This window comes from Callospermophilus lateralis, unplaced genomic scaffold (genome assembly GCF_048772815.1).
Source record: "Callospermophilus lateralis isolate mCalLat2 unplaced genomic scaffold, mCalLat2.hap1 Scaffold_74, whole genome shotgun sequence".
In the NCBI taxonomy this organism is placed as follows: Eukaryota; Metazoa; Chordata; class Mammalia; order Rodentia; family Sciuridae; genus Callospermophilus; species Callospermophilus lateralis.
In genome coordinates, this window is record NW_027515420.1 from 3493004 (window position 1) to 3637182 (window position 144179).

Genomic DNA, 144179 nt, shown 5'->3' on the forward strand with positions numbered 1-144179 from the left:
CCTCATTATTACACTCTCTGCCTTAAGTTTTGCCTCTTCCTGTTTATCCTGGGGATTGTAAGATAACAAAGTTTTAAAATCATGTCTCTTATTCTCTCTCTAACATTAAATGGCCCCCATTTCCTACTAAATAAATACTGCACTATTAAAGACCCTTCATGAACCCCATGTTTCAGTGTAACTGGTCCTCTTCTCTCCACTGGAACGGCCTCTTCCTCTCCCAATTTTTGCAAATCTTCTTTTCACCCTTCCATACCAGCTCAAGTATCACCTTTTTCACCCAGACCTTCTTGATTATCATGTCATTAAGGAATAAGCCCTATGGTCCTGTGCTCCTATGAGAGGCAAACACTGCTCTGTAGTGCACTTGCTTCAGTGGGAGTAAGGGGTCATGCTGATTCCCTGTTGGTTCTCTTCTATCCCATCTAGCATTTGTACACAGCAGGTATCTAATGACTGTGCCAATGGAAGACTCTCCTTTTAGGCAGGGGAGTGTTCCTTGGCTGATGATGCACATTACTTTAGTGCCCCCTTCTCTCCCCAAAGATGGCCTCTTGTTCCTTCTCAGGGGTGATGCCATTCCACTTTCATCTGATATTGGAACTGTAGATTGGACTCCAAGTGACCATTGTGTCTTTTGTTTGGCTTTGTTTCTCTGGCCTGAATGATAACTTGACAAGGCATGATTGGCATACATTAATGGTGGAAGATGCCTCCAATGCAGAATTACATATTATTTCCCCTCCTTTCTTATTCTCTGTAATCATTTGGAGTTGCCAGATAATTTTTTTTTTTTAGATTTGATTAACAACAAACACAACAGCTTTCCAAGCACGAGGCCTGGTCGATTTCCCAGGTCTTCTCAGAGCTCTAAGCAGTAGAAGTTTTGGAAAGACACTAACAGTCCTCATATTCACACTGTGAATCCTCTTCGTTCCAGATATGTCAATTCCAGGACCAAAAAATAAGTAGACCTTGGTTTATGGAGATGTTGTAAGTTAGAGAGGAATGTGGCTGACGTTGACAGGACTCATATTCAAATTTTTCCTGGGCTTTTGTAATACTTCACTTCCCTTTGGATGTGGTGATTTACCAAGAGATTATAACTGACAGGGTTATTTTTCACACCACACAATAGGGAACACTATGAAGATTCTTTCCTCCTAAAAGTAAATTAAATATAAACACTCTGCAGTAATTGCATCTGAAGTGCATCCCTTCTTGTTATTATTTCCCTGATCCAGTCCTCTCTTGCCAATATAATATATTTATGTTTTTCATTTCAAGGGTTTGCATTGTTTCTTAGTTCTGTCCCTGCCATCCATTAAGAAGTTTTACTTGGATATCAATTATGGTATCCAGAATATGACTTCATCCTAGGAAAAGGGGAAGGAGAGTTTAGTGATGTGCTTGCTTTATCATTTACCCTTTATTTCTTTATATTTACCCAAGCAGTAGTGTGTATTTCCTGTGTAGAAATCCCATAGCTGGTCTATTAAGCACCTTCTTTTTGTGTTGGGTGGTAAGAGTCCAGCAGTGAGCAAGACAGACTTTATGGAGCTTGAGAGAGAGAGAAAAAAAAAATATGAGTCAGGCTGCAAGGGATGCTATGGAGGAAGATGAAGCCAGAAGGACAGAAATGGCAGTTATACAGTAAATAATGCAGTCATAGAAAACTTCACTGCGAAGGTAACAAAGATGGGGAGAATGAGGGAACCACGTACAAATATCTGGGAGGAGAGTATCCACAGATGGAAGAGAAAGGACATGGGGGGAGGCTTCTCACAGTGGCCTGGTGCCCAGGCCAGTGCTGCTCCAGCAGAGAGAGGGAATGGGAGGAGGCCATGAAGTGACTGAGTGTCTGAGACTGGGCTGTTTCATGTTAAATGTTAAAATATTTAAAGGTTGTCCTGAAGGGATCTCCATTGATGTGGGGAGACCCGTTTCCCAAGAATTCTGTCAGCTTTGGCTTCCATATTGGATTCCATATTTGGAATATATGTAATATATTGGAATATTCCATATTCCATATTCCATATTTGGGTTCCATTCCTCAGTTCTGTTTCAATGGTAGATCAAGCAACCTGTCATTTCTGGGAGTGATGCCTTCTCCATAGGATTTTGACTGAGAGGCCTCATTTGCTTTGGACTTGGCTTAATTGCTTTTTATTATTCAAACCTGGTGAGTCTCTTTTTAGATTATGGTCTTCTGAAGGTTTTATCACTGTAAATGACATATATGAGAGTTATGATGGTAATGATGGGATCTACTTGGTGAAACTCAGATACCAGCAGGCTCTTGCCATGTGCTCCAAATGCTTTATGAATATCAGCTCCACAGTAATTCCCTGAGCTAGAGACTAATGCTTCCATTGTAGGAATAAGGAAAATGGGGGAAGGGTCCTAGGGGATATAGCTCAGGGTTTGATCGCTTGCCTAGCATACATAAGTTCCTGGATTTAAAGCTCAGCATCACACACACACACACACACACACACACACACACACACACACACACACAACACCAAGGCACAAAGATATTAAATAAATTGTTCAGTTTTACATGGCTCAGAAGGTGGGATGAGGATTCAAACTGGGCAGCAGGGTTCCCAAGCTAATGACAGCACTGGTAACTGCTATACTGATGGTAGCTTTCTAGTGAAGCTCCACAGCTTTCTTCCCACAGGAGTAAAAAGAAATAAAGTTATCCTAGTTCATTTTTTATCCAAATAATCATTGCAGAGATGCCTCTTAATATAGAGAAATGTATTTTAGTGTCATTTTTATAGGAAAAAAATTGTCCCAGAAGTCAAGATTGCTTAGGAGATATGTGGAGTGTGTTCCAGATGGTGGATTATTTTCTGTTCCTTGAAGGCATAAGGGTATGTAGTCCCCTTGAGCCCAGAAGCTGTTCCTCTGCCTCTGCTTTCCCTCTCTCAGGGTGGAGGCTGTCCAACACCCCTACTTGAGACATTATCACCATCTCATCTTCAGATCCATGACTTCATTTTTACCAACAACTGTGGGGTTGACAGGATGCAAGACTAGTTTTTTCTTTTTTTCTTCCTTCTCAAAGAGATGAGCATATATTATAAATAATTGGTTATATGAAAATCATTGTGATCACAATATATCCAATCTGGGATCTTCATTTACCTTGGATTGGGGTTTCTGATTAGGCAGGGTGACTCTTTGATTTGTATTTGCAAAACCTAACCTTCTTTGCCCCAACCTTTGACCTCTCTTTAGTTTCTTTCTTTCTTCTTCTTCTTTTTTTGAGATTTTTTTAAAATATAAAATTTTTTATTTACTTTAATTGGGTATATATGAAAGCAGAATGCATTTTGATTCATTGTACACAATTGAAACACAACTTTTCATTTCTCTGATTGTACACAATGTAGCATTGTATCATATGTGAGATAGACATTATTACCCTACATATGATACAATGTCTATCTCATTCCACCATCTTTCCTGCCCCCATACACCCTTCCTCTCCTTTCCTTCCCCTTTTCCCAGAGTTCTCCCATTTTCCCCATGCCTCCTTCCTCCCTGTTATGGATCATCAGCCACTTATCAGAGAGAACATTCCACCATCGGTTTTTTGGCTTACTTCGCTTAGCATAATATTCTCCAACTCCATTAATTTACCTGCAAATGCTATAATTTTATTCTCTTTCAATGCTGAGCAATACTTCATGATGTGTGTGTATATATATATATATATATATATATATATATATATATATATATCACAATTTCTTTATCTGTTCATCTATAGAAGGGCATCTGGGTTGCTTCCACAATTTAGCTATTGTGAATTGAGTTACTATAAACATTGATGTGGCTGTATCACTATAGGATGCTGATTTTTTAAGTCTTTGGGTATAGACTGAGGAGTGGGATAGCTCATCAGGTACTTTCCTGTAGCACATGACATCTTTGCCCCTTTTTGAAATGAGCATACTTTCTAGGACACTTTCTCAAGCTCTTGTATGTTTAATACTTTCTCATGGTCCTCTGCTATATCTTTCTCTGTGTGATCCAGGGCAGTTCTGATTGAAGTGCCTCTTGGTACATCTACCTGCACCTATGTTGACTTACTATATGGTGTTATAAAGTGTTCAGCTTCATGACATCATGAGAAACACAGTCTTCAATTACAGGTAGCTGCAATTTGAGTGACTGAATATTTTAAAATGAATGATCAGTGGCCCAAGGGCAAGAGGGAGTTGCCTTTTTGGTCTACTGCTTCTTGTATAGTTTTGTTCTTTAGTATTCTTTGGTTAATATGGTGTGATTAGTGTACATGTGTATATGTATGTGCTGACATATACAATGGGAAAACTAAAAGTAGTGTGGTTTCCTCTACAAATGACCTGATCTGGCTGCCAGACATGTTTTCTCAGAAACTTCATAAAACCTCTCCCCTTCAGAGAGTGTGAAAAATGTTCCAGGAGAGCCCAAGTGGGTCAGGTTAGCTGGGCAGCCAGAGTGGGATGGCAGCTGCTCTTAGATATTTGGAAGGAAAAGCACCCAGTTTTAGATTAAATGTGAATGCTGACATTCAATTTCTCTCAGCAAAGTGAAGTAGGGAATTTCAGCTATATTCTGAAAGAGACAAGCATCATATGTTGTTGAGGCCATTTGCATATAGACACTTAAGAAGAAGATGTGAAATTTTTCCTGTAGTATGTATTCTCTAGTTAATTTTAAAAATATTAATTGGCTTTTTTTAAGAGGAAGCAGATGTGGTTTTTTTTTTCTTTCAAATAACTACTTTTGGGGATAGAAGCTTGGCTTAAAAATTAGAAAAATAAAAAGAAAGAAAGAAAGAAAGAAAAAAGGAAAGAAAAAGAAGGGGAAAATTAGGATTACCCAGAAATGGTATCTCAGGATTCTAATGGTACACAATAGATTCTAAATTATTTTCCTCCAATATTTCCCTTTACCCTTAACTCACAATCTTCCTTCTCTGACTCTATTATCACTGGAACCAGAAGCTGGATGGTCAGGAAACTTGTCTTTGTACAGGATTTTGGAACTGGATCCAGCCTCAAAGGTTATCTCATGGAGCCCTTTGGTAAGCAAAAGTTGGAAAGACCCTGAATCTGCATCCACATCTTGCCCATGACTTGGCTTATAAATATGTTGGCCTTGGATCCAAGTCCAGATTAATTTTTGTCCCAAAGACTGACAACCTTTACACAATAAATGAATGAATTTTATCACATATATTGTATATTTTGGTGGGGTAGACGAACTCCTGAATAAGGACTTTGTTATATGTTTCTGTTGTTAAACGAACATTTTATAACGCCATATAGTATGTTACATCAACTTGCTTAATTGGGCTTGACAGTTGGGTTTTCGCTCTTAAACAGTTCTATCTCCCTCCTAATTAAAATCCAGTATATGGTGCTTTGTCTTTTAAATTGACGACTATGACTCACAGAGTTGAGATGGTCTAATTAATTTTCAACCTTTAATGAATTCTAACTCTCTTCACCTTTGATTCCTTCACTACAAAAGTCTTTGAGGTATAGACAGCAAACATTTAATATGCTCTGAAAATGTATCTTTTCAATTTAAGAAAATTCCTTTATTGCCATGTAATTGGGCAGGTAAAATGCTTTTTGCTTTGTTTAATAAAGTGCATGATGAAAACCTGGGACTGGGATTTCATCTGAATACTAATTTTACCAAGTACCTTGGTTTGATAATTGATCTTGGATACATAGGGGTGATTTTTTTTCATTATTTTATTTTTTGTAAGACTAGATCTCTCAATTTGGTATCCTATGAGGTTTTTCATGCTAGGTATGAGACAAGAAATCATTACTTAGTGCAAGAGCCAAGTTGTTGGCAAGAAATACTCTTGTAGTAAGCAGTAAATTGTTAATTCCACAACTGATATCTTACATACAGTCTTTCAGTATTTAACCACAACTTGGGGTTGCGAGACCTTAAGCAATTTTCCGATCCTTATGCTGGTACAGAGCATTTTTTTTAAATTAATTTTTATTGTAGGTTGTTCAAAACATTACATAGTTCTTGATATATCATATTTCACACTTTGATTCAAGTGGGATATGAGCTCCCATTTTTACCCCATATACAGATTGCAGAATCACATCAGTTGCAGAACCATTGATTTACATATTGTCCTTCTGGTGTCTGTTGTATTCTGCTGCCTTTCCTATCCTCTACTATCCCCCCTCCCCCCTCCCCTCCTCTCTTCTCTCTCTACCCCCTCTACTGTAATTCATTTCTCCCCCTTATATTTTTCCTCCTTTCCCCTCACTTCCTCTTGTATGTAATTTTGTATACCCCTGAGGGTCTCCTTCAATTTACATGCAATTTCCCTTCTCTTTCCCTTTCCCTCCAACCTCTCATCCCTGTTTAATGTTAATCTTCTTCTCATGCTCTTCGTCCCTACTCTGTTCTTAGTTACTCTCCTTATATCAAAGAAGACATTTGGCATTTGTTTTTAAGGGATTGGCTAGCTTCACTTAGCATAATCTGCTCTAATGCCATCCATTTCCCTCCAAATTCTATGATTTTGTCATTTCTTAATGCAGAGTAATACTCCATTGTGTATAAATGCCACATTTTTTTTATCCATTCGTCTATTGAAGGGCATCTAGGTTGGTTCCACAGTCTTGCTATTGTGAATTGTGCTGCTATGAACATGGATGTAGCAGTGTCCCTATAGTGTGCTCTTTTTAGGTCTTTAGGGAATAGACCGAGTAGGGGAATAGCTGGATCAAATGGTGGTTTCATTCTGAGCTTTCCAAGAAATCTCCATACTGCTTTCCAAATTGGCCACACCAATTTGCAGTCCCACCAGCAATGTACAAGACTACCCTTTTCCCCACATCCTCGCCAGCACTTGTTGCTGTTTGACTTCCTAATGGCTGCCAATCTTATTGGAGTGAGATGGTATCTTAGGGTGGTTTTAATTTGCATTTCTCTGACTGCTAGAGATGGTGAGCATTTTTTCATATACGTGTTGATTGATTGTATGTCCTCCTCTGAGAAATTTCTGTTCAGGTCCTTGGCCCATTTGTTGATTGGGTTATTTGTTATCTCATTGTCTAATTTTTTTAGTTCTTTGTATATTCTGGATATTAGGGATCTGTCTGAAGTGTGAGGAGTAAAGATTTGTTCCCAGGACATAGGCTCCCTATTTACCTCTCTTATTGTTTCTTTTGCTGAGAAAAAACTTTTTAGTTTGAGTAAGTCCCATTTGTTGATTCTAGTTATTAACTGTTGTGCTATGGGTGTCCTATTGAGGAATTTGGAGCCCGACCCCACAGTATGTAGATCATAGCCAACTTTTTCTTCTATCAGACGCCATGTCTCTGATTTGATATCAAGTTCCTTGATCCACTTTGAGTTAACTTTTGTGCATGGCAAGAGAAAGGGATTCAGTTTCATTTTGTTGCATATGGATTTCCAGTTTTCCCAACACCATTTGTTGAAGATGCTATCCTTCTTCCATTGCATGCTTTTAGCCCCTTTATCGAATATAACATAGTTGTAGTTTTGTGGATTGGTTTCTGTGTCCTCTATTCTGTACCATTGGTCCACCCGCCTGTTTTGGTACCAGTACCATGCTGTTTTTGTTACTATTGCTCTGTAGAATAGTTTGAAGTCTGGTATAGCTATACCGCCTGATTCACACTTCCTGCTTAGCATTGTTTTTGCTATACTGGGTCTTTTATTTTTCCATATGAATTTCATGATTGTTTTCTCTATTTCTACAAGAAATGCCGTTGGGATTTTGATTGGCATTGCATTAAACCTATAGAGAACTTTTGGTAATATCGCCATTTTGATGATGTTACTTCTATCTATCCATGAACAGGGTAAATTTTTCCATCTTCTAAGATCTTCTTCTATTTCTCTCTTTAGGGTTCTGTAGTTTTCATTGTATAAGTCTTTCACCTCTTTTGTTAGGTTGATTCCCAAGTATTTTATTATTTTGAGGATATTGTGAATGGGGTGGTTGTCCTCATTTCCATTTCAGAGGATTTGTCGCTGATATACAGGAATGCCTTTGATTTATGCATGTTGATATTATATCCAGCCACTTTGCTGAATTCATTTATTAGCTCTAATAGTTTCTTTATAGACCCTTTTTGGTCTGCTAGGTATAGAATCATGTCATCTGCAAATAGTGATAATTTGAGTTTTTCTTTTCCTATTTTTATGTGTTTAATTTCTTTCATCTGTCTAATTGCTCTGGCCAGTGATTCGAGAACTATGTTGAACAGAAGTGGTGAGAGAGGGCATCCCTGTCTTGTTCCAGATTTTAGAGGGAATGCCTTCAGTTTTTCTCCATTCAGAATGATGCTAGCCTGAGGCTTAGCATAGATTGCTTTTACAATATTGAGGTATGTTCCTGTTATCCCTAGTTTTTCTAGAGTTTTGAACATAAAGGGATGCTGTACTTTGTCGAATGCTTTTTCCGCATCTATCGAGATGATCATATGGTTCTTATTTTTAAGCCTATTGATGTGGTGAATAACATTTATTGATTTCCGTATATTGAACCAACCTTGCATCCCAGGGATAAATCCTACCTGATCATGGTGCACAATTTTTTTGATATGTTTTTGTATCCGGTTCGCCAGAAGTTTATTGAGGATTTTTACATCTAGGTTCATTAGAGATATTGGTCTGTAGTTTTCTTTCTTTGAAGTTTCTTTGTCTGGTTTAGGAATCAGGGTGATGTTGGCCTCATAGAATGAATTTGGAAGTTCTCCCTCTTTTTCTATATCCTGAAATAGCTTGAAAAGTATTGGTATTAGTTCCTCTTTAAAGGTTTTGTAAAACTCTGCTATATACCCTTCCGGTCCTAGGCTTTTCTTAGTTGGTATTCTTTTGATGGTATCTTCTATTTCCTCAATTGATATTGGTCTGTTTAGGTTGTCAATATCCTCCTGACTCAATCTGGGCAAATCATATGACTTAAGAAATTTATCGATGCCTTCACTATCTTCTATTTTATTGGAGTATAAGGATTCAAAATAATTTCTGATAATCTTCTGTATTTCTGAAGTGTCTGTTGTGATATTGCCTTTTTCATCCCGAATGCTGGTAATTTGAGTTCTCTCTCTTCTTCTCTTCGTTAGCGTGGCTAAGGGTCTGTCTTATTTATTTATTCTTTCAAAGAACCAACTTTTAGATTTGTCAATTTTTTCAATTGTTTCTTTCGTTTCGATTTCATTAATTTCAGCTCTGATTTTAATTATTTCTTGTCTTCTACTTCTTTTGCTGTTGTTTTGTTCTTCTTTTTCTAGGATTTTGGGTTAAAGTATTAGATCATCTATTTGTTTTTTTTTTCTTTTTTTAAGGAATGAACTCCAAGCAATAAATTTTCCTCTTAGAACTGCTTTCAATGTGTCCCATAGATTCTGAAATGTTGTGTCTGTGTTTTCATTTATCTCTAAGAATTTTATAAATTTCCTCCTTGATGTCTTCTATAACCCATTGATCATTCAGTAACCTATTGTTCATTCTCAAAGTGATGCATGATTTTTCCTTACTTCATTAATTGTTAATTTTCAATTTCATTCCATTATGATCAGATAAGATGCCTAGTATTATCTCTACTCCTTTATATTGTCTAAGAGTTGCCCTGTGACATAATATATGATCTATTTTTGAGAAGGATCCATGTGCTGCTGAGAAAAAAGTGTAACTGCTTGATGTTGGGTGGTATATTCTATATATGTCAATTAAGTCTAGGTTATTAATTGTGTTATTGAGCTCTATAGTTTCTTTTTTCAACTTTTGTTTGGAAGATCTGTCCAGTGGTGAGAGAGGTGTGTTGAAGTCTCCCATGATTATTGTATGGTGGTCTATTAGACTCTTGAACTTGAGAAGAGTTTGTTTGATGAACATAGCTGCACCATTGTTTGGGGCATATATATTTATGATTGTTATGTCTTGTTGGCGTATGTTTCCCTTGAGAAGTATGTAGTGTCCCTCTTCATCCCTTTTGATTAACTTTGGCTTGAAATCTATTTTATTTGATATGAGTATGGACACTCCTGCTTGTTTCCGAAGTCCATATGAGTGATATGATTTTTCCCAACCTTTCACCTTCAGTCTATGTATGTCTTTTCCTAACAAATGTGTCTCCTGAAGGCAGCATATTGTTGGGTCTTGTTTTGTGATCCATTCTACTAACCTGTGTCTCTTAATTGGTGAGTTTAAGCCATTAACATTTAGGGTTATTATTGAGATATGGGTTGTTCTTCCAGCCATATTTTTTATTTATGTTAGTAATCATGGTTTGTTTTCCACTTTGATTATCCCCCCCTTTACTGTACTACCTCCCGCTGTTGGTTTTCATTGATATTTTCCATTTCCTCTTCCTGTAATATTTTGCCGAGGATGTTTTGAAGAGATGGTTTTCTAGCTGCAAATTCTTTTAACTTTTGTTTATCATGGAAAGTTTTAATTTCATCTTCCATCCTGAAGCTTAATTTCGCTGGATACACAATTCTTGGTTGGAACCCATTTTCTTTCAGTGTTTGAAATATGTTTTTCCAGGATCTTCTAGCTTTCAGAGTCTGTGTTGAAAGATCAGCTGTTATCCTGATTGGTTTACCCCTAAATGTAATCTGCTTCCTTTCTCTTGTAGCTTTTAAAATTCTCTCCTTATTCTGTATGTTGGGCATCTTCATTATAATGTGTCTAGGTGTGGATCTCTTATGGTTTTGCACATTCGGCGTCCTGTAGGCTTCTAGGATTTGGGATTCTGTCTCATTCTTCAAGTCTGGGAAGTTATCTCGTATTATTTCGTTGAATAGATTGCTCATTCCTTTGGTTTGGACCTCAATACCTTCCTGTATCCAAATGACTCTTAAGTTTGGTCTCTTTATGTTATCCCATATTTCTTGAATGTTCTGCTCATGGTTTCTTAACAGCTTTGCTGAGCTGTCTATGTTCTTCTCCAGTTGAAATACTTTGTCTTCATTGTCTGATGTTCTATCTTCTAAGTGTTCTACTCTGCTGGTAGTATTCTCAATTGAGTTTTTAAGTTGGTTTATTGTTTCCTGCATTTCCAGGATTTCTGTTTGTTTGTTTTTTATAACCTCTATCTCCCTGTATAATTGATCTTTTGCTTCTTGGATTTGTTTATGTAATTCATTGTCGAAGTGGTCGAAGTGGTCTTTCATTGTCTGATTTTGCTGTCTAATGTCTTCCTTGAGACTCCAGATCATCTGAAGCATGTATATCCTGAATTCTTTATGTGACATTCCATCTGGTGCAGATATTATCTCTTCTAAAGTTGAGTTGACCTGCATTGCTTGTGGTCCTTTCTTTCCTTGTCTTTTCATACTGATCGCGTTTCTTTCTGCTTGGTGAAACTATTGTGTTATTGATTTTTCCCCGTATACATTTATATTGCTCTTGTATAGCTGCAAAGTCTCCCTTGCAGGCTTTGGCGGTGGTTCTGCCCCTCCTCCAATTGAGGCAATGTGCCTACCACGCCGGGAGTCCGCTGTGCCTGTACTTTCGATGGGCCTGTTCTTTCGGTGGTCACAGGTCCGCCTACCTTGCAGGCGTGAGCAGCGGCTTTGCCCCTCCGCTGGCTGCTAGGCCTGTTCTGTCTGTCGGTTGCAGGTCTGTCTACCTAAAAGGCGCTGGTGGCGGCTCTGCTCCTCCCCCCACTGGGGCAATGTATCTGGCGGGCCACTGGGTCTTTTTTGTCAGTGGTCACGGTTCCGCCTACCTTGCAGGCGCGGGGGTGGCTCTGCCGCTCCACGGGTCACTGGACCTGATCTGCTGGTGAGTCGCAGGTCTGCCTAACTTGCAGGCACCCGGCGGCTCTTCCCCTCCCCCAACCGGGGTGGGGCGATGTGTCTGGCCAGCGGCTGGGCCTGTTCTGTTGGTGGTCCCGGTTCAGCCTACCGGGCAGGCACGTGGGGCATCTATGCCCCTCCGCAGGTTTTTGGGCCTGACGTGCCGGTGGGTCGCAGGTCTGCCTACCTTGTAGGCTCGGGGGGTGGCTCTGCCGCTCTGTGGATTGCTGTGCCTGTTCTGCTGGTGGGTAGTGGGTCCGCCTACCTTGCAGGCGCCCGGCGTCTCTGCCCCTCCCCCAACCGGAGCGATGTGTCTGGCGGTCCACTGGGCCTGTTTTGTCGGTGGTCACAGTTCCGCCTACCTTGCACACGCGTGGAGCAGCTGTTTCATTAGTGCCTGCGCACACTCTCCTTGTTTGCCTCCCTCAGGCCCTAAGTTTGTAGAGCTTGGGGCTGAGAACCCCCAGCAAATTTGCTTACCTTCTGGTAGCCACGCCCCCGTATCTGGTGCAAGAGACCTCAGTTGTCAGCACTGGTGGGAGCGGTAGCCGTGAGTCCCACACCGAGGCGAGTCGGTGCAAGAGACCTCAGTTGTCAGCACTGGTGGGAGCGGTAGCTGGGAGTCCCGCGCCGCGTGGCTCCCGCCGGCTCCCGCGCCGCTGCTGCGGCTCCCGTTGGTTCTGGCCGAGTCCTGTGCCGCTGCTGCGGCTGCCGCCGGCTCCCACGGCACAGCCACGGCTCCCGCCGGCTCCCTGCCGCCCTCGGTCTGGCTATTGTGCTCACAGGTTGCTTTATATTCACGTGCATGTACACACACACATACACGTTTATTTATCCAATTAGGATGTGACGTTTTACATGCTCAGAATTACTGAATCTATGCTGTGTGTCAGATTACAGGACACATTGAAAAAAGAGTAATCACAGCTGCATGTTGGTATTATTTTGGTTGTGCAAGTATTCTTCATATTAACTTGCCATGGGGAGGTGTTGTCTGATGCCTTTTGCAATTCGTTATCAAATTAATCTTTTCCAAATGGCTTCATGCAACATTACACATGCAAAATCTAACCACTACATAACATTTAGCTTCAGTATTCAAATGGATAGCGACCTGGAAATATAGCTGGCTAACAGGAAAGTCACACATTCCATTTCTGGTTCTAGAAAGGCTCCAGCAGCACAGTGGTGGTATTAACATAAATAAACTGCTCCCTTCTGTAGGTGGTTATGTCTGGGTGCTTCTATTTGGCTTTGGTGAGAGTCATCTTTTTGAAATGCGACAAATCCAGAACAGGAAATAATGTGAACAGAACCTATTGGTGGAGTTTTCTTTTGGAGTTAACAAATTTTGTGACTTTTCACTGAAAGCCTGCCAGAATCCTGCATAGCTAATTGGAGAACTTTACTTTCTCTCTTTATTTTTAAATTATAAAAATAATATAACCAAATTATCAAAAGTAGAATAGTTAGAGGGTTGAAAAAGTCAAAAGTTGTAATTTCCTTTTTTTTTAAAGAGAGAGTGAGTTTTTTAATATTTATTTTTGAGTTTTTGGCAGACACACCATCTCTGTTTGTATGTGGTGCTGAGGTTCGTACCCGGGCCGCACCCATGCCAGGTGAGTGTGCTACTGCTTGAGCCACATCCCCAGCCCCTTCCTTTTCTTAATGATGGAAGTAAACAATTCTGTGGGCAGTAGGCTTGGCTGGCCTGGGCAGTTGATGGAGGCTGGGGAAGGCCTCTAGTTGAGAGGGGTGTGGCCTGAAGAGTAGGGACACCTGCTGGGATTTCCTGGTGAAAGAGAAGCAGCAGGGGAGATCTCTGATAGGCTTGCACCTCTGACCATAGCAGCTCCAGGATAACTTCCTTCCTAGGCAGCACCCCTTGCAGGATGCCACCTCCTGTCAGGCCCAGGGCCACTCTATCCTCCCTTTGTCACTCCAGTCCGACTTGTGTGCTCTTCTGGTGCCTTAACTTCCCAGTTTTGCTGACTTCACACCACAAATTAAAGCAAGTTAAGGTCTCTTCATTTTTGCCATTGAGGGTGATTTCTATTCCCTGCTGGGATCTTGGCTGGCACACAGGCGTGTCACAGAGATAAAAGGTAGATTTGGGTTCCAGAGAGGAGTTGAATTATAGTCCGGTCATACATTTCTATGTGTGAATGTATACATGCATGCATATATGACAGCTGTGTGTCAGTGTGCCAAATGCTCAAAAGTGGCAGCCACCTTCGTCAAGTTCAGGAAAAATCTGTTGGATTTTGTGCTGTCCCCTTTGCTTAGTGCTAGGGTGAGGTTGGAGCAGAGATTCACAAATAGGAATAAGATGGGCATGACCTGTGGGGAGCTTCCAGGCCAGGGAATTGAGACATTCACATGGTCTCTTGGATGGGATGGGATAATGCATAGATTAAAAAAATATATTTTTGGGTTTAGGAAGAGTTGGTTCTGTAGCATATTAGCAGGGAGTAAATACCATCTTTGTTTACTGTGAGCTTGATTTAGGAGGTTTAACTGGATTGTCCCCCATCTTCCCTCCTGAGACAGTGATGATAGTATGGGCAGGAAGGCAGCTGTGCATCAGGGGAGGGAGATGGACTTGTTTTCAAGGTGCCAAGTCTGCCCTTTCTCTTTGGGATTTGAAAATACTTGCCAATAAATTAGATCATGAGAAAGGTGTGACCCCTGCTGGCCCTAGAGCCTTCAGTTTTGTAAGCAGAGAGACTCAAAAGAGGCCAGGCCATTATCTGTCTCCCCTGCGGGTTCCTTTTTGTGTGGGAGACCTTTCTCTATGAAAAAGAAAGCCTTGGCCTCTCAGAGGCATTGGTCTGATTGGTAAGGAATCCTGCTGGGCCATTTGCACAAGGTTAAAATTCTTACTGCCACTTAGTGCATGGCCCTTTTGTGTTGGAGAAGCTTATTTTGCAAGCTAAAAGTAGGCCAGGTGGGACCAAGCCCTTGCAACTGGGGATGCAGGATTTTCCCAGTCATAGCTGCAACAGGACTATTGGCATTTTTATTTTCCTTATTTAGTGAGAAATACAGCAGGATCAGGCTTTTCTGAGGATTAAAACCACACTGTAGAATTTCACAGGCAGGTCACTATCCATAACCTCGTTCTTTAGCATCTTTTCCTCTACAATCTCCAGGAGTTTTCAAAATCCACATATCCCCTCTATTCTTCCTCTGTGTTCCCTGTGCCTCCTCTCCCCACTGCTGCCCTTTCCTCAGGGTCTTGTTCTTGGAGACCTTCTATAACCCACCACCCTGAATCTCCTCCCTTGTCCGGTCAGCATTCTTCCTCTGGTTCTCACCTCACTGTGCTCACTGAGATTTTTGTTTCCTATGCTGTCTTCCATGTGCTTGCCCACTTCTTATGCACAGGCATGCCCCAGGGCCTCCTTCCTGCTCCTCTTTGGAAAACTCCTCCATCCCCCACTCAACACTGTGTGGGAGGATCCCAGGACCCCCCATGAGCCTGGAGACTCTCCTGGAGGCCAAACCTGAAAGGAAAGTGAGAGAATAAGAGATGAGGGGGTGAGGTGGTCTAGGTCCTTCGTTTCTTACCCACTCCGTCTCTCGCTTTCTCATTTTCCTTTTATTTTTGGTGCCAAAACCTGGAATCGAGTTCCCTGGCCTGCCTGCTCCCCTCTTTGAGGGTCACTGAGCATCCCCAGACCCCAACCTGGATCCCATGGTGGAAGCAGGCCCTACATTCTGTGGAACGCCCTCCCCCCATCCATCATTGGACATTGCAGGTAAGGTCTGGGAATGCTACAGAGTCTTGACTTCTGAGGGCAATCAGGGAACTACTCCTGGTGAGACTGAACCCCAGCCTTGGGTTACTCTATCTCTTCTCTATGCAGCTCCAGCACTAAGCGCACAACTGCCTCTATGGGCTCCTGCCCTGATGCTTACCCAGTGGTGGAGACAACTCCCCTGAGTTGTGTATCATCAGCTGCCCTCAAACAGGTGATGATAGAGACTGGCGAGGCCCCATCTCTAAACTCACCTCCCTCCTCTCATCATGGGTGGTTCCTAGTCATTCCCTCCCATAATTCCCTAGGTGGCCTCCTGACTAACCTAAGGTTTCTTTCTCTCAACCGGGACCTAAAGATCCCAAAACTTATCCGCTTGTGCAATCAGATCTGGCCTCAATATCCTTTGGATAATGACTCTAGATGGACCCCTAAAGGCACTCTAATCCTGTTAATTAATTATCTTCCCATTTGGCCTTCAGGTGATTTCTTCATCCAAATTTGTGAGGTTTCTTTTTTTGTTTTGTTTTGTTTTGGTAGTTGTGTATGGACAGCATGCCTTTATTTCATTTGTTTATTTTTATGTGGTGCTGAAGATTGAACCCAGTGCCTCACACATGCTAGGCAAATGCTCTGCCACTGAGCTATAGCCCCAGCCTCTTTTGTTTTGTGTGTGTGTGTTTGGTGCAAGAAAAGACACCAAAAGACAAGAACTAAGTAAGAGAAAGTGACGATTGAACACACCTTCCTAAATTTTTGGATTTGTCTGTGCCATGGTCCTGTTTTACTCGTAATGCTTGGGCATTTTATTTTTCTATAAATTCATGCTTTGCAGATCTTTCATCACCTACTCTTCCTTAGGATATCTGGATCTGCTGTGTCACTGGTAATACAGGTTTCATTTCTTTCTAATTAGTGTCTTGATTTACCAGTGTTTTCATAAAATTTTACTCTAAATTATTAGAAACATAATTAAAAATACAAACTGCTGAGTGGAAACTGGAGACTCTGGAATGTAGGCCACGTGATCAATGATGGCAAGCTCTGCACTGTGGGTCCCTTTTCAAAGTTTACCCTGCGTCCCTTTGCTTCCTGGGCCCCAGTATGGAGGTAGAGCTGCAGCTTCATCTCAAGAATAATGGCTAAATTGGAGCTAAAAGACATTCAAACTTTTGCAGAATGAAAGGACACAAGCCTTAAAAAAGTGAAATATGAAAATAGAAGGGAGACCAGTAGAGTAGGGGGCAGGAGGAAGGGAGGGCCTGGAGAAGTAATGAAATCTACCAAACTGTGCTATGTTCATGTGTGAATATATAATAAGGAATGCACTAACTAAAATAGTAACTATAGAAGGGAGATCAGTAATAGTAGAGTAAGTGGGAGAGTAGGGTAGAGGGCATGGGAAGGTACTAAGGAATGAGATTGATCAATTATGTGCATGTATGAATATGGAATAATGGATTTCACTACTATGTATAATTTTAATGCACAAATGAAAAAAAATTAAAAACCCAGTAAAATATTCCAACTAAAACTCTATCTAAATGTTTTGGGAAATGGAATTCTCTGATTATTTGAATTATGGTTTTGATTCCATCATCATCATATTCAATACTAGAACAGTGTAGACCTCTGGGCATCACATCTATTCCCACACACCATCAGGAGCTATCGATTGGTCTTTATCTGTTCACATCAGCTGGTAATATTTTGGGCTGGATAATTCTTTGTTGGGGCTTTCATGATCCTTGTAGGACATTTAACAGGAAAGCTGGCCTCTACTCATTAGATATTAGCTGTCATCTTCTCTCCCCATGACAACTAACAATGTCTCAGACTTTGCCAAATGCACCCTGGGGTAGGGGGGCGAAAGTGTCCCCAGTAGATAAACCTTGTTTTATACCTTTGTAGTAGTACATCTTAAATTTCACCTTCTAGACTTTCATCCGTCAGCTTTTTTATATTATTATTATTATTATCATTATTATTATTATCATTATTATTTTACATGTATTTCAAATTAGAATGGAAACACTGTCCTCATTTAGGTTTTTCTAGTTGCTGGATTACATACACAATGAGAATCTGTTCTGTAGAGAAATGACTAGTCCTCTGTAGTCCTGTATTTCTGTGACTCTCTGTGCATGGTGTCATGATGATGTTGTCCCAGGAAGACTGAATCTTTGTCTCCTCTGGCCATGTAAATAAACTCCTTAATTGTCTTTCAGGCTGATTGAGCTTGAAGGAATCACAAATTGCTTAGAGTCTAGACAGGGTGTGAAAGGTCCCTGGTGGCCAGTCCAGCAGATTTGCTTGTGGGGCCTGGATGTCTGGGGCATGTTGCATCTTTGAGGACTCAGCACTGCATTGTGCTTCTGGGTAACCATGTATATTTTAACAGGGATGAATATAAATAGCATCTAAATGTCATATAAAATCTCCTCCATGATAACAATAAATTTTATCTCCAATTTGAAGATTATTGGTTCTTTTCAAGGCTGTACAGGCTTCCTTGCTGAGAATTCATTTTAGATCATTAAACTCTTAAGGGTGTATAATAAGCTTATAGTCCTCTGTTCTCAGACATTCTGCCCTGGGGGGCGGGGGGGAGACAGCAACATGTGCTAGGATGGGCATATGACTGGAAGTCAGGACAGGAGAATTCTTGCCCTGGTTTTGGACACATTGATGACCAGGCTTCCGTCAAGTAGCTTCCCTTTCTGGACCATTTCTTTTTCTTTTACATAAGGCTGTTGGATTAGATAGACCATCTCTAAGGACTCTTCCAGCTTTAAGTGAAACGGTATGATTTTAATTAAAGTGGTAATTAACTGGGTATTTTAAAATATAATAGAGTTGAGACTTTTTTTTTCCTAGAAGGATGGATAGTGGAAGGATATTAAAAATTATATTTATTCCATCCTTGAAAAATTCAAGCAATGGATGTAATTAATTAATGTTGCCATGGAAAATTTGTGGACTGAGAAGTGTCATTTTTGCATCTCCATTCCTTTTAGTCTATGCCTCTGAAGTGAACTGACTTCTCTGGAAGATATATCTGGGAGTGACTATTTGATTTTCTCTCTGTGAATCTGGACACCTGAGTGCCAGTTCTTGCCTTACTATGTGATTTTTGGATAAGTTGCTTCTGTCTCAGGGTTCCATTCTCTTTTTAATGAGAGGAGTTAGCTGTGATCCTGTGCAGAGAAGGCTAATGGAGCAGGCTGGAGATTGCCTATCCTAAAAGTGCTTGCTTGCTTTATTGGCTATTGGTAGTGTTTGGGAGCTTGGCTTGTAAAGAGTTGCCTACACAGAAAATAAATTTTCTCCAAATAAAAGTGGCTTACTGTGCCTAAACTGTTTGTGCAACCCATGTGGTTTATGTGCAACATGTGCTTTCCTCCTGGGAGTCTGGAGTTTTGGTAGGTACTAGGTGGAGGGTACCTATGTAAAAGGGTCCCTAAAATCCCTGATCACTAAAGTTTTGAACAAGTTGTTGTCATAACCTGTGGAGGAATTAAACCTGTCTTCTGTGACTCCTCTGGGAGAAGACTCTTGGATGCTTCCATTTGGTTTCCTCCAGACTTTGTCCATGGACCTCTCCCCTTTGCTCAATTTGCTTTATATCTTTTTGTTATAATGAATCTTAGCCATGGATATGACTATATGCCAAGTCTTGGGAGTCCTTCTGGTGACTCACAAAACTTGGGGGTGTTTTGGGAACTTCTGACATAGATACTCTAGAACTTGCTGAAAATATATTTTGTAAGTAGAATTATTTGGATATTTTTTCCAGAGGAGAAATCATTTCAGTATCTTGGACTTTTGTCCCCCTTACAGTGGTAGGGAAGAAGGGTCATGGAAGAGGCAAATGGTGGTGAGATAGCAGAAGTGCTCCTGTGCTATGGTCAAACCACAGCCTAGTTGGCCTTTAGGGATGAACTTTTTATTGTGAGAAAGGGTCAAAACAAAGTGAGGTTAACTAGGCAATACCATTTCAGCCATCATCCCGTTAGCTGTAGATTTTACATATTGGTGGTGTGTCTATGCCTTTGAATTGGATGTAATTGGATTTTTAAGACTGAGCCTGTGTCTATAATTTGAAGGGAGCTTATTTGAAGAAACCGTCATGTGAATTGATTCTTAATTTATCTTTGGATGATGCCAAGATGAGAGGGGAGTAGTATAAGTCTGAGCATCAGGCTCTCTGATTGAAAGAGATGTAAGTATGTTGTAGCAATTGAGAGTTCCAGGATAAGCGGTGAAAGTCCCTCATCTTAGCATAAGAAAAATAAATGAGAATGTATTACAGAATAGAATTGGCCATATCCATGAGCTCAAATGATGTCAGAGTTCAGTTCTCACTCCCTCCTTCCTTTCCTCTCTTTTCTTCATTCTTCTATGTCAGCATCATTCTTAGACTGGCTTTCTACATGAGTGGCCTTGAATTGTCCCCCCCAAAAGTCTCCCAAATATCAGGAGAAGAAAAACTTTTTCTGTCCCATCATTTCTCTCATTCTCTGAAAAAAAAATGATTCTGATTGTCCAGTCACTGTGTCCAGGGGGTGGGATATGCTGCAGTCAGGTCATGTACTTTCTTCTAATGGAGGAGGATGATGGGGTCATCTTAGCTACTGAGAAGGACTAGTCCCTTCCTCAAAGAAGAAGAATTTTAAAAAAGGAGTGGAAAACTTCTTTTACCAGAAAAAGGAAGGAAGAATGAATGAAAAAAGATGCTTTATGACTGTCCACTCTCTGCATATATGTGCATCGCAGTAAAGGATTACCTGGCGTTGAAGTTGAGAGTCATGGTACCTATTGCATGGTGGTGATTGATAGATATCTCTGAGAACTATCTTTGAGGATAGAAATAGATCAGCCTTATTTTCCTATTGGATAGTAATTGTAGCAGGGGTTTTGATGTGGACCAGGGAATGAGGGTAGGTTTTGAGGCTTAATGAATTTTCACAAAGTGAGCTTTTGTGTGTAACCACACTCACACTCACTCATCTTCCCACCTGACAAGTCCTTCTCATGTCCTCTGCAAGACACTGTCCCACTCCAGAGGTAACCACTGTCCTGATTACTGCCATCATATTTCTCTTAAATATTGCTTGTATGTCTTCGATCTTTACCCAAATATTTCATAGGAATACTTTTGTTTTTCTCTTTGTTTCTGGTTTGTCATTATTCATTCTTCTTACAAGGATGGTATACAGTGGGTTCTTTTTTTCTACATTTCTGCAGGTAAATCTTTGACAGAATTCTAATTCTGAAGATAAGGAAGTTGCTGTGATTGAAATGAAATGGGGCCATGATTGGAAGACTTAAATCTACAGGGTCTAAGGAACTCTTTTTGAAGAGCCATGAGGTAGATGCTTCAACCATGGCAGAGAGTTTGCAGACTTTCAATTTTCTGACCTAATACCTAGTTATGAGTTATTTATTAGTGATGAGTGGAAATAGAACTAGTGCTACTAAGGAAGAATTATTGTCAATGGATCAAGAAAAACCATGACTCTCTTTATTTTCCTTTGGAGCATCAATACTGATTCATCTTTGATTTATAACTCAGCATCATTGGGAAATTGTCCTGGCTCATGTAAAATGCACCAAACACAGCTCTTTAGCTATAAAATCCTGTTAGAATTCAGTCTGGGTTATTTGACAATGTGACATCATAGAGTATCTATAATTTCACTTTTGTGAATTTCATGCTTGTTCTTGTAACTGATTCCCCAGGCTTCTCTTGTGATATTGGGTTGGTCATTTGATGGATCTGGTGAAGTCTTTTCTTTGTCGTTGTATTCTTCTCACTTTAGAGTATACATAGGATATATGGATAGGTAATGCATTTGTTGATTTGGAAACCATACTTCAGATTTCTTTCTTTAATTCCCATTTTTACTTCTGTATAATCTATAAGGACTCATGCTCAAGTTAATGAAAGCTGACAGTATACTTGAAATAAGAAAAATCTAGGTTACCCTAAAATACACCCATTGACATATGATTTCAAATAAATTGAGGCATATTTGTTGAGAAAATTATTTTAGTTATAGTATAAATTTTATTTGAGTCTAGTTTTATATTTTTATCTAGAATAATCCTAAGATTGTGCAGTTAACTGCTTAGGATGTGATGGCAAATTTGAAAAAAGAGACCACATAGGTTGTCAACACCTAATTAAAGAGATAATGTAGCCAAATGGAGATCTGACCTTCCTTGTCACTGCAGAATATTGTCTGGGTTTTATATCTCCTCAGCAAATGTCCTGGACAGTAATATAATTGAAAATATTTGCATTTGTCCCTCTCACTTCTCCTCCTTGATTCTCCACTAACATTGTCCTCAACTAGGAAGGAAAAGTTTTATTGCAAAAGGAGAAAGGTGTTGTCCTAGGGATTTTAATTTTGGGAAATTCCTGACTATTTTAAATTTACTTTGTGGATATTGAAGAATATATTTGATTTGTAATCATATAAATTGATAGCAGACCTTAGTAGTCTAAGATGTCAGCCCTATCTGTACAAGCTATTTTTGGCCAAATAAAATTTGTCTGTGTTGGCAAGCAACTCCATAGAAGCTGATTGCCGGTGCCCTGACCCATGGTTAGGCTGCTTTATTTGGTTGTGGTGCATGGACTTGTATTTTCACCTTGGAAATCCATGCAGGTACATGTACAACATACACAGAAAGAGAATCCAAAGCATACAATAGGTTATGAAGTGGAATGAGAACATCCTTTTAACCTTGCACTCTTGTTCCCTTTCCTTTAAAGTAGTCATCACCCCCAGTTTTTTTTTGTAGCTTCTCTAAAATTTTATTTATATAATTTTATTTCCATGAACACCCATGTACCCACACATATGTAAGTTCTACTAAACACTTAAAGAAGAAATAATGTCAACAACCTCAAACTCTTCCAAAAATAACAACAACAACAACAAAAAAAAATATGAAGAGGAATGAAGATCTCACATTTTATTAATGAGGCCAGCATTGCCTTGACACAAAAACCAGGTACAGATCCTATAAGAGAAAACACACACACACTCTCACACACCAATATCTTTGATAAACCTAGATGCAAAAAACTCTGCTGGGCACAGTGGTGCATGCTGTCATCCCAGCATTTCTGGAGTCTGAGGAAGGAGGATCACAAGCTCAAAGTCAGCCTCAGCAACAGCAAGGTGCTAAGCAACTCAGTATGAGTTCATCTCTAATAAAATACAAAATACAGCTGGGAATGTGGCTTAGTGGTAAAGCGTCCCTGAGTTCAATCCGCACTACAAAAAAGTAAATAAATTCAACAAAATACTAGCAAACCTAATTTAACAGCATGTGTAAGGCTCATACACCATAATGTGATGAGTTTATTCTTAGGATGCAAGAATTCTTCAGCCTATGAATATCAATAATTGTGATGTAGCACATTAACAGAATGAAGCATACAAATCAAGATTATTGCAATAAATAAAAAAGTGGCATTTGACAAAATTATTTTATCATGAAAAAGAAACCAAAAAATTAAGTATATAAGGGATCTAATAATAAACCCACAACTAATATCATCTTCATTTACTATCATTAAAATGTTATAACACATTAAAGTTAACATGGTGTGAGACTCAAGAGATGAATTAAATTTCAGTGTATTCCTTTTGGAGTTCTCAGTCTTTCCTAATAATGGCTCACAATATTGCTTTCTGAATTTACTGCCTCCTGCATCCATCCTGGAGTGATCACTCTATTATATGATTAAAAACAGTACATATTACTGAAAATAAAAAAAAAAACTGAGTCACAAATAAGACTATAATTTTCTTCATTACCTCCAATTATAAGTACTACATAATTTAATGAATGTTAAAAGTGTGAAAATTTCCCTTTAACTCTAGCTAAATATTGGCCTGAATTGTTTCACATTTCTCTCCTTATATCCAAATTGACTCAATAGTGAAAGGAAAAACAGTACCAGACAGAATTTATCTAAACCTCAAACATTCAGGCAAAAACACTGACTACACTTATTCAAATCTATAGTGCATAAATTCAAATATAGTAGAGTAAACTCTCTTGGATTTGTATTGCATCCAGCAGGGTCATCTTACAGCATTTAATGAAAGCTTGAGCTAATAACCTGTAGATGGTATTTCTTTTCATACAATGTATGACTGCTCTGCTTCTAACATTTGTATTCAATAAATTAATATTAGAATATTATTGGTGCTTGTCCAAATTTTATCCTCAATTGTTACAAAATTTGGAATTGTGTTGATGAAGTTCAAATTATTTCTAACTCACAGAAATATGCCTTTGCTCTCAGAAATAGAAAAAAACATCAGAAATCTATCTTCAGAGTTCTTCTTGCTTGTCTTTATAATTTGTCAATATACTGGAGGAACTACAATTATTATTCTATTCATTTGGTATAAATTTGCAGTAAGAGAGACATGGTTAGGCATAGCCATTTATACATTTCAAAAGGTCTGAGTAAAAATTCTGGTCATTTGTTCTGTGTCAATTTAAGTTACTATCTCTTTTTAAGAGATAAAATTATAAGATACTCACTTTGTTTTTGTTATTGTTACCCATAAATTTTTATCATATTATTTAAAATTTTCCAAGATAAATTATTGAAAAAAAATTCAAATAATATTTTTGTCTTTACTTAGTAAACTATTTTTTTTATTCTCTTAGTTTCACATAGTATTAGTGAACTTGAGAAAATATTACTTGTATTCATAAGTACTTCATGTATTGATACGAAAATTAATCTAAAATAGAAGAGAAGCTAGGTATTAAAAACTGTAGGATTGCAAGTTTCACTGTGGTGTGGGGGCACAGTTCACAGTGAATACCTGAATCTGCTGTTCTATTTAAGGTGTTCCTTATGCAGTCATCTTAACTTCATCCCAGGATGAGCATTATCCTACTTTTAGAAATGAGAAAATTGAAGTTGAGAGGAACATAGTGATTTTCTCCAAGGTTGAATGGCAACTTAATGGCAGAATCAAGAATAGAAAACAATTCTGTACTCCAACCTCAGTAGATCACTCCTTTTCTCATTAAGTCCTGACTATATATAGTTGACGTGCTTATACTTTTTCTGGCAAGATGAGAATATGATGTCCATATCAAATCCCTTTGATAACAGTGTTAATAAAGCCTGGTGCCATGTTAGGTAACACTGAAAAATCTCCCCTAATGGTATACTGGAATGGATAAATGTATGTATGGCTTGTATTAGTAATGGTTTGTGGTAGTGCTATTAGTTTTATATTTCCTGATAGAGAGAGTATTGTATTTCAGCAGGCTGTTATTCCTGCCATTAACAATTAAGAAATGAAGAATTACAAAACTCTTATTTTAAGGCACAGAGGGTGAAAAAAGCAAAGAACAAAGATTAGAATAAAATCCAAGATTACAGAGAATTATTCAGAAGTGAATTCATATTAATCAGTGTGTTTGACTTCCTTTTCTTAAGCCATAATCAGGGATTGGCCTAGGAAGATAGAAGGAGAAGCTTGAAGGTGTTTAGCTACAATACAGGGTGTTGATGATGAAAGAAAAACCCCAAGTTTTGTGCTCTTTATAGAGGCATACAACTTTTAACATAATTGTCAGCATTATTGATTGTTGACAAATTCTTAACAAATGCCGAAGACTGAACTATGTAGTTTATAATATAAAATTACATTTACACTTATATTTATTATTATCCTTATATAAGTTATTTATAAAGTAAAATAACCAATGTATTTTTGATATATAAAGAAATCGGGGTTGAATTCAGGCAAAATATTAACCCAAAATCTATAATGAGGGGTATATAACAATCAACACACATGAAAATGTACATGGAAAATTGTACGTTTACTAGAAATATATCCAAAATTATTTTTCTCATTATTTTCCTGAGGAGTGTTCCAAAGTTGGCTTACTTTGACACTATGTAAAGTGCAATCTGTTGAAAGTAATTATATTTGCATTAGTCAGTAAATTTATATTTATCTGTCCAATGTACATGGGATACTTGTGTCTATATAATTAAAAATAGTTCAAATGAACAAAATCCCAGCAGCGGCAATCATACAAAGTGCCAAAATTTGGTTTATAATAGAAGTTTCCCTCAAATGACACTTGGTTGTTTGGAGAAATGTCTGATTCTGGAAATGAAGAAGAATGAGTGTAAGATGAGCACAGACACTTCCTCACAGTATCTGTATGCCCCCCCGCATCTCTCTCTCTCTCTCTCTCTCACACACACACACACACATACACACACACACACACACGATGATGAGAATACATGAAAGTGATGCAAGATTCAAAGTGCTGGAAAAATTTGAGCAAGACAGTAAAGTAGCATTAGCTTATTGGTTGTAAGTAGATATCCATGAATTGACTAAATATTAAAAAATCCATGTTGATATAAAGAAATGTTTGAATAAATAAGGAAAATATATTTATTTACCATGCAGACGACTTTAAAACCATTTCTGTCAATGTGCTGACTGTAAGGCGATAGAACACAGCTCCTCATTGCTTATGCATGGGCTTATCAAAGTGAATTCCTTCAAAGTAGAACAGTATGGCATGGAAAAGGAAAAAAAAAGAGAGACTTGACCTCAAAATTGGCATCAAAGTCACATTTTATTGAGAATATGTACCCTTGATACAATGGGATACTCTTGGGTCTTCCTTCCCCAAGCCCATTCAAATCATGAGAAAAATATTTTAAAAAATCAATTGAAGAGTATAATGTCAAAAGGAATAGCTATACTGAAGATTGCCAAAGTCATCAAAATTAGCAACATCTGAGAAAATGTCATAACCAAGATGAGTCTAAATATAAAGTTGTATCCTGAAACAGAGAAATAACATTAGAGGAAATCTAAGAAAGTTATGAACTTCAGCTAATAATAATATATTGATATTAGTTGTGATATTTGCACCATACTGATCTAGATGATTTTAATAATAGTGGAGACAGGGTATGTGTAATATGTTAATTTCATTCTATCATAAAAATTCTATAAATCTAAAACTGGTATGAGTTTATTAACAAAATTGTTCAAATTTTACTGGAAAAATGTGTACATCAAATCTTAAGCTAAGATTCATTTTGATTGTGCACATATATGTATTTTTTTTAATATTCATTCAGTTTTGCATGTCCACTGGGGTGCAGTATGCTTTTCTTCTGCCTTAAATGTGGACTTACCACATGTCATGATTTGCGTCATGGCATGTGAGCAGGTACTCATTTATTTTACTTTATTTTTTTTAGGTGTTAATGGATCTTTATTTTATTAATTTATATGTAATGCTAAGAATCAATACCAACAATTTACATATGCTAGCCAAGTGCTTTATCACTGAGCTACAACCCCAGCACAAGTGAGCAGTTTTCAGTAGCTTAAGTGAATCTGCATGTTATTTGTATGTGTGTGTATGTGTGTGTGTGTGTGTGTATGTGTGTGTGTGTGTTGTTTGATGGCCCCAAGCAACATAGCATATATGAAACTTTTAAAAGTGTGAAAATTCTTTAGTTTTGAAAATTACTATGTAAGTATGTACATATTTGATTTTTCAGGAAAGCAGCCAAAAATATTGTTGAGATTCTTTTGATTATGAAAGTTAAAAACATTTATGTTTTCCTTCAAGATTTTGTGAAGCAACTTCAGTCCAAAGTCGTGGTGAATACTATTTGTAAAATGGAAAAGCCCAATATATCATTAATGTTGTCATTTTTAAAGGACTTTGTCTGTTTCCTCTGAAGAAATGAAAATATGTGTTTTACTGATTAAAAAGTGAATAATGATTAAAAATTAAATTTAATGAGCACCAGCTGCAAAGGTAGTTCTACTTGAATATGTATATAACATAAATCTTGATTTTTGTAATATGTGGTATTTATTAATGGCAAGCTTTTTGGAATATGTAACAAATTTCTGTACATACACACAAAATACATGTATACTCATATATATGTGTATGTATAGAAGTAAATACCTAGACAGTGAGCTAGATGGCTATAGAGTATATAAAGATGTATTTTTACCTTATAATAAATAGACCATGATTCTATTTATGTCTAGAGAAATTCTAACAACAATAATCTGTATGTGATATGTTAGGTGTGATTTTTCCCTTATCATATAGAATTATTCATCTGACAATACATGAGAAATAATTCATCTTCCAGTGGCACTTAAGAAAGTGGCAATGATAATTAGTGAAAATATGTTTAAGCAAAGAGCATTTGTAGAATCTTCTGTGTAGTTTAAAATACTTTTATGGGTCTATATAGTTAAATACTAAACTGCCAAATATGTTCCATTATTTATGGCAATGTACTTTGCTGAATAAACGTTTTTTTTTCTGGTTTTGAACTTGTTTCTCTGAATAATAGCAAACAGGGGAGCAATATTTAGTTTATTATAGTATGAACTACATTGAGTGGCAAAGAAAAATTCATTTAAATCTTTTGTAGTGGGTTTATCATTGGTATAATTTGAGGTTTCAGTTCAAAAGCAAAATATATTTAAAATCACAGAATGTTTTACAGTTTTTTACCCATCTTTATGTCTATGTTGTCTTCCTGGTAATACATTTCTTGTAAGATGATAAGGCAAATAAAGCAATTGACAATTGAAATTAAACATAAAAAGGCTATTTCATTTTATAGAAAAAAATGAAAAATTATGTTTGATAGGGAAATAAGTGCCACTAATAATTAGAGCTAGATTAAGTATATAGTGATTAGAAAATGACTATACACAGAATACTTGGTTTTATTAATAGTTTCAGTTATATCTGGTACTAATCTGAATTACAAAGGGACAAGATTAATATTAACATCCATAAAGTACATCAAAAAGATATGTGCAAAATATTTCCTGAGCATAAAATAAAGGACAATGGTAGTGAAGGTAAGTTAGGAATTAAATGATGTTATTTGAAAGAGGATAGAAAATTTATTTGTTTCATTTTGTGGAAGGTTTCTTAATATTATATATAATTATCTGATACTCTCTTCCATATTTACTTTTTTTTTACTGTTTTGCAAATGTTTCACTGAGAATGTAAACTTGGTCCAAAGTGATTTCAATATATTTATTGAGATATCATCTATCACAGTATTTGTGGGCCCTTGTTTTTTTAACAATCACTGTTATAGAAAATAAAAGTAGTTGGCTCCAAAATTTCATGATGCCAGATGTTAAAGGTCTGAAATTCTATAGTGGATGGTAAAAAACGTAAACTTTTCCTCCCTGTATTCACACATTCTGTTATTCTGGTCCATCTGAATTTCTGTTCTTTAATTGGCTGTAAGCTTAGGGCTAGGAGAACAAAAAGCAAAAAGAAAAATTTCCAGTTATCACTTTTAAGCCAGTAACTAGTTGCACTTTGGTAACTAGAGTCCACTAAACCATTAAGTTGGAGTCAAAGACCTCTTAATAATCCAGTGCATTTGCATACTGTTTTTGTTCTTAATTTGATGTTTAATTCCATTGAGAATGTCAGCTAAGGGATATTGTCTGAACTGGTAATATTTCAGTATTCAAGATTCTGAGAATATTTCTCTATTATATAATTTTATATCTGAAATCTATAATTATTATAGTTTTCATAGAAATAAATCTTCCTGAAATTAAAATACTATTGAAATTAAACACAAAAACAATTTTTGAAAACCATCAGACAGCTTATTTTTTTAATGATGTTTTTCTTGAAGAGAAATGGGCAACAGGGACAACAACAAATCTTTGAAATCACTTAGAAAATAATTATTTAATTAGATGGAGACAAGTTTATTTTTTACTGTTTTTTTTTAATTTGGTTTTTAGTAACTTCACTCTTTAAAGTATCATTTATACTTTGATTTTTTTTTTTGCCCCATTTTGGACTTGATGGTCATCTATCCTAAGTGAAGAGTTTAGTTTCATTAATTTGTATAAAATTGTATTTTTAAAAATAAAAAAAAATAAATTTTCTATGTGTGTGATAGATTCCCCCTACAAACAAAGTTTATTTCCTTCTCAAAAATTTGTGTTTTTTTTTTTACTGAGTTCTTAAAGTATCAGAAGGACTTAAAGAGGTGAATAGAGCAATCAGATATCATAGAGAAATACATGGCATATTGTGAGCATGTATTAATTCACTATTATCTTTATATTTGTTATTAAGTACAATTGTATTTGTTCAAATAATAATTATGTGAGAACATGAATCAGAATTGCTTTTAAAATATTGGGTTCAGATCATTGTGCTTCTTTTTTGAGAATCTGACTTTTAATCATTTTGCATTTTATTTAGCAAACCAATGAGTTTTCTATTTTTTAATTAATATATTTATTTATTCTAATTAGTTATATATGACAGTAGAATGCATTTGATTCATTGTACACAACTGTAGTACAACTTTTCATTTCTCTGGTTGTATACTGCAGTCAGACATATACCTAGGATGATGATGTCCATCTCATTCCAAGATATTTACTGTCCTCCATTCCCCCTCCAGTGTTCTATTTTCAGGAGAATAAAATCTTATTAAATTCACCAAAGTTGAACTCAGTATTCTGATTGAATATCTGTTTCTGGATGTCAATATTTCAAGTGTCCTAACAAAATTCAAATATAACAGCATTTGTTTATAAGAATCTATATAGATTTTTTTTGAGAAAGGTTTCCTTTTGTTTTTAATTCAAACTTTTGCCTGCCTGATTTTATGCCTAGGACTTTTTGTTTTGTTTTTGTTTTTGGTGTGTGTGTGTGTGTGTGTGTGTGTGTGTGTGTTTAGATTTTCTTCTGTTTGATTTTCTCTGATTTTCTTTCCTGGGCCTTGAGTTTCTCCTGGGAGTTTTGATATTGCATCCAAAAGGACTACCTTCTACATGCAAATGCCCTTTCACTTTGCATTTTCTGAAGCAGGACTAATTTTAGCTTCTTTCCAGTAGTAAGATTTATTTTTTTGATGAGTTTTGGCAGGAGTCTTGATTGGTTAAAAAAGAATCAGCTTCATCATTTTCTATGTTACTTTTCTTTTTACTTTAGAAAAAACAATAGAACATATTCTGCAATCAAACCTTAGCCAAATGATCTAATCTATAAGGAAAATAAGCCTGACATTAAAATGCTTTCAAAATTGATCTCCAGCCCCACTGAGGGAAGGTCACTGCTCATTGCATTTTAAACAATTCTGACAAATCTGTGAATAAAATGGTAGTTTATTATTATGAATGTGCAAATTAACTGTCTTAAAAAAGAGCAATAGAAACATTTCAAATTTCTAATTTATTAAAAATACTAATGAAAGAAACCACTGCCTTCACAGTGATACTGAGTAAGGTTGTGCCCTGGTAACTAGCCTTCTCTCAGTGTCCTCTGGGAAGTGACATTAACATCATTGATACATTTGAAAAGGACAAACAAGCCATTAGCCCTTCATGAGTCACATCATAAATAACGAAACATCTAAAACTTTAAGCTAATCCAATAGGAGGCTCCTGAGCTGTCATAAGCACACAACCTGTGCCATAACCATTTTGTGAAGCTTCCTTTAATCATCGTATGATGTCAGAAGCATGGACATATAAATACTCTTGGGATATTCTCTCTAGATTTAAGTTGTAATTAAGTGATACTAAGTACCACTTCATTTAGAAGCATAGGAATAAACTATTTTGGGGTAATCTACACTTCACAAATTTAGAACTGTGTTTTTAATTACTTTAAATACTTCTTTCCATACATTATTGTGTGTTTTTGTCTCATCTTCTAAATAGCCTTTCACTTGTTCCAATTTTGCATTTTCAAATTATAGTTTAGTCATGTTAGGAATCTAATCACTTTCAAAATACAAAATATGTATCTTCCCCTGATGAAAATATTTGACTTCATGGAAGAACATAATTGAAGATCACATTGGATCAAGTTTCACTTTCCAAAAATTTTCAATCCTATTTTTCCTAACATTTATTTTTTAATGATTTCTAAATTTTATTTTTTAGAAAGAGCTAAATAGGCTATACATTTTCTGATATTTGTACATTATATGAGCAAAATTAACTAACTCACTTCTAAACTGTTAGTCTATAAACAAGTCAGGATGGTGCCTGGCATTTTGCCAGGGGGAGTGGTTTGTGAGGTGGTGCCAGGGAGCCATTAAGTGTGGAGATTCCTTATTGGTTGACTGCTGTATCTATTTTATGTTAATTAAGATAAGCTGTGTGGAATGTATATATACCACTCCTATCCTACAATAAACGGCTCCCACTTCTGGTGTATCAATGTACACAAGTTGTTCGTCACCCCCCGGTTATTTTGCTGCTGCCAGACTGCAGCACTAAACATGAAGGTTAGCTAATGTTACATATGGTTTTACTCTTTTCACATTCCTTTCATATTCAATAGAAATGTGTTTGCACAGGTGCAAACACACACACATAGTTTTCAAGTTTTTAAAATCCTGTAGCCCTCATTGATCTCTTACGGAATAAAATAGGTCTATTTTAATGAGTGGATATTAATTCATAATTAACCTTCTTGAAGACTTCAGTATATTTTTAGGTAAGTTTTAGCTTTCTGCACAAAATGCAAGCCTCAATGCATTATTGGCTAACATTGACAAACTAGAAGACACAGTCTGGATGTTGTGAGAGTGGTACATTTTTACTCTCTTTTATGCTTGTAAGTTACACCATTTTCTTCTTCCATAGTAACTCAACTCTATGCTTTCACTTGATTTTTGTACCATAATTTCTTTATTTTATTTTAGCTTTCATACTGTGTTTAACCATCAAAGTTCATCCAAAAACCTATATTTGCCAGAATAAAATAGATACTGTTTTAAAAAATACAAACCTGGAATCTGTCCACATGAGAGCTGCCAGAGTTCATCAAGGGTTTTGGGGGAGATTTAAAAATCTCCATGGCTATTTCCAGAAAAATATATCTGAAATATTTCACCCTGTTCTATCAACATATGCTGCTGTAAGTTGCTTCTGTTTAGTTAAGTATTTTAAAGGAGGGTTAAAGTTTAAAATAGTTTCCTATATAAAGCGTACCCCATAGGAAAAAAAGTGTGTTTTACTCTTATTCAATACTCTTACTTTAATCTTAATATTATTTTTAAATTCTTCTTGACCCATGTTCAGTGAATTTTATCGATGTCTGTGATCTATTAGGAACTTTGGAAATATACAGAGATGTGTTGACAACATAAACTGAATTTTTTATAACTCAGTTTAAAAATATATAATTATATTTGACTATAGAAATTATTTTCTGCCTTCTAAATATCACAATAAAAAAATTTTAAATATAGAAGTACCTTTAGTGTTGGCTTTTAAATTAGGAAGATGGGTGTATGCAAAATTTGTGTGAAATTTCTGTTAATTTATGCATAATTTCATTTGAAAAACAATTGACTTTGCAGAAAAAATAATAGGTAAAGTGAGAGCTTAAATTTCTCTGACTTTTTAATTCCATAAGGCATGAAGATATGAATAACTAGCAAATACCAAATTCCTGCAAGATTTGGAAGGAAGACAATACTTCATGGTGCAGTTACAACAACACAGTGCTACGTTGCCATTTAAGTAAGGTCTTAAAATAACAATCTGATTTTTTGTTTATGTTTGTCTAAGTCAGTATTTGCAAAGAACAAATTCTGTGTCTTTATTAAGCTCTGTAAAGTCAAGGCCACCTCCTTAATCAAGGAAGGAAGGCAAAATTAAGTACCCTAACATTTCCATCTTTTTTTTCTTTTGTACCAGGAATTGAACCTGAGGCATTTAACCACTAAGCCACATCCACAGTTATATATGTATGTATGTATGTGTATGTGTATATATATATATATATATATATATATATATATATATATATATATATATATATATTTTTTTTTTTGAGACACGTTCTCTGCAAGTTGCTTAGGACCTTGCAAAGTTGCTGATGCTGGCTTTAAACTTGCAATTCTCCTTCCTCATCCTCACCAGGCGCTGGGATTACAAGCATGTGCTACCATGCCAGGACCTACCAATTCAATTTTACTTTGATTTTCCTGAGTCTCAGGAAGATTTTTATCTTCTCTGTTGCACTCACTTCTTATGTATTTTATCCTGTTTATAATTCTCATCATAACAAATCCATTTCCCTGCACTGAGTGACTTTGATTCCCATTAGGATTTTTATTCTTTCTGGAGTTATTTCCATAATACTATTTCCTTGGATTCAATTATAGAAGAAAAAACATTCAATGTAGTTGTGTTTTCTAATTTGCTAAAAAAATTTTCCACAATTTTACTTTGAGTAATTCATTTGCTATTGGTAATAAAAATTGACAAGTCAATTTTTTGAAATTAGGTTTTAACTAAATGACAGGATGTGAACAATATGTCAAATGAGAAATATTTTTAAGAATTGAAAGAAAAATGCATTAAGCAAAAAAGAAAATGGTGGAGTATAAAATTAATGAATTTTTATCAAAAGGAATCTTATGTTCCTTGTTTTCTTCAGTTCCTCTATTAAGAGCCAAACCTAGGTCTGTAGATAAAGCTCAGAGTGAGATCATTTGCCACTTGCTCACCTTCCTTAAGGCATCTGGTTTAATCCTCAGAAAACCTGCAGCTTTCAGAGAGAGAGAGAGAGAGAGAGAGAGAAGAGTTAAATCTAGTCCATATGATGGCACAGTGTATACACATTTAGAGTCACAGTGATTTGTATACTGAGCCAAGAGGATTATCAGTTATAGTTCACCTTCTTTGGCAAGTTAAGATCTATATCGAACTTGAACAACAACAAAAATAACAACAAAATTTTGGAATAGCTCAATGGTGCTGTACTGCTTGGTTGAATTCCTAGTACCAGAAAGAAAAGAAAAAGAGAAAAAAAAAACAGCCAAATCTGACTGATTCAAATTGGGGTGTTTTGGACATTTCTTTAAAATAACCGTATGCATATTAAGTTCAGTAAAAGAGACTATAAAGCCAAATCAGACTTGACCATGTGGTGAGGGATACGAATACATCCTGATAAATGGGAAGTCAACAGATGGAGGTTAAACAAACATTAAATAGATAACCTCTGCTATGCTGATATTACCTTGTAACATGGAACAGAGCTAAAATGTGTCTAAATTTTCTTAGTCTTTCTAAAATATGTCTAAAATTTCTTAGTCTTTCTTTTCCTATTCAGAATAGAAGATTGTTAAAATTAAATGTATTTTTAACTGATACACAAAAACTTTAAAACTATATATATATATATATATATATATATATATATATATATGTGTGTGTGTGTGTGTGTGTGTGTGTGTGTGTGTGTGTGTGTGGTTAACATTAGATGTTTTAATGCTTGTACATATAATGTAATGTTTAAATCATGTTAAACATATCTCTCTGTAAAAATTTAACATTTTATCTTTTTTATTTTTCTAACTTTTAAATTTTTTACCTGTAACAACATATTCATGGGGTACTACATTATATTTTTATTATAGTCTTCAAACATTCACCTTTCCTCCAGCAATTTTGAAATGCATAGTACATTATTAATTTAATCTACAGTCACCTTACTGTACATCAGTACTCCTAGACTTCTCGCTCAATCAGTGTGTACTGACCAAGACCTCCTACTTTCCCTAGGCCATGGTAACTACTGACATATTTTCAGCCTCAATGACATCAGCTTTTTTAGAATCGATATAGGAATGAGATCAAACAGTACCTGTCTTTCTGCACCTGAAATGCATGACTTTAACATGGTGACCTTCAGTTTTCATTCATGTTTTTACAAATGGCAGGATTTTCATGAATTATCCTTACATATAGATGTGGCTCTATAGTCATCCCAACAGTTATCGGTTTGCATAAAAGTTAATCCTCCTTGATCTTATGTGATGCCACCTTTATCAGCACATTTTAGTATTCTTTTTTTGTACTTGGTATATTAATTGTTATGTATTGGTCTTCCAATATGTGTTCAATATTACTCAGCTAATCCTAGAAGCTAAGTTTAAAGATCTAGAAGAGCTCACTTCTAACATTGCATTAGTATCTAGTTTTTTTAATTAATTTGGCTTATTCATATTTTTTAAACAAAAATGATGTTAGTTGCATAAAAATATATATTATTTAATTCTATTTTATGTGAATTAAATTATATTTATGAATTATTTTGGGGGAAATTAACATTTTTATGAAGTTAAAATTTTCTAGTAAATAACATGAGCATATTTTTCAATTTGATCAGATATATTCACTGTGCTTTAAGGATTTTTATATTTCTTTTTAATTTTACATCTAGGCACATTTTAAAAGTTGTTTGTCATAAAGTAAGTCTTGATGTTCACTACATATCATTGTTATTTTATTTATAAAAACTTACTTCTACTTGTTAATTGTAAATCTTGTCACTTTGTTTTATTATTTTCATTCTAATAGATTTTATATTAATTCTTACATAGTTGTAAGTATACAAATATCTAATAATATTATTTCTTTACTAGTTTTTACATTAAAACTTGTTTTTCATACCAAATTGCATCAGTTAATACCTCTAAAGCAATTTTTCTGTAATAAAGAACATTTTAGTGGTATATCTTTTTAAAATTTTATTTTGTGTTGTTTTGTTAGTGCATTAAAATCATATATCATGGTATGATTTATTGTTAAATCTTCAAATATGTACAAAGTAGAACAGTATAATTTTCTCAATTTCATTCCCCAACTATTGTTAACTTTAAGCAGAGTAGGGGTTTTGTTTCTGACACATGAAAACAAAGAAGTATTTTCTTTTTCTCTCAGCAAAATAGTAATTATATTTTTATCAATATGATGTAGGAAGTAACAAGGTGGAATGCTCTTATTAAGAAAACCAGTGAATTTTTTCCCAAGGAATTTTATTACATACAAGAAGTTATGTTTCCCCATCAGTATTCAATTCAAATGGCAGAACAAATATAAAATATCAACATTCACTATACTTCTAAAATTAAAAAATCAAAACTTTTTGTTGTTGCTTTTAGCGGTATTCCATTTATGTACACTTTATAGAAAATTGCGTTAGAAAATGATCAAATCCAAAGACCTAAAAGTTTACCACTCAACATTGATTAAAAAATAAATAAATAAATAAAACAGGGCCATCAAAAATATACTTGACAAAATTTCTAATTATTTTTAACATGTAAATAGTAGAATTGGGAGCCAGAAGAAAAAATGAGCCATGTTTGTTGTCCCAAAAAGTGATTAAGATAAACAAAATCAATGTGATTATAATGAAAACATGTTTCAAGAGAAGTTCCACCTCTCTAAATTAAAAAAAAAAAAATGTTCAGATGCGGGACCTCTCTATTCCAGATTGACCCGTGGATCAAAGAAACTAAGTTTCTTACCAGAATCTGTATCAATACAGGGAATTGAACCCATATTTAACTAAGACAAAGAATGCAAATAACAATACTGATCAAGTCACACTTTGAACTACACATAAACAGAAAATAATTCTTTGAGATAGTACAACCATTGAAAAGTAAACAATCCATCACATCTCCGCCTAGTCTCTCAACAATATATTGAGATTAAAAGTGTCAATAGAAGCTTCTTCATAACCAATAAATATATTGTATAAAGGTTTATCAAAATGTATATTACTTGGGGTGACATATATTACTAGAAATGTGCTTTAATTGCTAAATTAAAATGATGCGATTCTGATTGATTCTCTGGCTTTAAAATTTAAAGTTTTGGGGCTGGGGATGTGGCTCAAGTGGTAGCGCGCTCTCCTGGCATGCGTGCGGCCCGGGTTCAATCCTCAGCACCGCATACAAACAAAGATGTTGTATCTGCCAATAACTAAAAAATATAAAAAATAAATATTAAAAATTCTCTCTCTCTCTCTCTCTCTCTCTCTCTCTCTCTCTCTCGTTTTCTCTCTCTCTCTCCTCTCTCACTCTCTCTTTAAAAAGAGATTAAAATTTAAAGTTTTTTTTCAAAGTTTTTTATTTAACTTACATTAATGTAAGTTAACTTTGAAATGTGTGATTTAAGTTTAAAAAAATTTTTAGATCTTTCCTAAATTTGAAAAAACAATATTTTAAAGCTCTTTATATCACAAAAGAAGGAGATCATTTACAAGATTATGAGAAGTAATATACATGATGGAGACTATTTTTAACAGTTTTAGGAAAATATCTGAAATTTAATGAGCAAGTCCTAAAGCTTTATATCTTGGCCTCTTTCCTGCTTTCCTCATGTGATTAATTTATTTATTAGTAACATTGAAGTTCATTTATCATCTTGATGGAGAAAATATTCTACCACTCCATTTAATTTTTAGTGAACTAGATCATTTACAAGATTATGAGAAGTAATATACATGATGGAGACTATTTTTAACAGTTTTAGGAAAATATCTGAAATTTAATGAGCAAGTACTAAAGCTTTATATCTTGGCCTCTTTCCTGCTTTCCTCATGTGATTAATTTATTTATTAGTAACATTGAAGTTCATTTATCATCTTGATGGAGAAAATATTCTACCACTCCATTTAATTTTTAGTGAACTAGACATGGTGAACTACAATATGAACTTATTGAATATCATGAAAAATGGTGACAGGCTGCTCATGATATCATAAATCATATTTTTTCCTAATCTGCACAAATTTATTTTGACTTTCACCCTCTTCTGTTCTGTAGGTTGAACAATTTTTATAATAAAATTATATGAAGAAACTCAAAGAATAATAGGGTCAATATAATTCATTTTCTCTCTTTAAAGTCAGGATTACTGAGATATACCACATGTAAAGTAAAATGAACTTTTTAGAGATTTACTGAACATAAATATATGATTATTTTTTACTTCCCCATTCATGCTGGTATGTTATATTATAAAATATACATATTATGAAAATTAGAAATTCCCAACAGAGAGAAACTATTTCAGCTTTCCAATTCCACTCTATACAACTCATGCTCCTATTGTTGTTAACTTATCAGACAAGAGAACCAGTTCTTCCTACCCAAGAATAATCCTGTGCAGTCCGCCCCTGCCTCCTCTGACTAAAGCTACTGTTGACCCTCTTTTACTTTCCCTCAGCCTGTCAGCATTTCCTTTACCATTTCTTTTGTCTTGTACACAGGTTCCATCCGTTTGATCTGAAGTGATCATGAAATTGAAACCCCAGAATCACACAAACACCTTCAGCTGATAACTAACTTCCTGAAAGCATTTTCTCCACCAGGATCCTGGCAACCAACTGCATCGCTCCCCTATTTTCCACAACCTCCACCTCCTCCATTTCTGCCCTCATTTTACTGAAAATAGCCTAATTCCTTTAATAAAAGAACAGTGCTCTCTCTCAGAACTTCTCTTCCCTTAGTTTATGCAGCATTTTTTTTCTTTTTCTTTTTTCTACCTAAAACGTATTGTCCAAATTTTCTAAGTCTATCTTATAACCTTCTTGTCTTTTGGTTCAGTCTGCATGGAGCATCTCCCTCCTAAAAAAAGGCAAAAGAGAGAAGATACCCCCCAAATCTGTGACTCTGTAGAAAATAAATGTTCCCTGAAAGAGTGAAAGAAGGGTAAAAAAGGGAGGGATAAAGAGAGTCATGGAGAGTGCGAAGCAAGGATCAATGAGGTTACTCTCATTACTGTCTTTTTTTTTCTTAAATATTTATTTTTAGTTGTAGTTGGACACAATAACTTTATTTTATTTATTTATTTTTATGTGGTGCTGAAGATCAAACCTTCGAACATGTGAATTGAACACTCTACCATTGAGCCACTTCCCAGCCCCTAATAACTATCTTCTAATATGCAGTTTTTGTCCCTTTCTCATTAGGGAAAAAGAAAAAAAGGGAGTGGGGTTGATTTTTCTACCAGTCAGGATCATTTTGTGTGAATAGTGCTACTGAATGGAACCAAAATACTATATATGACCCAAGAATTCCTAATCATGACAAAAAAATGACATAATTCAATTACTGGTTAATATTCACAGTGATGTAAATACACACATTCATAGACACTCACAAACAATGACATTTCACAAGGAAAGACAACTTTCTAGCCATCAGCAGATAAAGAGATTCTAAACTGTGTATTGGGTTTCCCTCACATGAATCATCGCATAATCTACACTAGATTCTCTTTCAAGTGTTCACTATTCTAACATTTAACAGCAAGAAACAGCCACATATTTTTATTTATACAAATATAAACACATATGCTCATTTCGGTCTGGCTTCTTTTGCTCCACATTTTGCTGGCTATGGAGGTGAGATGAATTATGTTATTGTGTCTTGTTCATTTTATCTCATTAGTTGATAAATTATCTATGTAAAATTATGGTGCAGAGTTTTAGGCTCCTCTCTTCTAAGAATTTCCCCTCTTCTAAGATTCCATTGTATTGAAATATTCAGTCAATCTCTGTAACTCTAATTTCCACCGATATTGATAATATGCTCTGATATTAAAAAACACATAAAACTTATATCCATTTACATAAGTCTGTTATGCATCTTCCTTCCTGACATGCTTCCTATGAGGCTTTTTTGAAGTGACTTAATTCAACCTTAAGAAAGGAAGAGCATGCGTCAATACTATACTAGAGATATTCTTAGAATAACTTGAAGCTGCTTTGTTACCTATGAGACAGAAATTCAGAGGTTATAAAAGTTTTTATTCAAACCTAAAGTAGATCTAAATTTAGAAAACACAGTAAATATAATTTATCCAGAAAAATATAGTGAGTTTTATCATTGCCATATTTACTTTGAAGAAACATTGAAAGATTTCAACCTATGAGAAGAACAAGCATTAATTTCTAATAAGCATATGATGAGGTCAAACTGGATATTCAAAAAAATAGGAACTGCTCTATTCATTAGAAAAAGAAGTCCAGGAATGAGACTAGTCTATATATTAGTCTGCTAGGACTGACATAGTGCAATGCCTGAGACTATGTGACTTAAAAAACAGACATTTATTTCTCACAATTCTGAAAGGTTCAAGTTCAAGATGAGGCTATCTGCAGATTGATAATCTTCTGAGTCCTGTCTCCTTATTTTGCAGATAGCTGTCTTCTAAAGGTGTGCTCAGAAAGCCCTTTCTCTGCTTGAGCATCACTGATGCCCTTTTCTGTCAGTGGCAAGACAACTATTGTCTTAGAATCTACTCTTTAAAAATTCTTCTACCTTGATAATCTCTTTAATGGCCTTATCATTGAACAGAGTGACTTTGGGGGTTAGAACTTCAAGACAAAATTTTGGGGTATATTGTTCACAGAACAGAATTCTATGAATACTATTGATTTCTTTTTACTTTTTCTGGGTATGCCAGGCATATCTATAATGATTTTACCTTTCTTCACTTTTTTTGTATGCACATAACCCTCCAAGTAACCCCATAAAGTGGCGACTATTGTTAGTTTCACTTTGCAGAAACTTGGCACAGAGACATTAAATCAAAGCTGGGATTGCAACCATTGTCTGAAATTGTTGCCACTAAGACATAGGAAATCAGGTATTGCTTCAAGATACACTTTATGTATTTATGTATTTTTTTTATTGGTTATTCAAAACAATACAAAGATTTCAGAATCACATCGGTTACACATCCACATTTTTACATAATACCATAATAGTAACTGTTGTATTCTGCTACCTTTCCTATCATCTACTATCCCCCCTCCCCTCTCCTCACATCTTCTCTCTCTACCCCATCTACTGTAATTCATTTCTCTCCTTATTTTTTTCCCATTCCCCTCACAAACTCTTATATGTAATTTTGTATAACAATGAGAATCTCCTTCCATTTCCAAGCAATTTCCCTTTTCTCTCCCTTTCCCTCCCACTTCATGACTCTGCTTAATGTTAATCTTTTCCTCCTGCTCTTCCTCCCTGCTCTGTTCTTGGTTGCTCTCATTATATCAAAGAAGACATTTGGCATTTGTTTTTTAGGGATTGGCTAGCTTCACTTAGCATAATCTGCTCTAGTGCCATCCATTTCCCTGCAAATTCCATGATTTTGTCATTTCTTAGTGCTGCATAGTACTCCATTGTGTATAAATGCCACATTTTTTTTTATCCATTCATCTATTGAGGGGCATCGGGGTTGGTTCCACAGTCTAGCTATTGTGAATTGTGCTGCTATGAACATCGATGTGGCAGTATCCCTGTAGTACGCTCTTTTGAGGTCTTCAGGGAATAGTCCGAGAAGGGCAATAGCTGGGTCAAATGGTGGTTCCATTCCCAGCTTTCCCAGGAATCTCCATACTGCTTTCCATATTGGCCTCACCATTTTGCAGTCCCACCAGCAATGTATAAGAGTACCCTTTTCCCCACATCCTCGCCAGCACTTGTTATTGTTCAACTTCATAATGGCTGCCAATCTTACTGGAGTGAGATGGCATCTTAGGGTGGTTTTGATTTGCATTTCTCTGACTGCTAGAGATGGTGAGCATTTTCTCATGTACTTGTTGATTGATTGTATGTCCTCCTCTGAGAAGTGTCTTTTCAGGTCTTTGGCCCATTTGTTGATTGGGTTATTTGTTTTCTTATTGTTTAATTTTTTGAGTTCTTTGTATACTCTGGATATTAGGGCTCTATCTGAAGTGTGAGGAGTAAAAATTTGTTCCCATGATGTAGGCTCCCTATTTACCTCTCTTATTGTTTCTCTTGCTGAGAAAAAACTTTTTAGTTTAAGTAAGTCCCATTTGTTGATTCTTGTTTTTAACTCTTGTGCTATGGGTGTCCTATTAAGGAATTTGGAGCCCGACCCCACAATATGTAGATCGGAGCCAAACTTTTCATCTATCAGACGCATAGTCTCTGATTTGATATCAAGGTCCTTGATCCATTTTGAGTTAACTTTTGTGCATGGCGAGAGGAGGGGATTCAGTTTCATTTTATTGCATATGGATTTCCAGTTTTCCCAGCACCATTTGTTGAAGATGCTATCCTTCCTCCATTGCATGCTTTTAGCCCCTTTATCGAATATAAGATAGTTGTAATTTTGTGGATTGGTTTCTGTGTCCTCTATTCTATACCATTGGTCCACCCGCCTGTTTTGGTACCAGTACCATGCTGTTTTTGTTACTATTGCTTTGTAGTACAGTTTGAAATCTGGTATCGCTACACCTCCTGATTCACACTTCCTGCTTAGAATTGCTTTTGCTATTCTGGGTCTTTTATTTTTCCATATGAATTTCATGATTGCTTTACCTATTTCTACAAGAAATGCCGTTGGGATTTTGATTGGCATTGCATTGAACCTATAGAGAACTTTTGGTAATATTGCCATTTTGATGATGTTAGTTCTGCCTATCCATGAACAGGGTATATTTTTCCATCTTCTCAGATCTTTTTCTATTTCTCTCTTTAGGGTTCTGTAGTTTTCATTGTATAAATCTTTCACCTCTTTTGTTAGGTTGATTCCCAAGTATTTTATTTTTTTTGAGGATATTGTGAATGGGGTAGATGTCCTCATTTCCAGTTCAGAAGATTTGTCGCTGATATACAGGAATGCCTTTGATTTATGCGTGTTGATTTTATATCCAGCCACTTTGCTGAATTCATTTATTAGCTCTAGTAGTTTCTTTGTAGACCCTTTTGTGTTCTAGGTATAGGATCATATCATCCGCAAATAGTGATAATTTAAGTTCTTCTTTTCCTATTTTTATGCCTTTAATTTCTTTCGTCTGTCTAATTGCTCTGGCCAGTGTTTCGAGAACTATATTGAATAGAAGTGGTGAGAGAGGGCATCCCTGTCTTGTTCCAGATTTTAGAGGGAATGCCTTCAGTTTTTTTCCATTTAGAATGATGCTAGCCTGAGGCTTAGCATATATAGCTTTTATAATTTTGAGGTAAGTTCCTGTTATCCCTAGTTTTTCTAATGTTTTGAACATAAAGGCATGCTGTACTTTATCGAATGCTTTTTCTGCGTCCACCGAGATGATCATATGGTTCTTATCTTTAAGTCTATTGATGTGGTGAATAACGTTTATTGATTTCCGTATATTGAACCAGCCTTGCATCCCAGGGATGAATCCTACTTGATCATGGTGCACAATCTTTTTGATATGTTTTTGTATATGATTTGCCAGAATTTTATTGAGGATTTTTGCATCTAAATTCATTAGGGATATTGGTCTGTAGTTTTCTTTCTTTGAGGTGTCCTTCTCTGGTTTGGGAATCAGGGTGATTTTGGCCTCATAGAATGAATTTGGGAGTTCTCCCTCTTTTTCTATCTCCTGAAATAGATTATGGAGTATTGGTATTAGTTCCTCTTTAAATGTTTTTTAAAACTCTGCAGTATATCCATCCGGTCCTGGGCTTTTCTTGGTTGGTAGTCTTTTGATGGCTTCTTCTATTTCCTCCCTTGATATTGATCTGTTTAGGTTGTTTATATCTTCCTGATTCAATCTGGGTAGTTCATATGTCTCAAGGAATTTATCTATGCCTTCACTATCTTCTATTTTATTAGAGTATAGGGTTTCAAAATAATTTCTAATTATCGTCTGTATTTCTGAATTGTCTGTTGTGATGTTGCCTTTTTCATCCTGTAAGCTAGTAATTTGGGTTCTCTCTCTTCTTCTCTTTGTTAGTGTGGCTAGTGGTCTATCAATCTTATTTATTTTTTCAAAGAACCAACTTTTAGTTTTGTCAATTTTTTCGATTGTTTCTTTTGTTTCGATTTCATTGATTTCTGCTCTAATTTTAATTATTTCTTGCCTTCAACTGTATTTGCTGCTGATTTGTTCTTCTTTTTCTAAGGCTTTGAGGTGTAGTATGAGGTCATTTATTTGTTGGCTTTTCCTTCTTTTAAGGAATGAACTCCATGAAATGAATTTTCCTCTTAGTACTGCTTTCATAGTGTCCCAAAGATTTCGATATGTTGTTTCTGAGTTTTCGTTTACCTCTAAGAATTTTTTAATTTCCTCTTTGATGTCTTCTGTAAGCCTTTGTTCATTCAGTAGCATATTGTTTAATCTCCATGTGATGTAGGGTTTTTCCTTTCTCATTTTATTATTGATTTCCAATTTCATTCCATTATGATCAGATAAAATGCATGGTAGTATCTCAACTCCTTTGTAATTGCTAAGCTTTGCCCTGTGACATAATATGTGGTCTATTTTTGAGAAGGATCCATGTGCTGCTGAGAAGAAAGTGTATCCGCTTGATGTTGGGTGGTATATTCTGTATATATCAATTAAGTCTAAGTTATTTATTGTATTAATGAGCTCTATGGTTTCTTTATTCAATTTTTGTTTGGAAAATCTGTCCATTGGTGAGAGAGGTGTATTAAAATCTCCCATGATTATTGTGTTGTGGTCTATTAGACTCTTGAACTTGAGAAGAGTTTGTTTGATGAATGTAGCTGCACCACTGTTTGGGGCATATATATTAATGATCGTCAAGTCTTGTTGGTGTATGGTTCCCTTGAGCAGTATGTATTGTCCTTGTTTATCCCTTTTGATTAACTTTGGCTTGAAGTCTATTTTATTTGATACAAGTATGGACACCCCTGCTTGCTTCCGGGGTCCGTATGAGTGATATGATTTTTCCCAACCTTTCACCTTCAGTCTGTGTATGTCTTTTCCTATCAGATGAGTCTCCTGTAGGCAGCATATTTTTGGATCTTTTTTTTTTAATCCATTCTAGTAGCCTATGTCTTTTGATTGGTGCATTTAAGCCATTAACATTTAGGGTTACTATTGAGATATGGTTTGTATTTCCAGCCATATTTGGTTATGTATGATACTTAACGTGATTAGTTTTTCCTCTATGCTTAGTTTTTCCTTTATTGTACTACCTCCCGTTGTTGGTTTTCATTGTTATTTTTCATTTCCTCTTCCTGTAATGTTTTGCCAAGGATGTTTTGAAGAGCTGGTTTTCTAGCTGCAAATTCTTTTAACTTTTGCTTTGTGGAAGATTTTTATTTCATCTTCAATCCTGAAGCTTAATTTCGCTGGATACATGATTCTTGGTTGGAACCCTTTTTCTTTCAGGGTTTGAAATATGTTGTTCCAGGATCTTCTAGCTTTCAGAGTCTGTGTTGAAAGATCAGCAGTTATCCTGATTGGTTTACCCTTAAATGTAATCTGCTTCCTCTCTCTTGTGGCTTTTAAGATTCTCTCCTTATTCTGTATGTTGGGCATCTTCATTATTATATGTCTTGGTGTGGATCTCTTATGATTTTGTATATTCGGTGTCCTGTAGGCTTCTAGTATTTGGATTTCTTTTTCATTCTTTAAGTCTGGGAAGTTTTCTAGTATTATTTCATTGAATAGATTACTCATTCCCTTGGTTTGGACCTCTGTACCCTCTTGTATCCCAATAACTCTTAGGTTTGGTTTCTTGATCTTATCCCATAATTCTTGGATGTTCCGCTCATGATTTCTTAACATTCTTGCTGAGCTGTCTATGTTCTTTTCAAGTTGAAAAACTTTGTCTTTGTTGTCTGAAGTTCTATCTTCCAAGTGTTCTACTCTGCTGGTAATACTCTCATTTGAGTTTTTAATTTGGTTTATTGTTTCCTGCATTTCCAGGATTTCTGTTTGTTTGTTTTTTATATCCTCTATCTCCCTATAGAGTTGATCTTTTGCTTCTTGGATTTGTTTATGTAATTCATTGTCAAAGTGATTTTTCATTGTCTGAATTTGATGAATAATGTCTTCCTTGAGACTCCAGATCATCTGAAGCATGTATATCCTGAACTCTTTGTCTGACATTCCATCAGCTGCAGATATTACCTCATCTAATGTTGAATTGACCTGTAATGTTTGTGGTCCTTTCTTTCCTTGTCTTTTCATACTGCTCATGATTCTTTCTAGCTTTGTGAAACTGTTGAGCTAATGTTTTTCCCCTTATATATTTGTATTGTTCTTGAATAGCTCCAATATCCCTCTTTTTCGGAGAAAGACAATGTTAACAGATCCCAATATCAACAGTACATTATCTAAGGACAAGTTTTCATTATTAATACATTTATAGTTAGATTCTAAGACTATAGATATTGGATTTAATTATTACTTAAGAATATATTCCTTAGTTTCATAAAAGGCATACCATATCTTGTGGCATATAGAAAACTTCATTTCAGACGAAGGATGTTATAACTTAAAGAGAAAGGAGTGAGGGAATGAGGTTAAACTAACTTAGCACCTTTGGAGAACTCTAACCACTCGACTGGTAATTTATGGAAGAATGTATAGACTCAACCTCCTATTTAGATAGTTACCCTATGTATAGATAGCAAAAGTTAGGAGATTGAAAGTGGTATAGAGAGAATATGAATTAAAAAAAAAGAAAAGAAAAGAAATAACAAGGAAGAAAAGAGAAATAAGAGAAGGGAAAGGGAAGTAAGATAGAAATACAGAAAAAAAATGGGGGGGAGGTGGGGTATATGCAATTCCTCTATATTATATTACTTTGGTAATTCAGTTGTTCATGTTCAGTTCTTGGTTTCACATATGCTGAAGTTGTGGAAGAGAGAGAAGAAAAGAGAAAGAGAGGAAAAAAAAAAGTCTCTCAGAACACTGTTTTCCTTGCTTCCAGTAGGTGGCGTTGTCTATTCTTAGTTTGAGCCTCTGTATTCAGGGTGGTGGGTATAGCCAGTGTGAAGGGAAATGAGCTTCCACCTGTATCTTCCCTACTCTAGTCTCTGAGGTAGAAACCAGGTGCCTCTACAGTTGTTGTTTTGTGTTGATAGCTACAATCCCCAAAAACTTGTGGGAAATATTTTGAGTTATCGCAGCTAAGGGTGGGGGAGTTGGAAACCGGGTACCTGGATCAGGCGCAACTGTGCTGGTAGCCACACCCACTTTGATGGGTTTTAAGGGTTGATGGGCTTCCTGGAGACTAGCGCTCGGGGCGGGACCGGACTTCCTCCTCCGGTCTGGCTGAGCGGCTGGCGCCTTCCTGCTCTGGTCTGGCTGGCGGCTGGCGCCTTCCTGCTCCGGTCTGGCTGGGCGGCTTCGCGGCTTCCTGCTCTGGTCTGGCTGGGCGGCTGTCACGGCTTCCTGCTCCGGTCTGCAAAAAGAACTTTTGACTATGCTTTTGCTAGCTCCCAGAATCCAAAGAAGAGGTAGAGGACCAGACTGAGGGTCCTGCAGCCAGGAACACCACCCAGAATCACAAAACAGAGTCAACTCATCCAGTCAAGACCACAGACCTCACTCTTGAGAGATACACATTACCTACTGCACTGCAGACCGCAGCTACTGCTATTTATGTATTTTAAACATTTATTTACCTTTTTTTATTTATTTATTTTTATGTGGTGCTAAGGATTGTTGTATCTCCTAACTTTGGGTAAGACATGGAGGACACACATTGCCACAAAGGTCATGGACCCATGAGCCATTGCCCATACACACCCAATTGATATCATCAGTATTTCTTCTTTAAAAAGATTAAATCCTCCTCTCAGTTTTCATTCAACCCCTTTAGAACATAGTTTTAAAGCATTTACAAATCAATTTATACATTAATAAGAAGTATTTTTATATTATGCAAGATTCATGTGACCAGAAACTTTGTGGGTAAAAATCAGCTTTTTATGCATTATATAGCTTAATATGTATTATTGAGAAAAGTGTAGAAAGTGGAATTGAGATTAGCAACTACAAATAATACATCAAAGAAGACACTAAGGAAATTAACTTGAGTCACCAATGGTACAAATACAATCAGAAGGGAAACTTCCCAGAATTATCACCACTGAGGCTGCAAGAGGCTCTGTCAATCCTCTTTCAACATAATGCAAGAGGTTTCTTGGAATATACTTCATTATGGTGCTAAATTCTACATGTTTGTGTAAAACCAAAAGCACTAATTTTGCTGTGATAAGGACGAGGAAAGTGGATACTTTCATAATCCAGTGTTTAAATATGGCTCCCTTATTTTAAAGCTTCTTTGGAAAATTCAATGTCATACTTAAAAAGGATACTCATTTATTCCAGCATTCCACAATTTACATCATTTTAAAGTGATGCAAAGCCATAACAGGGCATAAAAGATGAATTCTGAGTGACTATTACCATTTTCAGGCTCCAAATTCTCAAAGCATATGCATGTAAATCCACAGGCTTCTGATTTGATAATCTTTACTTAGAATATATACTGAAAAGCTTATTTAAAAAATTAAGATGCATGCTCACAATCTCATTACCTAACTCTGAATTTAGTCACTACCATTGGGTACTTGTAAAGGATGAATTTAACAAATGATAAAGAAAGATTAAGTCAGTGTACAAATTCATATGCTGCCAGGGAAAGGGAATGTGAGTCAGGGTGGGTCACATGTCTCTGCGTCATAGGTCTATGAATATCAAATGGGAATTCCCTGTCATCTCCTAATATTGATTTATTGCCAGGCATACACAAGGCAATTGGGAAAGCCTTTCTAAAGTATGATATAGGATTGGTCATAGCTTCTGTGTCACAATTTACAAAACCAAAACTGTAAATAAAAGTACTTGCATATTATTTCAGATGCATGGTGCAATGAAAAACGATTCAAAGGGCAGAGGGTGGAGAAGAGGTAGTTGTGTCCTGTTGTAAGAAAACATACCAGTATTTGATTAAAGAACAGATTTTAAGAAAGAATATCAATTGTAAATATGGCCCTACTGATCCAGTAAATGTGTCAAAGGAAGTATCAGGCTCTGAACAAGAGTATGAAATCTGACAATACCTTGCTTGGTAAATAATGAGAAAACAAGTTCTCTTAACAAATTTGGCATCTTAAATATAAGCACTTAAATTAAACTTAAGATCATATTTATCCAACTTGAACTTCATATTCTTTAATACAGTAAATATTTTTCTATAATGTATCTTATACAAAATCCATATCTGGCATCCACTGAAGTTATTTTAAATAATGTGAAGAACATTTTATGAGCTTTTACTAATGTTGCCATCTGAGCTATCACATTAATTTGAGTTAAATTACAAAGATTATGACATAAGCTTAAAAAGTAATTAACAATAACTATGACACCACAAAATAGAAGAAATGACTTCATTAAGAATGGCTGTGAAGTTTAGGATGACATTCATAAGTTTTTGAGGATTACTATAGTAAATTAATTTTTTTAGTTCAATCTTGAATCGCAACTGATAAATATAAGAAAATGTCATGCATTGCTTGAAGCAATGTTTTGAAAATTAAATGTGCATTGCATTAAATGTTTAAATGTGGATTACTACTTTTAACAAATGTTGATTTCCAAATTAAAAATGAGCATACTTTCCTTTTACTATAAAACATAATTTGCAATTACATCAATTGTGCCATGTCAGAAAAATCATTAACTTGAAAAACAACTTAGATATTAATGCTTATTATGAGGCATGATTGTAATTTGGAAAGCAACCAAATTGTTGGTATGTGTATGTGGGTGTATGTGTGTATACAGGTATGCTATTGATTAAAATGAAAGGCAATAAACCTCTTAAATTAGCTAACTAAGTATTGTCATACCACTTTAAATGTAACTTAAAATCCTAGAGTAAATTAGTCAACACATCATTTCAGCATTTAGGGACCTATTTTATTTACAGAGACATGCTTTACAATATGAACTGGAGAAAATGGTTATTATATATATATATATATATATATATATATATATATATATATATATAAAACTATATAATGTTTTATTTTACACAGATCATCTGAACTTTACTACAATTTGTTACAAGTTATTTATGCTTATCACACTTTAAGTCATAAAACGTCATCGTAAAATGAAATGCATGCATTTAGAAACCATTACTCTAAATACATGAGGATTTTCTATTTAGCCAACACACATTTATTGTGTTTCTTAGGCACAAGTCACTTTGGGGGTCTGTAAGAGACACGGAGGAAATTAAGCCTGATGGCATTCATTGCAAACCTTATACAAACCTCTTCAAACAACTTCCAGCTGCTCTAAACTTTGACCTTGGCTTTTGGCATAGAAAATTATAGAGGAACAACTATAAATTCTCCATTTCCAAAACAGGAGGATCTGAATACCAAGCTGACAACATACTAAATTCCACTGTCAGTCTACAATTTCTGGTGTGGTAGCTGATACTCCTTCTAGACACTGGACCTACAGGTAGGCTGACCTCGACTGAACCATGGGAAGTGGCTTACATTAGAAACTGAATGCTTTCTCTCATACACAGAAGCTAAAAATAAATAAATAAATAAATAAATAAAGGTGATCCTGCAAACATAGAAGGAAGATCAGCAGAGAAGTGGGAAATGAAGGGGAGTAACTGGGGGGGAGGGTGACAATGACCAAATTCCACTAGGTAGATGTGTGAATACACCAAAGTGCATTCAATTTATGTAGCCATAATGCATCAATGAAAAATAAATAAATAAATACAAGGAAGGCCAATAGAGTAGATGGGGGAATGAGATGAGTGAAAAATGATAGTACTGGGATTGAAATGGTAAATAACTGTGATATGCATGTCAAAATGAACCCCTCTATTCTGTATACTTATAACACACTAAAAATAAAAATAAAATTTGTACTGAAGTAAAAAGCAGGGGGAAAAAAAGAAAAAAATATTCCATCATATGGCATTTTTTTAAAAAGATATGTGTTTTTGTATCCAATGATCTTCTTTGAAAAACCTTTGGTACAGTGGCATCCTCATAAACTTCAAGTGCTTCTGAAAGCAGTCATATGACATATGGTAATGCATCCATCAAATATTTAGTAAGCTCCTAACTGAAGGAAAGCACTATTCTATCAGTGCTCAAAAGAGCTAAAAATCCCTGCTTCTATGGAGCTTTTCTTTTAGAGGAGCAAAACAAAGAGTAAACATGGAAACTAATGAGCAAAATACTGATGTCCTGCCCAGGGGAAATGAAAACAGAGGAAGTGAACAGGGTTTGCTGGGTCAAGTTGTCCTCACTGAGAAAGTTGATACCTTAATAAAGATGAGATGGCAACTGAGGGGCACAAATTACTCTTGACTGGAAATCCTTGAACTTCTAGCCCTATTTAATGTTCAGATTAAATGGTATCATTTATAATTCCATGGAAAAAAATACTCTTTAAAAGGAGAGTTTGCAAATGTGTGCTTTTATAAAACTGCAGGCTTGTCCACTATCTTAATGTTGACATGATGTGGCCCCTGATTTTCTTCCCAGCTTCTTGTTCTGCCCAGCAGCAGTTCTGGGGAGCTCTCAGCATCCACTGCTTCACCGTCTCATTTGATACTGAGGCTGGCTTTTGCTCTGATCTGACTTGATCACCATGTTGGGATTTTGATGGATAGGCACTCAGGTCTAAACCAACCCAGGCAAGTTATTTGGCCTCAATGCACAGTTCCGAAGAAGACAAAAGCTAAGAAAGGAAAATACTGCTAGGCTCAGCACTTTTATCTGATGAGCAAGAAACAGAGGTTCTTCTGTTCAGATGAATTTGAAAATGTAAGAGCCAGAACTTTTGAGCCATTTTTTTTAATGATAAGTGAAGTCAGCCTATGATTAAACTGATTTTTAAAAGAGGACAAAGTAAAAGTATTCACATAGGAAAGTTACTGGTACCCTGGTCGAATCATGCTTGAAGCCAGTTGACTTTTCAGAAACATCAGACAATGAATTCCTACAATTAATTAATTTTATAGTTTTTACTGTTTTATGAAATCAAAAGGAACCAGAACTAATTGCACTTTTTTTTTTTTTTAAGAACAAAGTGAAATACGAAGCTCTGCCTTAGCCATCCGGTCTTTGAACATTTTCACAATCTTCAGATTGTGATCTCTGATGAGTTTTCATTTTAGAAGCTTAAGTAACCTTCCCCCCCCACCGGTCGCCACGTGTAACAGAAATGTATTTGAATTTTTCTACTCTTAATTGGTTCTTGCATATACTGAAATGCATCTCCACATATCTCCGTAGCAACTGATATTTTTGGTGATATATATATCTCATTCTATGTCAGCATCCACTTTCTAAAACAGTCCACATCTGTTTTAGAACAAACATTCTAATAAGCACTTTAACTAAAAAATTAACAAGGCTTTAAAATGAAGCTATAATTTTCACACTGTATTCAAATTACTAAGGGCCATTCTTATCACTGATCCAGGTAAATCCTAGAAGAATATGCATAATCATTTAAAAAGTAAAATCTAGTATGGCTACTATAAAATTGCTAATGAAATGGGGTTCTACTTTCATTTGTAGACATTTTTCCTTTACGCTTGCTTATGTACTTGACACATGATTTAATCATCTATATATTTTATTTTCTTTTTTCCATTTATCATTTCCAGAATATGACATTTTAACAATGATGAAAATCTAATATTCAAAGTTCAATTAAGTTGTTCCTAAAACTTTTGAAATAACGAAAATGAAGTTTTATTAATCAGTTTTATGTACAACTATACCCTGCAACCAAATATCTTTTTGTGTGCCCACATAGAGAACTCAAGAACATCAGAGATGAGAGGGAAGACATCTCAACGTTGCACTTGAGTTCCTGGTGGACATGCATTTCATTAAAAGATGCTGAACGTGGAAGTACTCACTCACATGGGTTTCATTTCACTGATGAGTGCATTAGCACTGTAGAGGGCTGCTAATTTAAACAGTTCTGTGGCAGATACAGCTGGTATGTCTAAAATTCGCCTGCAGTTTGGTAAGCAGTGATAATGGGCAGAGAGAGCTGTCCAGCACAAGCAGAAAGGCAAAGCAAGAAGCACCCAACCAGGAGGAAAGCAGTGTCACCCAGTAGGAGAGCTACCACAGCTGGTAAAGATGAAGCCACTATTACTAAGATCCAAGCTGCAGCTTTTAATGGGGAAATGTTCAGGACCTTGCTATCTATCCCTATATCTGACTCTGAATACAACTGTGCAATGTAACCCAAGCACAAAATATCCAATGTATGTATAGCAGGAATAGTGCCATGTGTCTGATTGTGAAGTTACAAAGCAGCCTATCATATCTACAGTTTCTAAACAAGATAACTTGAGTTGGTGTTTCCACCATCAAGATTAATGGGAGCTTAGTTATAATTGTACACACATTTGTTTTACTGAAGTGAACAGTATTTGAAGAACTTATTTTAAAGCTCTCTCTGATTTCATAGAATTCTCAATAATTAAAATTTCATGGATACCAGAACCATTCTTAAGGAATTATAATTCTACAAATTATGTTTAAAACCTGAAATACCTACAAAATGCAGATTTCTAAAAACATGTATCATTAAAAAGTGACCATGCCGGCTGTGGTGGCACATGCCTGAAATCTCAGAGGCTCAGGAGGATGAGGCAGGTTCAAAGCTGACAAGTTCAAAGCCAGTCTCAGCAACTTAGGGAGACCTGCATCTAAATAAAATATACAAAAGGCCTAGGTATATGGCTCAGTGGTTGAGCACCCCTGGTTTCAATCCCTGGTACACACACATACACACACACACACACAAAAAGGAGTGAACATGTACCCAGATATGGAAATTACATGAAAATAGTCTTGAATAAAATGAAAATGAAAAATAAGCTTAATTAATTCAAAACCAGAAAGCAACTTAAAATTTCTGCTCTGATGTATTAAAATTAACATTAAATGTTAGATAATGTTAACACAAGTGTAGCATTTTCACCTCTGTTATTTTACTTACTCTACATATTGAACTGAAATGAAATATCGACATTATTATGTTTACTTTCATCATTACTATAATAAAAGCAAAATGCTTAAATTTAAGATGTCATTTGTCAAATGTTATTTTAACTGACAGCTGTTAATGAACTCACAAAATCTGTGGAGACTAAACTATTCTGATAGATTCTTTTGATCTTAGATCAGTTGTTCTTTAAGCTACATAACCAGTGTTAAATGGAGTATAATACCCAATTTTTTTTCTATCTCTTAAAATGGTCCCTACACCATTACCACTGTGATGCCAGATTTGGTCAGATTGAGTGTACCATTCAAATAACAGGGCATTAGTCAACAACTTACTAGCACAACAGAATGAGAAATATGGTCCTTTCCATTGTATGAACATTTCACAAAAATCTCCAAGGAGATTCACACGCTTAGGAGAGCAGCAGCTACCTGCGTCCCCAAGATCATTGACAAGTTCTTCGGTCTTTCTCATGTTGGGAGAAGAAAGGGGAAGGTTCCTCCTCCACCCCTCATACCACTAAGGAGGTGTCCCAGTGGTGGCTGTGAGAGAGCAAAGAGTTTCTCATTGTCCCCTGCTGCCAGCTGAGCTGCAGAGCTGCCACAGTCTCTGGCTGGGCACAAATCACGAGCCACCACAGAGCTTGTAGATTCAAACAGCAATTCTTTATTCCTGATCTCACACCGGCCGTCTACAAACACGTTCTGGGGAAATCCATGTTCTCTCCCAAAATCCACCTCCACTGGGCTTCTGTCTCCCAAAATATACTATCTGACCCTAAGAACTCAAGAGGAACTCAGGCAGCAGGATACGCCCTATTCTAAACGGGGAACACCCTAATCTCCTATTATGTTAAACCAGGAACACCCTGAACATGGATCAGCCCTGGTCCTTGAGCAAGGTCACCTTTCAGGAGTCCTTCCACTAGACAGCATGTGAGTACACTGGCAAGGAAATTGTCATACCTACTTGGCTGATGGCTCCCAGCACAGAGCCATAAGCCCACCCTGACAACCCAGCACAGAGCAAAATTAAAGTGCTCTTGGGAGACCTGAGAGTGGCCCTGGGTCTGGGGGCCACCCATGCACAGGAAATGGCACTCCCCTGCTATCTGGAGAGATCAGCAGCAGGGAGCAGCCATCATGGGCAGGGTGAAGAGAGAGCTCAAGAATAAGTCAGGCTGCTCTTCCTTCCTTGGTGAGATCAACAAGCACATGTGAAGTTCCCATTGGCTCTGTGGACCACACTAAAGTTAACTGTGCTGGATCTTTCTGATGGGATACTGCTTCCAGGGGCAATTTAGGGGCAAGGAGACCCCAGAAATAAGACTCGATGCTAGAAGCAGTTTGGGAGAGGATATCCCCTGTATACATCATTCATGAAAACTGCATGAATCAGGGTCCATGCAGAACCTCAGAAACACACAGAGGTGCCACACTCAACACTGGGATGCCTGCCATGATGGACAGCTAATGTCTGGCTGAGATCAGGGCAAATGCTTGTCCTCTATGGCCTTCTTCCCTGGACCCAACAAGAGAAACCAAGGGGAGAGGAAATTCAGCAGGTGAGAGCAGCATTACAGATCAAGTCTCCACAGGTCAGGTCCAGGGAAGGGAGGGAGAGAAAGAGGGGAGAGAGGGAGGGGCACCTTTGACTTAAAGCTACAGTGAAAATTCTTAGTCAAATTGCATTTAATACATGAAAGTAATGTGTGCTTATTAAAATCAGATTGAATTTATGTCTAAAAGGGATGCTCAATGCTCTCTGTCTGTTAAGATTAGGAAAAGGAAATGGGAGAATTGCTAAAAACAGAGGCAAGAGACAGGCAGGGCCTTAGGAACCCCTTACACTTGAGGCCACTCAGTAAGCAGGATGCAGGGATGCAGTTCACTCTGAGTCAGGAATTTGTGCTGAGCAGGAGTGGAAGCACATTCTCTGTGCTTTAGAAAAAAAGAGTATAAAATAAGAAAACTAATGTTTGGGAAGAACCATATCATGTGAAAAGAGAAATGGAGTCTATATGGGCAGTGCAACCTTGGTAAAAAATCTCTCATTAGAGTTTCAAATTTTTATTAAGGGAAGCTGTATGTGATGAATGTTGTTTATCATTTTTGCTTCCAGCCTACATCAAAACCCCACAGTATGCCACCGTGGTAGCATATGTCTGTAATCCCAGGAGGCTGAGGCAGGAGGATGGCAAATTTGAGGACCACTTGGGCAACTTAGCAATCCCCTATCTCAAAATGAAAAATAATAAAAAAGATAGTTGGGCATGTATCTCAGAGGCTGAAGGCTCCTGGATTCAATTCCAAGTACCAAAAAACAAACAAACAAACAAAAAACCACATTGTGCTTCCTTTCAGATAAGTTTGGTAGGTGACTGTGACTCTTTACAACATGCTTACTTACCAAGAGCATGGAAATTACTTAGCCAAAATAAAACAAAGTAGGAGAGAAGAAAGGATGGACAGATGGAAAGAAAGAAATTTATGGATTATGATATGTCTGTATATATGGAAAATGCTGTAATATTGATATAGAGACATCCGTGAATGCATGAATTCATTATGTAAATGCATCACTGAGTCACAGTGTTTAGATCACACAGCTGGTACATGGGGAATTTGATATGAACCAGGCAGGCTGGCTCAGGCTCAGATACCTGCATTCTTAACCTCTAAGCCTTGTTGCAGTGAAGTGGAAGAAAATATTGGAATAAGCAAGTTTAACAAAATAAAAGGGTGCACAAAGAGGCTAAGACAACATATTATACACACTCTAATGGCGCAGCTCATCTGCCAGCTAAAATTAAGCCTTAAGTGTGAGTGACATGCATAGTAAAGTTAGAAGCCAAAACACCAAGTCCTTGGTTACAGCAGGATTTCTCTCCACAGCAGGGAGCTGTGCCCAGGTAGGTGATCATGGAAAAAGAAGCTGAACTTTTTCTCACAGACCTGTTTATTTTCCCTTTCAGAACACATTGAAAGGCTTATAGATGGCCTCTGCTATTTCTCTTCCCTCTTAGACTGTTAGATTCTTGTGGGCAGAGGTTGTGCACTGAGCCCTAAAGACCCTACATAAAAATATTCGTGTACTAGTAATTCAATGAATATTTCATTAATATGATTAAGCCAGATGTTGTGAACATGAGAGAAGATGTATGTAGGATTTTAAATAACCAAATAAATAAACCTATTTTTACCTTCTTGTTGGGAAAATAAAAATGAAAGCTCATTTCCTGACAGGTATGAAAAAGCAGGAACTCAGTAGGCTTCTGGGTCCTCCTGTGTTCAAACTCAATAACTATAAAGTGGCAGAAGAGCTCACTATTTTTCTCTCCAGTGGGGTCTTCCCAAAGACATTCTGAGGAATGGGGAGAGGAAAATCAAGGCATTCTAATGACTATATTGGTGGTCACAGAATGAGTGCATATACATAATAAATTAGATATGGCTTTTATTGCTGTACAATAAATAGGTTTGAATAATTTAACTATGAAACAAAGAAAAACATAAGCTGTCTCAGATGTACTCACACCTACATGTCATAAGATGCACATGCATGCACACATGTGCACGAGCCATATACACACATATACACACCTATCTTATTTCTCCATAACAATTCTCCTTTCCTGAGCCTAACCCCACCTCCCCCCTCAGTTGTTGGTGAATAACCAAACTTTACTGTAAAAAAGCAACCCTAGTGAGAATGTCTAGTGCAGTCTTTGCCTATAGGTCTGCAATCCAAACTCAGCATTCCAGAGTATGGTCCTTGCCCTCTTCCTGCCCAACTGGGCACCAGATGCTTTTATCACCAGGATGCAAAGCCTGGAGATCAAATCTGAACTCTGATTTTCTCTGTTCAGAGCCTGCAGGGCTGCTGGTGCCCTCCCTCAGTGTCCTGTCAGCTTTCACTGACAGAGGAAAGGGAGTCTTCACAGCCTGACTACTCAGGGTCATTTCCTTGAACCTGGTGAATCACAAGGGGCCATCAGTCCTTGTGAGGTCTGCAAGAATCCAGAACTCACAACACACCCACTGTGCTTCCCCTTTGTCAGGGTCATGGTAGTCCCATGAACAAACCTTCCAGGAAACATCACAGCAGACTTCCAGCTTATGATCTTCCCATCTAAGGGTACCTCAGGGTAGCAAGAGAGAGCTACGATGGGTATGCATTGTGCCAGAGAAAAGTCTTAGCAATTTAGTGATGATTCTGTTCTTACTTGGCCACATGTAAAACAAGATCTTCCCTGTCTCTCAAGGAAGAATCCCCAGCCATTGGATTTTCTCCTAAATTTACAGCCTCTTTTTTTAGGAGTTGGGAGGAAAGAGAAGACTTTCCTGAGAACTTCCTTCCTACATTTTTTGCCTCATTTTTTCCAATCCTCACTGGACAGAAAATGAGAGGTCTCTGCTACTTATTGTCTGACATAGACTCAGGAAATTCTGAAGCCTAATCTTCCAGCCTTGATTATTGATTTGGAACATAAAAGGTAAAGGAATTAAAAAATTCTTCTTCTGACCATACACACCCATGCCATTTATGACTATCATGTTAAAAGACTCAGGAAGTCAGCCTGAGATCCAAAGGTATTTTTTCCCTCCCCTTCATGGGACTATAGCACTTGAGGCTCAGACTTAGAAGAAGAATGGTGAAAGGAAACATTCCTGAAGGTAAAAATTAAAATGCATTAATTTAATATTGACAAAACATTATCCATATTAAATTAGTTTCTGCTCCAAAATTAATAGAAGGCTTATGTTCAGAATGACAACAGTTCAAATTCTCAAACAAAGAGGTGCTCACAGACAATTTTATACATTCAAATCTCTTGGCCATTTGTCCTAAATAAAAAAAATAATAATTTTTGACAGTTTTAAAGAATTGCTACAAATCATTTTTTTTCTTTTTCATGCTATAATGCATGCAGTGCTTTGATATAAGGTCTTCTATGAACAGGATATCCACCCCCAAGAGTTGCCTCATTTCGACTAAACAAATTGAATTAATTCCTTGAAACTTCAGGCATTGCAGGATGTGGGTTTTAAAAGGTGCTCAATGTCCGCACTTGAAGGAATGCCAAGTTCAAGTCCAGCTCATCCCATCGGCTAATCAGCAACAGTCCGATAGTCTCGGAAACAGAAAGTATCCTCAATGGGAAGAGAATTATTCAGAAGGATCCACAGTTTGCAAACTACACACCATTTGTCAAACAACTTAATGTCTATGGTATCCTCCAACAATATCTTCCACATATAAAATATGTCTATTGAAGCCCACAATTGTTTTGGTGTGGACAACCCTATTTTCTACAAATGTTGGCCAATTGTCAAAATGTCATTTTGTGTTCTTTTCACAATGATTTATGACATACAAGATAGCACATATAAATTTAGGTCAAAAATTTACTTACTGGAATTTCCCAAATAGTACACTATTCATTCCACTTGATGTAAGTTTTATGTAAAAAAGAACTAAAAACCCTAAAATAGCTGGGGTTGTAGCTCAGTGGTAGAGCTCCTGCCTAGCATGTATGAGGCACTGGCTTCAATTCTTAGCACCCCTTTAAAAATAAAGGTATTATTTCCATTTACAACTAAAAAAAATTTAAAAAACAACTAAGGAAAAACTGAGTTCTAAAGGTTGGTAACCAAGCTGAAAAACTTTTGTATATTGTCTAGACAGTATACTTCATGCCCACAACTTTGAAAGGATGAACAATGAATTGTTGGAAGAGTGAAGAAACAGCTGGCAAGGTGCATTGATATGTAATTCAGTAATTATTTGTACATTCTAAGGAAGGTATTGTTGTACATTCTAAGGAAGGTATTGTTGTTTTCTGTAAAAATTTTCAACAGTTATAACTTTAAAGTTTTCATTATAAAACACCAGAAGATTCCTTTGAAATTAATCATGAAAACTAAAACAAAAATTTCATCCGAACCTAAACTATTGTCACTCCAAACAATCTGTTGGCTAATTCTTATTTCAATATTATGCTGCTGTAACTGCTAAACTTTCTAACTTTCCCATGTCCTATTATAAATCACTTCCAGAAATTACATCTGAGAAAAGCATCAATGGTAACACCACAATGTCAATGAAAGGTATTTAAATCCACATTGTTGTATCAATTATAAATACTGATAACTCTGTTTAGAAAAACTAAATCAATTCTTATTTCATTCAAGAGTATATTATTTTAGTAGTTTAGAACTATGCATGCTGAAACCATTTCATGCATTGTGCCAGCAAAACTGTCTCCAAACAAGCAAATAACCCATTCCATTTACTAAGAATGACTTAATAGTTTTTCATCAACAGGACAGAATTTCTCATTGTTTAATGATTGGCATAATTATAATAAATCCCATTGCATAGCAATCACTGCGTAAGCATAAAACATTTAAGGACTCTATTTTATTATATTGTGGAAACTACATGTAAAAACTATCAAATAAGATGGCATGGTTATCTCCACTTGAGAAGAATTGAGACTCAGAGGTATAAAATAAATGATAAAGAAAAAATTTGAAGGGCTGAGGTTGTGGCTCAGAACGCTTGCCTACCATGTGTGGGGCCCTGGGTTTGATCCTCAGGACGACATAAAAACAAATAAACAAAATAAAGGTATTAAAAACAGAAAAAAAATGAATAAAATCACATCCTTTCCTTTTAGTTTTAGCTATTATTAATTTTTCAACAACTGCCTCTTACTCTGTATTCCTAATGCAATGTTTTAGGAATTTATAGCACAATACTAATATCTTTGGTAAAAAGAAATTTTAGTGATGTGTCTTAAAAAATTAACAAATTCTGAATAAGGTTCAAATTATTAAAACAACTTAATTATAGTATAAGGAATTTCACCTAGTCTAGCAGAAGAGTCAAATATTACCTTGTTTTTATAATAAATGCACATTTGAATATGGTTAATTCTTACATCCTGGTATCTATGGCCTGAAGTAATACCTTCCCTTTGGAAAACATCCCTCTAACTAATACTGCATTGAGAAGGGGTCCTTTCCATGAATAGGTTCTCCGTGTGGATAGCATGTGCTCTACTACTTCTTGGTCTTCACACTTCACTGATGCAAGCTGCCAGGTTGGAGAGATCAGTAGGCAATGACTCAAGGAAGCTTCCAGCCAACAGTGAGGATGGGAAGACCTCAGTGACTCATGAGGAATGTAACGCTGCTAAAAACCTAGGCCTGATTCTGGAAGTGAAACTTCCCCAGTTGAGCCTTCAGATGGGCTGCAGATCTCAAGTAAGGCCTTGTGAGAAGGATGAAACAGGATGCCCCAAGCCACGCCCTAACTCATTGCCAAGAGAAACCATGACAGGATACATGTATGCTGTTTTAAATGCTGAAGTCTGAGAGTATTTATGTTACATAAAAATAAATTACCATTATTTGGACTGTGGTTGAGGCTCAGTGGTACAGCAATTGCTAGCATGTGTGAGGTACTGGGTTCAATCCTCAAGCCCACATAAAAGTAAGTAAACAACCAAACAAATATAAAAAATAAAGGTATAAAAATACCTTTGGTAAATAAACAAATTACCAATATTCAATTGCCATGTAAAAATGATTCAATTATTCTGGCCATTAAAAATTTATATTTAATTTTAAATTCCTTAAATCCATATCCCATGCATATTTTAATACTCATATCAATAATTCAAACATATTTTTCAATGATAATGAGAATTATGTTCAGAAGTATAACTGAATTAAATAAGAAGGATTATAGCTGCACATGGAAAAATTTCCTACTTAGCATTTAGTATCCTCAAAAAAGCCAAATAAAATATCAATGCATATAAAGCCACTAATAATGCATGCAATTTGCTCCAATAACTGTATTGTTGGATTTGTGTTAAGTTTATATTAGGAAAATTATTACAATCATTCAGGAATTTTATTGACACAAAATTGTTTTCAAATATTTGCAGAGCCGGGGATTTAGCTCAGTGATGGAGTATTTGACTAGCATGTATAAGGTCCTGGGTTCTCTTCTCAGCACACAATTCCTTTTTTCAAAAGAAAATTTCTCATTACTTCTTTTTTAAGCTTAATCCTAAAATTGTTGTAGCCACGTTATAGAAGCTCACCAAAGGCCAACCCAACTTATGAATCACTGAGGTTGTTTTCACTGCTAAATATGAAGATGAAAGTTAAATTTGAAGTCATTATAAATTGACTAAAATTTCAGCTGTTATACAGGTCATTTTTATCAACTAAATTGATGTTCTATATTTCCTTTTCACAGTTAACATTTAATAAGGAAGAACAATGTTCTCATATGAATGAATTTGGGGAAAAAGTCATTGTTCATGATAATATGTAAAAGATTTCTAAGGCCTCTGGTGCCATGTTAGCACCATATTATACAGTGGTTCTTTAAAAATTAAATCTTTCAGAGAAGTTATGAATGACATCTAGGGAAAGTTTGTTTAAATAGTATAATATACAATGTGAGGATCAACCTGAATATTGAGAAAAAATGTTTTTAATATGTAAAAAACCACTAAACACATGTTCTCAACACCCTGTGTGTCAGTTTCCATTCAATTTTGAAATAGGTAAGTTAAATTGTTTCTGTCAATGAGAATTTATTTTATAAGTGGTCAGTTAACAGCACAGCTAAAAACTCAGTCAAATGAGTTTTTAGTATCAGATTCAGCCCTTCTATGCAGGTTTCTATGACAGGAAGCAAAGGCCTTAAAGTAGAGTCAGCAAAACCTCTTACTCCAGGACTTATGTGGTGGTTGTGATGCAGCAGTAGAAGCAAAACATGTCTGACTCTTGAGAAAAGGGGAGGAAACCCCCCAGCACATGACCAGGAAGAAAGAAAATGTCCACAGTAGGTGAAGTGAAGAACACCAGTGCCTCTGGTGGAAGGGAATGGAAATCTCACCAAAATGAAGCAGACATTATCTTCCATTGGGAGAATTATAGTAAACAGTCTTCTACACAAGAAAAAACAGAAACACAAGGCAAGGCAGAATTTGGTTGTCACACATCAAAGGGGACAAAGTACACAAAGGTCGTAAACCCTAGACCCATAAGGGCAATATCCACAATCCTAAAACTAGATTTTTAGAAATTAGAACCATCCTTGTCCCCACTGCTTCTACTACTAAATAACAAGCAACAATATAGCACATCTAAGGAGAAACAACTATTAAAAGTGCTCTCTGTTGATCAGGTGATTAGGAACTGTGGAAAGCAAAAGAGAGATCAAGTGATGTGATAATACTGTTCTGTCAGCCCAGAGAGAGTATGTCACCACACTAAGCACAAGGTAACAAGAGTACACCATTGGAGAAATTTTGATCTATAGACAATGTGGTATTTACTTTTGACTTTACTGTTCTTTTACAAACACATGGGGACAGAAGCGGTGCCAAGCAATTATCAACAGGATTAGATTCCAGAATGACCCAGTATTGAAACTAACCCACAGAAACTTTAAGTTGTTTTTTATATAACTGTGATTAGTACACAAAAGGTAGGAAACAAGTATGAAGTGTGGGAACATAAGGAAAGAGAAACAAATCATAAATTAAAAAATGTAAAAGAAAAGCCAGTGGAAACATGATAATCATAATATGCTGGGCTGGGGATGTGGCTCAAGTGGTAGCAGCACAACATACAAAGATGTGTCTGCTGAAAACTAAAAAATAAATATTAAAAAACTTCTCTCTCTCTCTCTCTCTCTCTCTCTCTCTCTCCTTAAAAAATAATATGAGAAACAGAATTTCAACACACTTATCAGAAGACAACACAGCTAAAAAAAGAAAGAGCAAACTTAAAAATGGATCAAGACACTTTATTCAAAATGAGAGTGCAATGAATTGAATAGAGAATCCAAGAGCAGTGGAACAATACCAAGAAGGCTATACTATAGAAAACTGGAATCTAAGAATGAGAGGAGATAATGGGGTAGAAGAAATATTTGCAAAGACAATGCAAATTATCAACATAAATCAAAAATAGAAGACAAATCAAAAAATATTAGAGTTCTAAAGTTAAATGCTGATAATTTAAAAATCTAGAACAATTATAATTAAATCACTATCATAATGATTATTATTAAAGTGTTTTCATTACAAAACAAAGATAAAGATAAAATCATGGTAGCAGACAGAAAAAAAGGAAGATGCAGAAAGATAAAACTTCATTAGAGATTTCTCACTTGAAATTATGCAAGCTAAAAAACACTGGAGTCAAACTTAAGGGCTGAGAGCAAAAGGGGAAAACTCTAAAATTTAGAGTTCTATACCTAGTTAAAAAAAAATTTAAATAAAATAAAAAATATTTTGTTCTCCGGAAATCAAAAACCTAGTCATTTCCTTGGTAGCAGACAGAAAAGTGTAAAAATAATAAAGGAAATTCTATAGAAGACATAGAATGATCCCAGAAGTAATGAAATAATAATGTAACAATGAAATAAACAATGAAATAAACTGTAACAATGAAAAAAACAGTAGAAATAGTAAGACTTGATATAAACAAATTATTTCTTAAATATTTGAATCATTTCAAAGATAACCTATTGACAAATATACTAGAAGCTATTGTGTGGTTTATGACATACACAAAAGAAAAACATGAAATCAGAGCACAGAATATAAAACAAAAGCATATTATTGTAAGTTTATATATAAGAAGTACTACAACAAAAATGGATACTATCAACCTCGAAATAAAGAGCTATGATTATTATGCCAATGATTTAGATAAAGCAACATTTTAAAGGAAGCTCAATTAATCCAAAAGGATGGCAGAAGTTTGTACAAAAAAAGAAATATATGGAAAAACATCAAACAAAATCAATCAGATGGATGATGGAACTCCAAATACAGATGGTTCCAATTTATGATGGTTTCCCTTAGGATTTTGTTTAATTTACAATGGTGCAAAAGTGATATACATTCAGTATAAACCATACTTCAAATTTGAAAGTTTGATCTTTTTCCTGGGCTAGTAATATATAGCATTACACTCTCTTATAATGATTTTAAAAACAGGAAGCCTCAGCTCCTGTCAGCCACACTCCCACAAGGGGAAACCACCAATCTCTAGTGCACTGTCTTTCCAATATTTTCTGAATACAGACTACCAAATTTCAAGAAATACTCAAAACTGTATTGTGAAATGGGCTTTGGTCAACTGTAGAGAAATATATAAGTGTTCTCAGCATATTCATGTTAGTCTTGGCTAAGATATGTTATTTGGTAGGTTATGTATATTAATTGTATTTTCAACCTACAATGGATACATCAGGAAACAACCCCACAATAAGTCAAGAAACATCTATGTAATAATTACAGGAAATAAACTGAATATAAATACACATATATAAAAGGAAGATATTATGATTATGTCATTGTGTATCCTAGTGTTGTGTAGAACTAAAAAGAATAATTTAAAAAACACAGTATAATAGAATAAATCAGAAAAAAAATAAACCTTAAATCATCATTAGCACACTGAATCCAGAAATATAAACTAATTGGGATTTATCCCAGAATGCAATAATTATTCAATATACAATCAAAAATTAAGAAATATAATTCTTTAAGGGTAACAAAAATTTAAAAATATGAATGTATGAATAAAGAAAAAAACTCTTGACCAATTTGAAAATCATAATAAGGAAATTATGGTAATAACGTGCAGAGAACTAGGAACAAAAGGGAAGGACCTCAATCTGCAAACACAGATTTAGAAAAATTCAGTCCAAAGCACATTTGGTGGTGAAAACCTGAATTATGTGGACATACAGCAAGTATATGCATTCTCATCTCTTACATTTAACAATGTACAGAAACTTTACACAAATAACATAAAAGGAAGAAAATAAAGATATATTGTTTAGAAAGAAAGAAAGAAAACAGTAATTCACAGGCAATGGAATTGTTTATGTATACATCCCCCAAAGAATCTCCAAAATTGGCACTAGAACTAGTAGTTCCTTAGGAAGGTTGCAGGACACTAGCTAAGTACAGAAAACTGTAGCTTTAAAATACATACTTGCAATGAATGACTGGAAATTGAAACAAAACAAGACCATTTATAGCACTAAACCATTTAAAATATGTATGAATATTATTGTAATAAAGTGTAATAAAATATCTGTTAGACTTATGCAGGGAAATTATAAAACCATGATGTAAATAATTAAAGGAAAATGTGCATTCATTAGATCAGAAGGTTCAAAACTATATAGAGGTCAATTCTCTCCAAATTGCTGTTTTATATCCAATGCAGTCCTATTCAAAATTCCAACAAGGGTTTTCATAGAAAGGGATATACTGACATTGAGTTTTGCATGATAAAAATGGGAGAACTAGGTCAGTGCTTTTTAAAGATAGCATTGAATAGGGAAGGACCAAGCAGGACAACTTACACTGCCTCATTCAAGTCCTCACACAAAGCTAAAGAAATCAAGACAGCATCTTTCTCACTTTGGACTAGACATGGAATAAGTGTATATAGAAAGTTCAGAGATATGTCCACTCATATATGAAGGTCAACTACTTTTTGAGTAGTGTACAAAATAACTCAGTGGAGACAAGAAGTCTTGCCAACAGACAATGTCAGGATAACTAGACATTTTTAGAAATATGCACAAAGAAGCTCACACTATCAAAAAAATTAAAAAAGGATCAAAAATTTAATGTAAACCATGGACAAAAATTTCCAGAAAAAAATATAAGAGGCAAATATTTCAAATATATAATAAGAAATAAGAATTTTCAAACAAAATAATTTAAAAATAGAACATTAAAATGAAACAGTTCTGCTCTTTGAAATATACTGTCAAAAAAATGAAAAAATAAGCCACAGACTAGAAGCGGGAGAGGAAAAAGAATCTCTTACTAATTTAAGAATGACTCAACTTAACAGTTGGCAAAGGATCTCAACAGACACTTCCCCAAAGAAAATACACAGACAGCAAACAGTACATAAAAAGTTGTTCAATATCAATAACCACTAGAAATGAAAAGTAAAACCACCATAAAATACCACAACCCATGTACTGGGATAAATAAAATAAAAAAAAATAAGGAAACTACATAATACTGACAAGGATTTGGAGAAATTGGAACCCTTAGACATCAGTGCTAATATGGAAAAGTGCACAGAGATTTTGGAAGAGTTTCTAGCTTTAAAAAAGTTTAGCATACACTTTTCATTTACCCGAGAAAAGAAAACATTTGATCTCTGGAGCAATTGTTTATAACTAATTCATTTATAATACCAAAAAACCAGAAAAAAATTGCTTAGCCATTAACTAGTGAATGGCTAAGCAAGTTTTGATATAGCCACACAATGAATCCTACTTATTCTAATGCCTTATTGATGAATGATAAAACATAGTAGAGCATCAAATGCATTATGCTGAGTGAAGAAGTCCAGCACTAAAGCCTATACACAGTATAATTCTACTTGTTAGGCATTCTGATAAAGGCAAAACACAGGGCAAGAATCCCATGGGGTTGCCCAGGTGGGGAGAGGGATGGAATGATACGTCTTTCAGGGAGGACAGAAACTCTGTGGCCTACAGGCTCTATTACATACCTCATTTTGGGCTGTACACAACAATATACATTTGGTTACATAGAAGCACACATTTGTCAAGATCCATTAACCTCCCCAAATGAAATTTATCATATACACATTATACATCAAATCCTCAAGTCATCATGAGACAAACTTGAATTTTTAAAAATGTTCACCACTTGATAGAGATAAAATGACCAGGAAAAGCAATTGAGAAACAGAGAAGATGTAATAGATGACTCCATGAGGAGCTGGAGGTAGCTTGGGGTAAAAACCTAAGGAAAAGAGAGCATAGGAGGAATAAAATAAAAGCAAATTTTCAGTGGGAAAAGAAAGGTAATACTCTGAATAACTGAACCACGAAAATGTCTGCAAGAATATTAACACATCCTCCTTAGTGAACTTGTGCATGTAAAAATAAATATTTTAGGAAATAAAATCATGACCTCTCTGCCTCTCTCCCTGTACCAATTAATCTTTAACACTTGTAACCAGTGGGTATATTCAGATTTCTCCTATGCATTATCATTTTTCTTGGCTCAGTAATAGCAGAAGCAAAAACATGTAATTGTATAAATTTCTTACCACAAAGGAAAGGTAAGTGTACAAAGATATGCTAGCAAGCTTGACTGAACTAGTCTATGATGTACACACATATGGAAGCATCATGTTGTAGACCCCCATAAATATGTACAACTTTGTCAATTTAAATACAGATGCAAAACAAGTAGATAAAGTGCTCTGACAGCCTGAAGTTACATTTAATACATGAGCACCTACATCCTACAGGTTCTGGGATGGATATAATTGTAAATGTAACCTTATAGTGCATCAGAGACCAAATAATAAATTCTGACTGTCACACAAAATGAACTAGAACTACAAATACAGGTAGCTGCCTTTTCCAATCTAATTCACAGATCTTTCAAATTAGCACCCTTTCAGGGTGAGAACCCTGTAGAGAACACAGGCCCAGACAACACCTTAAGGTCAAAGGATGAGGAAAGTAAGAGAAAAAAACAGTAGAGAGAGCTTTCCCTGTGCTATGCTCACTACTCACCCAGGCCAGGGAGGAACCTCACTGAATCCCCAGCCTTCTGCTGCCCTGTGACACAACCACAGTCACAAAAATACACAGAGTAGGTACTGTACATTATAAAGGACCATGTAGTAATGGTAATTGATGATATTAACAAAGATACCAATACAGCAAGACAAATTAATTTATATTTTAAAATCAACTGTTTTCCAAATAATGGATATAATTTTATATATATATGTAGGTATATATATATATACACTTTATGCAATATAATAAATATAACTTGATAATATATAATTTTGACAAATATAATTTGTTCTAATTTAGTCCCCAGTACTTTTCTTTTCCCTCCCCTCCTCCCTCTCTCTGTTCCTTTCCCTCCACTGGAAGACTTTTTAATACATTATTATAAAGAATGTAGAAAACACTGAAGAGAGTGCTAACACAATTACAGCTTCCCTGGATCTAAGGGAAAACAACTGAGGAATGTGATCAATAGGCTTAACTAATGGAATTTGAGAATGAGAGAACTACTTGTCACTCTTTGATGGGGACTACCACGCTAATTGGAATGCAGTAGAGAAGTGAGTACAGACTCTCCGCCTCCTCCTGGCTCCAGATCATGACAGTATGATTGATTCTGCAAATCCTGTTCCATTTTCATTTTTAAAATTGGATAACAGCACTAAAGAGAACCAATTTAACAACAACTACAAAAGCAAACAATTCACCTACAATTTATATTTACACTAAGTAGAAATTTAAGTCAAGCAAAGAAGTGACATACTCATAAAGAAATTCTCTGCATTTGAAAGTAGAGATCTATTAGCTCTATTAATATGATTTGTATTTGAAAGTAGACCCATTCTCAGGGTGCCAATTTAAATAGGACTAAAGTTAAATTAGCTCTATTATTATGATATCATAATATTGTTCTATTATTATTAGAACAGTAATCCTAATGTTCTAAATTTTAGGAAAAATACTAAATTTAAAGTCTTAGGATAGATTTCATTTTGAAGCAAACTCTTTCATTGCTACACTATATTTAGTTACACCAAGGATACATATATAGGCAATGAAAATTCTTAGGACAAAACAATCACGAGAGAGTGAACAAAATATCTATGCTGTCTCTGCTCCTCATTTCAAGGGAATTGGAAGAAATGAATTCAAGAGGGAAATGTCCATCGTCACCAGTGGTCCAATTCTAAGGCCCATTTCTTCAAGCAGGGAAGCTCTGGGGAAGGTGAGAAGCAGCAGTTAGTAGAGTTGGTATAAAGCTCAATAATAAGCATAGGAAATGCAAGAGTCTTCTTTCACAGAATAATTGGGAAACCAGCAGTGGATCTAATACTTGTTCAATTGGTTTTTGATTTTGGTTAATCCACTTCCATTCTCAGGGTGACAATTTAACCAAGACTAAAGTACAATGAAGACAGCACACATCTCCATGTTGGTAACTGTATTCCAATATTTATTAGCCATCTATGTTAAAGGACATGAAAATGGCTGGGAAGAAAAGGAAGAAAAAAAAGCCTCTGAATCAAGACACCTGCAATGGCAATGAAATAATAAGTATTTGGGATCATGGAAAACTGAATTGACCATAAGTATGTTGAGTTGACCATATTCAATGCGTAAACACACCAAACATCACACTATATCCCATAATGATATATGATTATGATCCCTCAAAAAATAAATGTAAAACCCTGGGATCAGACCCTCACTTCACATTTTACCACCCATGTGGCTTTACGATGTCACTGGAAGAAATGAAGTTTGTCTTACTAAACACTGAAGGAATGTTTGAAAAGTACATGTGATAATGAAAGTTAAAATGCTTTGTGAATTGTAAATACGCAACAGTACCTTATTACCAGGGGTCAACATTTAAAACACAGGTGAGGCGAGTCCTCCTGAGCCCAAAGCAGGGAAGACCAGTCACTGTAAGAAGTGGCAATCTCGAATCCCAATTCTCAGTGGAAGTCTTCCACCACGGCACTTGCTGTTGCGTCTTAAGGAAAGTGACCTGTTAAGTGGTTCTTGGCTTTTCCAGGATAAGTCTCTCCTGGCACCAGTCAGATCTTTCAGACAAGAAAAATTGAAGTTTATTGTCTTTTCTCCTCAACTCAATGTTTTTCGTTTAGCTCAAAGACTCTTCAGCATACTCTAAAGAGTGAGACATTATGCACAATTTCTGTACAATAATGAACAAGAATGACAATTTGGGGTCACTAACATCCACAAAGTAAGTTCGTAATTGGAAGTGTGAGTCAGCTTTTGAGAAGAAATTAATTCTGAAAACAATCAAATGGATATACTTTTGCTGTGGCTGCATTTCCAGGCCCTCTGCTGTCCTTGTGTACAATAGCCACTGTCCTTTAAGATGACAGGCCTTCCTGCGGCCAGTCGCACACAGATCCATGACAACCAACCTTGAACCCAGGTTCTCCTTAATAACAGAAACATCTGTGCACCTTCTCTCCTTTGTAGCCTTGTGTTCCCTTCTTTGAGCACCTTCCAATGCCAGCACCCCAAGAAAGTCTGACCGATGCTAAGGGTGCTTCCTAACTCACCATTCGGCAGGCCTTCTCAGACAATGCAATTCCTGGGGCTTTGCGTTCTCTGGAATTTCTATCCCTTCCTGAGTCTACATTTTCAGATTCCCCTAGTGATCTTTTTAAAGGTTTGCAATACACTTGGCACATTTATTTTACATTTTCTGACAGTTGTTCCAGAACAGTAGTTCTCAAACTTTGTTGGCTATCATAATCACCTGGGTAATTTACTCAAAATAGAGGACCAGGCCTCTCTCTCCTAAGTGAGCCCAGCCTTTTCATGATTTATTAGCCCTTGAGGGTAAAGATTCTGGTACACATATATACCTGAAAGTTCCTTCTGGGATTTGGGGTAACATGATTCAGCTGCCACAGGAAGATCCAGTTTTGAATGACTAAGAACTTAAGCTCTATATGTGAGAACTAATGTCAAGCCTTGGCTCAGTTTTGCCTAACTCATGACCACTACCTGAAGCCTACCCTGATTTTTTGTATATTCTGTTGTAGAATAGGAGGATGCCAGTATTAAATACTATACTGCATGCATTCGGGAGATACTTCTTCACATCATAACATCTTTGATATTGGGACATGTCTTAAAATATATACCTTCTAGCTATGTGTCAGTACTTTTTATTTCACATTAGTAACGTAACATAAAGGTGCATCTTACGATCAGATTTTCTAACGTGAGAAAAATACAATAGAAAAGAAAGGAAGATAAGAAACTTCTCTAATACAAAGTAAAAAGAGAAGCAGTAATCAAGCAATTCAAATGATATTATGTAAATAAAGTGGTAGAATGATAATACCAAATGATTAATTCAGTCTAGGATACACACACACACACACACACACACACACACACACACAGTCAGAACCTAAGTGGCCAGGGTGGCAGAAAGCTCACATCTTGGATCCTAAACTGGAAGACACAAAGAGCTAGGGGTGGGGTATTCTGCACCCCTCTGGTGCCCCTCATAATCTCTGTGTGGTTTGTCCCTGAGTGTCTCCAGGCTGGCTTAAAGACAGTCACACTTTTTATACACAGGCTCAGGGCTCAAAAAAGAGAGACATAGAGACGCAGCAGCCTATGGGAATTGCGTAGCTCTTTGTGACCTGCCCCAGGCAGCCAAGAATCTTTTGCACCATATTGTTTGGTACTGAAGCATTAAGGTTAGTATAAAATTTTTAAAAATATAATTAAATTCATGGATATGTTTTTAAACTATGACAAAGAAGCATTGTAAATGTAAGTTGTCACTCTGTAAATATAAGTTATTCGCAACAAAATTTCATATTTTTGTTCTTGAATAGTTATGAAAGCTAAAGCAATATTTTTGATTAATAGCAAAAAAATCATGTAAATACTCACTGAGACAGAGAATACCAAACAAGCGAAAAGTACACGCACGTGCACACACACACACACACACACACACACATGCACATATGACACATATCTTTCTTAAGCACAAATTAGATCAGTACAAAACACCTCAACAAAATTGCTTAAGATTCCCCAAATAACACTTATTTATAAAACATTAACTGTGTACTATCATATATTAAAGATGCTTTTTAGAATGTATTGTGAAAGGATATGTACCTCAAAATTCATTACCTCAGGTTTGTTGAAAATTTAAGCAGTACATCCAGAGAAATATGAAATTCAGTGATCAGAATAATCAAGATGATGAGTATGCTCTATATTTTTATATTTTTCTAAGAAATACACACTATAGGCAAAAGCTCATTCTCTGTGATTTCAATTCTGCTTTTAAACTTTGGATTCAAATGCTACAAATGGATCTCACCAAAATAATTCTGTATTACTTCATATTATTTAAGAATCAAGAGTGTGTTTGTGCACAGAAATCCAAGCTTTTCGGAGTAAAAACCCTCCAGAGTTAGCATTCTGTGGATTATTTTCAATGAAGTAGGCACAAGGGAAATTATAGGTTTAATAGGAGGCAACATTGGTAAATAATGTAGTTAACTTTAAAATCAGAAATAACTTAAATATGTCTTCTGTCTATGTTTGTACAGATGAATTAAGAAGTTCAACTTTTTAATGTGTATACCTATCCTACCAGGTAGGCTCTGACAAACTTTAAAAATAATTCTCTAACAGACTAATTAGTAGCACAAAAATATCTAATTTAAAATCAGTTCATTAATAGAGCACTAATCTCTTGGGTATATAAAGAACTCAAAAAGCTAAGCACGAAAAAAACAAATAACCCAATCAATAAATGGCCAAGGACCTGAACAGACACTTCTCAGAAGATGATATACAATCAATCAACAAATATATGAAAAAATGTTCATCATCACTAGCAATTAGAGAAATGTAAATCAAAAATACTCTAAGATTTCATCTCATTCCTGTCAAAATGGCAGCTATTATGAAGACAAACAACAATAAGTGTTGATGAGGATGTGGGGACAAAGGTACACTTATACGTTGCTGGTGGGACTGCAAATTGGTGCAGCCAATATGGAAAGCAGTATGGAGATTCCTTGGAAAACTGGGAATGGAACCACCATTTGACCTGACTATCCCTCTCCTTAGTCTATACCCAATGGACTTAAAAACATCATACTACAGGGATACAGCCACATCAATGTTTATATATATGAAATATTACACAGCAATAAAAGCATAAAATTATGGCATATGCAAGTAAATGGATGGCTTTGGAGAAGATGATGGTAAGTGAAGTTAGCCAATCCCCCCAAAAAAAACAAATGCTGAATGTTTTCTCTGATATAAGGAGGCTGATTTATAGTCGGGTATGGAGGGGGATCATGGGAGCAATAGATGAACTCTAGATAGGAGAGGGGTGGGAGGGGGAAGAGAGGGGGCATGGGGTTAGAAATGATGGTGAAATGTGATGGACATTATTAGACAAAGTACATGTATGAAGACATGAATTGGTGTGAATACACTTTGTATACAACCAGAGATATGAAAAATTGTGCTCTATATATGTAATAACAATTGTCTGCATTCTTGTCATATATAAATTTTAAATTAATTTTAAAAATTATAAAATTAAATTAAATAAATAAACCTGGTTCATGTTATTTGTACTAATATAACAAACTTCACTTCCAATGCCATCCTGAATGCCAGGAATACATTATTTTAATTAACTCACAAACCAATAAAACCAATGATATTCTCTCTAATTAATCCATCAGACGCCCACTGTACCAATTGCCCAACATTTCATTAATGCTATAGGAATCATTTCAATTTACAAAAATTAATGAATGTGCAAAATAACTTCCCAGAGTGCAGTGGTCACCCTCCTTCCCACTAGTCCACTTTAGTCACCTTTTTATTTCATGACAGTCCCTTATCCAATTTCAGCACCACCACCACCAGCCGTGAAAGTTTCTCAAGACTGGCATTCATCTCAAAAATTGAAAGCTACTGAAACAACTCCCCTCAGCCCCATAACTCATTAAAAAATCATCTCCATTTGTAACATGGATGCCTATATTTAAGTCAGCACAAATATTTTCTAACCATACGTGTTGTGCCAGGTATCAGGATAAAATGGTTAAAATGACAAAGTTACGGAATCTGCGTCTAGAGGATGGAACAGAGCACAAGTGACAAAGTTCTTGTGTCCTGATAAGAAAGAAACAAAGCAGAGCCAGGAGCTGGAGAGAGGACACTGCCTGGGAGGGACCTGCAGTGTGGACTTTCCAGCAGCAGTGACATTATCACTTGCCTAGAAAGTGGCTGGCTGTCACTGGAATCACATAACTGCTTTACATCCAACTTTCCTCATGTGTGAAGTCAGGACTCGACTAGAATGGCCTGGTACGAACCTTCAGGCTTGGAGAACTCTGGGACCTCTCATTCACAAGAACCTGACCATCATCAGCCTGCTCAGATGGCCCTTCAAGTACTCACTCCCTGGTACCAGTGGAGACAAGAGAATCTGTCAATCACATTCCCATGTGAATATCACCTCCTCCCCCACCCCAGAGGCAAATGTCTGCTCTCTTCTTTGAAATATTTCAATCTGAGAGACACAGTGTTTCTGAGTCTCACCAAGGAATTTGTCAGGATTCCACACTAGCTGATCTTGATCTCTTGATGTTCAGAGAGTAATTTAATCTCTACAATTATTTACTACACCAATATTTGCAACCTAAAAAATAACAGTGGGTCTCTTGTAATACAAAAATCTTGACCATTATTTTCACATAAAGAATTATATTGACTAAATTGTGACAGGATTTAGGAATTACTTAAAAGAAGGAGGTGATTCTAAGCACAATGATATAAGCAGGTACAATGGTAGAGGTTGTAAACCAAGCTACCTAGAAGGCTGAGCAGGAGGATTGCAAGTTCAAGGACAGCCTGGACAATTTAGCAAGACCCTGTCTCAAATTATAAAAGGGCTAGGGATGTAGTTCAGTGGCAGAGCACCCCTGGGTTCCATCCCTAGTACCAAAATAAATAAATAAATAATAAAACAAAAGAAAGAAAGAAAGAAATGATAAGAAGTATATAAACATACTGATTTAAGAACTAACACCCACAGTAACCACTTACAGCTTGGGTGGCTGAATCTAGTAAAATGTATCAGTGACAAATGCACAATTTTACACTGGGGTTTAGAAAACCAAATGTACATGAACAGCATGGAAAGCCAAAGCTATGTAGCAATATGTATGGAGAAAAATCTCAGAAATTCTAGCTATATAAGGGTAAGCTGGAATAACCCATAATAAGAGGTTCCCCCAAACAGGTACCATAGGCTCCTGCTACCCTAGGTGTCTTCCCTGAACAGTTATATGGATATCAGCTTGTAATGTGCTAGAAATGCAGAATCTTGGAGTCTACACCAGGCCTCCAGCACCAGACTCCGTCTGTTACAAAGATACTCAGTGACTTAGTATACCACTGTTCTAGGCTATTATTCAGATCAGATCAAGTGAAGCTCTAGTCTATACTAGAGAGGCCACACAGTCAATACATATGCATATGATGTAAGTCCATTAGACCAAGGCATGCACAAACTCAAATCTCTAAACCTACAAAACATATTTCAAAGACTGTGGATCTTTGGTTTAGAGTGTATTATCCAATATGGTAACTACTAGCGAAATGTGGGTACTTAGCAAATTCAGGTGGGCTATAAGAATAAAACACTCTGCAGACTATGAACCAATAGTAAAAAAAAAATGGATGTAAAAAGAACTTCTTTAATAATTTTATATTTAACGTATTGAAATAACATGTTGAATGTGTTTTCTTAACTCAAATGTATTATTAAAATTAATTTATATTTTCATTGGTAATGTGGATACTGGAAAAGCTTAAATTACCTCTGGTGTGCACATTTTATTTCTATGAACAGTGCTATTTGAGAGATAATTGGGGACCTGTATGGCAGCTCTTTTCATGTGGAACCTGAATCAGTTCAGAAACAAGGATTAAAACTAGGCCTAAATATTGTATTATGGGCTCAGGAGAGAAATCTATTTTTTCCCCAAAAATACCCAGCATGGAAAATAATCAATCCCAAGGATTCATCATTGAATCTAACACTCTGAATCTTGCACTTCTTGTCTTATTATAAAAACAAACAAAAACATATGACAATGAACATAAAACAAGAAAAAGCTATTATTTTTTTTAAAGAAAGAGTGAGAGAGAGAGGGAGAGAGAGAGAATTTTTTAACATTTATTTTTTTTAGTACTTGGTGGACACAACATCTTTGTACATGGTGCTGAGTATCGAACCCGGGCCGCACGCATGCCAGGCGAGCGCACTACCACTTGAGCCACATCCGCAGCCCAAGAAAAACCTATTATTAAAAAGCAATATCTCATGAGCAGTTTCCAATTCATGGTCTTTTCCTCTGGAGAAAAATTACAGTGCACTTTATTTTCTCTTTAGAGAATGGTGACTTGGTGTGAAGGTAGGCAATGATGTCATCAGAGGAAATGACATCCATGCTTGCAGAGAGATGAACGTTCTCCTGAAGATGCTCATTTTGCTAAACTTTCCTCATGGAGGACTTACAGATTGCCTCTTGCAACAAATATCAGCACCTCCCCAGCCAGGCTGCTCCAATACCACAGGATGAGAAAATAAATAAATGAACCCCTCTCAGTCCACAAACCTGATCTCAACAAAATATCAAGTCACAAGAGTTTAAAGAGGAAAGTCTAACTCATCACTATGATGCTGAAGCTAATACCCAAGTACACTACTTTACCTTGTTATTACAAGGGAAAGCCCGAATATCTTGGCTCATCTTTCATTCGTTCTAGATTATTCACTTTCTAGATACACATTAGAAATGCTGAACGATTTCATGATCCCAAGAGAGACACTCTTTGGCCCTCTCTGCATCAATGAAATCTTAAAGAATTAAAATTTTTCAGAGGTATTTGGATTCATCTTATTTAACATAACAAAGTTTTAAAAGAAAAGTAAAATAATATATCATTTTTTGTGGCACAGAAAATTTAAGGGTAGATTTTGACATTGCTTTTGGTTTATCTGTAATCCTAAATTTTATTTGATGTTTGCTTATATATATAAACTGTATATATTAATGGGCTTAGGTGTGATTTGTCTTCTCTACACATGCATATAGTATATATCAATCACAACCAACCACCCTTTTTCCACTCATGCTCCCCCACCCCATCACCTTCCAAGTACCTACTAATCACTATTCAATTTTCAGGCTGACTTTGCTTGTTAATTTTCTCATATAAGAGAGAACAAACAACACTTGCAGTTTGATCTGCCTCTAAACTAGGAAATATGAGTAGGCTGAAGTGGTTCAAATGCTGCCATCTTTAAGATAATGATTTAGATTCAACAGAAGTCAGCTTGAATCCCAGTTCCCATCATGCTCAATCTGCTTTTGAGATTTTAGTTTGTTCATCACTTAGTAAGGGCACTGGCTGGCTCTAACTTTCCACATTCCATATTGCCATACAAATGGAAGAGGGGAAGTACTTCATATTTAACCAAATGAAGCCCAAATCTGCCCAAATTAAAGGTAGATTGTATTTAAAACTGAATATCCTTATAGAAATTTTAATACCTATTTCTGAGAAGGTTGCATAATAGCTACCCAAAGACTTTTTAAAATTTATAAAGCCTTTTATCTTGTATACATTATGAATGCCCCTAAGTAACAAATAGATAGATTTTAATACACACACACACACACACACACACACACACACACACAGACACACCATTCCTTGTCAGATTTTGAAGTCTAATAATGCAACTCCTGAAGCAAAATTAGGATTTGCATTTGTAGATTTCCATTAAAATGAAAGCACTCTCTAGCCATAATTATTTCACTCATTCTGCAAATTGGAAAATCTGTTATAATGTAAAGTGGCATAGCCCAGAACTTCTGAATCACTTTGTATTTAATGGTAGAACTAATGAATTCATGGAGCACCTGTTGTTTACTTTAATCTGAACCATTTTACATATGCCATGTATATTCTGTTGCCAGATTTTCCATGAATTGGCCAATTTTTGAAAACTCAATAACTGGCTCCTTTTTAAAATAAATCACAATACTTACCTGGGAAGCTACCTTTTTACTGGTAATCTTCCTATATAATAAGTTATGTCTGTGTGTTTAAACAAATTTTCTAGGAAGGAAACTTGAATTTGCATCTCAGGAGGTTGGCTATAAGTAAAGGCTGGAATGTGAAGATCAGGGAGTTCTGTAACTGACTCCAAGTGGTAGGGAGCTATCACCTTCAACAACAGGAGCCTAAGGGTGCCTCCAACTGGGTGCACCCTACTGGGGTGATCTCCTCTAATAAAGCAAAGGTCCTGACTCTCAGGCTGTCCAGCCAACTATGGACAAGGAAGCCACAGCTGCATTAGGACACCAGTGTCCCAGTGGGAAGCATCTCCTGCCACCAGCTTTTGGAACAGAATAGCCGAGACATTGGTGTCTTACTTTTGTAAGAAACTCATGTGACATCAGCATTTAAATTAAGAGCTTTAACATGCCCCCTTTAAAAAAATGCTGTATTGTTTATTCCTAGCACAGTAATTAGTCCATAGGTAATAGATATTTTTAAAATAAAAACAAATCTCATCCACTCAATGGTGGCTGTAATAAATGGCATTATGTCCCCCTAAAATTCCCATACTATGTCCTGACCTACAGGACCACGGAATGCACCTTAGTTGGAAACAGCATCACTGCTGGAATGAAGCAGAGAATGGGTCTCTCATCAGGTATGCCTGCTGGACATATGGAAAGCGATGCCATGAGGAGATGTGGGCAGGGATCCAGACGATGCCACAGAAGACAAGAGACACCACAGAGCACCAGCAATTGCCCAGAGTCCGCGAAAGCAGAGGCCCTCCCAGCCCCTGGGACACCTTGGTCTAGGACTCCTGTCTCCAGAACCGTGGATAATGCATATCTGCGACTTAACCTCTCCATTCTGTGGGAGTTGGTCACCAAACCCTAGCAAATTAACAGTAATTAACACAATCTATGGCTTGATAGAAACAAATAACAGAAAGTTTAAATCTAAAGGAAAGCTAAGAAAAGGTTTTCAGGCTATGTGTCTCACTAAACTTAATGTTCAGATCCCTAATTCATCATGCCTGGTTAACATTAGAGGAGCATGATAAAGTCAACTAAATTAAATCAGCCTTTAAAATAGAAGCCCCTGAGAAAAGAAACTTTGATTTGTACGCTGACACACACCCCAAAAACTTAAATGCAGGAAACACATTATGGCCATAAGTCATGATAAATCTGTTGAATGAATGAATGGTTAACGCAGAGAAGCATAATTCAACACACAGGAGTAAATTGTAAGCTTGCTTCCTGAAATATTAGAAACAAAAATTCAAACCAGAAATAGGCATAAAACCATTGTTTCTTCACTATTTCTGCTTTAAGAGTTTTGTAAGGTTTTATTTTATTTTTTTTTAATTAAGCGCAAGTCAGTCACTAAAAAGAAATCCTAGAGAAAAAATTAGAAATATGCCATATGTTGTCAGCTTGAGAAAATATGCATGCAAGGGCATTTTCAACACTTGAAAGAACTATTTATCAATTTTCGTGCCTCCTGCTGTACAGATGGCAAAGTTGCTGTGTTTCTAAGGGTGATGAGAAATAAACAATGTAGAATTAATAAATAAGTGTCATTTTGAAAACTTTCATATATAAATGCCTTCCTTAACAAGTGACTTGTGGCTGGCACTGTCAAGTGGCATATATAAAATCTTTTAGTAATAATAGTAATTATGTTAAAAACCAGTCATCATGTAAAACTCTATTTTTAAAAGTCATTTAAAAAATGATTATCTTTAATATATCTCCACACCAATAAGAATCTAGGATTCCTAGAGTACTGCCAAGTTTTCTACGTTTCTATATGTAATTTTCATAGATTCCATTCAACCTAAGGTAAAATTTTGTCCTGTACGCTTTTAATTTCTTTTAGTCATCAATGAATGCTAAAATATTCATCAAATTGCTTTCTTATGTCCAAACACTGCTGGGTTATGTGAGAGAAAAAATATGACACAGTCTTTAAAAAGCATGTCTTTCAAGGAAAACCAAAAGGACAATCAATTTGGAATTGTGTCTATTATAGTTATCCAAGTATGGAAAGGCACAGAATCAGGCATATAGTCCTCGAGTTCAGAGTAACTACCTCTTAGAGCATGCTGAAGATGAAATTAAGAAGAAAGCAGAATTGAGACATGAACAAAGAAAAATGAGTCATGATCAGTAAAGCGTGGACCAATTAAAACCTTGGGAATGAGGGGCAATTATTCCATATTTCCCTTTCACTGGCTTTATGCTGGTTCGCTAAGGGAGAGACAAGTAATCAGAAAACTGTCCCTGGCTGTGAGTGTGATGCCTCAAAACAGACCTTATGGTCCTGGGTGTAGGGTTTAGGCAATGAAGATTCTCTGCCTTTGATTATAAAATAAAACATTCTCTATTTGCAAAGCAACTATTAAACTCCTTGTATGTGCCTCATACCTGAGGTTGGAGGATACTTCTCGGAGTACACCATGGGCTTGGTGGATGCTTCTCCCAAGGAACAGGCAATCTTGTGTCCAGACTGCCACACTAAGAAACGCACAAAATAAGGAAATAAATTCATGATAATAGGGATATTTCAGTCCACGGCCAGCAACTCCGAAGGGCTAAATCAGAAGATCATGAGCCTTCCAGGAATGAAGAGCCTGATCTAGTCCAAGGGTCACATCTCTTTTCCTCCAAGTGCCTAGATGCAAAACATAAACTTTAAAGTATACAGAGGTGCTGAGGGGAAGTGACATAGGGACAAAGATGAGCTGAGGGGATACTGTGCTCCGCATCCAAAGGCACATGGACACTGTTATGGAAGGATCCTTGACTCCACTTCACCAAAACTCCAAAGAAATGAGAAGTTGAAAAAGTAGGTTTATACTTTGTACCAATGTAAAACCAATGAACATATTTTGTCTTGTAATGACAAATATATTCCCAAGAGATTAAACTCTAAGATAATAGATTAGCAATAAAATAGATGCTAAAAATCAACTACTCGTTTATGCAGAGAGCATGGACTCATCTGCATTATTTATACTGAATAAACAAACCCATGTCCTTGGTGAGCAGTAGCACTAATCCTTCTCAGCATCTTTAATAAATTATTAAAATGGCAGAACACATTCCATAGAAGAACAAGAAACAAGGAGAACCTTACTAATGCAGAACATATTTTTTTCTAAAAAATAATGAGAATTTTTCTCTTTCTTGTTTTCAAATACATTAAGACAGAGAGTAGTAATGAAGAAGATGATACCCAGAGGGCCAGCCCAAGAGTACAGTCCTTCAGTCACACATTTGCATCTGGTTAACAAAAAGACAGAAGTTCGATGTCAAGTCCATGGTGCATTATCTGATAAAGGTTTCCTTACTGTTCAGGATAGCACTTACTTAAGATATAAATAAACACCTGTGGTGTCCACATTTGCTGGGGTAGGTAGTTTTATGTGTCAGATTGGCTGGACACCATGTCTCATCATGCAGCGTGAGCCTGGAAGGTACTGTGAAGGTGTCTGTAAATTTGATGGATAACTTACAATCAGCTAACTGAGCAAAGCAGGTTATGCTCCATAATACGGTATCCTCAATCAATCAGTTGAAGATTGCAAGAGAAAAGGAGAATTCCCAAAATAATTCTGCCTGAAGACTACCATATAAACTCCCTGCTTGTGTTCCCAAGCTACAGGGCGGCCCTGCAGTCTCAAGACTTCAGACTGCAAGGACAGTTCCTAGTTGAATTTCCAATCTAACTTCCTGCTCTACAGATTTTGGACTTGCCAGTCCTCATAATTATGTTAGCCAATTTCTTCAAATATTTGAATATTTCAATATTCATTCTCTCTGAATATATATATAAAATATAATATATATATATATATATATATAGTATATGTGTGTATATACTATGTAATTTATATATACTATGTGATTTATGTGTGTATATGTGTGGGTATATATCAATTATATATATTATTAATGTATGAAAACATGTTATTATTACATATATTTATTATTATTTGTGTGTACATGTGTGTTCTGTTTCCCTGGAGTGAATAGATCTTACTAGAATATTTAAATGCCACCAAAAGGATCTTGATGTAACCCTACCTTTCAGGACAAGAAACATCTTATTCCGCATGTAGAAAGAAATGGAGAAAGATGGTCCCAGGTCTGTTTGCTTGGCTCTGGTTATTTCTTAGAGGAATTTTCCAATTTCTCTCAGGGGCCTGATGGTAACCAACTTCACCCATCCCCAGGCAACCAGGAACAGTTTGCATCATGCTGCATTGTTAGACTCGGGACCCGTTTGGCAATCCGATTTGTGAAGTCATTAAATCAGGCACACCCAGGACCTGCTCACCACAGTGCTGTGTTCTGCTTGTGGAACTGAATCAGCTTGGTGCTGTTCACATTCCCCAGAGTCTGCTTGGCCCAGGTGCTTGTGCCATGTCTTCTCTTTGGCAATGTGTGGTTCCATTTGTGACTTTGGTAAACACAATATGTTTCATAAGGTGCTGATGGTAAAAGAAATCTCAAAAACAAAGTCTTAATGTTCAAACCCTGGCCAGAACAAGGGACTTATCATTTAATCAGCAGTAGATGACTTGGTTACAACACACACAGGGCTCCTGAGTGCATTCCACGCTTTCCAGAGAGAGTGAGTAGAAGATTTAGAGTGCAACTCCCAGTCTGTGCCTCGTCAGCCAGGATCAACCATCCTTTCCCTCTCCATCACCATCTCTTCTCCCTCCAGACATTTAGAACTAGCATGTCCCTCTCATACATCCCCTGCATAACTGAACCCAATGGCACCCCCTGTTTATACCACTCCGGCTTCTTTAAAGTTTGTTTGTTAACTTTCAGTGCCCACCATGGCCATGGTCCTGAATTCAGCTCCCAGAATGCCACCAAACTGTCACCTAGCACATGACTTCTGATTATTCACAGTAAAGTCATTTGTTACAATCAAGGTGATTACAAAAAGCCCCCAAGAGATTTTTGAAAAATCCATTCTTAAAGCCACAAGAAGTAATAACACAATCTTTGTTTATTTAGTGATGGGCAAACTTGATTGCACTATTCTACACCACCATTTTCCTATTGTGTCCCTAAGTGACAGACTAGTGGCTGTAAAAAATAAATAAAATGGTTTATAGAACACAGAGGGTGATACTGTGAGAAGCCATATTTGAGTAAAACCAGGGCACTTCTCCAGGCAGAGGATGGTGCAAAGGAAATTGTGGCTGTGACAATTTTGCTGGTCACGAAATCCAGTCCCTGAGAATTTCAAGTTCAAAGATACACATCCAGTGAAAAGACACTATACGTTTAAATTTTAAAAACTGAAACTTTCTGCTCATTTGCAGTTCTTGGAATCATACTGACTTGCGGTATGCATCTGAAGCATCAGCCAGTGAAAGAAAGAAATGTCATGAGGAACAACTGCTTGTTCACAGAAGACTCAATTTTTGCTCCAAAGGAGAAGAAGCAGCTGGAAATGAATTAAAGGACGATTATGATAATGGGCTTTCCCTAAATCTGTGACAGGTAACCATCCCACACGGTTTCTGAGAATCACTTTTTAAATTTTCCTTTAAGTTTTTTTATTTGTTCTAATTAGTTATACATGACAGTAGAATGAATTTCAACACATTGTACACAAATAGAGAAAAACTTCTCATTCCTCTGGCCACTAGTAGTGTAATCATACATGTATATCAGATAATAATGTCTGACTGATTCCATCTTCCTTCCCATTCCCACAGCCCCGTCCCTCCCCTCACTCCCCTCAGCACAATCCAAAGTTCCTTCATTCTCCACCAGCCCCCCCCTCACTATAGATCATCATCTGCTTTATCAGAGGAAAACATTTGGCCTTTGGTTTTAGGGGTGGGCTTATTTTATTAGCATGATATAGAGAAATGTAAATCAAAACTTCTCTAAGATCTCATCTCACTCCAGTCAGAATGGCGATTATCAAGGATATAAGAGATATTAATTGTTAGAAAGGATGTGGGGGAAAGGCACACTCATACATTGCTGGTGTGACTGCAAATTGGTGCATCCACTATGGAAAGCAGTATGGAGATTCCTCAGAAAACTGGGAATGGAACCACCATTTGACCCAGCTATCCCATTCTTTGGTTTATACCCAAAGGACCTAAAATCAGCATACTACAGTGATGCAGTCACATCAATGTTTATAGTAGGCTCAATTCACAATAGGTGAACTATGGAACCAACCTAGTGACCTTCTACAGATGAGTGGATAAAGAAAATGTGGTATATATACACAATGGAATATCACTCAGCCTTAAAGAAGAATTCAATTTGGCATTTGCAGGTACATGGATAGAACTAGAGAATATCATGCTAAGTGAAAAGTATTTCCTTCCACTGCCTTTTTCTTGTGTTTCTCTGTCTTGCTTTTTCATTGTTTATCCCCCCTCTCTCTTTTTGAACATACCCCTAAGAAGAAAATCATTTCCAAATCCACGGAACTTAAGTCTCTCAAAATTGGAAAATGAATAAATTTCTGCAAAGATAGCACTTTCTTCCCAACTTAACCCTGAGCCCCCTGTTCTATGAGAAACTCCAATTCATTTTTAATCCCTTCAATCCATCAAAACTACTTTTGCCAGTGTCCCCAAGACCTATCCCCTTGATAACTCTGCAGTCAATTCCCAAGTCTATCCTACTCTCTCCTTTGGGTTTCAGCCAGCTCAGTCTTATGGTGGGTCTCCTGGTAGCCTGCATGAACACTAATCCACCAGTTTTCCTTCTTCTTCACTGGCCACTCCTCCCTCTTGCCTTGTTTCCCCCTCTGTGACATCCCAACCACACCTGCACTAGGACTCAGAATTCCTGCAATCTTCTTTACCAAAGTGATTCACTTCCTTGGGGACCTCATGCAGGTTGCTGGCTTAAATATCATGCATATGAGGCTTAAGTCACTGTCCCCAGCTGAACCTGGCTCCCATATCCAGCCGCCTACTCCACACTGCTTTGGCTGCCTGGCAAGACTTTTGAACTTAAAACTGACCTGTTAAGCTGATCCATCTCTCAACCCTCCTCCCCATCTTCTCCTTCTCACCTGGTGCTAACTCCACCTATCCCAGTTGCTCAGGAGAAGAGTCTTATGAGTCATTCAGAACTCCACCTTTTCTCTCCCAGTACACATCAGCTGATTCAGTCCATTCTACTTCAGATACACCCAGCACTGTGTCTGACAGCACCTCACTACCTCCCTCCCTGGTCTGAGCGGCCACCATCAAGTCACTCACTAGGACTAAGAGCACCATCTCTGTAGCGGGTCTCCCTGCATCCACAATTCCCTCCTTAGAGTCTAGTCTTCCCAAAGCCCCAGACTGAAGTAAGGCTACCTACATCAGCCCTGGTCACTTCCATGGGCCACAAGATCCTAGAAAGTTTGGTTGTCCATTAGTCCCCTAAAGTACCCTCCTAGACTCCTAGTCGCCCCAATGCCCTCCTTGAGCTCATAAAGCACAATAAGCATACTGCCATCCACAGTCCTCGTCCCTCACTCCCTGTGCCTGTAGCAGTGTCCCCCACAACATCCTCAACCCCTTTACTTTTTGCTTCAGGGCCATTTCTAAGGCGCTTCTATTAGTGTCAAATTCCAAACACATTCCTCTTGCCTGCTCACCATTCTCCCTGACCTTGCTCTATGGTCACTTTGTTTTCCATAGCACAAACAAACTTCTAACATACAATACTTTTTTCTATTCACTGTCAGTTTCCCACCACCATGCTGAAAACTTCACAGAAGCAAACATCTCCTTTTTCTGTGCTGTGGTAGTCTCCACACCCAGAAAAGTGGTTGACTCAAAGAAGGAGCTCAGCAAACACTTATTTGAGTAGATGAAGATTCAAAATTCTAATTTGCCAAATGTCCTCAAAAGATGAAAGACCTCTCCTAAAGGTGGTAAAAGGAATTCTTTCCATCTGAATGCAAATACAGAATACACAAGAAAACCAGTGCTGACTTGGGAATGGAAATCCTGCACTTGAGCTTAGATGCTATTCTAATGGTGAACTCATGAGGAATTTCTTCAATTGCCCTGGTAATCAGACCTTTCTCCATAAAATCAGGATAATATTTCACTAAGTTTTTTGTTGTTGCTGTTTTTAAAACTAACATGATGATACATGTACAACTCTACATTCAAAAGGGCAAGAGAGCGTGATAAGAAAGCCTACTTTTCCCTTCTGAACTAGGCCATTTATGATGCTGTCATTTTTCATAAAGTAAGTGATAAAAATACACCATAATTGTAATGTGCAGCTGCACTCAAAGACCTAAATAAATCTGATTAAGACACAGTTCCTTAAAGAGTGATGGTTCTTTGGGTTTTCCCATTCAAGCATAAAAATCTAATGATGCCCAGAGGGCAGCCCTAAACCAGGGATTACCTGGAGATGCCAAAAGAATCTGTGGAAAAAGCTTCAACCCACAGGTTGGAACAAGGACAAGAGCAGCTTGTCTTACAAAGAGAGATACCAGGGGGAGTGGTGAGCCGCACAGGCCCCCCACCTGACTTCCTAGGTTCACATTCTGGGTCACTCCCCTTTCCTGTAACTATCACCTTTGAAAAATGAGCATCTCCTCATCAATAAACAGAAACAGTCTAAGAAATTATTGTGAGAATTAAATTAATTGTCATCTATAAAGTGCTCAGAACATGGGTGTTCGACAGTATGTACTTAGAGCACCCAAGGGTGTGGAAATAGACAAAAGAAAGACTTAGTGAGGCACCCAGTAGGTTCAAGCATCTTTCCTTCCAATTACATAAAGGCTCTGGAGGAAGGACGGTCCTTGAGCAAATTCTTGGTTCTTCTTGCTGAAGTGTCATTTCTATCTAAGGAACTACAAAGTTTAGGTAGAGAAGCAAAGTGTCAAGGTAAGGAGAAGAGGAAACATTCATGACTCAAGGGCATTTTAAATTTCCTCTAAGGTCATGCACAGAGAGAGTGCTCTCTGACTCAGCAACTTCAGGACCCATTGACTCCTGCTCACCCCAAAATAAGGTCCCTTAACTGGGGTTCCAGCATGGCAGCATGCATGTCACCTGGCATCAGATTAGACACACACATTTTTTAGCCTCAGTCCAGACCTACTGAATTAAAAACCCTGGGCCTCAGGCCCAGCAACTTGAGTTTAAGCAAGCCCTCCATATCAGGAGAACATGCACCCAAGTCTGAGAACCAGTGCCCCAAGCATCAATGCCCAAGAGATAGTAAAAGACACTGATGGAGAACTAAACTTGAGTTTTCATGGCTTTACCAAAGTTACAAGTTTATGAGGCTTGGCTGCAAGAATATGTCTTTAGAAAACATTGAATAAATTCAACATTCCTCAATATTCCTTAAGATACCCTATTGGTTTGGCTGGATATGAAATCTTCAGCTCAGCAATATCTATTCAGCATTAACCACACATAAGCCTCTCTGCTGGCACAGATAGAAAAAATAAAAATAAAAAACCTGGATCTTACTCATGTTCTCTGAGAGTTTATAATATGATAAGGGCTCAGACCCAGGAAGAATGAGCAAAACCACAAAGCCAAATAAATCACCTGTTGTAACAATGAAGAAACTTGTCCATGTTCTGGAAAAGGGACCATGCAGAACAGTCAATAGCAGCTTGGCTGTTGTGGAGGGAGGAAGGGGGGTGACAGGGACACTGTGGGTATGGCATCTGGGTCTGTCCTGGGACCCGAGTGCCATCCCAAGAAGTGTGGCCTCCAGTGCAGAGTCATGCGTGTTTTCAGAGGAAGGCTGGGTCTGTATCCAACAAACTCAGCCTAGGTAACAGTTTAGAAGCAGTAATATGAAACTAGAAGGCAGGCAACGGTCCAGAAACGAGGGGTGAAGGGAGGAAATGAGGTAACCATAGGTAAACTGACGTACCCAAAGGGGCAGCGAGGGCGGGTTCTGCTGAATGAATGAATGAGAACATCAGATACGATCCCAGGACGGACATTAAAGAACGACAACAAAACTAAGCATCTCCCTTCAACAGGTGGTAGGTGATGCAATGCTACTGACTACTTGGCTGAATTTGAATGACATTTTAAAAATGTTCCCTTGGGCTGGAATGCACTTGAGTTTTACAGGTATGAGGAATAAAACCCACTTCACAGAAACTTAGAACATCACAACCATAGGGAAACATGATTATGGAAATCCCTTTCATGGTAAATGATTGTTTATTCTCAAGTTTAATAAATTCTCCCCAGAACTTGCTGGAATGTTGTTCAAAGATGAATCAATGCTCAATATGTTGATTGTGAATGCACATTCTAAACTTTCCTCCATATTAGATATCAATGCTTGAAAACCATTACTATGCTACTGATATTAGATATAGATTCCTAAGTTTAAAAGATTATTCTAAATATTAAGGACATTGGTTTTCACACTGCGACTTTCTGTATTGTCAAATGATTAAGTCATATGTAAGAATACAGCTTTAACCATAGGCTTTTCTCATGGAGGAAATCCTCAGATAGAGCTTGGGATACCAAGAATGAGCCTCCAAATCAAGGTATGAAGTCCTCTCAAAGATATCTGCAGATTCATAGGCACTGGGGCACTGGTCTGTTGAGCAAGAGGAATCCGGCAATGTAGCTAGGGCACAGCAGTCAAGTGGGGCTGTGTCCTTGTAATCCATGGTAAATATGCTCTTCCCTGTGCACATGAGAGCCAGAGAGGTTGTGAGCAGGAGGCTAATATGATCTGATTATCCTGTGCCAATGAGTGTATACTTGTGTTCTAATGAGACATTCGAATCTTGTAGTCTGGACCCAGAATAATGTGATGCTCTCGACACATAAGTGTTTCTGTGATCTTTGGGGTCAATAAGCAGAAGAGCTAATATACATTAAGTATGGGTTAACCTACTTAGTGTCATGTTTAATAAATCTGAGCTGAGCTACGAATGTGCATATTTGATCAGGGACTCCCTATGCTATTAAAGAAAAAATACCATCTCTCTGTAAGGGAAATTACGGCTGTCTGCTCTGTGATGTGCTTTAAGATAGTAGACGTGCATTTAGGAAAAGGGAGAATATTCAATGGAATGCATGGTATACGGTGATTTCAACACAGTCCTTCCAGCCAGGGTCCACCAGTGGCCGACAAGGTCCGTTCTTGGTCAGCACAATCCTGAGAGGACGGAGGGGACTTTTCAGATGGGAAATCTGTAAGTTGCTGGTCCCGTAGTAATATTTGCTTTAGGGGCTGGCAGCAAGTCTGAGCCTCCTTATGGCATGATTTGGGGTGTCTGGATTTATTCCCTCACAGTGACTGCGACAGAACAGAATTAAAGACAGCGTGGCTTCTACCCAGCTGCATGCTGCTTTGTAAAGTGACTTCATCGGGCATCTCTTGTGCCAGTTCATCACTCTCCTTTTCCTCCAGTTTTAATTTGATCCTCCTTGTTACCGAGGCCTCTCTGGACCACAACACAAGACTCTGCGCAATTCACAACAAGCATAGGTGTCCTGGTCGGTGCTGTTTCCTACCTCCACACAACAATGTCGATATACATGCACACAGAGGAATCCCCGGGATATCAAAGATAAATTTCTAGTAGGAAGACATGGGGTGAAGTGAGGGAACCCAGGGTACAAAGCACCTCATGATCAATAAAATAATCCTATTTTCCTATTCTTCGTAATCTTACCTAGAATGTGGCTCCACATGAAAACTGCAGCCAGTCTATATTGATCTGAAATCTTAGCATGGATGCACAGTCTTAGCACCAAAGCCCATCCACTTTTTTTATTTCTAGCTTAATCATAACATAACAAAAGTATGGAGAGCAAAAGTGAGAAGAATATTTAACATTTCAGAAGGTTTCTATATGCTTTCCCTAGGTTAAATGCTTTGTATGCATTATCTCATTGATTGGAAAAAACTCAGTGATGTAAGGTTGATGAAGCTCCAGTCACAAGGGTGTTGGGATCCTGCCTGACCCTAGGTTAATCCTCCAAACTGCTGCAATAGCTCTCCTCCAGGCCTGTGGCTCCATTCCTGTATGGAAGGAGTCTCCTCTTTCATTCAACAATGATGTCTCTTTCCCATGAGTGACCGAGGCATTTCACTCCTGTGCCTATGTATCATACTTAACATGTGGTGCCTTACAGTGCAATTGACATCATCTCTGAAGGAATCAAGTTCCATATGTAGACCTTCCTTCCTATGGTACGAGGTACAGAAAAACAACAACAACAACAAATACACTTAACACCACAACAGTAGTAATCAAACCGTCTTTCCATCAGTCACCAGATCAAATGATCACAAAATTTTCATAGGAAGGATCAACACCTGGAATTATAAGAAAATAAGATCTTGCACGGTTCTGGTCTCCCTACACCTCCATACAGACCTGAGGGTTCCAGCAGTCTCCATCATACAGCCCAAGGGCCTTCTTTCAACAGAGCAAAGAGTCCATGCTTTTTCTAGCCACAGAGTTTCTGCACAAGCTTTCTCAGAACCTGCTCCTACTCTTAACTATGGTGACTGTGTCCCTCCATTAAGCCTGCTTACGTACCTGTCAAGTATGCACCTCCCATCCAGCTCTCTCTCCCAACAACCTGCCTCTTCACACTTAGTTCTCAGCTGCAAACATTCATTCATTAATGTGCTACAATCTGTCTTTCCACAAAACTCTGAGCACCACAAGGGCCGACACCCCATCTATTTTGTATTCAGTACTCTACCCTTAATGCCTGCACTAACCACAGTCTAAGCACAGCATAGACCTACCAGAAATGAGTGGCTGATTTTCTTCCAATCTCTTATTTGTCATTTGTACAAGGAACCATCACCATACGAAAAAGATACTTAGTTTGAATTACTGGCATATCTTTATTCAACTGTCAATCACATTTGGATTTATCATTTGAATCACAAGAAATCATATTAGAACTCAAGTACTTAAGGTTCAATTGCATTGTGTTATACTAAAAAATGTGAATACTTGACAAATTTTCTGGGAAGTAAATTTGAAGAACAAAGTTACTAAGAAACTGGAATGTTCTTTGTAAGTTGTGGATTTCTAACCTACCAACAAATTCACTCTCCAAGAGGGAGAGTGAATCTGTCAGTAGTTCAGCACTTCCATTTCAATTTCCCATGAAAATAGAAATTACAGAAGTAGCAAGAATAAACAATTGCTAGATCTTGCAACCAGTTATTGTTTTAAAACATATTTTCTTAAGCAGGGTTCTCACTCCATTATACTTGCTCAGTCACACTAAAATTAACTAGAAAGTGATTTATGAAGTATTAAATATTATTATAATGTCTCTGAATCCTTACAGAATACAAATGCATAAGTGGTATTTATGAGAAAACACAATGAAGTTTTAAAATAGGGATGTTTCACAACCAAGACTTATAGGCATATAATATTTTAAAGTCATATTCATTTCTTCTATTGGGGCATATTAAATATCCTAAATAAAACAGCATACACTGTCCTAAATACAATTGCTTTTTTTTGTAGATTTATAGTTGTTCCAACTTCTAGGTAGTTGTATAATCACAATTGTTGGACATCCCTTAGTAAACTTTAGAGCTCAGGTGTAAATGTTGTTTTAATAATATTGTATTTTAGAACATTTCAATAGATCTATAATTTTTAACGGATCTTTAACCATTTCAGCAATTTCTTTTAATTGGGTTTCTTATAATTATAGCTGAAATCCTGTAATGTCCATATGAAGTGTTCCAATTACAAACTAGGAGGAAGTAGAAATAACTCACATGGACAGCTTCACTAGTTGCATCCTATGGAAATCAGAGGTCAACTGGTTGGTTGTTTTATACAAGTGCTATAATTTACCTACTAGATGTGTATAAACACACAAAACCAGGCAATTTAGAAAGTAATTAGAACCCTTAATTTACTTTTATTCAAGCAATGACCTCAACTATAATTTAAGTATAATAGTTCCTAAAGATGACTGGCAAATTCCCATTACTCCAAGATCTCCTATAAAGTGCTCCAACCCCACAAGTATAATATAGAGAATCACAGAAAGTCTGATATCAACACAGTCCTACTTCAGTAGAATTTTTCTCTCAATAAAACACAATTTCTTCTTGTGTTGTGAAATGGTAAATAAAAATCATGTTTTTAGAAATTTACTACAAATCATTATTTCAAGTTTTTTAGATGATAGTGTTTTAAAAGGTATTAGGCTAGGGTGATGGCACATACTGAAATCTCAGCTATTTTGGGAGGCTAGGACAGGAGGATCACAAGTTAAAGATCAGCAATTTACAGAATCCATGTCTTAATATAAAATTAAATTAAATTAAAAAACAAGGTTGGGGATGGAGCTTAGTGCATGAGGCCCTTGGTTCAATGATCAGTACAACAGATAGATGGATATATGATAGACAGATACACACATACTTACATACATATATACGTAAGAGATGTATAGAGGCATATGTAGATAGAGGTCTATATTTATAAAATATATATACGTATGTATATGAATAGTCTTCCTGTACTGATCTCTAAATTGCAAACTGTAGAAAATGACTTGAACAGAAATTAACACCCCACACACATGTTCTCACCAAGAGTCCACTTCTATTTCCATACAATGTGATAACCCAGTACATGTGTTCATGTTTTAGAGTTTCTCTGGCCCTGCATGCCTAGCTCCAGGTGTATACTCTGCTGCCTGCCGAGACATCTGATCAACCCCTGCAACACAGCACAGCACATTACAGTATGACAGAATGCCAGTAATATGAAAGTGGTCCACAGAACTCCCCAACTTCACAGTCTCCTCTATTCACGGATGGCAACTCTAGCCTTCCCTTTGCTGTGCCAAAAACTTGGAGTCATCTTTTATCCCTCCAGTTCTTGCACCCAATCCAATTTGTCAGCAAATCCTCTGCCCTTCAGAGCCTATCCAGCACCTGGTCACTTCCACCTTACCAATCTACACCATCTCTTGTTTGGATTCCTGCAAGAGCCTCCTAGCTGAGCTCTCTGACCCTCTCATCCCCTCTGACTTTAGAAGAGAAATCTGCAAAGTGCTTCTACGTTGTGAACTGGGATTACTGAAATTAGAAGGATGCGGAGAAGTCTGCAAGGATGACATGCAGATTCAGGAAGAGTTTCATGTTTTAAAATTGTAAAGGTCAGTAGAGAGAAGGGAACAAGGGGAAGGAAAGGGGAAGTTCTTAGAACTGATTTAGAACAAATTATATTTCATCCTTTATCATTATGTCAAAACAAATCCTGATGTTACCTTTAACTAAAAGGAACCAAGATAAAGTGTGAGCTGGATGATGTATGTCACTGCTCACAGCTTGGGCTCTGTGAGTGAGGTCATGGCCAGGCTTCCTGCTACCTGCCTGACTCCTGGGCTACAGCCACAACCAGCACTTCAGGGACCCATGCTGCTGTTTCTCTGCTCTTCACAGTTAGCCACAAGGCTACTGTCCCCACCTTCCGGAAACTCTGTCTCCAAGGACACCTCTTCAGGGCAGCTTCCCTCACTACCAGGTTTAGAACTTCAAACACCACATCCTATCTCTGTGTAACTGTCCCGCTAGGGTTTTCCATCACAATTACCCTCCTCTAAAATACTCTACTCTCAAATTAGGGGAAGTGGAATTCAATGAAAACTAAAAGTCGGTATCTTCTTTCAGTTGCTGATTTAACCATATTTCCACAGTGGGATCATATGACCACGTACCGACTGTCATAAAACTTTCCTCAAAGTCTACCCTGTTTTATCCAATATAATCCTCATAATTTTTCACTGGGAATATGAAGGTATTTGCTAGAGTTACTGGTGTTTATTATCATAATTTCATGACACCAGGGTTCCCTTTAAAATCCTGGAAACTGTTCATGTATGCATGAACAACATGACCTTTTTCTATTTCAAATGTTCCATGATTCAGGGGAAAAACAAAACAAAACAAAACAAACAAACAAATAACAACAAAAAAAACCCTTTATATTCCATCTCTTCAAAGAGGTTACCCCCAAAAGGACACTTGGGAGTAAAGCATTAGGAAACAGAAAGATCTAATTCACTTCCTATTGGCAGTACCAAAGCAGATGTTTTAGTGCTTTACCTTATAATCCTAAAGTTGACATTTTGAAGAGTTACTCAAAAAAAAAAAAAACACCCTGACACCATGGCCACGGTGCCTTCCTTCTCTCTTGTCAGCCCTCCCCTCCAAGGGGTCTTCTTTTCTCCTCGGTATCCAAGCACTGCTTCTGGGTTAGACTCCAGCCTATTTCCTTTGACTTATGAGCCAACTCTGCCATTCTTAGCCTCTCAAACTGCTTTACAGTTCTTGTAAATTCGTTTTGAATACATTTAAGGTGATATAAACAAGAGCAATATTGAATTGAACATGAATGTACCAGTGTACATCATTTGAAGACATGAGTTAAAAATAAAAAGTCTTCTATTCTCCATTCAATAGGAAAATTAGGAGTAAAATAAGATACACTCAAGTTACACAGATCGGAATCGGATCAGAGGCGCTGTATCTCTTTCAGCTTTGTCCTTGTTAGTTTAGCAGTGAAGACTGGTCCCATCTATTTTCTCATATCCCATTTACCCCTTAAACTTATATGAACCTGTTCATAGGTTAAAATTAGGTCTTCCTAATGAAGCTGAAAGCTTTCACTTTAAGAAAATAAATCATATATGGTTATCATCTGCATTCTCCATAGCACCCAACACATTGTTATGCAAAAGATGATCAATACTAAAACTATTGATTGCCAAACAATTGCTGTTTCCTATCATAAATGACATATCCTGGAAATTCTCTTTTCGAAGATGAGGGTTGTGAGTCTCAAAGGATTTCACTCAATGGGAATAAATCAAATTACAGGGCCAGAAATATCACACCAGGATCCCTTGCACAATAGCTTCCCTAGCTTAGGGGCCAATTATTTCTGATTGGTGTAAGTATTACATCGACAGATGCTATGAGGACAATAAAATTATTAATAATTTCCTGCAGTAAATTCAATTATTAAGATAATAGGTCCTTCTATTTGTGCTACATGGGCAAAGCAAGAAGACAAAGGAGTTCTTCCTTTTTAAAGCTGATTTTTATGAAAATAATCAAATCTGAGCCCTGGAAGCCAAGCTTAAAAATCACTACACAGATATCAATGTATCCCAAGCACATAATCAGCACAACATTGCAATCACCATCCACGCTCTGCTCTTTCTACCAAAGCAACATTTCTGCCCAAGCTAAATTTAAGAATAACATAATCACATATTTTAAGCCAAAATCATAAATAGAAGATCATACATAATTAAGGATAGTATAAAACAGGGATTTCTGAGACTAAAGGATGGTTTCACATCCTCAAATTCTAGAATTCTCTTCAACATTGTCAGAGAAAGTTGGGTAGCGGCATTTGACACAGAAGAAGGACTTCTATGCTGACATCCTCTAAGTCCAACTTTATTTAGGGTCCACCTAGAAAAGAGCTCAGTTCTTTGGCCAGCTTAGGGCCTGTTCCACTCACCTACTGAAACCAGCTTATCAATGAACCAGGATCACAAACTGGATCACAAACATGATTTTTCACTGCATGCCCATGTCAGTATCCCACTTCCTAATTGTTCCTTGATGTGATTTGTCTCTACCACTTCCAGGAATACTCTCCCCTTAAAGGCAAGATTCCAAGAGCCAATCCAAGGGATGCCACCAGCAAGGGTGTTTATGAACTTTTCATTTCCAGAAAAGAAAAAAAAAAGACTTTATTCACGGACAGTCAATTAAATTTGTCTGAAAAATGATGTTACTTTTCTTAGAAATTTCTATTGAAGTTATTTAGCAGAAATAATTATTCTATTACCAAGAAATAGGGAAGCCACATCATTTAGAAGAAAACATTGCATTCTATATATTTACAAATACTCAAAGCATGATTCATAAAAAGTAGATACAATAATCTTATAACCAAGAAGAGGTGAGACTTTATCTCAAAGTTTCATCTCTCCTGTCTGGAAAGACAGCTCAAGCTTACTGGTCTCAGCCCCCATGTGGCTGTGTGCAGATGTGGGGTTGGTATTCAGGTTGACTTTCAGGGATCGAGCACCTGGCTGCACAGTCCATCTCAGGGGACTACTAACATTGCAGGCGAGACCAGTCTTTGCTCTGGGGGCTTTGCACTGTCAGCAGTGCCCCTGGACTCTACAACCCCAGGCCAGGAGCACTGCCACCTCTTCTCCCCCAGCTGTGATAAGCACAGTGCCTTGGTCAGGGCCAAGAGTCCCTGGCCCTCCCCAGTTCAGAATCACAGGTCTGCGGTCAATTACCAAACCTGCCCAGTCTTGGTTGTTTTTGTTGTTGTTCAAACTGTAAAACAGGCTAATATAACATAAAAGAAGATATCTAGAAGCATCTGTGTAATAGTTCCCTTCGGGATGACTACTGTATTGTTCTAAAGCTCCTTTTTCAATTTTTGATAGCTCCTCTGTTTCTGAAAGGAAGAAATTTCTTCCCAAGACTGAGATGGGAGCCGGGCACAGTGGTGCCGACCTGTGATCCCAGCTGCTGTGGAGATGTAGGAAGGAGGATGGCAAGCCCAAGGCCAGCCTCAGTAACTTAGTGGGACCCTATGTCAAAATAAAATGAGCTGGTGAAGCGGCTCAGCTGTAGAGCACTTCCATCCTCAGTACTGCGTAAGTAAGGAAATCAGAGAAAAGGGAAGAATTCATCAAAAATGGAAAAGTAAGAAAGAAGAGTAGGAAGGGCTAATTGTCAACTTTTCCAGGCTTCAATAAATTCAGTAAACTTCTGATATAATCAAGATAAAAGGCCTTATTAATAGAAGTCATCAAAGGAGCATGCCTTTTCACTTCCGGGTTGCACAGATGCAGGAAGAAAAATGATGCCACCCAATTATGTCCACACTGTAATCCCTGACACTTGTGAACATGTGCAGCACACGCAAAAGGGAATGAAGGTCACAGAGAGCACCGAAGTGCTCATCTGCCGAGCTCAACATTAGGATGGCCAGGTGTCATCACAAGCAGGCTGAGGAGTATACAGGGAGGCAGAAGAGTAGTTGAGAGGAAAATGGAATACAAGGTCCCAAACTGCAGTTCTGGGTTTGAAGAAGAGAAAGGACCAGGAGTCCCAGAAAGTGGCTGAAAAAGGAAAGAAATGGATCTCCCCCGGGGCTTCCAGAGGGAGCACAGCCCTGCTGACACCTCAGGTTTAGACAAGACAAGTCAAGTTATTCCAGAGAAGCATGAGCTTGCTCCAGGCTGCAGTGCTAATTTTATATCATGTTAATTCTAACCCAAGTTGGGTTGCTAACCTACAGAGTTTAAGACAAGCAATTTATTCAATGTATTGTTGGAAGCTGCTACATTTATGGTGACTTGTTACAGCACCAACAGAAAACTAATACAGCCAGGGATGTCCCATGCAGCATGTGAGTATACAGGGCCTGGCAAGAGGGAAGTCTGAGCAAGGAACCATCAGGAATCAATAGAACCTGCCCAAATCTCATTGCCCAAATCTATGCAAGTATGGGTCAGTGTTACCAACAATGAAAATCAGGAAGTCCTTGCTGACACCTGTGATGTAAGAAATAAAAAGGAATCAATATCAGAGACCCACTTAGAGAATCTAAAGAGCTTCTGTTTGCAATGTGTGCAGCACTGCATCTGGCACATCCCAAGAGCTAAATAAATGTTTATTGTGGATATCCTACTGCATTTTGCCTAGACAAACAGGAAAGGTTCTGCCCACTCCAACAGTCTTTCCTGGGATGGCCTAATCACAAGCTACACTACTACTCATACAAAATGCAGAGCACAAAATCCTGTGCCATTAGGGCTCCCTCAGAATTCTCAGAATGATCAATAAAGACATGCTATTCTGTGTGGTCTCGATCAATACCTGATTCCAGTCATCATAGACTCACTGCGGGTTGCTGCCTCTCTGACACCTTATCGGGAGCCACAGATAAGCTGTAACCATTTTTTTCTAGGTATCTACAAGCACATCTATCATCATGACAAATGCATGACTTGGCATTATACATTCTCCTCGCAGCCTGGCTTTAACACCACCAGTCCATACATAATATGACTTGACTCCGATCCAAGCTTGTGTTTGAACTCCCTCTGCATTGCCAAGGCATCATGACCTTGCCTGCAATGTCCAGCTGGTTGGCTGATGCAAAATGTGCTGAAGCCAGGGATGGTTTCAACAAGTCGAGTTACTCCAGAGAAGCATGAGCTTGCTCCAGGCTGCAGTGCTAATTCATGTTAATTCTAGCCAGGAAAATTACCCTTTGCTCAGACTTTGGACTGATTTCAGAAGAAAAAAGTCCAATAATTATTTGAAGCAAGAAATAATCGCTGTTTTTGTTTTTATTTGGGGTAAGAAAATACAAAATCACAGAAAATATTTTAAGCAAAGAAGAACATCTTAGATTATTATAATCAGTCGATCAGAACTTTAATGAGTGGCTTGAGATTCTCTCCCTTCCTTCCGTGGGGAGATGATGTTCTGTCTTTTTAGTAGGGTGCTCAGTCACACAGGCAGTGTCATGTGAGAGATGAGGATCGTCACTTTATTATTGTGTATCAGAAATCTAAGTAACTCAAAAGACTAATCACCCTTCTTTATTTGTTAAACAATGGCAGACTCTGGATTTACTAATTTCTTGTACAATCACACCTATTTTTTATAAGGTCTGTGATGATCTCAACTAGTCAAAGACACTGAACCTGAATCACCCAGAATATCTGTGGCACAGCTGTGATTCTAAGCCAAGAACTTTCACAGGTCACAGCCATCAATATGCCTTATACTGTGCTGGGCATCTGAAGGGCCAACCCATGCCATGATCTAAAGCACATCAGAATGCTCTCCCCAGTCACAGAGCTGGTTCTTATACTTGGTCCTAGGGCCTCTTTCATCACTCAGAAAAGCTAGTTATGGGAACCAGGAGCAGAACAGAGTTCTACAATGAGCATTAGCCTTGACGTTCCCAAGGTCTGGACTCTGAGAGGTCACTTCTCTTGCAGATACAGCATAGCAGAAAACAAAGTGCCATAACAGGTGCTGCTGGCCTGGCCTGTACCACAATACAAGTAGTGGTACTGTCCACCCACTGGCCACTCCCATAGCCTAGAGCAGATGGCTGCCCAGCTCTGTCAGGATGGCCTTCAAGTATAACAGAGAGGGATCTGATCCTGGTTTGTATTCCCATCTCGGGGCATTATGGCATGGGAGACACTTGTGCCAGGACACAACTACCAGCTTGAGTACCATGCTACCTTCAAATAAAGAATGATACCCACAAGGACTAAATGAATGGAACTAATGGCTTATGAAGTTCAATGACTAGACATTCAGAATTGATGATGGAATTTATCTATCCTTTAAAAATATCCAACTCAACACAGCAACAAAAATATATTCAAAATGTGCAAAGGACTTGAATAGACATTATACCAAAGAAGAGATACAACTGGCCCATGAGCCCATGACAAAATGGTCATTATCATTATGAGTAGGGAAATGTAAACCAAAGCCATGGTGGACATAGGAGGATGGAAATGATATTTTTTAATGATAAATAAGTAGTGAGGATGTGGAGGAATTACAACCCTCATGCATTGCTGGTAGAAACTTATATAGGTCAGGTAAAGTGGAACACAGTCTGATGTTTCCCCCAAAACTTAAACATGAAATAACCACATGGTTCAGCAATCCTGGAACTCTTAGGCATTTCCCTTAAAGAACTGAAAGAGTGAATCAAGCAGATACTTGTACATGGTGTTTGTGCCAGCATCATTCACAACAGACAGAAGCAACTCAACTGTCTACTGATGGATGAATGAATAAACAAAATGTGCCACCCAGTGGAATATTATTCAACCACAAAAAGATCAAATTATGATATATACCCCAGCATGGATGAACCTTGCAAGTATCATAAGAGAAATACAGCAGACACAATAGGACAGTGTTTGATTCTACCAACGTGAGGTACACAGAAAAGCCAAATTCACAGTGACAGTGATTAGAATGGCATTTTCCAGGGGCTGGGAGGATAGGGGCACAGGGAAATATTGTTCATCAGGTACTCTTCTGTATGGAATGATGGAAAAATTCTGGAAGTGAACAGTGTATGGTTACATAACACTGTGAAAGCCCATTTTGCCACTGGATTGTACTCTTAAAAACAGTGAAATTGGAATATTCTATGTCGTGAACATTTTACCAAAATTATATATATATATATATATTTTTTTTTTCCCAAAGTGTTTTCCCAGGAGATGCACCAAAGGGTGAGGAGACAAGTTATTTTAGGTGGAATTCAGTGCATTTCCTTTTCCAGAGCCAGAAGGGGGCCACTGAGGTATCAGGAATAAAGTTAGGGAAACAATAAGGATTTCAGAAATATTCTAATTCCCTTAATATGGCAGTTAATCTGTATTAGGATGAAAATCTCAAAATGCTGGCCCTGGAGAGGCCAGGATGATCACCACTTGGTACATACAAGCAGAAGGACTCAGGTGGGAATGTGTTCCTGCCCTCCACCCAGCATCACAGCCAATGGGAGGGGCCCAAGGGAGACTGTTGAAGGGGTTGGCTCCAGTCCAAGCCTCTGAGGTTCTCACACTGTGACTCTACTCCATTGGTGGCTTTGTGCTTCCAGGAGACATTTGCACATCCCAGGAGACATCAATGACTGGGGTGGGGTACAGCTGTAGCAGCTGAGAACATTGCCAAACATCCTGCAAGGCAAAGCCCAGCCCCATAACAAGGAGAGATCCAGCCCCAGACCTCAACAGGGCTGAGGGGAGCAATCCTTGATCTACACAGAAATGAGTCTTCTCCATGGAAGGTCAGGAAGTTAAAATGGAATGACAAGGGTACTCAAGACCCAACGGCACAGTCAAAAGAGCAGAAGACTCAGATCAGCTTACAGCAAACATGCTTTTGCAAGATTCCCTGACTTAAACACACCTGATGATAAACAGAAGCTCCCTTGGCTTGATTCGCTGTAAGAAGGAAGCACTAAAAACGCATCCAGTGCCAGGTTCGCTTTTGCAGGGCAAAGCAAGAAACCTGTCATCTCCACATCTCCTCAGGAGCAGAGGATGGAATCATCCAGCCTGTTGCTACCAATTTGCTCCGTCAGTCTGTCATGGACCAATGGCCCCTGGCACTTGTGGGTGCCAATACTGGCAGGAAAATGGAAGTCACTATCTGGAGGGAAACTTGCACCAATCCAAGCAGTAGAGGTCAAACTACTCTGCACTAAACAAGATGTAAATTTGTAACATCAGTTTGTAGGAAATTAACTTTTTTTTGCAGAGTAAGGAAGAACTCTTCTGCAATCAGTGGAAAATCTGAGTTCCCCCCACCCTAAATTCGTATGTTGACCCTAACTCCCAATGAGATGGTATTTAGAGACAGAGCCTTGGGTGGAAATTGGGTTTAGATGAAGTCATGAGAGTGGACAGCTCATGAATGGAATTAGTGTCCCAATAAGAAGAGATCAGAGAGTTAGCTAGCTCCTTTCATTATGTGAGACAGAGCCTGACTGTGACCCAAAAGCACCATCACCAGAACCCGACTGTGCTGGCTCCCTCTACTCCAACTTTCAGCCTCCAGAACCATGAAAAATAAATTTCTGCTATTTATAAGTCTCTCGGTCTATGGTATTTTTATAGCAGCCTAAACTTATCTTGACAGCTTCCATCTGAGTCATTTTTATGTCTATATAGCTCAGACTGTAGATGTCCCACACGGTGGACAAGCTTCTTAACTTCTCTGTGCTTTGGTTTCCTTATCTGCGAACAGTATTATTACGGGGACTCAAGGAGTTAATATTTTTAAAGGACTCAAAGTAATAACTGGTGCATGAAAAATGCTAAATATATGTATTTATAAAGTACTGTGTATAGTACTTACTGGCAGTCCACCTCATCATGTTGGAAAGAAGAGATACAGAAAAGGGAATGGGATACCCATGTTCCTATATCCTATAGATTATAGGCAATATCAAAATGTAAAATCTGGTTAGCCAGAAGTTTGTCACTCAATAGTACATTCAAAGTCTTCTTTACAAAGAAAAGAGAGAAAGAGAGAGAGATTAAAATATTGGGAGTAGGAAATATTTTGAGGTTAAAAATGTTATTTAGTTTTTATCAAAATTCCAATATTGCCAGGGCTTATATTCTGGATATGAAGTATACCACAAAAGCTCCAGTGTTGATGTGGAAGTTGTAATAATTAGGCTAAGACAGCTGTAATCTGATCAGTGGATTAATTTATGATGTAGTAACACATTGAATAAACCTAGAGGAATGAAATCAGCCAACTATGCACTAAACTTCTAAAACCATTAGCCCCAAATAAAGTTTTCCTTCTCTAAATTGTACTTATCTACTATTTTGGTCACAGGGAGGCAATGGTGACGACCAGGCATGGTGGAGCACACCTGTAATACCAGCAACTCAAGAGCTTGAGGCAGGAAAATTGCAGCTTCAAAGCCAGCCTTGGCATTTTAGGAGACCCTGTCTCAAAAATAAAAAAGGGCTGGAGATAGAGCCCAAAGGTAGAGTATTCTTGTGCTCAATCCCCAGTACTGGAAAAAAAATCAATATTAAATGAACTATATAAATAGAGATTAGCCCAAAATAATTTAAAATAATTAACAAAGGTATCATTAATTAAAATAAACAATGTCAAACATTTCTAAAGCTTATAGCCTAACAATAATCTATCTCAAACTCACAATATGAGTGCATATGTTGCTATCAAATCACAAGACTATAAACAACCAGTCACATAATCATGGTATATATTTGATTTCATAAGGGTATGATTTATATTCAGAGCATTGAGGAAGCTCATTTCCCTGCATTACATTTTTAAAATTTGTTTATTCTAAATATACATGACAGTAGAGTGTATTTTGACATATAATACATGCATAGAATAAGTACAGCTTGTTCCAACTAGGATCCCATTATTGTGGTAGCATATGTGGTGGAGTTACATTGGTTGTGTATTCACATATAAGGACAGGAAAGATATGTCCAATTCATTTGGTCTTTTCTATTCCCATCCCTACTCCCTTCCCTTCATTATCCTTTGTCTAGACCAATGAACTTCTAATCTCTCCCGTCCCTTGTTGTGTATTAACATCCACAGATCAGAGAGAATATTCTGCCTTTGAATTTGGGGGACTGGCTTATTTCACTTAGCCTGATATTCTCCAGTTACATCCTTTTACTGGCAAATGCCACAATTTCATTCTTCTATATGCCCATGTAATACTCCACTGTGTGTATATGCCACATTTTCCATCCATTCACCTGTTGAAGGACACCTAGGTTGGTTCCATAGTTTAGCTACTGTGAATTGAGCTGCTATAAACATTGATGTGGTAGCATCACCGTAGTATGCTGTTTTTAAGTCATTTGGGTATAAACCAAGGAATGGGATAACTGGGTCAGATGGTGGATCCAAGTTTTCTAAGGAATCCCCATACTGCTTTCCAGAGTAGTTGCACCAATTTGCAGTCCCACCAGCAATGTATGAGAGTGTCTTTCTCCCCACATCCTCGACAACACATATTGTTACTTGTATTCTTCCCTGCATCACTTTGAAACATATCTAAAAAAATGCATTCAAGGAGGATTTATTTCATAGATTCTTTCCTTTTTGCTCACCATCTCATTTAAGAACTATCACATTTATAAAAATCTTTAAAACTTTTCCAGAGTTTGCCAAGTTGTTTTCGCTTTTCTAAAGAAAACTTCCTGGCACCCTCTTAAGTTTTATTTTGGCCTCTGAATTATCTTCTCAGACTATCTGGTCCCTCTTTATGCTCTTATCAGTATCTTGGTGACTTATGATGCTAGAAATCTTCATAACATGTGGAGAGGCTTGTGTTAAGTTAAGAACAGGATGTCATCACAGGAGGAAGAGTTTCCACAGGAAAACTTCCCATCGCACTCTTGGAAAGGTGAAGTGATTTGGGAGGGTTGGGGGTAAAGACATACTATGATTTAATTGATAATTCCTACATATTGCCTGTAAAATAAACATATCTATTCCTAAATAGTTATTCAATAGCGACTTACATCTGTCCAAAATGATCATGTAATCACAAAACCAATGAAATATCAAGAAAAGTATAGTATTTGAGGGAGAGCATATTTAACCATGGATATTAAAAAGTCAATCAACGTCAATATACTACATGAAGGGATGAGACTTGGTGCTGAAAGGTGAAAACAGTCATACTGAAACATGATCATCTTTTCCAAACCAAACAAAGCAGCATACAAATGGCTATACTACAGTGCACCTGCACTTAACACAGTTAATGTATATACAGAGAAGCATCCTGGGAGAGCTGGGGTTATTTATTATCAGCCCCTAGGAATTTATCTTTCATGGTGAATTGGGTCACAAAGAGATTTTATTGACCATCTCTGAGTTTAACACTTTATCCTAACATTAAAATCAATACACACTGGGGCTGGGGTTGTGGCTCTGCGGTAAAATGCTTGCCTTGCACGTGTGAGGCTCTGGGTTCAATCCTCAACACCACATAAATATAAATAAACAAAATAAAGGTATTGTGTCCATCTACAGCTAATTTCTTTTAAATCCATACACACATATTGCATATGAGTCACCTCTCCATTCTAAACAAATTAAGAAGTGTCATAGGAATTTTTAAAATACAGCATCTGCTTGTTGCTGATAGTACTGAATTATTAGCTTGGACTAGTAACCAAAATAGCCATCCTACAACTTCCTATTTTATCAGAACCTGCCCCCCAAACTGAAAAGGCTCATGATTGAAGGCTATTCCTGTGCCACCTGCCCAATGCAGGTGAAGTGTAAGAGCCACTGATAGCAGCCTTCATTCCATCCAACTGGACCAGCAGGTGGCCTACCCCAGCTGGTATCAAGGAAAAAGTGAAGTTGTTCTCCCTCCTCTGCAGATTTCTTTTTCTGTGGTTTCAATTACCTTTGGTCTGCAGAAGTGTGAAATATGAAGTGGAAAATTCCAGAAATAAACAATTTATAAGTTTTAATTTGAACCATTTTCTCGGTGGTCTTTTAAAATCTTACACCATCCTGCTCTACTTCACATAGGATGTGAATCATTTCTTCATCCACTGTATCCATGCCGCACACACTATCAATCCAATACTTGCTTAGTAGCCATGTCAGTTATCAGACACATAGAGCCCATGCTATCTGGAGTTTCATGCATGTTCTAGGTGTCTTGGAACGTATCTCCTGCAGACAATGGGGGGACTACTTTAAAGGAAATAGAGAGGTAGCCCAGAAAAGAAGATCTAAAATTTCTTTAGGAGAGGTGGAGGAAAAAGAGAAACAACAACCTCTCAACATGGATGTTCAGATCCTGCTGGTCAGTGATGACAGAATATGTGCACTTTCTCAGACTTGTTTTCAAGGAAAAAAGCAGAAAACTTTAGAATTCATTAACCAGAACTTGAAGTCCTATCTTTGTCCTATTAAGTTAAAACAGCAAATTTTAACAATTAAAATTAATATTGTTCTTATCCCCTTTGTGAGAAAACATTTCATAATTTCTACACCACACAAAAAACAGCAGAAGTATCGAATGTCAATGAGCTGATAAAATGTAATAATGTTTAACTTTGGAAATCAGCACCACAATCTGTGAGTCAGACAGCCTTACTACAGCAAGGTAAATCCCACCATTGATTTTCAAAGGAAAATATAACAAAAACAATTTTTTAAGTTAGATACAAAAAATGCACATGTAGCAGTGATTCATTTGATTCTTTCAACCATTACAAAAAAAATGTAATTATCTAATCTCAAATTGGTTTGCACATAGAGAAAACAAATAAGATTTTTGGCCTCATAGAGTATTCATGGCTGATTCCTTCACTTAGGTAGATAACTTAAAAATAATCTGCCCGTGGAACTGCCAAAACTTTATTTCAAATTGTTTAATCATTCTGGTAGAAACCTGAGTTCTCTGAGTTTCACTTTCCTGAGTCAGAGTAGCCATTAGCCTATTGTTATCTTCACTTCTTTAACTTCAAAATTACCTCCCTTACCTCAGAGCCTTGATTTCTGCTTCCTAACCCCCTAATTCACTATTGGATTTGTGCAATACACTGTTTCTTAAGACTGTCACTTTACTCATGCATAACGCAATTGAAAATCTTCATACTCTGGGAAAGAAAAAGTGATGCCCAAAACACTTCAGCCCTGGGATCAGTGACCAAGGTGGACTGGATCCCCCTCCAAGTTATATGCTGAAGGTCTAACACAGGACAGGCAGGGCCTCTGGGAGGAAATAAGATGTGGATGAGGTCAAGAAGGTGGTTTTCACATCATGGTGCTCTCATAAGGAGAAGAGACACCAGAATGCACTGCCTCTCTCCTTATTCTTTACAAATTCCAGAACTATAGGAATAAATGTTGACTGTAAGCCCAGTCTATGTGACTTTGCTATAGAAGCCCAACAGACAGTGATCTTATAGAGTTGTGATTTTACTAGAAAGATTCAAAAGCACATGGAGATACAACCCATGCTCACTGGCAAGAAAACTTTCGAGGTCCCTAAGAACTTAAGTTGGTTCATAGTCAAGTTACTGAAGCCTTAATAAGGAATTAAACAGAAAAAATATGAAGTCAGTGCATAAATTCTTCATTTCCAAACATGCACACCATGCGTTACTGAACAATATTACTGAATGGCTTCAATTTATGTATTACTCAACCTGGTACTATTTATATAAAAAAGTAAAAGACACAATCCATTCCCTTTCCCTAATTTCTTGACATAATAGATGGACTATGTTGTGCTATGATTTTAGATAGACATAAAATTTATTGTATATATCATTTTTAAGAAGGTGACTTTGGTCACACATACATTTTATAGGAAATAATTTCTAAAAATCCACAAGCTTGTGTGTGTGTGTGTGTGTGTGTGTGTGTGTGTGTGTGTGTGTACATATACAGGTACTCACATACCTATAATGTAAAAGTATATGAACAATCAAAACTTTGCATAGAGAGTGAAACTGAAACAGCCCAGGGACCCTATTGGCATAAAAGGTTATCACATATTGGGCTGGGGTTGTAGCTCAGGGGTAGAGCACTTGCCTCGCACACAAGAGGTCCTGGGTTTGGTCCCTGGCACTACATTAAAAATAAAAACAAATAAAAATGAAGATATTGTGTCCATCTACAACTAAAATATATTTTAAAAAACATCACATATTGAGGAACACTTAACTATGCTATGAATGGAAACCAGTGCTCAAAGCTTTGTGTTACACTTGTGTTTTAACTGGCACTGAATTACAAACATTTTCTGAAGCTCACTGTGGTGGCTCAGTGCAAGACCCCCCATTGTCATAGGGTCTGTCTGAGGTTTGAATGACGGTCAGCAGCAGCTAGACACCAGTAACTACCACCACTCAATCAGGTCAAGCAGAAAGTGTCTCGTGACAGGAAGGTGAAGGAGGCGTCTCATGGTGCCAAGCTGACAATCCCTGCTCTAGGCTGGGGTAATGACGTCCTGAAACTCTTTAGTAACTTGTTTCTCTGCCTCCTCATTTAACTTCTCAACTTCTCTGCAGTTATGCCTATAATCCCCTATATTGAATTCCCCCTGTTGTAAATACTGAAGTAGTTGGTGACTGACACAACAATTTTCAACTATCAAATTAAATAGTTGAAAACTATTTCAACTACTAAAACAAATAGTTGCTCTTAGGAACTGTACAATTCATATTTGTGATAGCTGGTTTCCATCTGCTTTCTTCAATTTTCCTCCACTGACCTTGTTTTCTAATTTCCTAAGATGAACACTTAGATCACTAGTTACCCGTTGTTGTTCTAATATATACTTTCATTACTATAATTTTTTTTAGGCACTACACTAGATACATTCTTCAAGTTCTGCTATTTACTGTTTAATGGTAATTTAGTTATAAACAGTTTTTTAAACTCATTTTAACGTCCCCAACTTTTAAAATTTTTATTTGTTGTTTGTTTTAGTACTGGGGATGGAACCTAGAGACTCTTAACCACTGAGCCACATCCCAGCTCTTTTTATATTTTCTTTAGAGACAGGGTCTCCCTGAGTTGCTTAGATCCTTGCTAAGTTGCTGAGGCTGGCGTTGAACTCACAATCCTCCTGCTGCAGCTTCTGGAGCCATTGAGATTACAGTTGTGTGCCACCATACCTGACTCCCAACTTAACTTTTAAAAGTTAAATTCTTTTGAATTGTCAGTACAAATCAAGCATATAATAAGCCATATTTTAATTTTTTAAAGAAGCATTTTTGAAAGATAGAGAAATTATTTTTAAACTGTCAGTAACAACAATATTCAAATGTGACTGGAGATGACCCCCAATGCTTAAGTTCTCTATGGTTGGGAAGCATTCACATTACTGCTCACTCGATGGCTAGAAAGTAGGGGACTGGAAAAAACATCTCACTTTCAATAATGATCATCGTTATTGCTATCATCATCATCATCAGCAGCAGCAGCAGCAGCAGCAGCAGCAGCAGCTTCTACAGTATCCCTGTCTTTATACCAAGACATGACAATCATCAAATTCTAAAAAACTAAAGGATTGCTATTTCATTTCACTGGCACGACATGCTCTAGTGCAAGCGGAATAAAAACCAATTTTTAACTATAAAATCAAATTTTATAAATCTCTCTCTATATATTTAATCAATAACTAAAATTATTTAAGAACTAAAGAGTAGCACGCAAAATCCTGAGACTTTCCTTATGGCAGAATTAAGTGAATGAAACTTGCATATGATAAAAGAAATGCAGAAGATAATTATCTGCTATTCAAGCTTTATCCTTTCAAAAATTCAGTATAGAACACCTTAACAATTTCATACTCACATGCAGACACACACACAGGAACAAATTCCAGAAGCAATCAGAGACATACTAATAATCTGATTATATCCTCTGTGAACTGCTTTTTTTTTTTCATTTTATACTTGAAAAACTACAGCACTTTGTATTAACTAACATGGTATTACAAATTTATATATAGTATATAAAAAAAAACCTCTTATAACAAATATTACACATTTTTCTTAGTTCTGGTCCCATAAGAATTTCTTCTCTCTCCTCTTGGCTCCCTCTCCTCAACAGTATGTGTTATTGCCTGTAAGAGTTTGCCAGTCTGTCTTTGGGATAAGCTCCCTAGAGAAAAGGTCAGGCAAGTAGGGCAAGGTTCAGAGGTGCCCAAGAAACAAAGGGCATTTGTACCTGAGTTTACGTCACATCCTGAGGACAGATCAATTCTTAGAGAACACAGGAGAAGCAAATGCTCAGCAGTGCTCTGAACCCAGATCCCAAACTGAGTACAATTGCATCAAAAACCTCCTCTAAGGTTTGTATGGTGGCGAAAGTGACAAGTTATTTATAGAATCCTTAGCTGAAGTTTGCAGCTGAAGATTCACTGACCTTGAAATTTGGTGTCTACATCTTTTCCGATTTTTATTTCATAAGAGCCCTTGCTTTTTTACGCATGTGATCAGTCAGTCCCCCAATGGAGAGACATGCTCTTCCCTGGACGAAAATATGCCTACCCCATATTTCCTCAAACACCAACACAAAAAAGCAGCCAAACACAGAAAGAAACACGTGGAGGTGGGAGGAGCATCGTTAGCAAGGTGCAGAGGAGAGCGGGGGCCTCCTGGGAGTTTCACCGCTAGCCTGGATGTCTCAAATTAATAAAATTTTTCATTTCTGTCTCTGCAATTACACTGGAAGCTTTTTCCAGGGCTCTTCAAGGCCTCCTCACTCTTTGATTGCCTCTGCCAGCTCCAGCCGCCCCCCCTCCCCGTGGCACAGCTGCCTGCTGAGCAGCCCTTGGTTTCCATGGAGATGGTGCCCGCACAGAAGAGAGAGGGTGAGGCCCATGCCAAGTGGAGCAGCGGAACAGGACTGCAGCACCACCACTGAGGTCCTTGGGAGGGATGTTGGCTGGGGGTCGAGGGAGCAGCAGTGACACGGCAGCATTTAAAATTGGCAAGAGTCTCTGGACATGAATCACTGTTACTACCAGAATGAAACAAAACTCAGGCCTTCAAACTTATTTAATAGAAAAAAATATGTATTTTGTATTATACTTGCACACATATATGTGCATGCATGTGCATATGCACACACACACACACACACACACACACACACACACACAGATGAAGGTTTGCTCTCTTAATGTCTGAGAACTGCATTTCTTGAAAAACAGCAAGGTGGCTTTGGAGCATGCTTTTGAGCACATGACCATAATATTGATTTCCAATTATGATTCACATACTATTTTGTACCATTGATGAGGCTTTGACATTCATTGTTTCTTAGTTTTATACAAAAATCTGAGTTTCTATCCTAGGTACAAGGATTAAGAAATAAGGTTTCTTTTATGAACAAAACCTATAGGCTCATGAGGAATAATTCCTAAAGTTAAGGAATATCTAAGTCATTCAATTCTCAAAGATTTCACATTTTCCTTTTTTATTTTTTGATGATTCATTTAGGGTTCTTTACCAGTATCCCAGTTACCTTCATCCTTGAGGACATCCTGAGTATCCCTCTCTCTTTAAAGTTGGGGGACAGCTATATAGCTCACTCTAATGATATAAGACCAAGTGATACTGACTCAATTTCCCACATTTTTTCTTGACCTCAGTGGTCATGGAAGACTTTGCCAAGGTGGAGGATCCATTGGCCTGTGCCCCAAAGAAATTATGAGTGCTCAAGGGTCCATCTTGACAGTCCATGGTGAAAAATCTACTAACCTTTACAAATTTCAGTTGCAAAACTGGGGATTATTTATCAAGGCAGCATAACTTCGCTCATCCCAACACACAACCTCCTCATTCAGCTATACGATATTTTAATTAAGACATTATGTCATTTACATCTGGAGCCTTGAAAATAATGACAGATATTCTACTACCTTAGCACATGACAGGCAATGTATGAAATATTCCATAGTAAGTGAAAAGCAAATTTCTGCAGAAGTTTTCTTTGGGCTTAGGTTAACACTGGAAGGCTCAATAGGAAAGTGGCATTTAAGTTAGCAATGTTCAAAAATTGGCAAACGAGGAATAAGGCCTTCTATCACCAGTAAGAAGTGTAGGCGATGACATGCAATAAAAGGTTCAATGGTTACTACTGGCATTATCAGTACAAATAGAATTAAAGGGAAAGAATAACAAGTCACTTTGTGCCCAAGAGACTAGGTCTAGTTAAACTTGAATTTCAGGAAAAATCACCAAATAAATGTTTATATACATTTGCCCATGCACTATTCAGGATATACTTATACTGAAAAAGTTATATTGTTTATTTGTTTATAAAATTAAAATCTGTTGCTAAAAATTTGTTTATCCAAACTCCATTAGGCATCCTTTATTTTCATTTGCTAAATCTAGCAACCTTAATCATGTGGGATTGCATGGGTTATGCAAAAGGGCTGGTGGGGGGCCATTAAAAGCTTATGTTCAAATGTCAGTAATATGATTCATAAAACAAAGACAAATTACATGTTTTGACTTTGTAAATGTTAGGAGGAAAACATTTTCACTTATTAAAATAAATTTCAAAACAAATGATGGAAATGCCCCTTGCTTCTATGAAAGTCATACTTTGAAGAAATACTTAAGAAATCTTAGAACTTTTGAGTTATATTTAATGATTTCAAGTGATCATCAACAAGAAAATGAGGAATTTATCAATTTCTAAAATATTTTTATTATTTTCCTCCCTTCTTCTTAGCCAGAAATTCATGAAATAGTGGTAAAAATATTTTATGCTGATTTACTCTCTAATAACAGGTTAATTCAAATAATAATTATAAAATATTGGAACACAGTCAACACATACCAAAATATAATAAAAAGTATTTCCTTTACTGACATCTTTAAAAACTTTGAAAAGGCATTTTAAAAACTTCTAGTGTCAAAAATTACTCAAAAAACAAATACCCTTTATCTTTTAGCAAACAATTTACCTTCTGCCGAAAACCTTACTTTACTTTTACAATTCATGCAATGGTGTAAATACATTATTATTAACTGAAGTCCACACTTCACTTAATTCTGAGTTACTTAATTTTTCCCTAATGTCCCTTTACTGCCCAAAGACCCCATTTAGGATATCACAGTATATTCAGTCATTTGTCTGATTCTCAGATCTTCACCATTTTTGATGACATTAATGGTTTTGAGCAATACTAGTTGGATATTATGAAGAATGTCTTCCACATGATTAGGCTAAGATTTAATTTGGGAGGAAATCAAAAAGTGAAGAGCCATTTTCAACACATCATCTCCAGAGTATAAACATACAGACACACACACACACACACACACACACACACACACACACACATACACACATATCTGTGATTGACACTTTTTTATTTATAGATTTTTTAAATTAGTGCCTTGTGGATATAAAGGTGAGATTCACTGTAGTATATGCATATTGGTACATAGAAAAAGTAAGTAACAATTTTTGTTAACTGCTTACTCATATTCTGGGACATGAAATTATATTTTAATGCACCCAACTTAGTACTGTAGTTCCTTGGTACACATAGGAGATTGGTTCCAGAGCTCTTCATGTTACAGGGATGCTCAAGTCCCAAGTCCCTCATATAAAATTTTGCAGTATTTGCATATAAACTATGCAATCTTCTCCTATATTGAATAACCTCTATATTATTCTAATATCTAATACAATGTAAATGCTATGTAAGTAGCTGTTATATGGTATTATTTAGGAAACAATGACAATAAAAGTCTTCCTGTTCAGTTCGGATACATTTTTTCTTTTCATATTTTCCATTTGGATTGGTTAAATCTCAGGATGCAGAACTCACAGAGTGGCAACTATACTGCCAATGGATTCAATTTGAAGTAAACATCTAAACCAGACTCATTCTACAAATGAATAGTACCTGATATGAACTCCTGCGTCATTTAGAATGAACAAAAAACATCTTAAAATGCAAAATAAAAACTTGGAAAATAGTCTCATAAAAATATTAGAATATTATATTGGTCCATTAATTAAATCTTCCATAGCTTAAAGGCCAAAGCTACAACTCACAGCTGGGCTATAAAACCCAGTAAAGGCAGAATGGTTGTTGAAGATAACAATAGTTGCCTAAGGCAGGGGGACTGCCTGCTTCCCACTCCCCAGGGCCAAACATACCAGCCCAGGGTTCTGTAAGTTGCTCAGGGATTTAAGTTAATTCTTTCCAGCTATGCCAACCTTAATCCAATCAATGGTTTCCCCCGTGACCAAAGAATTGGCACATATCCCTTAGTATTTAAAACCACAAGAGAATTCTCAAGTCTTTTATTTGTTAAGCCACTAAACAGAGAATTTCAGGGGGTGTGGGGAAGGCACACACAGTATTTTTAAATTACTAATTCCTCAGTTAAGGAAAATGAAAATCATTAGATTAAAATTGTCATTCTGTAAATCAGAGATGGTAGCATGTTAGGACTTCACATGGTCCTACATAATATTTTCAACAGCAACATGGTGAAGTGAGCCTGGGTGTATATTTTTCAAATTGGAAGAATGACAAATAAATGTCTTTTCAAGGCATGCAAAACACTTGTTGAACAAGTGAGGGAGGGTCTTCTTTCCAGTTCTCTCTAAAACTCAAAACACAAAAGCTAAAATAATTAAACACCATGAGAAATGTCAATAGTGCCACCAGAGAGGGTGAGGAGGGACAAGGATGCCACCTTCCATCAAACCCCGAGGTGGCCATCCATTAGCACAAACACCAATGGCACATACTCCCAGACCCCAAACTCCTCTCTAAGACCATGCTTCAAGAACTGATTGATTCAAAAGCTCCAATGTACAAATATGCAGTCAGTAAAGTGTTCCAAGAAAGAAACAGTTTAAATTATTGAGTGGACAGCCACAGTTGAAATACCAAAGGGAACCACCTTAAAACACACTTATGAAGTAAGAGGGATGTCCCCGATCTAATGACATATTTAATAACTTCATTCATTTTCAATGTGCAGGTTTTATATTTCAAATAAAATTCACTAAAGGCATAGTTAATTTAAATAAAACAGAGAATTCTGTAACAGTGGAGTCCAAACAAAAGAAATTAAATTTATAAAAGCAAATACCTCATATTATATTAACTTTGAGTTACAGACATTTTCTGTATAAGATGAAATAAAATAAACATAAAATTACTAAATTTCACTCTTGAAGTCACATAACTGGGTTCTGACATTTAATTATGTTGTAGTTACAAAAACAAACAAACAAAAAACCTGTATATCCCAAAACATTGACACTTAGTTTTTATAAAAGATATCCCAATGTTTTTAACATATATACATCAAGGCTTATCTAAAAATTTGGATATCATTTGGATAATTCTGTAGTTTTTAAAAAATAATTTACTTTCCTTTCAATTGACAATATTCCAAATCATACATGGTATCTTCAATTTCAATACCATGGGAAATACGTATTCACATAGAAATTAAAACTAGTTTTGATAATTATGTATGCTAATTACTTGAAATTATGCCATTTTTCATCTATGTTTTCTTGTAAGTCTTGAAAAAATAGCCTGAAAATTCTTATCTAAATCAATATTTCCATGTTTCATAGTCCACTACTTTTCTTTGAGATGATGGTTATCGAACCATGAAAATATAAACTTGGCACAGTTTTGTTCTTTGATCCTAAAAGTATGTTTAATATCATCCAGCAGCAAAATACCAGCAAATTTGTATTGCATTTACCTGAGATAATCTGTCTTTGAGAAACAGCTACTGAACATGAGGATGGCAGGAAATGCATGGCAGGTAACTTACCAGGCAAAAGCACTCTGTTAGATCTGCAATGTGGAAATGCAGCAGCTCTGGCTAACTAATCATCATATTGATCTCTCATATCCATTGGATGATAGATTATCTGTCTTCTACCTTGTCTTCCCATTCCAACATACATCTCTGACAGCATTCAATGATGATCATATATTAAAAATGTATCCTCCATCAGGCATCTTCCTCCAAGCCAGGCATGCATATTCATGACCAAGAGTTCCTTCCTATTTGCACTATCTCAGTACAGAATCCACTTAAGTCATTTTAATGACCAGCCCTCAAGGAGGTTGCATTTCAAGGTAGAACATATGAAAACAACCTTGCAAAACAACTGATAATGATGACTTTTAGTCCACAGACATGTTATGAAAGAGCTACAACCTCATTTTTCAGGACAGAAACAACTGTTTCAGCAGGATGATCAGGAGAGCCAAAAAGACAGTCAAGGAAGTGTCAGCTTAATAAATCAAGGTGATAGAAAAGGGAGATGACATCAAAGAGGAAGGGTTTGGACCTTTTTCTGATGTTCACTGCTAGGGTCATAAGTAAAGGCAAGATGTAAGTGGATTGGAAGAAAGCTTCTGGCAGCTGAGCAAATGGTGAGCTGTGTGCAGAGTAAAGGCAGGTGCCCATCAAGAGCCTGCAAAAGTAATTCTGGTGAAACATGAGGCAAATGGATCAGCACCTTTAGAGTGAAGATAATAAGAAGTAGGTATCAGCCAAGATGAAAACCAGCCATGCAATTTTGAAAAATACATGCAAAAATAACTTAGAGACCATAATAGAATAAAGACAGTGTACTTAGGTGTTCTATACAGCACATTGTTCGGCATCATCTTCTGTATTTAATCAATCAAACCGAAACATTTATAGTGAACTGAAGAATGATTCAAAATAGTTCAAAGAATGACCCACATTACTCACTGGAAATTCTCATTCATTGAAGAATAATTAAATAGTGAAATCTAAATCCACCATAGAGATTGGCTTTTCTTACAATTGGAGAATCTTCTCGTTTTTTTCCTGTGATCTCTGTTAAGGACTACATGTCCCACACCCGCCCCCCAAAAAAACAAATTCACATGATGAAGCCCTAACTTTTGGTATGGTGGCATTTGCAGATGGACCTTTTGATAAGTAATTATGGCTAGATTGATCTTGAAAGTTAGGCCATAATGGGATGAGTGGCCTTATAAGAAGGAGGACAGATAGAAATCTTTGAGAGGCCAAGTGAGAATAATCTAGAAGGCAGCCATCTGCAAGCCAGGAAGATAGCCCTAAACAGTAACATAATCTGCCTACAATTTGACCTTAGACAGTCCAGATTCCAGAACCATGGAACACAAATGTGTTGGTTAAGCCACCCCTTCTGTGGCATCTTGTTACAGCAGCCTGAGCTGACTATCTTACACTGCTTTGATTTAGTGAAGCCCTCCCACATCCAGGTTCTACTATTACAACAGAGGTATATTTGACATGTTTTGCCTAACTTCTTGATATGGGGATAACCTACAGATAGGTTATCAAAATGTTCTACAATCTTCTGGAAATCCTTGAAGAGCTTCACAAATTTTTCTGACATCATGGTTTTCTCTATAACATCACACATGTACACTGTAACACCTGCAATGTTTATTGTATCTATATACTTTGAAATTAGAAGGCATGCACAGCTTCACTTGTTGATAGGATGATGGTAAAGTTTTCCAAATGCCCACAGCAAAGTGTGTCATGGCACATATCTACCCCAAAATGACCTGCCTACCCCTAGTGTCCTCCTCAATGCCTCATAATGGATATAGAAGATGTCCTACCTCTTGCCAAATGACCAGCAGCTTCAATCTTCAAAGATATGTTAACAGTAAATATATAAGTAATGGTGCTCTACTTCTGTGAAAACTACTCAGAAGGAAAAAATAAAATCTCTCCCACAGCATGTAGTCAACTATTTAGCATAAATCATGAGTCTTGATCACCAATAAACTACAGAAAATCATTAAAGTTTTCCCTCATTATCCATAGAGCAATTTACTTTAAAAACAAAGAAGGAAAGGTAATGAGCAACAAACATAACTGTTCAAACCTAAAGGACACAGAGAAACTGTGGAAACAGATTTCAGCACTAGACTATTTTCTTTGGGCCAGAGCTAAAAAAACAAATAGAGCCACTCAAACCGGGACCACCCATCTCAATTAGCTACAATGATAAATAACTGCAAGAAACCGCATGCTGCTTGCAATCAGATGGATAGTCCCTCAGGGTATTTTGAGATTCACTGAATGCAACAAAAAATTATTGGTCCCCAAACTGGTTATGTTGCTTTTAAAATTCTTATTTTCACATTCAAGAGATAAAATATGAGCAAACACATGTAAAAGCTAATATGCTATAAAACTCAAAGAAAAAACTTTGCTTCTAGTTCCTCCCACATCCTATTCAACTCAAGACAGTCCTTCTTGGGCTCAGTCACCTGTGTACCCACTTCCCACTTCACACCACCTGTCATTCTGCAGGAACAACTGAGCAGTTACAAAATACACAGTGTCTCAAGCCCTGAGTAAGCCACATAAACTCACCTCATCACATCAGGTATGAATAAGGATGGATGTTCAGGACTGAAAAATCTGGAGTCTGGGTAGCAGTGCACACAAGTCAAGAGGAGTGGCACACAGGGAAAGGAAGGATTTCAGAGAGGCCATGGGAGATACAGCTCAAGAGCCACCTGCACTTAAAATCTGAGTCTGAATAGGAGAGAAGTCACTCTGATTCAACTAGAAGAAAAAAATAAACTATTCAGAAGCGGGTAGTTGATCTGGTTCTGAAGAAACACAGTCAGAGCGTGCTGCATGCTCTTCTGTATAACTTCTTACCTCCTCAGAACTTATGTTTTGGCCAGTTTGTGGGAGGAAGGGTGAAGCAATGAATTATCGAAAAGCTCATCATAAAAATATACGTTGCCCAAAGTGACCCTCCCCACTACTTGAATTTCCTATACCTTTTGGAGGGTATTACCAAGCTCCAAGCCCCAGTTCAGAACTCACCAGGACACACTGTCTTGTGTGTCCACAGAAGTGTACAGAGGAAGAAGGGATGTCACCTGAGTGTTAATTCTCCCTCCCCCCCCCCGCTATCTTATTGTCCCTTTCCTCTTATACTCTTTCTTGGGTCCACCAGGAAAACCGAAACATACCCCCCAAGAATTCCCCAAATTGTTCAAGCAGGAAGAAGGACATTGCTGTAAAAGTACCCCAGAGGTTGCTCTCGCCTGCAGACAGACTTCATTCTTTGATGATCAATTGATCAATTTGATCAATTGCTATAAACATTAAACCATGATTAGCATCATTTCTCAGATACTTGAAATCTTGCTATTCACTGAGTTACATCCTCAATGGAGAATTTTAACTACTCTTCGGTTCATCCTTCAAAGGTCGGAGAACAGGGAATGATTAAATTTTTGTAATTTACACATGATTTTTTCCTATTGGTAGGCTATGATTGGAGCAATAAGAATTCTCAGCAATTTTGTCAAATTATTTAAGAAAATGTGTTCAAAAAATGGAAGCCAACTATGCTTCACACTTCTAAAACTGTTCTGATAAAGTCTCATAGGTGCCAGACTCAGCAGCCCACCAGAGGAGAAAATAATATTCTGAAGACAGCTCTACAGACTTCACTCTTGATGAACAAAAGGGCTTCAAGCTATGCCCTTCTTTAAAGTAGCAAATATCTATGCCAGAAGAAAAAGTTACAGGAAAATTTCTTGAGTCAATTTGGAATAACTTGTAAGTTTTGAAGTGCTTTAAAGAAATGACAAGAAGTACTTCCACTGTTGGGTAAAGGAGACAGGTGGGTTCCTTTGGAAATGACCAATGGGAAGGAATTCACAATGTCTTACAACCATCAGGAAACTGGACACTTTGTAACCATATTGGTAATGGAGTTTACAGATTCACTTTATAGGCAAGAAAATCTTTTGACTCCAACTCACAGAAAAGGGGAAAAAAACTATTTTTGAAGAACTTCAAAAGCTCCAATGAATATATTTTATACTTAAGTGTTTATTATGACTGTGTTTCCCATGGCATTTCCACATGAGTTATCTTACAGAATTCACAAAATCCCTGTGAATGTTGATTTAAGTGAGCAAATGACAAAAGAGGCATAGGTGCAAAATTTGCAAGGAAAATCAAATGTCAAGGACAACTGAGATGTCAGAGTCTAGATTCCTAATTTGGTGCCTTCTAGAGGGCTCCAGGGTCCAGCACCCAAAATGAACCCAAAGCAAACAAATTGTGTGCATCAGATTTTTGTTACTGTGACCAAAATGTGTGACAAGAACGTCTTAGAGAAGGAAGTTGGTTTGGGCTCATGGTCCATGGTGGGCTGAATCTACTGCCCTGGGCCCAAGGTAAGCATGCACAAGAAGAGTATGCTAGAGGAGTGCTGCTTCATTCCTGGAGGCCAGAAAACACAGAGAGAGGAAGGGCCACAGGAAAGGAGAATCTTTCCAGGGCATGCTCCCAGGGAGCCACCTCTTCCAGCCACATCCCACCTGCCTCATGTTACAACCCAGTCAGTCCATCCAAAGTAGGATGGACTAATTAGGTCACAACTCTCATAATCTATCCAGGGACATATCACATCTAAACCGTAACACAAGCAAACCTTGGTTTGTGATTCATTTTGACAATAAAACAATAGTGTACCTACACCCCAAAATGGTCAATTCACCATTTACTCTATCAATTACTATGCTCAGATTACAGGCCAAATGATAAAAGATTATCAATATGGGGCAAGACTCGGGGGAAGCATAGTCCTATGTGATACAAAAGAAAGGGACATGTCTCTGGAAACAGGGCAGAATATTGAAAATAATGTATTTATCTGACTAATAAACAGGTTCCTTACTTACTCTTCCCAACACACTAAAATGTAAGCCACAGGGCACCATGGAGAACACACGGAGAGTGTCTGTACCAGATGTGAAGCATTCACCTGTAAGCTCAGACTGCCACAAGCGCCTGGCCTTTTCACACAGAGGTCCCCTGAATCTGTACAGATGTCTAATTATACTTCATGTGAGAAAAGCAGAGGTAGATCCTGGAGGAATGATCTAACATGTTTTCACAGTCGCTAGTAACGTTTAAGTTCTTGTAACCAAGACACCAATACTCTGCTAAGTATTTTAAGTACACAGTCTTAATTTACAGTCACAACCTGAACACCCAATAATTATTATTTCCCCTGTATCAACAATGACTTTCAGTAGTAACCTACTCATTTGCTAAAAACACAGTACAGGAAGTAGGAGACCAACTCTTAAGCTGTCCCCCTACTGTCTATTCCACTGACATATTTACTACTAAGACACAAAATCAGTGAGCAAAATAATGTTTCCTTAAAGAAAAATCCTTCCAGGAAAAGTGCATGAATTTAAGCTTGAACCTTAGAACTATGCTTCCTCCACGAAAAAAAAAATTAAAATGAAATGAAATATCTACAGTTAAGACATGACAAAGAATGAAGGAATTACTCTAGACAAACAACATAAATCAAAAGAAGGATCTAGATTAACTCCGAAAAATGCATTAGATATGAAAAGACAATTCTCAGAAGAAATAAAAGTGGACAACAAACTTGTGAAATATTTAAGCTTAGCACAGGTTAAGTAGCAAATGAAATCACAAGAAAACATGATTTTTCCCTGGGTACCTGGAAAGTTTGGACTTTTCTGCTTTCCTAATTATAATATCCAATGTTGTAAAAATCATGAGAAATTGGCATACTCCTGCCTTGCTGAGAGATACAGATTACATAACCTTTCTCCAGGATGCCTAGAAAAAGCTATCAACAATTGTGACAACATCCAGTCCTAGGGTACTTCTGAAGCAAATAAACCCACAGAGGAATCTAGCTATCAAAAATGTAACCCAAGCATCAAATATACTTCAAAAAAAATGAAAACACCATCAATCTTCAAAATTAGAGAGTTATTTATGTAAAAAAATGTTACATAAAGGCATGGGAAACAGACACTAAAAATGAATACTAATTCTATGACAGAAGCTGTCTTACATGCTAAAAGTTAACAAAATGAAATATGAGCAAGCTTATTTCAAAGTTAAAAAAGTATATGTGTTACCAAATCTGCCACAGTTAGGGCTATCCTTGTGGCTTGAAATCAGGTGTAAACTCTATTTTTAACACATATATTTCCAAATATTTACTGCACATGATCTATTTTTTAAAAATTAATGTCATTTGATAAGCAGAAAAAAACATTTTACTAATTTGCTGTAGATTTCTGAAGGAGACACAAAATTGCTAAATCTACTCAATACATCTCAAATTTAAAATAGAATTAACAAAAGTATGACTGATTAGAGTAAGTGCAATATGCAGCTCATGAAGAATAAACCTTGTTAACTTAAGTCATCTATTCTGCTAAATAAAGAAACATATCAGAGGGAATATGACTTTAAAAATATAAAAGCATGTTTTGCATAGATATGTAATATATAATAAACCATATGTAGTAGTAAAGTAGTATATAAAGCAACACTCAAAACCATGCCATACACGCTGTGTTCTGGAATTTGTGTGGGTATGTGATTGGCTAGATGGGCTGGGTATCATATCAGCATAGGCTTTTTTTTCTTTTAGGGGTAGGAGCGTTGCCTTGATGAATATTCCCAATGTTTCTATTCTTTGAAAATGTAATTCACACCTACATGATATTTCTTTAGCTAGAGTGGCATCATATATTGATGTACCTACTATGAATTTTATGGCATTACTCTTTTCAAACCAATTCAATTCTCACAAACAACCTGGTCCATTTATTACCAGTGAAGCCTTTCTGCCAACCTGCCATGTCCTCTGTAAAAGTGATACGATTTGTTCTGCCTCTGAGCCTTTTTTGCATTTCTCCCTTATGCCTCATCCTCACCCAGTATCCGCATGATTCCAAGAACCATGCTCTCCACCAGTGAGAACTGTGTTAAAAATGGAGTCTGGATTTTGGCTCTTATATTTGGATAACTAAGTTTGCTGACAAGAAAACTGCTTTTCCTGGAAATTAAATTATTCTGTATTGCTTAAGGTAATGACTGCTATGTTACTCTAATATTTGAAAGTCCAAATAAAATATTTGATGGAGAAGAATAAAATGTATTTTGAGAAGTGGGCATTTTTAGGTTGAGTAGTCATGCTTAGAGTCAAATAAAGCATCATATCTATTTGGAAATACATTTTTTTTGTTTTTCTTAACTGTGTCTGTGATTGCTCCTATTAATAGTGAAACATTAAATACCTACACTAATTATCTACACTGAGGTAGAATTCTAATTATCTACACTGAGGTAGAATATGCTATGGATAATAGCTAGCCTGGGTAATCATTTATAAATGGTCTAAGAAGTCAGATTCTGACACTGTCCTTTTTATGCTCAATGTTCACCACTTACAAGGCAGTTAAAAAGTAACTTGGGAAGGAGGGAAAAACACTAAGGATAAGTTATTTTAAAGTTAGCTATACATAAATCAACTGAATTTCATGGATCATCCTTGCTATAAATCAGTCAGGGCATTAGACGCTTTCCTGATAATTCCTGATATAGTGTCAAAATATCATGAAATATTTAAAGAGCTCAAGTACTAAGTGAAGTCATGTTGAAGCTACTTTATCCAGAATTCTATCAACCAGAATTCTTTATAAACCCTGTCAATGGGGAACACTTCTTCCCTATTTCTGTTATTTCCTTCCAGGTAAAGGGAACTTAATTAATGAAACACTTCTGGCTTTTATCCAACCCATTACTTACTCTGCCTCTGAAGAGTAACGCAGCAGCTTGCCTTGTTTCTCCATTCTTCCTCTGGAGATCTCCTTGCCTGCAGAGAGAAAGGCTGGCCTCTACCAGCTCAGAGGCAGCTCTGTCCCTGTGGGGAAGGAGGAGGGGAAGAAGGCTAAGAACCTGGGATGCCATTCAGCAGCCACACCAAGTTATGTGTAATGAATGGTAACCATTCTGCTATCTTTTTTCCTTCCAATAACTCAATTTTCTCAGAACCTGGGGCAGGGGTTGGAGGGTTGATATTTATCTGATTCCTTGAAGATATCAACAATTTATATTTCTGCATGTTTTATAATTTTTAAAGTAAATACATACATTTCTGTGGTTTATGTTGTTTAAATGAGAAGAGATATTACAATAAGTATTGCAAGATTACAAAGAGGGGAGGCTGGGGTTGTGGCTCAGTGGTAGAGCACTTACCTAGCATGTATGAAGCACTGGGTTCCATTCTCAGCACCACATATAAATAAATAAAATGAAGATCTATCAACAAATAAAAAACATTTTAAAAAAGATTATAAAGAAGCTCCTAAAACAAAAGGATGAATTATATGTAACGTGGACAAAATATATTTTAAGATTAATACATACCTTTTAAATCGAATTTCCAATGACAGTTGTGATATTCACATTAATAAACAACAACAACAAAAATGACTAATGAAAAACTTCCAGCCCTCACTTATGGGGAGTAAATGCATTTACTAATTTCAATAATAAAATTAATTGTTCTTCATTATCTAATGCTAAAATCTAACCACCCCTTTCAGTAACCATCATATTCATGTCATTCAAAACTTGTAGAATTTTTGATGCTTATATGTATTTAATCAAACATAATTGACTCACCTGCTTACTTTTATTTAAAAAAATTATTATTATAACATGTGTTTTACTCTGGTAACATAACCGGCAGTTCCCACAACAAAACATAAATTTGAATATAAATAACCACATTTATTGTCAAAATGTTTTTCTTATTGAAGATAAATTAGTCACCTGTTACACAGGTCATACTCTATAACAAATTCTAAGATACATCAAAGTATGATTAAACCAAAAATTATGTTGCTAAAGATCTATGTTTATATCCAATTGCTCTAAGCTTGAGAAGGACAGAGGACTAGGACATCTTTAACCTGGAGGAATCTGGCACCATTGTGTCTTCACTGCAGATTCAGAGGGTAAAGGACAAATAAAAACTCATAATTCATTTTTTAAGAGTACCAATGTGAGAACTTGGTTCATTTTTTCCAAGGACTTGATTTTAATGGGGGGGGGTGTCTTCTTTCAATGCACTAATTCTTTTTTCTGCACAAGTTTTCTTTTTACCCTGTTTCAATGATATTATGTTGGGATCTTTATTCTGTGATTCTAAACTGAGCAGATGTTTAACATTTGGCCTCACAGAGTGATGCTTATTAAACTATCTATAATATTCATTCTACAACATTAATCTTTGTAGAAAATTTGATCTTAATCAGATGAATAATAGAACACTAACAAATAATATTATTAAAGTTTTGCAATCTTTTTTTAAATAATGGTGCTGGGAGATATAATTTACTTCTTGTCTAGCCTAACTCTTATATATTTCAATATGTAAAGGAATCATATATTTTAGAGTAGAAAATGTGGTGTTTTATATGCAAATCTAGACAGTAAAACAATGTTAGAACAAACTAAGGAGACAACCTTCTTAACAACATAGATATGAAACAGTTATCTGTCCTAATATGTAGACATATGTCTTATGTTTACATAAATGTTTATCATTTACAAGAACTTACTCATGAACACTTGCTTTGTCATCATACCAATATTTGGAGATATTCTCTTACTGTACCCATTTACAACTGAAAAACTGAATTAATAACTGAGAATGACAAAAATAGTCAAGAAAACACAGTTAAAGAGAAAGAGCTGGGATCACTCAAAGTCAGTATTTACTCCCCATCTTCTTACACACTGGAAGCAGAATCCAAAAGAGTATTGCACTACTGAAACTTATTTTTCCAATATTTGTAATTTCTGATCAGAAATATACTTTTAAAGAAAAAGCAGGGCTATGCCCCCAAACCTCTGTGCATGTTTATATTTATAAGAACTACTGAAATATTTTAGAATATGTAATATCTGGGAACATGATATAAGTATATAAGTATATATAACTATCATTTTGCAGATAGCTTCAAGTCACATAGATGAATATGGAAAGCTTCTAGGAAGCATTGTTTCACTTATTTAATCATTATTTCCAATTTGCCAAAAACTAATTGATACAAAGTATAACTTCAATATCCTAATATAGCTAAGACGTTTCCTACAAATCAATTTACCATGATACAAGGCTTGAAATTACACTGAGCTGTTATGTTATCAAAAGATAAACAACTGGAGGTGTCATAACTACACATTTTTTATGAGTCTCAATATTTAGTGGACTAAAATCACAGTATGATAAAATATTTCTGTGAGTTTCCTGTGTTGGAGCTACTGTTTGTGAATATAATTGGATTCATTAAACCCAACCAGGCAGTTTATTAATCAGTAGGTTGGACTGGCAGACAACGTGAAAGAAACTATTTATCTATGACATGTTTAATATTTTATAGTACTATAAAAAGCTGTTGTTTTGGCATATAATCTGATAAACTTGAAGTGAGCAACAAGTATCATGAACTGTCCCCATTCAATTAACTTTCCACACATGACCACATGAGCCATTGCAAAGCTATCAAAGGACTGCATCCCTGGGAACACCTCTGGAATATGGCTGATGAAAACCTTCTGAGAAGCAAATGGAAGAATTGGACTTGAAAGTACATTTCTGAATTCATAAACAAGACAGCAGAGACTCACTGTACCACACCTTCAATCAAAATACTGGACTTTAAAATATGGGCAGTCAATGGTTGGTTTTTGTTTATTACCTGTATTATGGCACCTGAGTTTATGTATTCATAACTATGTGGGAATCTTTAAAACTAAGACTCTGTTAGGAATAGTGATACTAGCATCACTGATCCTCTCTAAAGAAGTGAAAATAATGTGTATACAGAGAAACAATCAAAAAGGGATGTTTCCATCACCTGTGGATAATTAGGAGAGGAAAAGAAACAACTTTTGAAGTTCAAAATGTTCCAGTTTCCATTGACTTGTTACAACTTGATATTTTGATGCAGACATAATATATCATCTACCTTATAAACAAATTACATAAATTATTTCGAATGTAAATTTAATGCTTTCTTACAGAAGGATAATTGGACAAAATTTCTCTGTGAAACTTTTCAATAATTCCATGTAAATTAATGTCACATAAGAGAGAACTTTGATAAAGCACAACAGAAAATAACAAATTCTATAAGGTTTTCAGTAAGGGCACTATATATTTAACCATATGCTAAAAGTATAAATATAATGTTTAGTATATAAAAATGAATCAAATAACTTCATTTTTAATTTTAGAGTCCATTATGAAAGGAATGTCATATTTAGAAATTATTTGACAAAACTATGAATGGCACTTTCCAAGTAATATCATTTGAATTCATTTTTTTCCTCCCTGATAAACCATTTTACTGGGAGAAAAAAAAAATTGGCTTCTCTTTATTGTGAAAGATGTGAAGTGGATAGAGATACTGTAATTTGACAGTGCTTGACTTTTATTACAAACAATGAAAACATTAGTGACATCTATGATGACTGGGTTATACAACTACACAACATATACCAAATTAAATAACTCCTTTCATAAGACTGCAACAATTTCATTAGAGCAACAACCTCCTGTACTTATTACAATTGCCATTCAATCAGGTACTATCATTTTCAACCCATAATATAACAAAAACATCATATAGACAATACATGGAGTTTTCCTCAAGCCCATCAGCAGCTCTCCGGATGCACACACAGGCACAGAGTAATACTGACTAGTCCTTTAAGGATCATCTTTTAAAACTGTAACACTAGACTCAAAAGAAAAGGGAAGGGGAAATGTATATCCACCTCATCTAATGCTTCTTTTGAAAGAAATTTGATATTAAAAAAATGAAGAGGGCATAATAGTGTGTCCAAAGTGCTCTTGGAAAGTTCTCTGGATGTTAATAATGTCAAACTAATGCAATATTAGTAAAAGTAATCACAGTGTTCAGTTAATATGAGCCATGGAGACCCTGCTAGTTCTTCGGCCTCACTGACTTGTTATTAGTATAATTACAGGCCTCCCAAATTTCGACATCTAACTCCAAACATAATCATCTTCATTCAAGCCCTGAAACCTTTTAACCCACAACCAGTAAGGATACCACTTAACATTTTTCCCAGCAACATTAACAATGGATCATGCATGTGGCAGAAAGAAGTCTCCGGGCTTAAAACATCCAGTCTATATGTGAGAATACTCGCTCCTATTTGTCATAGTTCTAATGGAGCAAACCTCCCCAAATCATGCACAGGTTCATCTCTGCAATTTGATACATGTCATATCAAACACTTCTCCATGGGCTTTTAGAAGCAGTGGGGCTCTGAAGCCATTTCATTATGTAGGTGAATGCCCACCAGCAGCGATCAACTCAACTGTCATCTGAAGAAGGATGCACAATGAGATAACTCCTGGGTAGTTTCAGCACCTCCCCATTTTCATGGAAGTCATTTCAGAAAATTCCCAGCCTCTTAAATACTGGCCACACAGTTCCTAAAAGTAATAGTCTATGCCTGTCAGGTCTGATATTATGTTTATAACAAATCTCTGATCTAAGCCTGCACATTTGCTTGAGAACACTCAGCATACATGTTCATGATACCTTTCAGAGCTAAAGCACATCTGATCAGCTCAATTGAGGGAAACACAAACACCTTGAAAAGAACAACTGCCCCTCTTATTCTCATCTTATACACCCTTCATTAACCTGCATTTACTACAAAACACAACGTTGGGCATTTTAGAAGTAACTGTTCTTTGTGGAACCACACTCAAGAACACCCCCCAAATCCAAAAGTCTGTTATCTTACTACCCAAACCAAGGAGGCTACACCACCTTTCTAGTGACTTAATTCTGAGCACAGTGGCTCAAACCTGCTGAGTAGCAATCGATGAAAACATTACACACCAGAAGAAGAGGAAGGTCGGGGATAAAGAGAAGCAGCTTTGCTTTCAGCTATTAATTACGAATCACCCAAATATCGCATCACAAATCTCCCATGCCCATGCACAGCTTTCCAAACCTGTGTTTCAGGCGGCGCTTTCCAGAGCCTCGCTATCTATTGTCAGGACGCAGAAACCCCCGAAACCTGTGAAAGGAACTGAAAATGATTCCTCGGAAACCACTAAATATAGACCAAAGGGTCCCTGGGTCTGGCAAGCAGCTGTAGACTGAAGAAACGGCCATGGACGCATATGACTAAGTCTTTCCATTTTGTTCTAGCCAAACATCTTAATGACATTGAACATAAGGGCAAAAGACTGGAGGGAAGTCCTCCCCACCCCCACCCCGACTTCTCCCATATATTAGGGATGTCATAAACGCAATTGGTATGTTCTTGAGGGTGGTGGGTAGCAGCATTGTTGGTGTTGCCCTATATACGCCTCCTCCGGGGGAGATGGGTGGCGGGGAGGGGGAGCACGAAGAGAAGCCACTTGGTAACCGCTCCAAGAAAGGCACTAACCCTGGACCCCATTCTAGGCAGAGCGGTTTTCCAAGAGGGGACCCGGAGCAATCTCGATCCTCCCCCGGGCAGGCAGGACCACGCAGCACCCGCCGCCACCGCTAGCCGGCCGGGAGCCAAGGACCAACCCCCACCAGCGGCGAGGAGGAGGAGGGCGACGCCGAGGAGGAGGATGCGCCCAGCCCCAGCAGCCCAGCAAAAGCAACTCACCGAATGGCGCGGCGCCGGACTGCTTCCTGGCGAACATGCACCCGCCACCAGCTACAGCTCCTCAGTCTGGGAAAAGGCGTGTGCGCCGCCGCCCGGCTTCAGGGCAAGGACCTTGCCCAACTGCAGCATCTTCTGCTTTTGTTGTCTGAGCGCGGCCGCGGGACGAGTGATGCTAGCCGGGAGCAGGGGCGAGCGCCACGGGCTAGAGGCGGCTCCCGACGCGAGTGCGCAGCGCCCCGCACGGCGGCCCCTCCGAGCGCAACGATCGCAGCGCCCCCTGCCCGGATCCGCGGGCTCCGCGGGCTTCTCAGGGCTCTGGGCACCGCCACTGTCACCTCCACCGCCACTGCCGGCTGGCCTAGAAGAGCAGCAGCCGCACCCGCGGCGCCCAGCACGGAGCGCTCCCGTGCTCCGCCCCACGCGCTGCCTGCGCCACCTGTGTCGCCGCCGCCGCCGCCGCCGCCGCCCAGGGCGAGGCTCCTCCCGCGGCGCGCGGCAGCCTCATCCTCCACCTATGCCTCGGCGGCCGGCTCTGGCGCCCTGCTAGTGAGGAAGCATCCGCCCCACCACAGAAACCTGCTTTGGGTGCCGAGCATGCCCAGTGCTGCTGTGAAAGCGAGGCGCTTCGCCAAGCGCATTCCACTTCTGGTTTTCGCTGCAGCAGCAGCAGCAGAGAGGAGAGGAGGCCGCGGGTTGGGAGAGGGCCAGGCATACTTGGGAATTGCACACCCTGGACCAGAGATGGGAGGATGCTGGGGAGCCAAGTGAAAGCTGGAAAGGATGAGGGAAGGATGGCACCCAGGGATGGAAAGGTTCTCAAAGGGTCGGGTCCTTCATTCACGTGCAAGCTACTGACAGTGGATTCTGGAGGGGCAGATATCAGTCTGCAAAAGGCTGAGGGTGGAGGGGCGTCTAGAACAGCTTGTGAGTTGGGGGAGGGGCACCAGGATCGCTATTCATGCTGGTGGACTGAGGTGGATGCTCTTGTAGATCCTGTGGTTCTAGAGCAAAGAAGACATGACATCAGTGAGATGTCTTTTTCACAGTGCCCACCCGCCCCATCTTACCATCACCTCCAGTGTTCTAATTACATGATTTTCATAGGTGGAGAGACTTTCTTTTTCTGCAACAAAGACACTTGTCTGGTCTGAAATTGATTGCAGGTGATGAGTTCTCCTCCTCTCTTCTTGTGTCATCTTTTTTAGTCGTTTTCTTCTGCATTTTTGCCACCTTCCTTCCTCCTCTTCTTCCCCCTATTCAAACTAAAATGGAAAAGCTCAACTCTTCCTTCCCCCAGTCTTCCTATACAGGTTGCATTACATTCTTCATTTTTTAGACGGGTTTTCCAAATCTCCTCATGGTCATACAGCTGATTAACCCCAGTGAGATTTCTCAGTGTGTCTCTTGCTGTGAAATTTAGCAAGTAGAGTCACCCTATTGAAAATCTTGCTGGCAAACAAGACCCTTGTCATATGCCAATGAAGTCCTCAGCGCCTTAACCTGTGACCCTCTATTTCAGGAGTCATGTGGGGAGCATCCCTACCGCATTTTGAAGACATGACTACAGCAGACCAAGGTTGCACAGGAGCCAGCACAAATGCTGCCACCCTGCCATGGCTCAGCATCCCTGATACTGCAGATGGCAGACTGTGTGGAGTTGTGATCTTCTCCACTCCATCCCTCCCCAGAGCTGGTTCTGAAACACTGATAAGCATGACAGAATACTGGAAATCATAATAAGAGGGATTTGGGGCTTATGAATCTCAATATGCTTCTATTTTGTATTAGAAAAGATTATCCAACAAAGTTAAATAACTTGAATATATAATCAGTGTTAATCTCTAAATACTTGGGAGTAAGTCAGAATATAAGTTGAAGTAAGAGTAAAGTAGAAAATGTTTTAAACAGGTTAAATAGGTAAACATAAATTAATGGAGCAGCACATTATTGAAGGACTACTGACAACAGCACAAATACATTCTTATTACCTGTGTCTTGGGATGCACATGCTTAAGTTGGCTTGTCTCACCTACAAAAATAGTTTTCCAGTGTGGCTCTAAGCTGTAAAGCTGGTCTGATATTAAAATAGTCTGATTCCTGTAAGGGAAGACATGCAAGGTCACATATTTACCTCTATTATATTTTTATTTTTGCTCTGAGATAGGCAGGTTAATTACATTGAGTTCTTGGTACAAGAAAAATTAGCAGCATCTTTTGTATTAGACCAGATTATATTTTAAAAGATGCTCTTTATTTCCAACCTTAGTCTTGTCAATTTGTTTTTATTTTTGTTTGTCTATTTGTTTGTTTTTCTCTTTACATCGTTTTTTAACTCAGGAAGTTGTGGGGAAGGAGGGAGAATGATGAGGGGAAATCAGGTTATTCTTTGGGTTCAAATTGAGGTAGCTGCATAAGTAATTTCCATAGAAAAGTTTGTGTGTATTTTATGCCCATAGAGATACAAGATGAGAAAATAATGTTCCAAACCATTTTTAGAGTTACTTTTACAATGAGCAATGGTGAAAATCCTATTCACTAATTATGCACCTTGACAATGACCCATAGGCAGTCCCTAGATTTCACTGGAAATGGGTGAGAGGTACTTGAACAGAGTAGTGATACCCAGGATTACATTGACTTAATTTGCTCTGTGCCCCATTTTCATTGAAACATTTATGATTTCTATACTTCTAGAATAATTTATTACTCTAGATATTATTAAATTTTCAAGTAGATAATTTTGAAAAATAAAGTAAAATGATCATGTGTAGTGTTCGATCTTGGAATGACTCACTGCTGCCATCTTTTGCCTCCTGCTTCTGATAGTTCCTATAAAAAGGAACATTCTGAATTCACTAACTCACTATAATACCAGAAAAATTATCATTTTATTGTTTTCAAATGATAGTAATTAATAATAAGTGAAAATCTTTATTGTATTTTGTTCTGCAGATGCATTATTAGAGTTATGTAATATACAAATCACATCTAAATAAAAGTTTTACTTAATTTTTAGAAATAAGATCTAATGAAGTTTATGTGTTATATTTTGTAATTTAAAGTATGTCACTTTTGGGAAAATGATATCCTTATGTGAGTAAAAGTTGTTTGATATAGTATTATACTTTGCTATTTAGGCTCAAATAGAAGATACTATTTGTATAATTTTCAATGTATATTACCCATTGATAATCACACAGAAAGTTTGAAAATTGGAAAATAATATCATGAGAGTAGTTATTGTTGCTGCCCTGAATATAAATAGAGTAAAAATACTTCTTTAAAATTCACAATCTAAACTTTAAATAATTTTTTTTAGGAATAGTAACCAGTAGTGTAATCACAATGATACATATATATGTTTAGGAGCCTAATAAACACCACTATGTGTTGATCATTAAAGATGTGGCATTTGATACTTAAGCATGTCACTGTTGTATTTAAAGACTTGAAAAGTGATTAAATATTTGCGTTGACCATTTTACTTAATATCAACCTGTGGACCACTTAGTGTTTGATTCAAAACTTCACACTTCATGCACACTGCCTTTCATTTTGGCTAAAGGCATTTGATGTGTTTTCAGCAATGTTGACTAAGCATGTAGTGTGGTTCAGTCCTGGGCAAATTTGAAGAATTGATAGCAAATAATAGATTAAATAATTAATTCTCTATATTTATAGAATTTAACATTAAAATTGGACTTACTGAGTAAAAGAAAAAGACAGAACCCCAAGAAAGTAACCACAAAAGCCTAATATACTGAAATATCCTCATTTCTTTCTTTTCTTTTTGAAAATAATGAATTAGCATTTATTGATGGCCTTCTATCTACCACATTCTATCCTAACCCCTTTCAACCATTATTTCATTTCCTCTTTTAAAAAAAAATTAATTTATTCTAATTAGGTATATATTACAGCAGAAAGCATTTTGATTTATTGTACACAATTGCAGCACAACTGTTCACTCCTCTAAGTGTACATGATGTAGTGTTGCACGATATGTGCATTCATACATGTATGTGGGATAATAATGTCCATCCCATCCACCATCTTTCCTGTCCCTATTGCCCACCGCTCTCCTCACACCCCTGTGTCCAAAGTTCCTCCATTTTTCCCCATGCCCCCCATTATGGATCAGCATCCACTTATTAGAGAGATTCAGCCTTTGGGTTTGGGGGATTGGCTTACTTCACTTAGCATAATATTGTCCAACACCAGCCATTTACCTGCAAATGCCATAATTTTATTCTCTTTTAATGCTGAGTAATATTAATTTGTGTATGTGTACCACAGTTTCTTTATCCATTCATCCTTTGAAGGACATCTAGGTTATTTCCACAGATTAGCTATTGTGAATTGAGCTGCAATAAACATTGATATGGCTTTGTTAATATAGTATGCTGATTTTAAGTCCCTTGGTTATAAACCAAGGAGTGGGATAGCTGGGTCAAATGGTAATTCCAAGTTTTCTAAGGAATTTCCACACTGCTTTCCAGATTGGTTGCACCACTTTGCAGTCCCACCAGCAATGTATGAGTATGCCTTTTCTCCCACATGCTTGCAAATACTTATTGTTGTTTTTGTATTCTTGATAACTGCCATTCTGACTGGCGTGAGATGAAATCATAAAGTAGTTTTGATTTGCATTTCTCTAATTACTAGAGATGTTGAATATTTTTTCATATATTCATTGACTGATGGTTGGGACTTCAATTGAAATCACATTTGAATCTGTATAGTGCTTTGGGTAGTATGGCCATTTTGACAATATTAATTCCACCTATCCAAGAGCATGGGACATCTTCCTATTTGCCAAGGTCTTCTTCAATTTCCTTATTTAGTGTTCTGTAGCTTTTATTGTAGAGGTCTTTCACCTCTTTTGTTGATTCCAAAGTATTTTACTTTTCTTTTTTGAGGCTATGTTGAATGGGGTAGTTTTCCTAATTTCTCTTTCAAAGAATTCATCACTGGTGTATAGAAACACATTTGATTTATGGGTATTGATTTTATATTCTGCTACTTTGCTGAATTTATTGATTAGCTCTAGAAGTTTTCTGGTGGAGGTTTATGGATCCTCTAAGTATAACATCATGTCATCAGCTAATAATGGTAGTTTTAGCTTTTTATTTCCTATTCATATCCCTTTAATTTCTTTCTTCTGTCTAATTGCTCTGGCTAGAATTTCAAGCACTATGTTGAACAGAAATGGTAAAAGAGGACATCCCTGTCTTGTCCCAGTTTTTAGAGGGAATGCTTTCAATTTTTCTCCATTTAGAATGATGTTAGCCTTGGTTTTAGCATAGATAGCTTTTGCAATATTAAGGTATGATCTTACTATCCCTAGTTTTTATAGTGTTTTGATCATGAAAGGGTGTTGAACTTTGTCAAATGCTTTCTCTGCATCAATTGATATAATCATATGTTCTTATATTTAAGTTTATTAATGTGATGAATTATATTTATTGATTTTTATATGTTGAACCATCCTTGCATCCCTGGGATGAATCCCACTTGATCATGGTGCACTATGTTTTTAAATGTGATTTTGTATATGATTTGCCAAAATTTTGTTAAGAATTTTTGCATCAATGTTCACCAAGGATATTGATCTAAAATTTTCTTTCCTTGATGTGTCTCTGCCTGGTTTTGGTATCAGGATGATATTAGCTTCATAGAATGAGTTTGGAAGTCTTCCCTCCTTTTCTATGTCATAGAATACTTTGAGTATTGGTATTAATTCTTCTTTGTAGGTCTTGTAGAACCCAACTGTGAAGCCATCTGATCCTGGGCTTTTCTTGGTTGGTAGGCTTTTGATGGCATCTTCTATTTCCTTGCTTGAAATTTATCTGTTTAAATTGTGTATGTCCTCTTGATTCAGTTTGGGTTGATCATATGCCTCTAGAAATGTGTCAGTATCTTTGAGGTTTTCTATTTTACTAGAGTATAGATTTTCAAAATAGTTTCTAATTATCTTCTGAATTCCATTTTTTTTCTAACTGTGTGTGTGTGCTTTTGGGAGTTGGTTTACTTATTAAATTCCATTTCTTACAATGTTTTCTCACTATTTTTTCTTCTTCAAGAAATTTTGTTTTTTGTGTCAGGGCATAGGCATCAGCGTAGGGAAATAGGTTCTAAAGTTCTCAAGTAACAGCAGAAGAGGGTACATTTGGAAAGAGCTGTGTTTCCTGAAGGCACGAAGAAGCCAGAAGATTTGCTTTAGTGGAGGACTCAGAGATGTGAGGGGCTCCTGAAATCCCTACAGTTATCACAACCTGTACGAAAAACTCAGAATTCCATGTAGGCTAGTCAGACATAGTGAAGGAAAGTACTGTTCATCAGAAGTCTAGATAAACAGGATTTGATGAGTTACACATGCAGAAAGATCTCAGATACAGTGTGAGGCTGGGCCCAGAATCTCCATGACAGGAGAAAAAAACTTCATGCTGTGATTTATCTAATCAGCAGAACAGTGAAGATCTACTGTAGTGGGCACCTAGTGGATGAGGGAATGGACTCCCCACAGTGGATGACTTGAAGCACACAGACAGGGAAAGGAAGGAGGAACTGCATAGAAGGGGACCCAAGGAATGGAAAAGGGAAGTTCTTTTTAAAGTTCATCCAGATGTTTTAGACACATTTCAAGGCAGAGTTGATCTAGTCTAAAAATTTCATCATCAAAATTTCCATTTTTCATGCCAAACTTCTAAGTTGATGATGGTCAGTGGTTCATTACTGCCCTCCAGGAGGTATTTTGGAACGTGTGAGAATGAATTTTCTGATTGTCCCTCACCTCCGTCACAAACTACAGTGCTGAGTATTTGTGACAACTCAAGAAAGGACTGCTCACATCCTTCCTGATTTTTGCAGTTCTGCTCACAAGTACCTAAGTCATTTTATTACATTTTTTGTACCAACAAGAAGCATTTTGCATCATTTTAATATATATTGAATTTAACAGGAATTTAATTAATGGGATGTTTTAATGTTATATTTTTAAGATATTGACCAAAGTTATTCCTATGATTAAGAACTAATAGTACATACTTCAGAAAAAAATTCCTGTATCACTTTGTTTTTATAGCATTACATTTATATTGATGCTAATAGAGGTAAGAATCAGAATATTTGGTTAACTCTTTTAAGAATGTTGTAACCACATACTTATACAAAGAAAGACCTAATATTTTCTTTAAAATAACTTGGCTTTTATTTTCAATATTGCTGCTAGTATATTATGCCAATATTCAAAATCAGTTAATATCTAAGAATTCATTTTTAAGAAAAGTAGTGTGAAAATTATACAATATTTATTATAAATACATACAGTTTAGTTTCAATAGGTAATTGAATGAAATGCCCAAATATTTTTCTTAAGAAAATCAAGAATATATATTATGATCATACTACTGTGGCTCCAGGAAGGAAAACTGGATTCATTGACAAAAATTTGAATCTCATCAATTTTTTCAATAAGGTAGTTTGTAATAATTGTGTTGAATGGTTAATCAAATATGCAACCATCAAAATCACTATGCATGCAGAGGAAGAATCTTCAAATCAATGTTGATTTTTTTCAGCCTTACAACTTCAATATCAGCTTCTTCCCTTAGTTCTAAACATTTCTCTACTTCACCATCTTATTGTGTCATTTTGTTGTAGAACTTTTGACTGATCTTTTCTCTTTTATTCTCTACTTTCTTGGTTGATTCTTCTGACCAAGCTCAAACCCAGTAATCACTGCTGCCTCTCTCCCCAATATCTGCCCTCCCTTCTGCCTTTCTAACAGGACCTAATTTTTTTTCAGTGTGCTGTGTGACCAGATACAAAGTGATACTTAATTTTAAACTTAAATTCAAATATTGATTCCAAAAGCAATAGAAAACCCCCAAAGGCTTACTTATATTCAATAAACTGAATCCAATATTTAAACTTCTCTGCAAAGAAATTCAGGCCAAGATGGTTTCAGTAGTGAATTCATCTTTCAAATAATTAGAGAAAAAAAATTTTCTTTCCTTATGCAAATTTTCCAGGGAAAAGAAAAAAGAGGGAGCATTTTTGAAACTTATTGGATGATGCTACCATAAACTTCACATAAAGATCTAAGAACTTCACAGGAAAGTAAAAATATAAGTTTTATCTCATAATTATAAATGTAAATTCCTAAAAAATGCCTTCAAATTGAATTAACTAATAAAAAGTATAATACCTCATGACAAGTGTATCTCCAGAAGGCAAGAACATTTTTTAACATTGGAATATGAGCTAACATAATTTATCACATTGACAGAATAAAAGAGAAAAAGCACAATATAATTTCATAAAGTCAGAGAAAAAGGTTTATTGAATTCCAGTACCTATTTAAAATAAAGAAAAAAATAGTGAATTAGGGGATTAGAAAAAAACTTCCTTAATCTGATAAAGGTTAAGAGAAACATGACCCAGAGCTTTTCCGCCAAGATTTGGAAAATAGAATTATTCTACTTATCACCACTTCTGCTCAACAATTTGTTTGTGCTGTGGGGCAGGGGTGGTGTTGCTGGGACTGAACCCAGGCGCACTTTGCAACTGAGCTACATCACCAGCCCCTTTGATTTTTTTTTTTTTTAAATTTTGAGACAGTCCCACTAAGTTGCTAAAGCTGGCCTCAAACCTGTTCTCCTCCTTTCTCAGACTCCTGAGTCCCTGGGATTACAGGCATGTGCCACTGTGTCCAGTCTGTTCAACATGCTACTGTAAATGTTAGTCAATGGAAGAAAGAACAGTCACAAAAAAAAAGAAAGTACATTGAGAATAATAATGGCCACCTAAGGATTTCCACATATTGACCGCTGCAACTTGTAAATATGCTTCTAAATGGCAAAATGGGCTTTACCTGTGTGATTGAATTTAAGGAACTGAGATCGATCGGGGAGATTCTCATGGTCTATACAAGTGGACTCAGCATAACTACAAGAGTCCTTGTTAGTGAAAGACGGAGGCTGGAGGGTCAGAGTGAGGAGGAGATTTGCAGATGCTGTGCTGTGGACATTGGTGGTAGAGGAAGTGGCCATGAGCCAAGGAGAGAAAGTGGCCTCTGGAGGCTGGAAAGGCAGGACAGTGGATGCTTCCAGGTTATCTCCACAGTGAACGTCTTCCTGCCAACAGCATGGTTTTAGGCCAGTGGAAGCTGACCTCCAAAACTGTAAGCTAATGAACACTTGTTACTTAAAGCTCCAGAATTAGTGGTAATTTATTATGGCCGCAAGAGGACACTAATCCAGAGAGCATTGTTCACATACGTAATTAAGAGTGCAAAGATTCAATGTATCATTTTAGCAAGAATAGTGGGTTGAGTGGAGATGAATCAATTGTATTTCTATAAATTTGCAATAAACAATTGAAAAATAAACATATTTCTAAAGTACCCTCGTTTCTTCACTAGTTACATTCTTCTTTATGTATTTGAATTCATTGATTTAATTTTAAAATTGAATTCAAATATTGATTTTGGATTAGAAAGTTCAGTACTGTTTGGGTATCAATTCTCTTCAAATTTATCTATATATTCAGTGAAAAAGCAACAAAAATCCTGGAATTTTAGAAATTGACATGTTGACTCTCTTATCTTTATGGGAGTAAAAATAATCAAGTCAATCTCGAATTTGAAGAATGAAGTTCCAGTATATTTACAACCAGATACAATATTTACTATAAATGTTTAGTAATTAATATTGTGATGTTTGCACATGGATTGATAAAAGGACAAAGGAATGAGACAGAATTCAGAAAGTCGTATATAGGGGTGGTCTCCTAACTCAGGCCAAAGGTATCATGGGTCCTCAGAGAATGATCACAGAGGCAGGATTAGGACCCAGTAAGTGAAGCAACAGTCCTTTGTGAAATTTGAGAAGGGGGACATTTCAAAACCTAGCAGGGAAGGATGCTTTTCCACCTTTGTCACAGATGCTATTGCCCATACAAATTTGAGGGAAAAAGCATACAGATGCCCTTTGACTTAGCGTAGGGTTATGTCCTGATAAATCCACCATAAATTGAAAATAGCATGTTGAAAATGCACGTAATGCACCTAAGCTATCAAACATCACGACTTGGCCACCTAGCACAGGTGATTCCCCTCACAGACTTGGAACTGCAGCTCACGGCTGATCCAGCTCATTGCTTCTTCCCAGAGCGGGAGGGAATATCTTTCCCCTGACCTGGGAAAGATCAAAACTCCAACATGGAAGAACAGATTGCTTTATCATTTTTATGCCATCATAAAAGTTTTAAAAAACTCCAAAACTCAAACTGGTAGTGTATGCCTGTAATCCCAGTGACTTGATAGATTGAGGCAGGAAGATTGCAAGTTTAAGACCCTCAGTAACTTAGACCCTGTCTCAAAATAAAAACTAAAAAAAAAAATTACTTTTAAGTTTATTGACCATACATGAAGTATACAATATTTGCAATTCGTAAATAGAAATATATAAAACAAAAATAAAAATATGAAGCATATAATCATAGAGATAAATTATACTTATGGATATTAATCAAAGTGCTTTATGATGCCAATATACCCCTATTAGTTTTGCAAAATCTTCTTCACTTATGATAATCAATTCAGGTTAGAAGGGGGAAATACTGGTGAATTGCTCTTTATCTCTCTATTTCACAGCTGGTTTGTAATACATGTCAACATTCTGAATAGCATCCCAAACTTAGACTACTTTACGGAAAATTATTTTGAAGGACTCATTTTGTTTCTATTAAGGAGAGCATGAGAAAGACAGATCTTTTATTGGTAACTAAGAGCAGTAACATAGATGTTAATTTGCCATGCCACATAGTCCCAGGTGTCTTTATGATGCCTCTTGCCCCATACTAAATTACCCCAGTTGCTGACATTTAGCTGTCACCAAGCAAGAGCTTATCAATATAGGTTACGTGGGTGTCTCTGTTTGCAGGCTATACACACACACACACACACACACTCACTCACACATGCACACCATTCCTATCTCCTACAGTAACAGAGGTCTTGTACTAGAAGAGATGGAAAGAGTTTCTTAAGAATTTTCTAGTTTTATTTTTGCAGGACATATTACAAAATATTTTGTAAAACAGACAAATAAGAATGAAAAAATACTAAGATACCATGCTGGGCATGTAAGAAAAGTCAAAGAATTGAATGATGACGTGAAGTCTCAAAGCATGTCAGGAAATGAGTGCAGTTGTCTAAAATTAAGAAAGTGAATTCACTGGAGAGAAATACAATACAAAATTTATCACTTAGGTCAAAATAAGGGCATGAGTAACTTCAGGTGAGGATTCTGAACTGTGGTCCCACCTACCACACCTAATCTGGCCACTTCCACTCCTACCCATTCTGTTCAATCTGATCAGGGAGATTTCCCTTTAAACCCTTCAAAGAAAGATTAAATTTCCTAACTATGGCATGCTCCTGCTAATTCTATGCAGAGGTGAACATCAGTGACACCAGTTAATGTAATTCTTCACTTCCCAGGAAAGCTGTTTTCATTCTAATGCTATTGGAAATAAAATTGAAGGCTTTCAGTCTACTGTGCCTCCCAGAAACCTGACTCCATGTAGAACCTCCTTTGCTTTTTACTAATTGTTACCCCCTCGCAATTCTGGCTTAAATATAAATTTAAGAAACCGTGAATTATTTCTTTATTGGTTTCAATTTTAATATTAAAATTTCATTTATTTGTGCAAATTACTGAGACTTTTCTTCAGGTTAAAATCTATGTGTCAAATCTATGTTTCATAATTCTCACTCTTTACATATGATTTACCATTTTTCATTATTAAGCATAAATCACTCCTATTTACCTACATTGTTCAGTATATGAAAGTCTTGAGAAGGCATTGAGTATCAACTTTAATAGATAATTTACAGTAGTTGTTATTTTACATCAAGAATAGTCAACCAAATTGTGTTTAATTCAGTTCACTTTAACTAAAACGTAAGTCCATTCTTTGCTCTAGTTTCCACATATGAGAGAAAATATTCAACCTCTGACCTTCTAAGTCTGGTTTATTTCACTTAGCAAGATGTTCTCCAATTCTACCTATTTACCGACAAATATCATAATTTCATTCTTCTTTATGGCTGAGTAAATCTTCATTTTGCATATATGTCATATTTTCTTCATCCAATCATCTACTGAGAGATATCTAGGGTAGTTCCATAACTTGGCTACTGGTGAATCCTGCTGCTATAAATATTGGTATGAATGTATAACTATAGGATGCTAATTTTAGTTCTTTTGAATAAATATCAAGGAATGGTATAGCTTGGTCATATGGTGGCCCCACTCCTAGTCTTTTGAGGGATTTCCATACATTTAAAAATTGGCATTACCAATCTGTAGTCCCACCAATGATGTTCAAGTGTACCTTTCCTCTCATATATTCACCAGCAATCATTTGTATCTGTAATGATTGCCATTCTATCTACAGTGAGATAGTTTTAATTTGTATTTCCCTGATTGCTAAGATGTTAACTTTTTTTTCATATATTTGTTGGTTTCTTGTATTTCTTCCATTGAGAATTGTCTGTTCAGATTATTTTCCTGTTTATTGATTGAGTTATTTGCTTTGTTGGTGTTAAGTTTTTTGAGTTCTTTATAAATTTTAGTTATAAATAATCTGTCAAAAGAATAATGGGCTAAGATTTTTCTCCCATTCTGAATATTCTTTCTTCATACACTTAATGACTTCCTTTGTTGTGCAAAAGCTTTTTAATTTGAGTCCATCCCACTTTCTAATTCTTGGTTTTGTTTCCTGAGCTTAATGGATCTTAACTAAGAAAGTTGGTGCTTGTGCCAATATATTGGAGTGTTGACTCTGTGTTTTCTTCTAGAAGTTGCAGTGTTTCTGATTTAATTCTTAGATTTTTTGCTTCTTTGTGTTGATTTCTGTGCAGGTTGAGAATAAGATATCTAGTTTCATTTTTCTATATATGGATATCTAGTTTTCTAAGTAAAACTTGTTTAAAAGGCTATCTTTTCTTCAACATTTTTTTTAGCTTTTGTACAAAATTTTATTTATTATATTTTTATTTGTTCTTTTTAAATATACATGAAAGTAGAATGTATTTTGACATATTGTAGCTATATTGAATGCAAATTATTCTAATTAGAATAACATTCTTGTGATTGTATACAATGTGGAGTTTCACGGGTCATGTATTCACATATAAACATAGGAAAGTTATGTCTGATTCATTTGTCTGTCTTTCCAAATCCCATCTCCCCTCCCTTCCCTTTATTCCCCTTTGTCTAATCCAATGAAATTCTACTCTTCTCTTCCCACCCCTTCATTATATGTTAGCATCCATATATCAAAGACACCATTTTTCCTTCTGTTTTTTGAGACTGGCTTATTTCACTTAACATGATAGTCTCTAGTTCCATCCATTTACCCGCAAATGTCACAATTTCATTCTTCTTTATGGTTGAGTTTTTTTTAAAAAAATATGTATATATATATATATATATATATATATATATATATATATATATATGTGTGTGTGTGTGTGTGTGTGTGTGTGTGTGTGTGTGTGTGTTTTCACATTTTCTTTATCCACTCATTTTTGAAGGCACCTAGGTTAGTTCCATAGCTTTGCTATTGTGAATTGAGCTGCCATAAACATTGATTTGACTGTCAATGTATTATGCTGATTTTAAGTCCTTTGTCCAATCTATGTTTTGTCACTTTTTTTGAGTACTAGATGACTATGTCTTCTATGTGATTCCATTGGTCTCCATTTCTGATCATATGCCAATTCATCTTGTTTTTGTTACTACAGCTCTAGAATCATTGGAAATCAGGTATTCTGATGCTTCCAACATTGGGCTTATTGCTCCTTATTGTTTTGGTATTCTGGGTCTTTCATTCTTCCATAGAATTTTAGGACTTTTTATTCCCAGTTCAGTAAACAGGATCAACTCAATAGATGCATAAAAAAGCTTTTAGCAAAACCCAGCACTCATTTATGCTAAAAGCACTGAAAAAAATAGGAATATAAGAAATGTTTCTCAACATCATAAATATATTTACAAGACAAACCCAAAGCCAATATCACACGGAATGGAGAAAATCTAAAAGCATTTCTTCTAAAATGTGAAACAAGGAAAAAAAATACCCCATCTTATGACTCCTATTCATTATAGTTCTTGAAACTCTAATCAGAGCAATCAAACAAGAAAAAAATTAAAGATTTACAAATAGAAAAACATGAAGTCAAATTATCCTTGTTTGTGGATGACATGAACCTATAATTGGAGATCCTAAAAAACTCTACCAGAAGATGTCTAGAGCTGGAAAACAAATTCAGCAAAGTAAGATATAAGACATAAGACCAGCATGTAAAAATCA